This window comes from Capricornis sumatraensis, chromosome 2 (assembly GCF_032405125.1).
Source record: "Capricornis sumatraensis isolate serow.1 chromosome 2, serow.2, whole genome shotgun sequence".
In the NCBI taxonomy this organism is placed as follows: Eukaryota; Metazoa; Chordata; class Mammalia; order Artiodactyla; family Bovidae; genus Capricornis; species Capricornis sumatraensis.
The window spans coordinates 200,088,256-200,205,692 of NC_091070.1; the positions used below are offsets into that span (position 1 = coordinate 200,088,256).

The 117,437-nt window shown below is 43.6% G+C and overlaps 4 protein-coding genes across 4 annotated transcripts; 3 read left to right on the forward strand and 1 right to left on the reverse strand.

The window, feature by feature from the left end:
• Nucleotides 1–7,334: 7,334 nt before the first annotated feature.
• On the forward strand, nucleotides 7,335–46,665 carry EFCAB14 (EF-hand calcium binding domain 14). The gene is made up of 11 exons (XM_068963822.1): nucleotides 7,335–8,447; nucleotides 10,058–10,206; nucleotides 15,657–15,802; nucleotides 27,169–27,267; nucleotides 30,818–30,928; nucleotides 33,049–33,153; nucleotides 34,164–34,355; nucleotides 36,109–36,195; nucleotides 38,518–38,629; nucleotides 39,563–39,688; nucleotides 43,259–46,665. The coding sequence occupies exons 1-11, from the start codon at nucleotides 8,266–8,268 to the stop codon at nucleotides 43,432–43,434; spliced, it is 1,485 nt and encodes a 494-aa protein (XP_068819923.1). The 5' UTR covers nucleotides 7,335–8,265; the 3' UTR covers nucleotides 43,435–46,665.
• Nucleotides 46,666–48,438: 1,773 nt separating this feature from the next.
• TEX38 (testis expressed 38) lies at nucleotides 48,439–50,022 on the reverse strand. The gene is made up of 2 exons (XM_068991972.1): nucleotides 49,986–50,022; nucleotides 48,439–49,049 (listed from the first exon to the last, which is right to left on the reverse strand). Exons 1-2 carry the CDS (start codon nucleotides 50,020–50,022, stop codon nucleotides 48,439–48,441), a joined length of 648 nt encoding a protein of 215 aa, XP_068848073.1.
• Nucleotides 50,023–53,508: 3,486 nt separating this feature from the next.
• ATPAF1 (ATP synthase mitochondrial F1 complex assembly factor 1) lies at nucleotides 53,509–81,907 on the forward strand. Its single transcript, XM_068964395.1, has 9 exons — nucleotides 53,509–53,834; nucleotides 57,492–57,600; nucleotides 62,542–62,586; nucleotides 63,209–63,271; nucleotides 66,199–66,249; nucleotides 67,375–67,422; nucleotides 69,659–69,754; nucleotides 72,763–72,870; nucleotides 79,193–81,907. The coding sequence occupies exons 1-9, from the start codon at nucleotides 53,509–53,511 to the stop codon at nucleotides 79,385–79,387; spliced, it is 1,041 nt and encodes a 346-aa protein (XP_068820496.1). The 3' UTR covers nucleotides 79,388–81,907.
• A 19,829-nt stretch (nucleotides 81,908–101,736) lies between these two features.
• On the forward strand, nucleotides 101,737–108,449 carry MOB3C (MOB kinase activator 3C). The gene is made up of 4 exons (XM_068966177.1): nucleotides 101,737–101,847; nucleotides 105,461–105,922; nucleotides 107,887–108,089; nucleotides 108,420–108,449. Exons 2-4 carry the CDS (start codon nucleotides 105,505–105,507, stop codon nucleotides 108,447–108,449), a joined length of 651 nt encoding a protein of 216 aa, XP_068822278.1. The 5' UTR covers nucleotides 101,737–101,847; nucleotides 105,461–105,504.
• Nucleotides 108,450–117,437: the final 8,988 nt, after the last annotated feature.

The following is a 117,437-nucleotide window of genomic DNA, read 5'->3' on the forward strand; positions in this document are numbered from 1 at the left end:
TTTCCCCATCTCCTGACACAGGAGAGTTACCATTTGTGGTGAAAAGAAACTGTCCCCATTTAAGAGGTGCAGTTCTGAAGGAAACCTGCAGAGGGCAGCATGAGGCAATATATGTCTATTGTCTCCTAGTGCCAGTCTTCTCGGTAAGTAGACTGGTCTCAGGCTGATCTAGACACACAAAGCCAGAGCTGTTCCCTTAGAAAAGAACTCAGATTGGCCCAGACAGCCTCTCCGTGTTGTCCCCCCATTCCCACACCTTGCTGATTCAGCATCACCTGCCATTTACTCCTTCATCCACCCCCAGCATTGACGGAGGGAGAGCGCGCGCGCACACACACACAGCCCTTTCTCAGAAGAGCCTTCCCATCACGATCCTATCACCTTCTTTCCCAGCCTGCACTAAGTCCCCTGCTCCAAATAGATATCTCAGAGGTCTGTTTCCTGGTCTCCCTCTCCACTCAATGCATTTAACAGTTCGCTTGAAGCCCTCTAATGCCCACCATTTAAATTTAATCCTCAGGATTAAAATCCTGGCACTGCCAGGAGGTGGACATAGTTAGTTCCAGTTTACAGATGAGAAAACAGACTCAGAGAGGAAAAGGAACTCATCTAAGATCACACATTCAGTAGGTGAAGAGGCTGAGACTCAAACCCATACAATACTGTACCCAGACTCAGGGCTCCCTCTGGTCCAGCTGCAAGTCCATTTCCAGCTCAAGCCCCTGGAAAGGAGGGCAAGAGCGGGTGGTCTGAAGGCCATTGTCCATTCTTTCCTCCCTGGATTATTGTTCTCATCCTAAAATAAACTCAATCATTCCAGACTTTCTTTTTGTGCTCCAATATAAACCCTGGGGACCACTGCCTGCTTCCTGGGAACTCTGGCAGGGCAGAACCTGGATATTACTGGTGTATTCCAGGGCCACACATAGGACTTGGCACGTGGAAGTAGCTTCCTTAGGGCAGGATTGTTGGACGGATGGATAGATGGATGGAATGAATGGGTGGGATCACCAAGATGAAGAACAATGCCTAGAAATTCTTCCAATAGCTCTCTTCTGCTCTTCCAATAATTTAATTCAGCAAACAGTGCCCAAGGTCCTTCCAGCACTGGACGCTGTTCTGGGTGCTAGGATAGTCAGTAGATGGGGAAACTGAGGCTACTACACAGCCGAGGGAACAAAGCTTGCAGCAACTCAGAAGAGACTGTGCCTAGAATAGAAGAAGGATCCCAGTGGGGGCAGCCCTCATCCCTGCCCACAATAATGCTGGGAACCATTGCTGCTTCCTGCTGCCGAGGACCCACCGGGAGAAAAATCATTGTTTAGCTTGGAGCTTGGCCCCTCTCCTGCCACCCAGTCCTTCCTCTTCCCATTGTCTTTCAGGCACCGGATGCAGCTGCCGACACAGCAGCAAAAAGAATGGGGAAGGGGCTGGGAAAGCAGATGAAGCCATCCCAGAAGAGGTAAGAAGCTTCAGGTGGTCCCTTTCCAGATGAGCTGCACACAAAGGCCCAGGCAACAGGTCCGCCAGCGTGGCGCTGGGTCCAGGTGCAGAACTCAGGCTTCCAAGGCTCAGATCCAGATCTAAGTCCCAGTTTCTGCTACTGATGTGCTGTGTCCCTGGGCAAGCCTCTTGCAATCCCTGGACATCCATTTTCTTCTCAGTTAGAGCAAGGATAAGATGCTTATCTTGGGAGGACTAATTTATCACAGTGATGATTAACACCAAAAACACCTAATACATGAGTTTTTTTTTTACATGAGTATTTTTAAATGTTCATTTCTGTTCCTTTCCTCCAACTTTAACCATAGAAAAACACCAAGAAAAATGATGGCAAAGCGGATTCGTACCTGAGTATTTTTAAATGTTCATTCCTGTTCTTTCCCTCCAACTTTAACCATAGAAAAACAACAAGAAAAATGATGGCAAAGGGAATTCTTGTAGCAGATGGAAGCAGCATTTTCTATTAGGTAAACGAAGATTAATTACCCAACTGGGTCACCATGAAAATTATACTTAATAAATCTGTAATAAATCACATTGAATAATTAATAAATCACATTAATGGAACAGGTACATTTATTGAGCATTTACTGTGAGTCAGGCACATTGCTTCTTCACACAGCTACTCTGTGAGTTACATATTATCAGGGTCAGTTTCACAAGTATGTGACACAGAACCCCCGACTCAGAAGGGTGTGCCACAACTCAGGCTTAATGCTCTGTGGTTACCATCTTGAAGTTCTTAATCATTTTATTTTTGAATTTGTGTTTCAAAAGTGAAGTCTGATGGAGCAATGGAGCCTACATTGGGGACTTGGAGGCTCTGTTCACATGTAGTCTTGCCTCACCCCACCTTCCTCTCCCCTTCCCCAGGACAGGTTCTCAGCTGCCTGTTCCCCTGCACCATCTCATCCTTGGCCTGGGTACAGACACAGGGAGGGCTGGGTTGGGGTGCCTGAGGAAGGGCCCTTCACCCCGTGAGTGTCCCCATGCCCAAGGAAGCACAGGGCTAACTAGTGAGCAATGAACAGCGTGACAAGCTAGGCAAGAAATCATGAAAGGGGGGGGGAAAGCTTTTTTCCTGATTTTTGAACAAGGGATCTTGCATTTCCATTTGCACTGATCTCCACAAACGACATGACTAGTCCTAGGTACTATTATTACCACCACTTCACAAAAGTGGAGACTCAGAGAGGCTCAGTTATTTGCCCAAGGTCACACAGCTGCCAACTGACAGAGCTCAGATGTGGACTTAGATCCAAAAGAAGAGAAGATTATGAGATCTTAAAGAGCTTCAGCCTAGGAATCAGAAGTCCTGGATCACATATCTGATCATTGGCCCTGCACCAGTTTGCCCCCACTCTCTGCCTCAGTTTTCCCAAGTGAAAGCATTCTGTAGAGTCTTCTAAGGTAGCAAAGCATCTCAAGATGTGACTTCGCCACTCACACAGAATGGGATTTTGAGCTCTGTGAACTCAAATTTGCTTACCCTCCTCACATTGTAGGATAATTTGGCAGGTATCATTCACCCTATATAAACACTATAATGTTGCTCCCTCCCCAAAAAAGCATGGACCAGAAAGCTGAGCAGGGAATACACTTATTCCCATTGTACACACAGAAAAGCTAGAATACCAGAACTGGAAAGTGACTCCAGTTCAGTTCAGTTCAGTTCAGTCACTCAGTCATGTCCGACTCTTTGTGACCCCATGGACTGCAGCATGCCAGGCCTCCCTGTCCATCACCAACTGCCAGAGTTTACTCAAACTCATGTCCATTGAGTCGGTGATGCCATCCAACTATCTCATCCTCTATTGTCCCCTTCTCCTCCTGCCTTCAATCTTTCCCAGCATCAGGGTCTTTTCCAATGTGTCAGTTCTTCTCATCAGGTGACCAAAGGATTGTTTCAGCTTCAGCATCAGTCCTTCCACTGAATATTCAGGACTGATCTCCTTTAGAATGGACTGGTTTGATCTCCTTGCAGTCCAAGGAACTCTCAAGAGTCTTCTCCAACACCACAGTTCAAAAGCATCAATTCTTCTGCACTCAGCTGTCTTTATAGTCCAACTCTCACATCCATACATGACTACTGGAAAAACCATAGCTTTGACTAGATGGACCTTTGTCAGCAAAGTAATGTCTCTGCTTTTTAATATGCTGTCTAGGTTGTTCATAACTTTTTTTCCAAGGAGCAAGTGTCTTTTCATTTCATGGCTGCAGTCACCATCTGCAGTGATTTTGAAGCCACCCCCCCCCCCAGCCAAAAAAAAGTCTGTCACTGTTTCCCCATCTATTTGCCATGAAGTGATGGGGCCAGATGCCATGATCTTAGTTTTCTGAATGCTGAGTTTTAAGCCAACTTTTTCACCCTCCTCTTTCACTTTCATCAAGAAGCTCTTTAGTTCTTCTTCGCTTTCTGCCATAAGGGTGGTGTCATCTGCATATCTGGGGTTTTGATATTTGTCCCAGCAATCTTGATTCCAGCTTGCACTTCATCCAGTCCAGCATTTCTCATGATGTACTCTGCATATAAGTTAAATAAGCGGGGTCACTTGGGAAAGTTAGTGCGTTAGATCCACTTAGATCTTAGTGCATTCCAAACAAGTTTTGAATGAGTAACAGGGCTGCACAGACACAGAATCATAATGTGAACATTCCCAAATGAACAGATGGGTCACAACCTTGAGAGGTCCTGGTGTGGGAAAGCACATGGCTCCTCAGTGCAGGAGCCCTTGCTCTGAGAGGGTTGGCTTAATTTCTGGCCTTGAGGGCCCAAGTTTGAGGGAGAAAGCTAGAGAGTACCAAGAGCTCCTGAGAGAAGATAGACATCTGGCCAGTAGCTTTCAAAGGCTCAGTATTTCATGGGATGTTTACCCAACACCGAAAGTCGTGTTATCTAAAGAGCAATAGACAAAAAATATATAGAGAGAGACAAAAAGGTGGACAGTGGGACTGAATCACAGATCCTCCTCCAACTTCCCCATCCATGACTGGTCCACTTCATAAGAGGGCAGGGCCTTGCTGACCAGACGTCATTGCAGCTGGGTGAAACGGCTTTGGCTCCACTCACTCTCTTGGGTTCCTCAGCCCCAGGTTCCCTTGGTGTATATGTAACATCTACAACACAGGAGGGCCATGGGAAGGGCTATCCTGGGCCAGTCACTTCTTATGCCTGGGCTTCTCATGACCACAGCACAGGTTTGTGAAATGGTTCTAGAAGTCGAGACCTTTTCCTGTGCAGTACCACACCTTCAAGGAGACGCTAGTACAGAGCTGCCCAACAAAACTTTCTATAATGATGGAAATGTACTGTTCTGTTGCTGCTCAATAGCCACTAACCATATATGGTTATGGAGCAGTGGCCAGTGAGACTGGGGAACTAATTTAAACTTTTAATTTTAATTAAGCAAAATGTAAATTTAAGTTGTCGTAGGTGGCTAGTGACTACTGACTACCATATTGGCTAGCACAGCTCTAGAAACAAAAGGAAACACAAAACCAAACTAACTGCATCACGTTTGGGGGGCATCAAAAGCACTTTCACAAGTATCTTCTCATGTGTCTGTCCTGTGAAATAGACGTTAATCCTCACTTTGCAGAGAGGAAAACTGAAGCTCGGATTTAAATGGCTTCCATGTTGACAGAGCTAGTAAATATTCCAAATGATTTCATCCCAGATCTCTTGATTCCAAACCTCCACTCATACCTCTATATAACTCTGCCCACCTACATAGATGTCACATATATATCGGATCTTCTACCTCTGGACTTGACACATAAAGATAAATAAGAAACAGGCCCAGACTTTGGGTGGGTATCCCTAGACAAAGGCAGTGTGACTGACACAGTAAGAAGTGTCAATATATTAAAAAAATTACTTTTTAGGGCTATACTTTAGGATATAAAAATTACTTTAGGGCTTCCTGGTGGCTCAGCGGTAAAGAATCTGCCTGCCAGGGCAGAAAACATGGGTTCAATCCCCGATCCAGGAAGATCCCACATGCCACGAGCAACTAAGCCCCTGTGCAACAACTATTCAGCCTGTGCTCTAGAGCCTGGGAGCTGCAACTGGTAAGTCCACGTGCCACAAATACGGAACCTGCAACAAGAGAAGCCTGCGTACCACACCGAGAGAGTAGCCCCCGCTCACCACTAGAGAAAAGCCTGCATAGCAACAAAAAACCCAGTACAGCCAAAAATAAATTTTAAAATTGTATTTTAAAAATCACTTTAAATGACTTTTTTCCAAGTAGTTCAAAGCACTTTGCTTTAAATATTATCTACATGGGAGACTCTCAGATTTATATTTCAGGACCCAACCTCTACTCAGAATTCCAAATAGATGTACCAAACAGTCCATCTGAGTACTGAATTGGCTTCTCAAGTTTGCCGCACATCTGCTCCTTCCTATCTCAGTAAACAGCAATTCCTTTGTTCCAGCTGTTCCAACCTGACTCTGGAGTCATCTATGACTCCTTGTTTTGCACACACCTGCCCTGTAAACCATCAGCAAATACTGTTAGCTCTATGGTCAAGAAGCATCCAGAATGCTCACCATCTCCACTATTGCCATCATATTTACTTGTCCTTTTTTCTCCTAATTCTCTTTTCCACACAGTGGAAGAGAGATCTTTTAAAAAATCTAAGCCCGAGCTTAAAGCATCAATGGTTTCCCAAAGTCCTCACAGTGGTCCCTCAAGCCCTACAAGATCTGCTCCTGATGCTTGTCTGACCTCATTTCTTATAGCTCTCCTTTGGCTCTTCAGTGGAGAAGGAAATGGCAACCCGCTCCAGTCTTCTTGCCTGGAGAATCCGTGGACAGAGGAGCCTGGTGGGCTGCCGTCTATGAGGTCGCACAGAGTCGGACACAACTGAAGCGACTTAGCAGCAGCAGCAGCAGCTGGCTCTTCAGGTCCAGCCACACCACGTTTTCCACATCACTCCTTCCTTGGGGTCATTGCACAACTCTTTCCCTCACTGCCTCCCAATCTCTAACCAAAGGTCCTCTTATCACAGAGGCACTCTCCATCCCTTTATCATGTTTCCGTTTTCCCCATCATATTTATCACCTCCTTCCACTCAAGTATAAACTGCAGGAACAGGGTTGGCAGATAAAACACAGGACGTCCAGTTAAAATTGAACTTCAAATAAAATAACTTTTAAGTATGAAGATGTCCCAGATGTTACATGAGATATACTTACATTTAAAAAAAAAAAATCGTTGTTTATCTGAAATTTAAACTTTCCTAAGTGTCCTGTATTTTTATTCCCTAAATCGGGCAACTCTACCCTGGAAGGCAGGGACAGTGGTTATTTTGTTTATTGCTGTATCCTCAGCGGTAGAACTGTTTCTGACACGTGGTCATCAATAAATATTTACAGAAGGAATGAATGAACGTGTTCAACCGGGTCATTAACCTGTAACATGCCTAAAACCTTTAATAAACAGCTGGAGAGTCAGAGGGTTGGCACCTCTAAACTGGGTTAGTCACAACTGGGGGCCGATGCGGTGATGAACTTCCCAAGCAAATCCATCCAGCTGGGTGCTTTGCCTGGCTCATCCCTGCTCCTCTGGAAACAACACACGGCCCAGGACAGGTGAGAGACAGGTCCCCTGGCACCCTCCTGGGGGCGGAGCCTCCTCGACGGGGCAGACTGCCCGCGCCAGAGCCTGCGCCTTTTAACGCCCCGTCTCCCCTACCCCCCTTGCGTGACGTCATGGAATAGGCGGCCAATGGGAGTGCGCCTTACTGGCAGGCGGTGCCGGCGGCCGCTGCCAAAGGGGAAGTGAGCTGGGGCTGAAGCGATGGCCCGGGTCTGGAGCCTGCGGCCACAGCCGCCGCCGCCACCAGCGACTTGGGAGCAGCTGCGGCCGCAGCCGGAGCGGGGGCCGGAGTCGCGGCTGGAGTGGAGGCGGCGCGTGTGAGTTGCCGGGAGTCGCCCGTACCGGAACACCTCAATCTCGGCGGGAGCGCTTCAGGTGGGCTGAGCCGCGGTCACCCCTCCTCACCGCGCCCCCAGGCCCAGACAGCAGGGCTGGGGTCTTCCCAGGCGCGGGACTGGCTCCTCTGAGGCCGAATCCTCCAGGCTGGGCTCTGGATATTCCTTGGCGTCTGACTCCCTTCAAACTCAGGACGGAGGCCGGAGGACGGTGATCTTCTCGGACTGGGGCATTTTCTCTGTCAGGGTTGTAGTGGCTGGGAGCCCCCTCCTGCTACCATCTAGGGAGAGACCAGCGCGTTCCCACCGTCTTGCTTTGCATCTCCCCGTCTCTTCCCATTCAAGAACCAAGTTTCTTGTTTTTCTCTCCATTGGAAATCCTGCCCCGGAAGTCCGAAACACCTATCTGTGTGTCCTTTCCAGCTCCTGGAGTACCCTTAGAAATACTGTCTGCTGACCAGGGTTCAGAATCTCTCATTCTTGACTTGACTTTTTATCCTGAGAGACAAAAGTTGCTCCCCTCCCCGGTACCCTCTTAAGTAACTGGCACTCCATGCATAGGCCTTTACCCATTTGGATCACCAGCTCCCTGGCCATCTCTATGTGACTTCGCCCATTCATCTGAGTTCCAGTTTCCTCTGGAGTCCAATCTCCAGCCCTTAGCGTATCTGGTCAGTCCCACCCCTGGGTGGGAGTGACCAGGGGGCTCTGGCCCAGGATTCCTCACCCTGGAAGGCAGCTCCAAGGCAGGGAGAGAATTGGGCGTCGGGTACGAACCTGGCAGCTCAGGAGTGGGTGCTCCACTTACCCCACACAAGAAGATGAAAAAGCGCAAAGAGCTCAATGCATTGATCGGCTTGGCTGGGGACAGCCGGAGAAAGAAACCCAAGAAAGGCTCAGGCCACCGCCTGCTTCGCACGGAGCCTCCTGACTCAGACTCTGAGTCCAGCTCAGAGGAGGAAGAGGAATTTGGTGTAGCTGGAAATCGCTCTCGCTTTGTCAAGTGAGTAAAGAAGTACTGAGGCTGGGATGGGAAAACACATCTCCTTGCGCTACCAAGGGGGCAAAGGAAAGGAAAGGAGAGGAGAGGGGCATTCTTAAGAAGAAAAAAGTGTATAGTCCCTGGAAGGCACAAGGAAGGAAAAATGTTAGGGAGATGAGTTCAGGTTCTGAATGAAGTGTAAGTTAGAGATCTGTCTCTAAGTATACAAAGAGCTCTGGATCTAGGGTGGAAGTGTGGACTTGGGGAATGTGCCAAGAGCCCGGTGAGAGTAGCAAAGAAGCTAAGAATAGGGACATAGGGAGAGAGAAATTTGAGAGACAAGGTCTTGTTGTTAAATTCAGGAGACACAGGGACCTTAAGACTGCAGGGTTTTTTATTTGTTGGTTGGTTTGTTTGTTTTTTTCCCCCACTGTTGATGGGTCTGAATCTGGTAATGGGGGAATATGATGAAGGACGTTCTGTAAAAACTATGAACCTTGAGAGAAATGGAGGGTGGGAGACAGAAAGAAAAGGCAGCTTTTTTCAAACCACTTTTAGATGGTAACACCCTCCAGTAGTGAGCACAAGTGAAAGTGTTACTCACTCAGTGGTGTCCGACTCTTTGTGACTCCATGGACTAGCCTGCCAGGCTCCTCTGTCCATAGGATTCTCCAGGGAAGAATACTGGAGCGGATTGCCGTGCCCTCCTCTAGTAAACACAAAGACATTGGGACTTGAGAGTTAGGGTAGGAAGGGGCTGAAGGGAATCTTTAAAGTGCCCTTGGACTCTCTTAAGGAGCACATTAAAAGAGTATGCTGCTGGGGATGTGAAAGCAAGATCTAGGCTGAAGCTTAGGAAGCTAAAAGAGATCAAATCCTTTGAGATTTGTTTGTTTGGAATGTCTTTGTCCTTTTATATTAAAGGAAGAGATTGGTTTCTAATGAGCTTTGCCAGGTGAGGTAGTTCAGGACAATCCTGGGCTTCAGCTGTGAAGATCTGATGAAGTGGAATAGTTAACTGGAACAGTTACCCTGTTGGTTTAGTTTAGACCTTGAGTGCTGGTTGATGTTTGATGTGAAATCTACCTCCTTCCTTCTGAACCAATCAGTTGGAGTGTATGAGGTGTCCACTTTAACCTGCCGTTCTAGTTTTTTTCATTCCATTTTCAGTAAAGCTTACTCAAAAGTTTATAAAGTTTCAATAAAGTGAACAAGGTCCTCTTGAATGACTATATATTTGAGAGAGAGAACTAGATAGATAAGTGAATTACAGTGGAGTAATAAATGGCAGAGAAAACTCTGATCTTTACACTTCCCTAACCTGAGTCAGTTTCCAAAGACCTGAATTGATGATGGCAGTGAGCTGCAGTGCCCACAGGTGCTTCCTGTAACTCAGAAACTCCATCATTTCATGAGAAGTTTGCCCCCAATAGATGAACCCTTCTTGGATCATATTATCTTGACATATTCAACCTGCTGTTCAGATTTAAGTGTGTTACCCTATGTTCCCTGGTAAATGGATTGGTTATTCATTAGAGATGCTAATTGCATGCCCACACATGTGCTATTTGGAATCAAACTGTATTCATAATCCCTTTCATACTCCTGGTTGAATTTGTTCTTATGATCAGGGGAGACTATTTACGATGCTGCAGGATCTGTTATCCCCTCTGTGCATTTGTCATCCTTGCCGCCTGTGTCGTGGCCTGCGTTGGCCTGGTGTGGATGCAAGTCGCTCTGAAGGAGGATCTGGATTCCCTCAAGGAAAAGTTCCGAACAAGTAAGTGGTCACTCTTTTCAGAGTATGATTTTGGACTCTTTTCCAGGTTCTAGGACAAAGTGAACCACACTGAATTAAGATTTTTGCTCACTCTGATGAAGCAATTACATGGTCCTTTCAGCATTTTTTAAACTCTTTCTTAGCTGTTGGCTTGAATGCAATAACATTTATTTTTAAATGCACAAACAAAACACAGCGCTTATGCATCATGGGGACAAATAGCATCTGAAATAATGGCATTGCAGTCAGTGTTTATAGCACAGAAGGGAAGGGCCGAGATCCAGGATTCTAGAACCTTGGTTAATTTCCACCTGTTGCCACTTCATGTTTCCCAACTGTAAAGTGGCAGTAGCAACACTAGGCTATTTCCTTCCTCTTCACAGGGCTATTTGAGAAAGAATGTGGGCGTGTCTATCAGACAATATCCTCCTTAAGGAAAACCTAGAGAAGCATAGTACTGAGCAGTAATAATAATACCAAGCATGTATGGCATGCTTACTGTGTGCTGAGTCACAAATAAATATTTGTCTCATGAGTCCGTGGCTCTTAAGAAACTTTTGAAGTTGAAGAGTTTTATATATTCTAAATTGTTAAGTTGTGTTTTGTATCCAACGTCCTTTTTCTGAGAGATGTGCTTTTTCTAAGCTAATAAAAATCTTAAAATAACAACAGCAAATTACAAAAAAAAAAGGAAAGAAAGTTATACCCAAAAGATACTTTACTCAGTCTTTGTTTTAACTAACAGATAATGCATAGCTATAATTTCAACCTGAATTTTATTATAAGTAATAAAATTAGGTTTTTTTTTATTTTTTAATTTCTAAGCTAAGGAACCAGTTTCAAGTTAACCACAAAATCACAAATACCCTAACTTTAGCAGCTTTAACACTCCAGCAAACTGACCAGTAAGCTTTCTCAAAGTCATAAGGAAATCTGTCCCTAGAACTAGAATTAGAGTTCTTTCCTTACTTCCTAGAAGTAAGCCCTAGGTGATCACAACATCCTAGCTTTCCTTCACCCCAGTTTCTCTTTGTTGCCTACAGTTAGTTAAGTTCCAAACTTAACCTAGGGACAGCTAATGCTTAATGTATTAATGATGTTCCTAGTGATGTTGCTTAAAAAATATATTGAAGTATTAACTTTAGTTTTCTTCTGAGCTTCTGATTCAGGGAATGGGATTGGACAGGCCACAGTTCTCTGCCAGGATCATCCTGATTTCTGTGTTATAAATCTGTGGGATCAGAGCACAATGTAAGAAAGGATGAGCTTTGTATTCTAGTTATTTTCCCTCCTTAATTTTGTACTTAGCAGTATTACATGGTGTTTTTCTGGGTAAGTAACAATCATAACTTGGAAAGGAAAGAGAAGCAGTGTTTTAACTATAAATAGCCACTGACGACACCTGTCTATGCTGACAACTCTCTGTAACTAGTTGGGCCTCCTACGTTTGTACTGCAGCTTGTTTGGGTCACATATTTGTTGTTGTTGTTGTTCAGTCACTAAGTCACGTCTGACTCTTTGGGTCACGTAAAGCAATTATTTGTTTATACATTTCAAAACATTGCTCAGTTCTGCCTTCCAGGGATTTATTTCTCTGACTGCTCTGTGCCTGTGTTTTCAGGTCACCAGTGTAATGTGTACCTTAGCTGAGCTTTTCATTCTCAGGAAATTTCTTTGTTTAGAAAGGCATGTTTGAAGTGTGTACATACAGTAGATCTAACAGTCAGGCCACGAATATGTTTTGAGCACTTGTTAATACCAGTTCCTGGAAGTACTCTGTTCAGGAGATGCCAGGAGTTGTGCCCTGGACTGCGAGACCTGCTTTCTACCACTGAGCAGCATTCCCCTTGGTGTCCTGGCTATGCTTGTCAGCCAGCTGAGGGGGAATTGTCAGTCCAGCTGCTCTGCGGGTTTTGGTTTGCTGCAATAGATATGCTGGCACCTATACTATCTAAAGCAGAACTTCCTGAGAGAATAGACGTGGGGCCTGGGGCTCTATAAGTCAGTCTGTAGGCTGAACCTTAGTGCACCACTTGGCAAGAAGCTTTTTGGGAAAACCATTCTCTTAGCTAAATGACGTTAATCTTGTTAAACTTATATAATCTTTCTTTGAATTATGTTGTTACTTTAAATATATTTCAATAAGTTTATTTCTTGTTTTTCAAGAGGATAGTGGAAATAAGACTACCTGCTGGTCTGGCTTAAAAACCTTTTTTTAAAATTCAGAGCACCTTGTCATTTATTTCATTATCTTCCAAGACACTTGTGAGGAAAGGAGGCAGGATTGCTGAAATATCTGGAGCAGAAAGCAGAGCAGATAGGCTAGGTATTTTTTCCTTGAGGCCAATGAGTAATTTGATCCTTAAGCTAAAAGTGCTGCCTGGCCTTGAAACTCTTCACTCAGTTTTCTTTTTCTAGAACCAGGTACTCCAGAAGACCTCCACAGTTATTCTAAGGAAGATTCTATTCCCAGCCATTCCACTCCATCACTCAAAGCTAGACGGAGGAGAAAGAATTTGGAAGAGGAGGACAGTATTGATAAGTCAAACATGTCTGTTTCTGGTCATACAGGAGAGTAGCAGTTTGGTCATTTCATGCAGAACTTAAAAATGGTCTTATGCTAATGAAGGTGCTAGGATGTAAGCATCTGTGACAGCTGAAGTATTCTAGGAAGAGTGCTGGTCCTTTCTAGCACTTTTCCTTTCCAAACTTTCTAGAATCAGAAAGTTTGACTGTTGAATCCTGACTTGCTTATTACAGGCTACGAAACATGGACAAGTCACTTATTCTTTCTGAGACTACATTTTCCCATCCATAAAACATAAAGGTAAATTTGTGCTACAGAAGCACTTTGGGCATTCCTGTGTCATAACACCTGTCACACTCTGTAGTAATTCTGGGCTGATGCCTCGTTCCCCACCAGACTGAGAATTTCAGGTTCTTTTGTATGCACTAGTGCCAGGTACATGGCTGGGCACATAGTAGGGGCTCAATTACAAGATGAGTAATTACATAAAAGTATCTTATAAACTGTAAAGATGCACAAATATAAAATATTACTATTGGCATTATGTGTTATATCTAAAGGGCATGTGCAGAAATCTTCATTTCCTCTTCTTGAAGATCAGGAAAAGAGCTAACTAAGTTCTTTTGAGTAGAATTATACTAAATTTTAAATGAGTTGCTTCCATGTTGAAAGAACATGAATTAGTAATTGTAAGTGTTTTTATTATTAATTGTAAGTTTGTTTACTGTATTTCATTCCATGTATGTAATCAGAGTGCCTTTATTTGTCTTCTCTCTCCTAAAAATCCCCAAATCAGATAATGAATAATAATCCCTTCTTGGCTCACACAGTCCTCAGGATTTAAACCGTTTGCAGGGCTTGTCAGATTTATGTGTTTATTAGTTAGTAATTTTAATCCAGGTTACTTATGTGTTTGTCTTACTTCCTCTTCTACTTAATTCATATAGATTGCAGGAAAGAGAGAGACTTTCCCAGCCTTGGAGTGTTTTACCATGTGAGAATGGCAGATATGTGGGGATGAGCTTTTCTTTATAACCTAACTGAATTCAAAATTCAGTTGGGTGCTAAGTGCTGTGTTAATTTAGACTGACTGGTAAAATATTCCTACTACATGAGATGAATGTATTCCTGCAAACTGTGTAAATCAACTGTTACATTAAAAGTACTTAGCCAAGGCTATTATTTATAAAGAACTTCTTCACATATTTTTGAAAAGTGAATAAAAATGTCTAATTTCTTTTAATAATTCTAAATTTTCAGATAGTGGGTTTGTTTACAGTGAGGATACCACCACCACCCCCTGATTTTTGTGGGGACTTTTTGTTGTTGAATTTATTTGTTGAGTTTTCCTTGTTTAACTTAATCAGGATAATATTAACTCTACTTTATACCCTATAATCATTTCGCTGGACAAGCATTTAAATGCTTCTGTGTACCTGGGACTGTGCTGGTCCCTGGGAATACATGACCAAATAAGACCTGATCCCTGCCCTCAGGCAGCTCTCTTCAGTGTGATGGAGGAGACAGATAAGTAAATAATTACAGCACAGCATGTTCAGTGCTCAGTAGAGTTGGGAGTTGTGAAGAAGTACCAGTGGCCTCAGGTCGGGGCCAGCTATCTGCTGAATCTTGAAAGGAGTCAACTAGGGTAAAAGTCAGCTAGGCAGAGAGGCTAGTGTGTGCAGTCACTGAGGCTTAAAGAGGTTGGTGTGTCAGGAAAATCAATTTAGCTGGAAAGTAGACTGAACTGTAGCTAAAGTGATGAGAAATATGGTTGAGAGGTAAGCAAAGGCCGGATTTTTTCAGTCATTAATACTTACTGAGTGCCTGAAGTGTGCTGGGTGTATTCTCAGTGCCAACCTACAGAAACAAAAAAAGTTTGAGAACTTAAGATTTTAGTAAATAGTTTTATATCTGTCCCTTTATGCCAGTTTTTTATTTTAAAAAGAGCACATGATAACTAATCAAGCAGTCTGTGGCTTTGAAAGAAGGACATAGGTTCTATTCTGGAAGACCAGCCGTTATCAATATTTTATTTTCCATGAAAAGGAAAGAATACTATAAAGAATGAAGAGAAAGCACTCTTTCAGGCCTCTGCCTTCAGGCTGGAAAATTTCTGAACCATCCAGAAGATGCTGTTTCTCAAAAGAAAGGCCAAATTCACCTAACATTTTTCTTTATCTTCTATCTCACTTTGAGCTTTTGGGTTGATGTAAGATTTAAGAAAGCACTGTTTGCTGTTTATGAAAAAGATTTAAAATCTTAGTTGTCAAAGCAGCACTTGAAAGGTAGTAAGAATCTATCTTGCATTTGACCAATTTGAGGTAGAAAAAATGAATTTAAACCTTTAGAGATATAACTTAGGCTGTCACCTTGAGCATTGATGGAGTGAGGTTAATAAATCTTTGTTGACCAATCAGAAAGTTTTTTAACTGAGCAGGTCAGTACTTAACATTTATTTATCACTTACTGTATACCTGGCCAGCTGTATTTAGTGCTTTACAGCCCTTCTCTCACTTAAAATATTTTCACAGGATGGTTAGAATTGTCACTGTATTACACATGAAGAAAGTGAGCTCAAAGAATTTGCATAATTTGCTCAAGATCATAGTAAATTACCGAGTTGCAATTCAAGTCTAACTCTTTCTGCTGATGTTGTTTGTTATCATTTTTAGCCACCTGGCTTTAAAAAAGTTGAACTGCCAGTAGTGAGATAGCCCCAGTTAAATGAAGCTTTAGTGTTAAAGATACACATTTATAGAAGTAAAAAGAACAGTGGAGTTGATAAATAAGATTTGTCATTATCCTCCCAGAATTAACTTTCATTAATCTGTCTTCTTTCCTGCTGTATGATCATTTTTTCATCTTGGAGCCATGAGGGAACTTTATGGCTATTTATGATTGTTCTTATGTTTGCTTTTAGTGGAATCTAATCAGAAAAGCTCATTCCAAGAAATTCCCAAACTTAATGAAGAACTACTCAGCAAACAAAAACAACTTGAGAAGATTGAATCTGGAGAGCTCGGGTTGAACAAAGTCTGGATAAACATCACAGAAATGAATAAGCAGGTAGCAAAAGTGTGATTGTCTTTCTGTATAAGCTGTAAATATTTTATTTTGTCTGTCTAGTATGTATCAGTAAGTGTAGGGAACTCACTTCAGATTGTTTTACTTTTTGAAATGGTGCTTTGCATACTGTGATCCCAACACATTAAAGTCAGTTAAAATAGATAATAGTTATGCATTTACCAAATAGTTAAAATGTTAGCCCTTTCTACAGAGGAGCAGTGTTTTACCAAGTAGAGCAGCTTAGAAGGAGTTAGAAATTCATGAATCAGTTTTTCCTAAGGAGCAGTATAGATATTAAATTTAAGAATGCATCATCTAACCTCCCCAAGAAAATTGGATAACTGGTTTTTGTTAGATCATGAGAGCTTATTTTGCTTAATAGAATTTGAGTAATTTGCTCAAGATCACAGTCAGATACTGAGTTGCAATTCAAGTCTAACTCCTAAGAACTTACAGACAGCCTTGGGGAGTAGTGCTGTATGCCGCACTGGAAACTTAGCAGCAGCTAATGATAATTATTATTCTAGAATAGCTTTAGAGGAAATGGTTAAATACCTTGACCAGGCAAGTAGGCTTAGAGCCAAAACTTTTCCAGTCCCTAAATTGGCCAGATCTCACATTGATTCCGAAAGAAGGACTGCCAGAGGAAAAGGGGGTATTCAGAGGATGTTGATGGAGCATCTTATGTGAATAAGGTGCGGCAGCTGCAACTTGGTGGCTCTAGCCCTTGTTCTCAGTTTGTGTGCTTTAGTTAAGAAAGACACGCATTGACTGAAAAAAAAACTCAAGTGCCAAGGGAATGGTCCATGTACAAGGTCCTTAAAAATAGCTTTGTCATTCCTATTGTGGCTAAGAGGATGTTCTATTCTTCAGAGTGGAGTCACAAAGTTCAGAATCAGTCAGGGCAGAGAGCACTGTGCTAGAATAAAGTGCTTGCCAATGTTTTTGAAGCTACCCGCTCCTTTCAGCAGTAGTTTGGGAGTGGCGCAGGCCAGCACTTGTGACCAGAGATCAATGGCCTAGGGCAGTGGCTTTTAGACTTTTGCCTGGAACATACAGTAAGATATATTTTCCATAATTATGCAGTAAACACATACATGTGTGTGTGTGCACACATGCATGCACACACTTGGTCACATCCAACTCTTTGTGACCCCATGGACTGTGGCCCACCAGGCTCCTCTGAAAATGGGATTTCCCTGGCAAGAATATTGAATGGGTTGCCATTTCCTTCTCCAGGGGATTTTCCCTACCCAGGGATTGAAACCTTGTCTCCTATATCTCCTGCATTGGCACTTGGATTCTTTACCACTAGCGCCACCTGGGTGTGACTGAAATAAAAGTTTCTGAAAACAGTCACTTGCCTTAATATGATGCTGCTTTATGATATTTTATTTTTTATTTAGTTCTCTTTCATTTTTATAAATATCATGAAATAATTGATGGGTTAGAGCACCTACTGTTGACTAGTTATCATTTAGCCTTGGACTCTCAGTAATAAGGGAAAAGCAGGTATTCACTCCTTTTTTACAAGAAATATAGGATTGGCCTTGCTTGTATTCACAGAACAAATGAGGAGTTTGGCCAGAGAGTACAAGTGAAAGTAAATCACCATGAAGCACTGAGAAATAATTAGCATCTCTCCCTGGGGCAAACTGTGGGTTCTTTGGCAGTTCTGAGGCATCTAATTATACCAGAAGGTTGTCCATTGTGTTCTGAGCTTTGCTGCTGCTGCTGCTGCTGCTAAGTCGCTTCAGTCGTGTCCAACTCTGTGCGACCCCGTAGACGGCAGCCCACCAGGCTCCACCGTCCCTGGGATTCTCCAGGCAAGAACACTGGAGTGGATTGCCATTTCCTTCTCCAGTGCATGAAAGTGAAAAGTGAAAGTGAAGTCGCTCAGTCACATCTGACTCTTTGTGACCCCACGGACTGCCCCCCACCAGGCTCCTCCATCCATGGGACTCTTCCAGGCAAGAGTACCAGCATGGGGTGCCATTGCCTTCTCCATCTGAGCTTTGAGCACAGTAATAATGATGATGGCACATAAAATAGTAACTGCTACCCATTAAATTCCTTCTTTATGCAGGTCCCTATTAGATGCACTTATGAGATATCCTGTTTTGCTTCTGTAGCTCTATGAAGTAGGAGGTACTGTCTCCATTTTACAGATAAGAATACCAGGGCTCACTGAGGTTAAGAGGTTTACCCAAGGTCAACTGCTATGTAGCAGTGCTAACAAAATATTCAAGTTGTAGAAACCTATTTTCTTCCCAATTTTTTATTCTACCTTTCCATCTTTATAGCCTCTAAAGGATGCAGTTATGCTTAGTAGATATCCGTATCAGGGCTTATAATCTTTTAGTAACTTTTTTACTTACTATTTAAAGAGCACTTAATTTTACCCCAAAGCAGAAAAGCAACATTTCAGACTTTATAGTGTAAAATGGTCTAATAAGTAAATGGTCTACAGTAGCTATTTTTAATTTTGCTAATGAAAAGTCATGTAATATCCATGAAAGTCATGACTCATCTTTTGGCTGGAACGTAGGGGCTTTTTTCCTTAATGGTTTGTATTTAATTCAACTTTTTAGACTCTTTGAATTGCATTGTGTGCTGTTAGAGATAAGTTTTAATAATGCTCAAATCCAACCTAACATTCTAGAATGTGTCTTATCAGAGACCTAAGCAGCCTCTGTTGTCAGTAATGGGAGAATGTCCCTTGCCTTTCATTCTGGTTACACATGTAGCTTTGCAGTAGTTTTCCACAGATGTGGGCATTATTCCACCCAAGAGAGGAGTGCTGAAAAACAGAATCCAGCTTTGTCGTTTCTGGGACTGTAGCTGAATCCTGGTGACCAGTGTGTGATCCAGATCATATAAGTGAGTATGAAGTCCTCTAAGTCCTCTAACACTTAGAGGACTTGAATGGTCCTCTAAGAGAACACTTAGAGGAAAATGAATGGTCAGCTCTCCAGAGCGTACTCTTTCTGTGAGCCAGCTGATAGCCCAGGCCTAGAGCACTTGGGGCATGGGGAGAAGTGGACAGCACCTCATCTTTCATTGCCTTGGCTTTCAGCTGTTCCTCTAGTTTTGGTGAAATGGTAGCTGCCAGTTAGCCACACTGGCCATTTGTGAGGCCATGACCATTCTCCAGATACTTGTGATCAGGATAGTTCAGTACCTGGGAGAGTAGCTCTACCCAGATCACTTCACCCAGAACACAGCTTGTTGTCTGTTTAAAATCTGGCCAGTTGTCAGTGAAAAGAGTTGTTCCCTCAGGTGGGAAAAAGGTAACCACACAATTGATACGGGATTTGAAATAATCATATCCTTGCTCATCAAGACAGTATAGAGCCAGTTGTGTACGTGTTCTGGGGCATTGAATAAAACAGACGTGGGAAAGACCCCTTCCCAGTGCTTCACGGTTGAGCACGTTAAGATAGTCTTGGAAGGCCCAGTGGAGGGCATGGGGAAGGGGCTGGGAAAGGGTTAGCCAAGGAAATCTGTCATCACCTCCCAAAGCTTTGTGATGTGTTTTCCCTGTGTCTATTTCCTTCCCATCTTTTGTCTTTAAAATTTCATGAGTAATATGTGACCATATTCTTATACAAGATTTAATAGTAAGATACACATAAAACTCTTAAGAAAATTCTTCACTGCCATCTCTCTATGTACCCCCATCATACACAGATGCACACATTCCCTGTCAATAGTTGTTGTCAATAGTCTGGGCTACATTTTTACAGTTCACTTTATATGCATTTACAAAATCGTAATAGCTTTTAATCAGAGACGGCAATGGCAACCCACTCCAGTACTCTTGCCTAGAAAATCCCATGGATGGAGGAGCCTGGTAGGCTGCAGTCCATGGAGTCACAAAGAGTCGGACGCTTACTGACCAACTTCACTTTCACCTTCATGCATTGGAGAAGGAAAGGGCAACCCACTCCAGTGTTCTTGCCTGGAGAATCCCAGGGACGGCGGAGCCTGGAGGGCTGCCGTCTGTGGGGTCGCACAGAGTTGGACACAACTGAAGCGACTTAGCAGCAGCAGCAGCTTTTCATATGAATTAGTTTATAGCTTATTGTATACACGTGCACACGTATGTGTGACTTTATAAATGGAGTCATTAGGTATATATTCTACAGCTTTCTCTGTTTACTCGATATATCTATATCCTTAGTAATAGACATTTAGATTGTCTTCTAGTGTTTTGCTGTTACAAATAGGAAACCAGTGAAAAGTCTTAAGCATACATCTTTATGCTTGTGAGCATAATCTTTTTTTAAATTTACATTTTCTTCCAGTTTTATTGAGCTATAATTAACACTAAGCACTATATAAGTTGAAGGTGTACCACATAATGATTTGATTTACATCATAAAATAATTATCACAGTACCTTTACTGAGCATCCATCATCTCATACAGATACAAAATTAAAGGAGTAGAAAAAAATATTTCTCCTTGTGATGAGCACTCTTAGGATTTACTGTTTTAACAACTTTCATGTATAACATACAGCAGTGTTAATTATCTTCATCATGTTGTACATTACATCTCTAGTACTTATTTATCTTATAACAAGAGGTTTTTACCTTTTGACTATCTTCCTCCAAATTTCCCTCCCCTCCCCACCACCACCACCAACCCCACCCCACCCTTATGGTAACCAGCCACAAATTAGGTCTCTTTTTATGACTTTGTTTTTGAAATATAATTGACCTGTAACACTGTTAGTTTCTGTTACACAACAAATGATTTGATATTTATTTTCATTTCAAAGTGATCACCAGTGTTACTTATGTCACCATACAAAGATACTACATAGTTATTGACTGCCTTCCCCACGCTGCCCACTTCATGCCTGTAACTCATTTATTTTGCAACTGGAAGTTTGTACCTCTTTATCTCCCTCACTTAGTTCTTTCCTTCCCCCACACCCCTCCCCTCGCAGACACCTATTTGTCCTCTGTATCTGTTTCTGTTTTGTTATGTTTGTTCATTTGTTCTTTAGATTCCACATATAAGTGATTTCCCACAGTGTTTGTCCTCTCTGATTTATTTCACATAGCATATTGTCCTTTGGGTTCATCTGTATTGTTACAAATAACAAGATTTTATTCTTTTCTATGGCTGAGTAATATTCCTTTGTATGTATATGTGTGTGTGTATAGTACACACCACAACTTCTTAATCCATTCATCTGTGATGGTCACTTAGGTTGCTTGTATATCTTTTCTGTTGTAAATAATGCTACAGTGATGTAAGACCAGAAACTATAAAACTCCTAGAGGAGAACATAAGCAAAACACTCTCAGACATAAATCACAGCAGGATCCTCTATGATCCACCTCCCAGAATTCTGGAAATAAAAGCAAAAGTAAACAAATGGGATCTAATTAAAATTAAAAGCTTCTGCACAACAAAGGAAAATATAAGCAAGGTGAAAAGACAGCCTTCTGAATGGGAGAAAATAATAGCAAATGAAGCAACTGACAAACAACTAATCTCAAAAATATACAAGCAACTTATGCAGCTCAATTCCAGAAAAATAAACGACCCAATCAAAAAATGGGCCAAAGAACTAAATAGACATTTCTCCAAAGAAGACATACGGATGGCTGACAAACACATGAAAAGATGCTCAACATCACTCATTATCAGAGAAATGCAAATCAAAATCACAATGAGGTACCACTTCACACCAGTCAGAATGTCTGCGATCCAAAAGTCTGCAAGCAATAAATGCTGGAGAGGGTGTGGAGAAAAGGGAACCCTCCTACACTGTTGGTGGGAATGCAAACTAGTACAGCCACTATGGAGAACAGTGTGGAGATTCCTTAAAAAATTGCAAATAGAACTACCTTATGACCCAGCAATCCCACTGCTGGGCATACACACCGAGGAAACCAGAATTGAAAGAGACACATGTACCCCAGTGTTCATCGCAGCACTGTTTATAATAGCCAGGACATGGAAACAACCTAGATGTCCATCAGCAGATGAATGGATAAGAAAGCTGTGGTACATGTACACAATGGAGTATTACTCAGCCGTTAAAAAGAATTCATTTGAATCAGTTCTGATGAGATGGATGAAACTGGAGCCAATTATACAGAGTGAAGTAAGCCAGAAAGAAAAACACCAATACAGTATACTAACACATATATATGGAATTTAGAAAGATGGCAATGACGACCCTGTATGCAAGACAGGAAAAAAGACACAGCTGTGTATAACGGACTTTTGGACTCACAGGGAGAGGGAGAGGGTGGGATGATTTGGGAGAATGGCATTCTATCATGTATACTATCATGTAAGAATTGAATCGCCAGTCTATGACGCAGGATATGGAAAAAAAAATAATAATGCTACAGTGAACATGCAGGTGCATATTTCTTTTTTTTTTTCTCTCTTTTTGGTGTGGACTGATTTAATTTTTTTAAATTAATTTCCTGACTTAAAGCAGGAACTTTTATTTAAGCTAAAGCCATTTCATGCATAGTCATTTTTTTTATCATTTTATACAGTGATTTGAAACTTATTAGGGTACTCTGGCTGCTTTTATCACTTTTATTTTTGATAGTGCTTCTCAACTTTATGTTTGCATAAGAACTGCTTCAGGGAGTGTTTGAAATATACATTGTTTCATGTTTTCATTTCCATCAGATAAGTACCCAGGAATGAAACTGCTGGATGATAATGGTAGTTCTGTTTTTTATTTTTTGAGTAATCTCCATACTGTTTTCCATAGTAGCTGCACCAGTTTACATTCCCATTAGCACTACAGGAAGGTTCCCTTTTCTCCACATCTGCTCCAATACTTGTTATCTGTTGTCTTTTTGACAGTAGCCATTCTGACAGGTGTGAGGCGGTATATCATGTGGTTTTCATTTGTTTTTTCCCTGATGATCAGTGATGTTGAACATCTTTTCATGTGCCTGTCTTCATTGGAAAAAAATCTGTTCAGATCTTCTGCCCATTTTTTAATCAGCTTGTTTTTTTTAGGTGTTGAATTGTATGAGCTCTTTGTATATTTTGGGTATTAATTCCTTGTCAGATATATTGTTTGCAGATAACTTCTCTCATTCAGTAGAATCCCTTTTCATTTGGTTGATAGTTTCCTTCACTGTGTAAAAGCATTTTAGTTTGATGAAGTCCTGTTTGTTTTTGCTTTTGTTTCTCTTGCCTAAGGGGAGAGATTCAAAAAAATATTACTAAGACCAGTGTCAGAGAGCTTACTGCCTGTGTTTTCTTGTAGAAGTTTTACGGTTTCAGATCTTTTTTGTGCATGGTGTGAGAGAGTAGTCCAGTTCAATTCTTTTGCATGTAGCTGTCTAGTTTTCCCAACACCACTTATCGAAGAGGCTATCTTTTCCCCATTGTATAGTCTTGCAGTATTTTTCTGTAGATTAATTGCCCAGATAAGTGTGGGTTCATTTCTAGGCTCTCTGGTCTGTTCCACTAATTTATGTGTCTGTTTTTGTACCAGTAGTCCCATACTGTTTGATTACTGTGGCTTTATAGTATAGTTTGAAATCAGGGAGCATGATGCCTGTAGTTTTGTTCTTTCTCAAGATTGTTTTGACTTTTTGAGGTCTTTTGTGTTTCCATATAAAATTATTTGTTCTAATTCTGTGAAAAATGCCATTTATATTTTAATACAGATTGCATTGAATCTATAGATTGCCTTGGGTAGTATGGTCATTTTAACAATGATTGATTTTTTTTCCCAGTCCATGAACACAATATATGTTTCCATCTGTTTATGTCATTTTCTGTTTCTTTTATTAGTGTCTGATAGTTTCCAAGTACAGGTCCTTTACCTCCTTAGATTTATTCCTAGGTATTTTCTTCATTTTGATTAAGCAAGCAACCTCTAGAATAGATATTTCTAGAGATGAAGTTGCTGAATTAAAGGGTATAAACATTTCAAGTTGCGACAGATGCTGCTAGATAACCATCTAACAAGTGTCTCCAATTTACATTAACAATGCATGAGAATGCCTGTTCCTTATATGCTTTTCTTTTTTTTCTTTTTCCTTATGTGCTTTTCAGACGTCAATATTATTCATACCTTTTTAAAGGCATGGTTAAAACCTCCTTGATGTAATTGCTGTTAAGAGTTTGTGGTTTGCTGGGAGTATCTCTGGGGCTGAGGTTTCTCACTCATTTTATTTTTAAATGGATAAAGTTGGAATGTTGATGATTTATCTGAATATTTTGGAACACTTATGGAGAATTCCATATTTAAGTGTTTATTAAATTTCATTATTAAGGAGCTAACATTTATTTGGTATTTTGTTTGTATCAGTTACTATGCTAAGAGTTCTAGTTATCTCATTTAATCCTCATAGCCTGTATTAGTTATCTGTTGCTGTGTTACATTTGTCCCAAAACTTGATGACTTAAAACACACATTTATCATCTCACAGTTTTTCTGGGTCAGAAATTTGGAAGCAGCTTAGTTGAGTTGCTCTGGCGAGGATCTAAGGTTGCAGCCAAAATATAGTATCAAGGCCGCATCATCTGAAGGCTTGACTGGGACTGAAGGATCCTCAGTCGCAGGGCTCTTGGCAGGAGTTCTCAGTTTGTCCCATCACAGCTTCTCCATGGGGCTGCTTGGGTGTTCTTACAACATGGCAGCTGGCTTGTCTGGAGCAAGTGATCTAAGAGAGAACAAAAAGGAAGACTTCCTGCTTTCTTATGACCTAGTTTCCAGAGTTGCCCATTGGCGCTTGCACTTTATTCTGTGGACCAAAAATGAGTCACAAGTGCAGGCCACACTCAAGGGGAAGGGAATTAGTGTCCACCTCTTGGAGGGAGGACCATCAAAGAATTTGTGGACATATTTTAAAACCATCACACATCCCTATGAGATGGTTGTTGTTATACCATACTCCCAGTGAGGAAAATTAGTTCACACTTACGTAATTTTATGTCTACTTCCTAGCCTCTGCCCTCTGCTCTGCTCAGACTCGCCTTCTCAGTGTCCATCTCAGCCAGAGTGTTCATTCTAAGCCATTCATTCATTTGGTAGATACTTACTGAATGCCTATCTTTGTGCCAGGTGTGTTATGGGAAATAAAAAAGAGGTGGTCCTAGATGACATGGAGCTTACAGTCTAGTGGAGGAGAGAAACCTTAATTTAAAATCACACATAAATAAATCATTGTCACTTTGAGAAATGCTGTGAAGGAAGAGTATTCCTGCTGTTGCTTCCTACTTACTCACTGATGCCACACTCACCCTTGTAACCTAGAAAGGAAAGCTGATTAATTCTATATATAAAACTCTTACTTCTCTGGCGGAGTCTGATTGAGTCCTGCTTCAGTGAAGCTTGTCGCTTTCAGCCCGCAGTGATAGTCTTTTCTCAGACTTTATTTGGTATCACATTTAGTACTTGTTTCTTTACTGGTACCTTCATCTCCATCCGTCTCCCCTACCTCTACCTCTCCATCTTCCCCTTTCTTCCCCTCCCCTCTCCCTCTCCTTTTCTCGCTCATTTTTTGCTCCTGCCCCTAGGCCTTCTTTCTAACCTCCAAATATGCCAAGTCTTCCCCACACCAGGACCTAGCAATTCCCACTTGCCTGAAATGTACTTCTTTTGGTCTGGCTGGTTAATTCCTTATTTGTATCTAATCTTAAATTTCATCTTCTAATAGAGGCCTTCTCTGATAGTCCAGTCTGAAGTAGCTACCCAGTCATTCATCAAGTCACTTTATTTTAATTTTCCTCTAATGCATCCCACTATCTAAATATTTTTCTTATGTGAAATTCTATGTCTCTTTGCACTAAAATGTAAACACCAATGATCACTGACATCTGTGTTGTTTACCACTGGAATAAAATAGAGCTCGATAAATATTTTTTGCAGGAATGAATGAATGAGAAGGTTTCCCTGGTGACTCAGTGGTAAAGAGTCCTTCCTGATCCCTGGGTCAGGAAGATCCCCTGGAGTAGGAAATGGCAACCTACTCTAGTATTCTTGCCTGGAAAATCCCATGGCAGGCTGCAGTCCATGGGGTCACAAATAGTTGGACATGACTGTGACTCAGCATGCACGAATGAATGAGAGGATGAATGAAAGGAAAATGGTCTGACACCCCTGAACATATCCCTCATAAAAGGAAAGAGGGAGAAAAGTTCCAGGGCTCCCCACTGCACTCCCTTGTTCAGAACATGCTGCTGCTCACTGCAGAAGCTCACTTTAAATACTTTACATAGTAGTTGTTATTATCTAATACCTTTTTTCTTTGTTCTTCTATCACCTTTCTACCAGGATGTAAGCTCCATGAGAGCAAAACCTCATGGTCTTGTTTGCTACTTTCTCCACAGTGTTGGGCACAGACAAGGTGCCAGATATGTGTTGAAGAAAAGAATAAGGGGTCAGATTTATGCGTACCACAGGGTTAGGCATGTCACAAGTGACCAGAACCTTCCTTGATTACTCTGTGAGGCCACTCTGAATATAATTGCTATTGGTAGGTCTGTGTCCTCATCCTTGAATTTGGGACAGGAAAGCAGTGTGGAACTGCATCTTCAGCTGCCTTGCAGTTGTTGGGGTATGATCTCTGCACCCTGAAATGGCATATTACACAGGTTCCCCCAGTCCTCATTCAAGAGAGAAGTACAGCTATTTAGAATTTTATCCCTAAATCACAGAAGGGAAGATACATTTTATTTTTATTCAACTCCTATTTTAATACATTCAGTCTATCAGTCAGCCAGCAAGTTAGTGGGTATTTATTGAGCCCCTTCAGGGTCCAAAGTAGTGCTTTGGTTGAGCAATTGAGTTTGAAATATTAATCACATTGTTAAACCAAAACTAAATCCCCAAGTAGTTGAAAGTGCCATTCAAGTTGTCAGGTTCAGTTCCTGTCGATTATATTTTGTGATGATGAGCTTTTACTTCATGTTCCCACTTGGGTAGGAACAAAAGTTCAGTAAGTAACTGAGGTGGTATTTTTTATCAAAATGAAATCTTTCAGAGGTCCTTGATTATCAGCTTTCTTCCTGTACAGTTGTTTAAGGGTTGTATTATAACCACTGCATCTTTTGGGTAATTTAAGATTTTTGGATCTTGTAGCTGCCAAGAGTCAGGTGAAGAATAATACCTGCCTTTCCCTCTTTGGCCTGACCAGGAGAGAAGGGGTATTATTGGTGCCTTCCACACCTCAGGTCTATCCAAGGTACTCCACAGAGTTCCTCTGTTTCTGTGAGCTGATAGGACAGAATGTCTGGATTGCAGAATCACATGGCATCCAAAGGTGCCTTGACAATCCTCATCAACTGCAGTGTGTGTGAAGTGATCATTTGTTCTACAGATTCTGTTTTCATTGTTTATTACTCACTTCATTTCAGATTTCTCTGCTGACTTCTGCAGTAAACCACCTCAAAGCCAATGTCAAGTCAGCTGCAGACTTAATTAGCCTGCCTGCCACTGTAGAGGGACTTCAGAAGGTAAGTGCTGTGTATAGATACTGAAATTAACCAACTGTAATTCTACCTTCTTGCAAATTTTCTTTGAAAGGCTGGTATTTGAAATCAGCTACTCCAAGAAGACAGTAGCAGAGTTTAAGATACCTCTGTTTTGGTGTGGTTAGTTGGGCTTTTAATTTGCAACAGGTGACTTTAACTATGGTTTATATGGATTCACACCATTTTATTTGGCTTCCCAAATCCCAGGAGTGCTTTGCTGGGATTCTTATGTTAACATGTGTGGGTTTGCTTCTCATTACTTGCCTTTTCAGTTCATCATCCACAGTGTCTTTATGAAAGCAAAACAGTTGTACATGAGAGTTGCCCTAAATTGCTCTTATTTTCCATAATTGAGAAAGAGAGGTGTTTTTGGTGTCTGTGTTTTTATTGGTTTTGGTTTAAAAAAAAAAGATTTAGAGAAGTACAAATAAAATTCTGGGATATGATAAATGCTGACAAAGATGTGGTGCAAAGAAAACTTTCGAACACTCCTGCTGAGAGTATAAATTGGTAAAAAGCATTTTAGAAAACAGTATATTTTATTTTATAAAGGTGAAGGGGCACACCCTCTAAGCAAATCACTCCTCAGTATGTATGCTAGATTCTGGGCCCTAGGCAAACAGTAGTTTACTGGATCCCTAGGATTCAGACGAAGAACAAGAGACAGTGACCAACCAAATGAAGAATATGTGAGGATCTCTAGACCTGGGTGGGGAGAATGGGTTGGGAATGGAAGGAAAAGAGGGCACACAAGCAAAATGAGGCCGTGGGGCAGGAAATGAAAGAAGAGATTCTGGAGCAGGAAACCCCAGACAATGGGTATCAAATCTAGAATCTTTGACTTTTAAAAGCCAACATGTAACGAGTTTGATTTGATTATGTACCAGGCTCCTGTTTTTTGTTGTTGTTGCTATTATTTAGTCACTAAGTTGTATCTGACTCTTTTGCAACCCCATGGACTGTAGCCCACCAGGCTGCTCTGTCCATGGGATTTCCCAGGCAAGAATACTAGAATGGGTTGCCATTTTCTTCTCCAGGGGATCATCCCAACCCAGGGATCAAACCTGTGTCTCCTGTGTTGGCAGGTGGATTCTTTACCACTGAGCCACCAGGGGAGCCCCACACCACCCTCTGCTAAGTCACTTCAGTCGTGTCCGACTCTGTGCGACCCCATAGATGGCAGCCCACCAGGCTCCCCCGTCCCTGGGACTCTCCAGGCAAGAACACTGGAGTGGGTTGCCATTTCCTTCTCCAGTGCATGAAAGTGAAAAGTGAAAGGGAAGTCGCTCGGTCGTGTCCGACTCTTTGCGACCCGATGGACTGCAGCCTACCAGGCTCCTCCATCCATGGGATTTTCCAGGCAAGAGGGCTGGAGTGGGGTGCCTTTGCCTTCTCCACCCTCTATAAACATATAAATTGTTTGCAGCAAGGAATGAGAAATTCCTAAGCCAGAAACAAAACTTTTAGAGCCATACCACGGTGTGTACACAGTCTCTATAGTCTGCTATTTGTCCAATATGGTCATCTGCTTACAACTTAAAAAAAAAAAAATAGGGACCAGATGAGACCAGATCCTTTTTGCCATTGTTCCAAAGGCCAAGTGGGGAAAAAGGAGGCCTCTGAGCCTTCAATACAGAAGTAACTCTGGCAGTCTCGCATTCGAAGAGGAAATTGGTTTATTTTCACATTCATTAATTCAATAAATATTTGTGGGACTTCCTCCAGAATGTGCCAGGCACTTTGCAGTTGGTGAGAATACTAGTTTCAGGGTTTTGCTGTAGAGTTCACATGGTGCTGTCAGCTGCTTCCTTAAAAAAAAATCTTAAACAAGAGCTTACTATCTTTTTGCATCCTGATGGGCTCATACATCCAGTCAGTGAGGATTCTCTAACAGTGGATGTCTTTGAATGCTTGTAGCTTCTGTAACAACAGAGCTTGTGTAGATGACATGCCTCCTTAGAGACTTCTGCCCAGCATGTTGTCTCCTTGCAATCCTGTGCATTTATAATGTCAGGCACTACTTTTATTACAAGTGGCTCAGTTTTGAAGTGGTAGGTCATCTCAAAAACCTAACTTCAATGTATCTCTTGTAATTTTTATTTTAATGTTGAAAATGACATTTCTTTTCTCTTGGATTCCTGACTGGCTATCGGTATAATAAAAATACCGTTGGTTAAAAATACTAATGGGACACTATAAAATTGTCAGTATATCTTAATGAAAGGCCAAAACCTACCAAATTAGTAACACTCTTTGGTATGATCCCTTAGAGCAAGCTGTTTTTAAAAAGACAGTTTCTGAATCATATTCCTAAGTCCCCAATCTACTTGGGCTCCTTACACATAATGAAAGCAAATAAGCTACTACCCATATCAAACTCTACTCAGTAGTTACTGATGGGATTCTAAAGCAGAAGAAAACATGCTTCCAAATGAAATTTTCCCTTCATCTCTGCAATGTTGGGTTTCCCGAAGCCAAAAATAGCTCCACCTATTTTTACTCAGAAGTCATCATTTTCTCCTGAGAGTGGCAATCTACTGTGTTACCTCTGGTCATCTGCCTGCGGGGCTTGATAGAGACAGTTTGTGGGAGAACTTTACCTATGAGTCCCAGGTTTATAAACTAGTATTTTTTTTTTTTTTTTTAGGAAAGCTCTGGCCTTCCTCTATGAAAATTGTGTGTGTGTGTGTGTGTAGTTTCTGGTTAATTGTGTCAGCACAAGCTACATGGAATTCATAGTTTGAAGATATTTGAAATAATCCTCCATTAGGTCAGTGTTTAATGTAAAATCACAATGATATACCACTGCACTCCCACTAAAATGACTAACAAAGAACAGACTGAGGATACTAGTATTGATGAGAGATGGAATAAACAAGTTAAGAATACATACCATATGATCAGACATTCACTCCTAAGTATTGTGATGACAGGAAGACATATAATGAAGGGAAATGAAAACATATGCCCACATGAAGACTTGTATGTGAGTGTTCATAGCAGCTTTATTTGTAATAATCAAATGTTGAAAACAACCTAAGTGGCCATCAACAGGTCAGGAGATAAACTGTGATGTATCCATACAGTGGAATGCTAATCAACAACATGCTGAGTAGCTACAGCGTATATGAATCTCAGAATAATTATACTGTGTGAAAGAAGCCATACCAGAACAACAACAAAAAAATACATGCTCACTCACCATTCTATTTATATAAAATTCTAGCAAATGCAAACTGACATATATAGGTATATAGATAAATAGATAGGTAGTGATAGAAAATGGATCAGTGGTTGCCTGGCAGTGGGGAGGAATGAATTACAAAGGGGTGTGAGGAAACTTGGGGGTGATTGATGTTTATTATCTTGATTGCAGTAATGGTTTCACAGATGTGTGTGTGTGTGTGTCAAAATTTAGCAAGTTGTACATTTTAAATATGTTCAGTTTATTGTATATCAGTTGTGTCTGAATAACGCTATTAAAAATTTCAAAAAGGAAAAAACACCAACCCTACTCCATGTTTCTGTTCAGAGTGTAGCTTCCATTGGCAACACTTTAAATAGTGTCCATCTTGCTGTGGAGGCAATACAGAAGACTGTGGATGAACACAAGAAAACCGTGGAGCTACTACAGAGCGACATGGTAAGGAAATCTACAAATGCTGTGGAAAGTCAGCACACTCCCACCTGCCCTTTTCTGTGTTATCATGTGATACTAACTTTCCACTTACCTAAACAGACCACACTAGGCACCTTTTTAAAATATACAATAGGCAGTGTTTATTGATTTTTCTATAATCTGTAAACTAAGTTAGATAGGAAAAGCCGAGTCTTTTGCAAATGTGGTAAAGGGGGTACAGCACTAAGATGCCATTCTCAGAGTGGAATGTGTCAGAAATAAAATGGAAAAGAAGGAAAGGGGGTGAGGAAGTGTCTTATTTATTGCTGCATAACAAATCACCCTAAAACTTAGTGGCTTAAAACAACACTGGATGATTTCTCACTCTTCTGTGGATCAGGAGTTGGGACAGGGCTCTTAGACTGTTGGAATGATTAGAGGCCAAGCAAAGAGGAGCTCCAGAGGGTGAAAGGCCAGCTTGGGTGTTCCAGCTTTAGCCAGTCTCCCAGTCAGATTACAGGTGCATGGATGACCTCAGCCTATGCCATGTGAAGCAGAATGCTGCCCCACCCCCTTTGAGCCCAGTCAACCCACAGAATCATGAGAAATAGTAAACAATTGTTTTAAGCCACCAAGTTTGGGGATGATTTGTTATGCAGCAACAGATAACTGAGACAAAAGCAAAACCCCTGCAGTGTTCAGGAATTGCTTTCAAATTTCCCTTAATGCTGTACCAATGTAAGCTGTCTCAGTCCTTCAGAAGCTTTAATTTATCTCCTAATGGATACTCAGCTCCACGAAAGGTTTATGAAGGTTGAAAAAGAATGGCACAGCCCTCACTGTCCTGCCAGAGAGAAGAGTTATCCATACGTGAAATCAGGATGGTTCAAGACACACAAAAGTTCCCTAGCTTCTCCACCAATTTCTAGATCTCCCCTGCATGTTATTTTCAAGCTTTGGAGTTTCAAGTTTAAACTGAGCAGTTTGTACCAAGGAGACTTGGACTATATTAGAGCTCTGGAAAGGAGGGTTTTTCATTTTCTTCAGAACAAGTACTCATCATTTTCATTTAGTGGGGCTGACCCAGAAGAAAAAGCCTTGATCTGGGTGTCCACACACCCTGGATTCTATTAATTCTAGCTCTGCCCTGTAATTGTGTGATCCATAATAATAAAGACTTCTCTAACCTAACAGCTTTTTTATTATTATTATTATTTTAATAGCTTGAGCATTTTCTCAAAGTAGTTATTTTCTAAAATACTTTTTCCTAACTCAAAAATTCATACTTTATAGAACCATGGGATTATTTTTTTCTCCTCCTCTCTTTTTCTTTATTTTTACCATTTGATTATTATAGAAGCAGAGTTGACAATGTCTAGGATTTCAGATTTCAAGGAAAACAATTTATTTTGGCCAGTTGCATACTCTTGTCATTAAATTTGCATCTTTTAAACTTCCATGGTTGCCAGTGGTAATCCTACTGCTGAATAAGCCATACAAACATTTTCTGTTAGAGGGAAAAGTATATATAAACATGTCATAGTTCAGTCTCTTCAGAAAGAGTCTTGAGCACTGGGAATGGGATGAAAAAGAAAGGATAACCTTCAAACATAACTCTTGGCATGTGCTGTACAAACTGAAAAGTTACTGATGTGCATGGTTGATTATGTTGCTCAATGCCCAAAGCCAGTGGTTCCGTGACTGGCTGTTCGTTGAATGTATAGGTCTCTTTAGTCCTGGGAAAATGGTGACACTAACCAGGTTCAGACCGAGTTGATCCTGGGAGATTTAGTGGTTCTGTAGTTTCTCTGAGAATAAAGGGAACTGGGGGAGAAGACCTAGTTTTAAGGGAGTTCATTCTCAGTTTCTCATTCTGAGGCTAAGAAACAGGACCTCAGGTCCCTGACGTAGTCTGGGTGCTGCTGGTCCAGTCCAGGCTTTAGGCCAGGCCTCTCCAGAAGTACCTGGTGCCCTCAGGCCTAGCACAGGACTGATCACACTAAGGCTTTCAGGAAATAATTGTTGATTAATCTGTGAATGCCTCTGTGAGAAGCTGAAATGTTCCAGGGCCATCCCTGATGAATAAGTAGATGTAGTTATTATTAGTACTCATTCCCTATAGCAACCTCTGTTCCTGTTAACAGAATCAGCACACCTTGAAGGAGACCAATGGAAGCAACCAGATCATTCCATCACCTTCTGCTATATCTGAACTTGACAATAAAACCCACAGTGAGAATTTGAAACAGGTACTTTTGACTCTGGTTTAACTCCCTTGTGACCACACTATAATCTGAAGGTGACCTGCGTAGTGTGGGCTCCATGCTGTGGTCCCTCAGCAGGCATCTCTTGCACACATTTGCCTGCCTGAGAGCTAAGCAGAGAGAGGGTACGTGTGACTCTGTCAGGGATCCAACATGCTGCTTGTCTCCTCCTTGGCACACTTCCCCTACATGTCCATCAGTGGAGTATTCCTTTTTATATCTTGAAAGTCAGAGTGGCTAGATTATCCTGAAAATGTTTTTGAAAAATAGCAGTCTGGACAAATTAAAGATGGGTGAATAGTAGATTAAAATGATAGCTGTTTTGAGTCACAATTCAGAACAGTAGAAAGCATATCCTTGAAAATGAAGAGTTTCTAAAGACTAAAGACCAGAGGAGGGAAGAGGATATTGAGTTCAGAATCACATTAAAGAGAATAAAAGAAATCTTCACTAAGAAGAATTCCTGTACTGAGTTTAATGCCCTGTAAAGCCTGTAGTCATCATTCCTTTTTAAGTAGCAATCAGTACTGGAGAATGTCAGTAAAAATAATTGAATCTTATACTAAATAATGCACTACCTGTTATGGTTTTGCTAGATGAGCCAATTCAGTAATTGGTATTGTTCCGATGGTGCTTTCGTTCTGACAAATTAGGTTAATGAGCATTTCAGTTAATAACCCAGCAAGCTTTCTCACCAGCAGGTGAGGTAAACATTGGGAAATCAGTTCCCAAGCTCTCAGCTTTCTAGGACCAGAGAGTGGAGCATGTGGGTAGTCTCTTCCCTCTTTCCCCCTCCTGTCTAACTGAGGTCAGATAATTCCAGAGGGAGCCAACTGGGAGCAGTTCAGAGGGGAGGGACAAAGCAGGGGCAGACGATCGATGGTCCAGAGCAGGGGAAGGCGTTCACTTCGGTAACTTGACAAAATAAGGGTTGTTCACTGCTGCTTCCCTGCTTGTCTAGCTGGATTCCATGACTTGATTTATTTCCACTCTAGGATATCCTGTACCTTCACAGCTTTTTAGAGGAAGTAAACAGTGCCCGAATGGGGTACCAGAGACAGAATGATCTTAAACTCGAGGGGATGAATGAGACCGTCAGTAATCTTACCCAGAGAGTCAACTTGATAGAAAGAGATCTGGTTGCTATGAGCAAGGTGGAAAAGCAAGCGAACCTGTCCTCCAGCATGGTAAGCCTCTTCCCATCTTTTTGACGTGTTCTGTGTTGCACTGTGTTTTGTCTGTACATGGATGACATTCCACCACCTTTTCAGACACTGACCTCTGGCATACTTGAGAGGCTCCACGTTTGTGTTGTGCTTAATCCTGTCTCCTCTAACCCTTACACTAGCTCTGTGATGTGAATGGTACAGACGGTGTTAGTCCTGATTTGGAAGGGAGATGTGGAGAGGTCCAATTGCTTGCCAAGACCTCCCCACAAGTTATTGGCAAAGATGACAAGCCTCCTTTTGTGTTGCCGGTGACTCATCTGGTAGGGAGGCTCCGGCACATATTTTCAAGGAAAGTCTTCTTGATCTTTTCATTTTTAAGTTACTAAGATAGAAAAAAGTCTGAAAAAAATATATATGTACATGAAATGTAATCACTTTGTTGTAAATTGAAAACTAATGCAACACTGTAAATCAACTATACTTCAGTTTGGGACTTCCCTGGTGGCTAAGATGCCATGCTTCCAATGCAGGGGCCCCCAATTCAATCCCTGGTCAGGGAACTAGATCCCACATGCCATGGGTAAGACTCAGCACAGCCAAATTTAAAAAAAAAAAAAATCAGTACTTAAAGAAAAAGTTATTAAGGGTGAAAACAATGACAGTGACAATAACTAGAGAATCTTGTTTTTTTTAAGCCCAAACTAGGCTTTCAGACTTGTCCTGTTTCAGTCTTCATCTGACATTGCAGAAAATGTCAGGAAAGCTGTTTAAGAAACATCAGGTCAGACCACCTCCTCCTGTAAAGAGATCATTGAGTCCATCCTCTCATTTTACACAAGAGGAGCCCGAATGATGTACTGAGTCACTGATGCTGACAGATTGTATGGTTTACTGATTTTTATGTTATTGCAAATAAAATGTGAGGGGTTTTTTTTCTTTTCTTTTTTAAAAAAACCACTTTTACTATTTGAAATCCATGTGGATTATTTTTTAATAGCTGCAAGCCCCACCCTTAAAAATTTCATACAGCAAAGACAGGCATATGTAGAAATAGAAACCAAATATAGGACATTGTACTGTAAATCAAGTAACCACCAAAGCTGGAAGAAAGCCCGCAAGTAACGTCAAGCTCTGGCACACAGCAAACAACCTTTGAACTGGCTCTGCCACAGTGCAGCCTTGGCAAGTTGCCTGGCCTTGGCTTTGAGATTAGAGGAGGAGAACCTGTTCCTCCTCCTCCTTTCCAGGGGTATGTAATTTACTACAAAGCTGCGAAGATTAAAGGAGCCTTCTTTCAAAAAGCCCTTTTGAACTTAGCTAAACTAAGGACGGTAGAGGCTAGGAATTTGGGGTGATTTGATGAGTATTAAGCCTTGAAGATTGTTTCTCAAGGCTTTTTGTGAAAACTCACCGGCCCTAAAGCTCCCCATACTGTCCCTCCCCTCCCCACTCTATTTTTCTCTAGAAAAGGAAATTGCCAATAGTACCATCTGTCCTACTGTTTTTTCTAACTGAATCATACCTAGCATGGTTTTGGGTTAAAATTCTCTCGGTTTTTGAAGTTTGTGATGGAAACAACTAGAAACCAGTTTCAGCTTTGTCTCTCTAAAACCTTTCTCCCTCTCCTCTTATTCTCCTCCTGGTTTTTCTCTTGAGTGTTCCGAGACCCTTTAAATAAGTTTGGCAAGTTTGTTTAAAAAGTCCTAAACGTTGCTTAAGTTTTCGTGTTTTCCTTTAATCTTCTCTCATTTTGTTCCTCTTACCCTTTAAGGTGAATGATAGAGCTGCCACTCTGAAGAGAGAGTCTTTGCATCAAGTGACCAACAGAATAGAGTCAGTAAAATCCCAGGGCATAAAGGTAAATAATAAGAGGCTTTCTCTGAAGTAAGAGTAAATGCATAGGCATCTGCTTCTTTCTCAAAGGGAGCACTTCATTCTTTTTTGCTGAAACTTCAAGACACAGTAATTAGTATATTAGTAAATAAGTAAATACTTTTATCAGGCACCTGCCCCATGCCCAGCTCTCTGCTAGAAGCTGGGGTGACCACAGTGAGCAGGATAGACATGTGACCGCTCTTGTGGTGGAACTCAAAGATCAATCAAAAGACCATTAACATATAATTGAGTGAAATATAAGTGCTACAGAGGAAAAGTATCGGATATCACAGAGTGTTAACAGAACAGGAAGACTTCCCTAAGGGGGGGACTTTTAAGCTAAGACAGTAAGTTCTCTGTACTGTTGATGGGGAACAGAGGCATAAATTATCGAAAAATGGTATCTAAACTAAAAATTATTTCTTGTTGTTAGGATTACAGTCTTTGGGGGAATGGAAGAGGGGAGAAAAGATTGTAGTTTCAGTGCATACAAAGTCTTTTTAAGCTTCAGCCAGTTCCCTTCACCTTATACCTTCCCATTTTTCCTTTCTCCTAGATATATTGTCTAGATAAGACAAACAATCTGATATTTTGATATCCCCAGAAGGAAAGGGTGTTTTCAACATTCTCTGTGATTAGAGTATTGTGTAATATTAGTATTATAAGACCTGGGTTAAGATAAAGGAAAAGCCAGGAACATCGTGACTGAGTGACTAAAATATCATTTCATATGCACATTGCATTTGATAAGCTCAAGGATGTGAGTTCACAGGAAATGAACTTGGAAATGAACCATATATCAGACAATTTTCAGTGTAATGCTTTCCATCTATACTTGTTCCTAACAGTTTTGTGTATTATCTAGATAAAAATCACATATATTAAGATTTTAGTGCTTTAAAAGCTAGGTTTTTGTTGAGTTTTCTAATTTCTACTACTGAAAAAAATTTGAACTTCACCTGGAGAATAACAAGAGAAATTTAAGATCCAGATAAAAATGTTGAGCACAAAAAAAGTAACAGATGGTTACTATTGGAAAATAGTAGTGATTTCAACAACAGTTCAGATTTTAATAGTAAATATCAGAATAAATTAGAGCTAGTACACATTTTTGCCTGAATTTTTTGGCTTTACTTTCCAACACTTTGTGATTTTTAACTGTTACCCCAATGTCTTAGTGCTGCCTCATCTAAGCATCCTGGCAAAATGCAATTTCTCCTTGCCATAAATCATTCAAGCATTTAGCACCTAGTTTTAGCTGTATACATCCATATTTTGACTCCCTAAACAAACTCAGAGTGATCCACGTTGGTGGTTTCGTCGCTCAGTTGTGTCTGACTCTTGTGGCCCCGTGGACTGTAGCCGGCCAGGCTCCTCTGTCCGTGGGATTTCCCAGGCAAGAGTACTTCTACTATACAGTAACCATTTCCTTCTACTATACAGTAACTGCTAGTGTAGAATAAGGATAGGAAAGAAATAAGTAAATATATGTTGAATGAAAAAAACATGTAGTGGTCAATATTGTAATTAGACATAGGATCAGGACCTTTCAAACTAGGATCAGGACCTTTCAAACTAGCCTATGCAGTTAGAAACTGACCTCACAGAAACCAGACTTCTCTCTTTTTATAATTAATTGTATTTTTTATATGCCACTATATCATCTAGGAAGGAGACAGAGGTGGGGGAGGAGGTTTTTTTTTTTTTAAGATACAAGTAAGGCCTTGAATTAGAAATACTATAATTCTTTCATGTTCCTAAACAATTCCTGCTACCAGTTGAATAGTTATCCCAGGGGACGAGAAGGCAGACCAAGGGAATACTTGTGGTCTGGTTGCTTTTTTTTTCTTTTAAGGTGATAAGAACATGAAATTCTGCCTAAAGTGGTATAGTCACAAGGTAAAGTAAGCGACTCAGAAAAATTATTTAGTTAGTATGAAATAGTTCCTAGACAACAGGATCCTGCCCATTTCGGAAATGGGTGTCATGAAGGCACCTGAGCAAGTGTGCATTCCTTTACTGCTGGCATATGCATGCCTTCCCCAGCTGCCAAGTGCACACAGCGAATCAGATCATCTGTGGCATAACATCCCCTGAATGGTCCAGGCTCAAATCCAGCCCAGCCCTCATCAACACTGAGTACTAAAGATGTCTCTAGTAATTATTGATTCATTCCTTCATTGCCCTCAGAGAGAGCCTGTTTGGGGTCAAGAGCTACAGGCTAACTAGGCTTTGGGAATACCATGAAGAATCAGATGAGGTCCTCCTCGTGCCTTAAATCTTCTGTTATCTTTGTTTTGGACAGAAAGAAGATAGTTCAGATTCTCAGGTATCTAAGCTTAGAGAGAAGCTGCAGCTAATAAGTGCTCTCACAAACAAACCTGAGAGCAGCAGGCCTCCAGAGACTGCCAATGAAGGTAAGATATTCAGGACTGGCTTCTGAATATTTCACGCAGGCTTGGGCAGCTCGCCTCCCACACGGGGAATGGGGAAAGGTGTTCTGGCAGGACTGATGGCACGGAGTGAATGATGCCTGAGTGCACCGAGTTGAAGCTGCTACACTTTGCTTTCATTTAGAAAAAGCCCATTTTGCACATGATTTGTACTCCAGTCTATTAAGGGAAGAATGGGTAATGTTTAGCTGGAAATAGACTTCTCCATGCTGTCTGCATCCAATTATAGGCAGAAACATTACTGTCATAGTGTGTATTAAACCAGCCCTAAATGTTGTTTACGGGAGTCTTCATTTCTGTAAGTGCATAAAATTTACTTAAAAATAAATATTAGTCCTCCTGAAAAGCCATTAACAAGTAATAATGTGGGATCATTGGGTTGGAAGGGCCTTTGACTTTAGGCAGGGACATAACCTAATCGATATTAGCAGTTGCATCAACCTCTGCTGGTGCTGCTTCATGATGTAACCAAGGCACTAGATTATGTTTGTTTTGACCTCTACCCACCCACAAGTATTTTTCATTTTGGGGAAAGCAATACAACTTCTGTTACTCTCTTTTACGTGGGAGACAAAAGTACAGTGGGAGGCCTGGCCCTGACATTGTGCTACATAATTGTATGGTAGCATTCTTTCAACACAGCCGGTCTGGTGACACGTACCCTCAAATCAGGCTCTTAGCAGAGTTCCTACGATGTCAAATCCCCAATGCTTTTCTCATTTCAGCTTGAACTCTCAACCTCTAAACATGTGTAATGCTAACTTGAACTGTAAGAGCATCCAGTTGGGACCACAGCTTTAAGCTTAAATATTAAAGTTTGAAAGTGACCTTCAATATTGGTTTAATTTTATGTCAGACTAGACTGTTAATACTAAAACTGTATATTGTTTGTTACAGAGCAAGTACAGAATTTCACATCACAGCCGTCAACATTGCCAAAATTCCCACAGTCTCTTGGAGACCAGATTGAGAAAGCTGTCCAGCTAAGACCTATTTCCCTTCCAGGAATTTCTAGCATCGAAGGTAAAATTTTTATATTATGGAATGATAGAGGAAATATCTCAAAGTTGCGACTTTCTAACTTTTTTAACTTGTAAGATAAAGACTGATATCTAACACTGTTGAGCACTTCCTGTGGGCCAGATACTTGATATGCATTATATCATATAATCCTGGTGACAATCCTGGGACCATCAGTAGTCATGTATTATACCCATTTTACCGATAGGGAATTGCCTAAAGTCTACACAGCCAGTAACTGATGAGGCAAAATTCACACCCAGGCAGTTTGACAACGAAACTTTTACTCTTAACCACACTACACTATGTTATCTCTCTGTGGATGTTTATTAGAGTCTTCAGTCATTCAATGAGTACCTAGTTAGACCCAGTGTAAGCAGTAAGAATACAGTATAAGAAGATACAGTCTCACTTTCCCCACAGATATAAAAGTCCAGTGAAGAAGACAAGCAAACATAATACTATGAGACTAGCAAAGTAAAGTAAAAGTCGACCCTGTTTGTCAGAAGTCCTCCAAAAATGAGGGGTCTTTGGCTGAAATTCGGCAAGATAAAATGTTAGTAGGAAGGATCTGATTCACAGAGAAATGTGTTTGTCTTGCTTCCAGCAGTATGTGTTCCATCCCTCTTTGTGATGTTTGGTCTCCTGATTTTGCACTTGCTAACTGCCTGGAAAATCACCCATTCCTATCACCCTCTCTGCCTGACTCTTCACCTCACTTTAGAAACCTTTCCACCAGGAAACATTTTCTTTCCTCCCAGGACTGACTAGGCTTCTCTTGTGTGTGTACTCACAGTATCTTATGTTTGCACATGTCACACTGTTGTAATTTCCTGGGGAGCTATAACATTTAACTTCACTCCCAGCCCCTGTCCTCATGCCTGGGACATGTGAATATTTGTTAAGTGAATAAGTTATCTATAGGTTACAATTAATTCTTAAAGCATAGGAGACTTAAATTTAATTGCCATTTAATTTGAGTTCTAATGAGGTGGGTGAACCTAGAGCCTATTGTACAGTGTGAAGTAAGTCAGAAAGAGAAAGATAAGTATTGTATACTAACACATATATATGGAATCTAGAAAGATGGTACTGATGAATTTATTTGCAGGGCAGCAATGGAGAAGCAGACACAGAGAACAGACTTACGGACATGGCAGGGGGAGGAAGGAGAGGGTGAGATGTATGGAGAAAGTAACATGGGAACTTATATTATCATATGTAAAATAGATACCCAGTGGGAATTTGCTCTATGACTCAGGAAACTCAAACCAGGGCTCTATGACAACCTAGAGAGGTGGGAAGAGGGGAGAGGCGGGAGGGAGGTTCAGAGGGCGGGGACATATGTATACCTACAGCTGATTCATGTTGATATTTGACAGGAAACAACCTAATTCTGTAAAGCAATTATCATTCAATTAAAAAAAAATTTTTTAATATGTATTGCCATTTAAATACTTTCTTCCCTATCCCCATTTTTTTTCTTTCTGTTTTCTGGGGAGACAGGAGCGTGTTAAGTTGTATTTGTTGGCAACACAAGTTGCCTCCTCCTGCTCTTCATTTTTACATCAAGAATTGATGAAATAATAAAAAAAATAAAAATAAAAAGAATTGATGAAATAAAAGGAGGGAAGACTGTTAGAGCAGATTAAGAAATAGCCATCTTAACATTTATACTTCAATCCCTAATATAGGTGGTGCACACTTTTGAATGAGTACATTTTTTAAATGACCTGAGGCAACAATCTGATTTTTATTAGAATACTCTCGTAGAGTGTCTAACACATTCTATAAACTCATGCCCCATGTGTACACACACGCACGCACACACAAAAAAAACATTTTCCAGTTGACCACTTGGTGGCAGGAATTGGGAACAAGTGTCTCATTGCTTTCCTGGTTTTCAGAGAGCTTTATATAGCTGCTTTGCTGGGGCTCTTAGGACTGAAAGTAGGGACTTACACAAAAAGTTGTCAACAAAATTGCTTGACAGTACTGTCCTCTGGTATTAGAGACTGAATCTATTGCTTTTATTGTTTATGTTTAATTTAAGGATAACTGCTTTACACTATTGTGTTGGTTTCTGCCACACATCAACATGACTCAGCCATAGGTATACATATGTCCCCTCCCTCTTGAACCTCCCTTCTCCCTCTCACCCCTTCCCACCCCTCTAGGTTGTCATGGAGCCCTGGTTGGAGTTTCTTGAGTCATACAGCAAATTCCCACTGGCCATCTATGTGTTTCCATGCTGCTGTCTCCATTTGCCACCCTCTCTTTCCCCACTCTCCCATGTCCATAAGTCTGTTCTAGAGACTGAATCATTAATACTAAGTCATTCAGTGGGGACACAGTCAAGCCCTTGTTAAACATTATATAAACAGTTGGCCCTCCTTGGTATTCATTACAGGGCCCGCTCTTGGCCAGGGTGGGAGAGTGGGGAAGGTCAGTCTCAGAAAGAGAATAGTCACATCCTATTATCCCCCTTCCCCCAACCCCTGGCAACCACTAATCTCTCAACCACTTTCTCTTTGGATTTGCCAGTTCTGGGTGTTTCATGTAAGTGGAATCATGTAATACATGGTCTTATGTGTGCTTCTTTCTTTCAATATGCTTCTTTCACTTAGCTCAGTGTTTTCAAGGTTTATCTATTTTGTGGTGTGCAACAATATTGCAGTCCTTTTTTGACTGAATAATATTCCATCCTGTGGATATACTGCATTTTGACTATTAGGAACAATGAAGCTGTGAACACTCATTTACAGCTTTTTGTGTAGACACACGTTTTTATTTCTCTTGAGTTTATACCCTAGGAATGGAACTACTGGATTATATAATAACTATTGAATTGACAATATGCCATAGTCTGTTTTATAGGCCATCAGAGTTCCTATCAGTTAGCTCTTTAGGCTTCTGCATCCCTTCCACCCCTTCAACATAAGAATAAAATCTGGAAAATCTTTAAGAAAGGCCCTGAATAGAGAGAAAGCTAGTCCATTCACTTCTCCTGTGATTATCTGTCACTGCTTCTGTTTTGGAAGGATGGTGCCCTACAGTATTCTCTCATCCTTAAAGGATCAAGAATTAGTCTTTCAGGGACTTCCCTGGTGGCTCAGCAGATAGGAATCCACCTGCATTGCTGGGGCACAGGTTTGATCCCTGGTCCAGGAAGATTTTACATGCCGCGGAGCAACTAATCCCCGTGAGTCACAACTACTGCAACTACTGAAGCCTGCTCACCTGGAGCCTGTGCTCCACAACAAGAGAATCCCTCTCAGTGAGAAGCCCACACACCCCAAAAAAGAGCAGCCTCCACTTGCCACAAGTGGAAAAGTCTGCACAAGGCAACAAAGACCCAGCACAGCCAAAAATAAATACATATAAATTTAAAAAGCAAAAAGAATTCCTCTTTGAGATTTAGTGAGACCTTAAACTTTACCTTTGGCGAACAAAGTCTGCAAAGTAGCTTTTCTTTTAGTGCTTTAAATTCAGTTGAGACTACTTTTTAAACTGTTAACTAAATTTAGCTATGCGTATAGGTATATACGTGTTTTTGTGATTCCTTTTTAACAGATCTTCAGGGCTTATTCCATAAGACTGGCCAGGATGTGGATGGGAAGCTGACCTACCAGGAAATCGAGGACACCTTAGAGTCTGTTGGACCAGAACCAGAGCGTTTAAGAGAGTTTGATTCTGATGGAGATGGAAGATACTCATTCCTGGAGCTGAGAGCAGCTTTAGGTGTCTAGCCTCATTAGGCTCATTTCAGAAGTGGATGTATGCTGTGGACTACCTATTATCTGCTCAGCTAACACAAACAACCCTTTTACCTACCCATCAATCCTCCAGTCCTCTAAACTACAGTAGCAGACACATTGTCACCTTTTAACTTGTTTGAAAAAGCTATATAAAAGTTATTTTTTTAAAAAAGACCATTTTACTTATGATATTCAGAAATCTATGATTTCCTGAAACCAGTAAGATCTTAATTTTTAAATTGCCAGAAAAAAAGTCAAGCCCTCTTTTTTTCTCTTTCCTTTTTCTGAGGGGAGGAAACCTTATCTTTTACAACTGGAAAATGTGTATATAGAGAGACTAAGCCACCTTTTATATTTCACATAAATTTGCCTTAAATTAGCTGCACTTTATACAGACTCAGAAAATGTCTTTCCTTTAACAGATAGACCTTTTCTGTTTGTAAATATTTAAAGTGAAAGAGTTGTGCATATTTTGTGAGAAGTGGGAAAAATGATTTGAAACAGGATGTAAACAAATGACTTGTTATTAAAGTTGCTAATCTTACCTGGTAGCAGCTTGAAGCTATGTCCCTGTCTCCTTAAGACATCTTTAGGTGCTGCCATGGGGTGTGGCCTGATGGTGGGGGAATTGATTTAGGGAGTGGACACTGTGGGGACAGGGCTGCCTCTAGACTCAGGAAGGTAAGATCTGGCTATTTGTTCTGTCCTCCCATCCTGTGAACCAGAAGTCTTGCTGGGGATTTTCTCATTTTAATCCTGTTTCAGGGTTTATATGCATAAAAAGTTAATCCAGTAGGAGCCACTGAGTTTTCCCCCCTGAGTGAGCTAGATTATCTTCCCCCGCCCATCCACTCAAGTCTACCTTTAAGCTCTAACTGACTTTCACCTCTGATACTGTCTCCATTCTGAATGGCAGGGCCGCAGTCCCTTGGCCACTGTCTCAGCCTGGCTATTCAGGAACTAAAGAGAAAAGCGCTGCCGCTAATTCTGATCCAGGAAACTTCTTGAGATTTTTACCTGGGGGCTAACCAAGAACCTAATGTGTTCCTCTGTGGGCTGACTAAGGCCAAAAAGGTTGTAAAATGAAACAATTTTACTGAAATCATATTATATTTCCTTACAACTGCAGCTCAGAAATAACTAGAGGCTTTCTGTCCAGAGAGCATGGCAGGCAGGCCTGGAGGAGAGGCTTCACATGATGGCAGCAAGCTTTTTCACATCTAATACAAGCAAGTATAATCCTCCCGTTAAATACTTCTGTAGCCCTGGTACTGAAGGTCCCTGGACTAGGAGGAATTGTTTCTCCATGTCACCTGTGTTTGTGCTATGTTGATCTTAGAAGCAATCTTCAGGCTGCACAGAAGGGAAACTGAAGAATTTAACTGTGCTGTCGGCCAAGTCAGGGAGATACTAGAGAAGCCTTGAGACTTCTTTGGTAGAATTTGTTTCCATTTTCACTTTGTCCAGGTTTCCCTGTTAGCCATGGATACAGTTGAGCACCTTTAAATGTTTAAGGACTGGTTTTTTTCTTCATACAATGTTCAGCTTGGTGTTGGCTAACCTTTCTTTTTCCCTAGAGATATTAAAATTTAGAGTTAAGGAAGGATGAAGTCTTTTCCCATGAATGTGTCTGCTTACCTCATTGTGGCTCATGCTTCTCTCTAATTCCGTTGCCTATCTGTGCTGTTTTATGTTCTTGGAAAGTTTTAAGTATAGTATAAAATTAGTCCGGCACTTTAGGTAACTTGAAGATACTTACTCTTCTGGCTGCCTTTCATGCCCCCCCCCCTTTTTTTAATATATATACCCTTGAAAGTTTTGTAACAACCAAATAAAATTCTAGCAATAAATTATACTGCTATATTTGTATATATTGTACCATAAATAGTATGTCCGTACCTGGAAGGTATTTTTTTGAGAATTGATTTATAAGAAATATACTTGAGGGTAATGTAGCTTGTCCTTTTTAGTTTCAAATTCTTATTCATAGGCAGACACTCTGAGGACACCTTTACTCTTTGTATGTACTTTCCTTTCGCATCACCTGTGCTTTTCGTTTATCCTCTGTCCTTCCCACCTCGAGGTGGATGGTGCCATCTTCTCCCCTACCAAATTTGGCAGAGGTGTTCCTCTCCACTCAGACCTGTGAATACCTTTGTCACAGCACCTGGGAAAGTGCTATATCTCCCAGGCATAACTAGGACATCTTGAACTCCTTTGTTCTAAGTTAAGCATATTTGTCAGCTTCAAAAAGAATTCCCATAAGCCTATATTGTTCATTATTTTTTATTTTTAATTGGAGGATAATTGCTTTACAATATTGTGTTTGTTTTTACCATACATCAATATGAATCAGTATCGTTCAGTATTAATTTGGAATTTTTATTCGAAAGTTGTCTTAACTTACCCAACGTATGTTGATCTGTAATCAAGCCTAACCTGCCACACCTCAATCCTGAGAGGAAGGCTAAGTAGAATTAGTAGTTTTGGTTTCGGTTTTCATTTCAAATGCTTTTTTATCTCTTCATTCTGGCAGCTCCTACTGCTTTCCTAAGTTACCCAATGCATGACTTCTTGGTCCTGTTTTTCTTTTGCCGTCTATCTGGTATAATGTTTACCTAGAGAGACTCCCCCCCATAAATCGAGGGGCAATATATTAAAGGAAGAGAAGACTCGAACAGACAAACTGGCTTAGATCCCTAAATAGTAGTGTTGTCTTACAGGCAGAGAAGGGCCTGGCTCTTAGGGTTGTGTCTGTTACAGCCCACCTGAAGAGTGTGGACACCCTCCACCTGCTGCTAGCTGCTTTCCCTGCCTTCGGCATTCCCTCACTTTGTTGCTGGACAGAGCCCTATCTGCCCCCCTTCCCGCTCTGGTCTCGGCGGTCACAGTTGAAGATTTTGACTGAGATGGGCTCATACTCATAATGGCCTGCTGTTGAGTTGTTTTTAGTGACAGCTTTTGTTTGCTACACACCTCATTGGCTTGCTTACCAACACACCACCAGTTAGATGTGGGTCCTCTCTTTCATATCCAAACCAGAACACATTTGGGTATTCCTGAGACTATAGAGCGTATATTGTTTGTTATACGAACCTAACCTACCTTGTTGTTTTCTCATATTAAGAAATGTAAGCCTACTTTGCTTTAGTGGAGCTATTTTGGTAATGTTTAAGCAGTTTTGGTTCTGTTTAGGGAGTGAATTCAAGATTTCCATCACTTGATTTGGGCTTTGCTAATTTCATATCAGTAATAAAACCATTTTAATTTATCTAAATTAAACATTGCTTTTTTCTTCCACTGTGTCTATGATTAAAGGCTCACGTGCCCCTCCCCCCATTACTAAGAAGAAAAATCTACTTTGATCCTTATTTTTATGGATTCCTTCCTCCTTTTGAATGCAAAGCCTAACAGATGCTGGACAGAAAGTAACATTGAAGAATCTGCAGATTTGCCCAATTTTGCCTGAAGAAATGAAGGTGTTTTGGCATCTGTGGGGATGTGGGCAGGGTGAGGGAAGAGTAAAGCCCCTGACTCTGCATCAACCAGGGAAGTTCCACTTAGACCTGCTTTTTATTTTGAGGTTCACTATAGGAGCATGTTTACAGGACATATTCCATGTCTTCAGGAAAAACAAAGGAAGAAGGCTTGAAATCCATTGCAAGATAAGGGTCATAGAGGAGGAGGCTGGGGCTTTTTTCACACAAAAATTTTTTAATTAGCTCTACATGGTTGCTAGATTCTGGGATTACACACACGCACAATCTGGGAGGCCTTTCCTCTCAGGAAAAACCATACATAAAGCCTAGCTCGTAAATATGGTAAGGGGATTTTCTCATTTCCAAAGTGAAGGAAAATTTTATATCCTGGAGCAGAGCTAGGTTTTCTTAGATTTGAACTGGGATCAAATAGCCAGTATTATTTTTGTCTCTCCTTTTAGAATAGTTTCCAGAAGATGCAAAAAATAATATTCACATGTACTGGATCTTAACTTTGGGAGAAGCCATGAATCCCTTTAAGATTTTTCTTTTTTAATGGTTACTTTTAGAAGCTTCATTGGCCAGCCCGCTGCCAAGTCAGTCTGTGAACCAAGTTAATCATGCCCTACACACACAAATCATTTTCCAAGAGTTTTCAAAAAAGACATTAGGGAATGGAGACCATGGTGAATGGTGGAAAGATCAGGAACTTTGATGCCAGGCAGACATAAATTCGAGACTTTGGAACATGATATGACAGACTTCCCTGGTGGTCCCATGGCTTAGACTCTGTGCTCCCAATGCAGAGGGTCTGGGTTCAATCCCTGGTCAGGGAACTAGATACCACATGCCACTACTAAGAGTTCACATGCCTCAAATAAAGATCCGGTGTGCCACAACCAAGACCCAGCACAGCCAAAATAAATTATGCGAAATGCCCTTGGAAACTCGATCTATAAGAGAAAGATTGTGATATCTGTTTGACAGTGTTCCTGTATTAGAAATAATGTAGAGACAATACATCATAGATGTTAACAAAGAATGCAATTCAAGCAGCAGTGCAGCGTGGTTCATAGATCTCACACTGACTTGGCCACTCTGGATCACCATTGCTCATGCATCCTAAGTGACTGTCACTCTGTGGCTGTCCTCAGTATCCCACAGGACAGCAGTGCCTTTGGGCACCTGACCCAGGGTCTGGCACATGGTTTTATTCTGAAATAACAGACAGAAGGATGTTGAGCCCATCACAAGTACTGGCTCAGTGCGTCTCCCCACAGTCATTCCCACTGGTGTTGGTGAGACACTGACCTTTAGCTTGGTTTGCAAAATGCCCTCCATCAGACACTGCCCTCGTAACAACACATGAGACACATGGAGCCTTGGACTTTTTAAATCTTTCGTTAGGTGACATCCACATGGGCCCTGGCCTTGTGTCAATACCACCTCCCTGAGGTCAGCTCCATTTCCTGTTCTGCCCAGGATACCTCCAGCTCCCAGCCTCAGTGAGAGGAGGCTACAGTTCTGAAGCAAAGGACTTGGCATTCAAGCAGTGGTCCCCTTGGGCCATTGTGGGGAGGGAGCTGAAGTGGACAGTCCTTTGAGGACAGGTGGCCAAAGGGTAGGAGACCGAGTGGTTCAGCATCGGGGGTAGGTTACACAGGGAGAGGGCAAAGGGCACCTCCTGAAAGATGGGAATTGGGAGTGGGGAGCTGGCCCAGGGCCGCGGCACTGGGGAAGAAGGTAGGGGCTGCTGTGGTGCCAGCTGCACTGCAGGATGCAGGGGGCTGGGGGCCTCCACCTTGGGGCTGCTGTCTTGAGCAGCACAGCTCCTGCTCTCAGGGACATCCAGTTCCCAGGGGCGATCTGAATTCTGGGCGTCAGTCGCAGTCTTGGTGGCAGCAGGGGGAGGGCCAGTGTTGATAGCTGTGTTCATACCATAGTGCCGTCGCTTGTTAATCCAGTACAACAGCGGGCTGTAGGTGAACGTGGCTGCTCTCATCACCTCCACCCACTCCTGGGCACGCTCTTCCCGCCGCAAGTTCTTCCTCCAGTGAAGAAAGAGAATGCAGCTGCCAGTTAACACAGAACACAGGCCCAGGAATCCAAAGTACAGTGACACCCACACTAAAGGCAACAAGAAAAAAGAATAAGCTGGCTGAAAGGTGTAGTTGGGGGAGTCTCAGCTGTTTCTCATTCCTCTCCTTAGCCCTTTCATCCATCATCCCCTCTGCTTATCAAACCAATCAATCCTAAAGGGAATCAATTCTGAATAGTCAATGGAAGGGCTGATGCTAAAGCTGAAGCTCCAATACATTGGCCACTTGATGCGAAGAGACCACTCATTGGAAAAGACTCTGATGCTGGGAAAGATTGAAGGCGGGAGAAGGGGATGACTACAGATGAGATGGCTGGATGGCATCACTGACACAATGGACATGAGTTTGCGCAAACTCTGGGAGACAGTGAAGGACAGGAAAGCCTGGTGTGCTGCAATCCATGGGGTCACAAAGTCAGATGACTGAACAACAACTCCCCCATTTAACTACTCTCTCAATTCCTTCCTTTTCTTCTCATTGACTTGCCTCATCATTCTTTTATTCAGTCAAAGCAGAATTTTCAGAGAGCTTAAGAGGCCACCTTTAGCCCTTCACAGATAAGGAAAGTAAGGTCTAGAGAAGCATGACTGCCCAGGCTTACTCAAGCCCCTGGATCCCAACCCTGGCCCATCCAAAACATCAGAATAAGAAGCCTCACTGCAGGCAAAGACCACCAAGAAAGTAGCAGTTTACCAGTGGATGGGACACCAGTATCTCATCCCATTTCACCAAACCCTAATCATTCAATTGAGATGGTCCTGGGATAGTCTCTGGGCAGGCAGAGATACATGGCCTCTGTCCTCAAGAAATCTGTAGTTTTCTAGAGTAAACCCTGTCCCAACTCTTTAATACTCTTCCATGGAGGCAGTCATCACTCCCATCCAGGCAAAAGGTCTTCCCTGAGTGCCCCCAAGCCTAAGGGCACAAAGCAAGCAGCAGGGGTTTGGGGAGGGACCGCATTTACCACCAGGGAGGCTGAGGTCCTCCCTTTGGGAATCCATACAGTCAAATCTTGGTACCTCACTGGTGGCTCTGGGGAGAGGGAGCTCAGCTACTCATCTGTTTAGCCAATAGGAGTCCCCAGAATGCCCAGACCCCATTGTTCCTTAAAGGCGGGTCACTGAGTTCTGAACACTGAGCATCCAGGGCCAGCATTTGTAAAGTCTAATGGAAGGAAGGGACTCCAGCAGGGGTGTTTCCTGGACATCGTGCACCCCTCCTGCTTCTACCAGGGCCTGACCCATGCTCTGAATTAGTGGTCCTCTATCCCCGACCCACAGAGCAGCCTCCAGGACAGGGCTTAGGTCCCTCAGCAGCTTGTTGTGTCCCCAGGCTTTAAGGAAAAGTTGATGGATACCTGTCCCGAATGGGAACTGGGACAGGGTACACCCAGAGCAGTGGGCAGCCCTGACCTCAGGTCTACTGTGACAGTTATCACCTCCTTCCTTGGCTCTTACAATCTCTTTTGTTTAATTACCTTCCCTCAGCCAAGTGTTGGCAAGTGTTTCTGGGGCATCTGGCCCTATGGGAGCATCCCACAATCTGTCCCTACATCTCTTTCCAGCCTCACCTTCCTCCCCATCCTTCATACACGTTTCCCTTCTAACCAGGTGACTCTTCAACAGACCCTGCCCATTCCCATCTCTGGAGCTTTGCTCACACTGCCGCACCACCTAGAAGTGCCCCTCCCCACTTCTCCCCTCACCCCATCCTCAAACACCTGCTTATCCTTCAAGGCTCAGCTCAACACCCCATACTCTGTGACAGACAGTTGTTTCCATCAGCTCCCAGAATTTCACCACGTCCAGTTTGAAGGCACTTTGAGAGTTGTCTAGCCCAACTCCCAGCAGATGCTTGAGTCCTAGAAGCAGGTCTCCTCTATGCACCAGTAATCCCTAGGAACTGCTTGGGTCAGGGACTTGCTCACACCTCCTGAGGATACGGGCAGCTCAGAAAGCTAACTAAGCCCAAATCAGCCTCCATGTAGGTTGCACAACTAAGCTTAGATTGGCTTCTTGGCACCATCTAATCACTCCCTCTTTAAGCCTTCAGCATGGCACCTAGGGATAATGAGCCTAGATTTCTCTCCTGGTTCCACTTAATCTGGGCTCTCCTCGCTGGCTCCTGCTTTTCAGTCTCCTTTGCTAGTTTCCCTTCTTTTCCCTGATCTCTAAATGTCAGGTGCCCTAGGACTCAGTCCTTAGCTCTGTATCCACATTCATTCCCTCAGTGCTCTCCCCCAGACTCATGGCATTAAATATCATAGCTACACTGTCAACTCTCACTGTTATACCTCCAGCCCAGCTCACTTCTCTGAATTTTAGACTCATATACCCAAAAGCCTGACTGACATCCCTCCTAACCAGTCTATTAAGTTATCTCAAACTACCTCGTCCAAAACCAAACTCCTAATGGCCCATCTTCCAGTATCTACGCCAGCCTTCCTCCTGTGTGTAAACGGCAACTTCTTCCAGTTGTTCAGGCCAAAAACCTGGCAGTCATCCTTGATGCTCTTCATTCCCTCACACCCACATTCACTCCAGTAGCAAAATCTTTAGGCTTTGCGTTCAAGACATGCCCAGAATCTGACCACTGTGCCATCACCATCACTTTAGCGCAAGCACCATCCTCTCTCACCTGGTCGCCCTATAGTATGACCAGCTGTCCTTGATTGCCTGGGATTGAGGGAGTGTCCAGGACATAGGACTTTTGATGCTAAAATTCGGGAAATGCCAGGTAAACTAGGACAAATTAGTCACCCTTCCATCCTTGTCCCCCATGGCCTATATTCCACCAGCAGTCAGAATGATCCTTTTTAAAAGTTGTGCTTATAAGCTACCCACCCCAGTATTCTTGGGCTTCCTTTGTGGCTCAGCTGGTAAAGAATCCACCTGCAATGCAGGAGTCCTGGGTTCCATCCCTGGGTTGGGAAGATCCCCTGGAGAAGGGAAAGGTTACCCACTCCAGTATACTGGCCTAGAGAATTCCATGGACTGTATAGTCTATGGGGTTGCAAAGATCGCAAACGACTGAGCTACTTTCACTTTCTATACTCAGAACCCATAGTGACTCCCCATCTACTCAGATTTAAAACCAAAGTCCTCAACCAAAGCCTACAAAGCCCTGAAAAATCAAACTGCCTGTCCCCATGCCTCCTTCACACAGTCACTTCCTTGCTGTTCCACAAGCAGGGCAAGCATGCTCCCGCATCAGGGCCTTTCCACTTGCTGTTCCATCTGGAAGGCTCTTCCCCCAGATATGCATACAGACCATGCCTCATTTCCTTCAGGTCTCTGCTCACGTGTCCCTTTATCTCTCTCTCTCTTAGCCTGTTGTTTTTTGCATAACGTGTTGTTATCACCTAACATTATTTATTTATTTATATTGCACCTCACCCTACTAGGTTGTAAGTTCCATGAATTACTGTAAACAAACACCTAAGAATTTCAGGCAGCCAACTACTCTGAAAATAAGATAGTGGAATAAAGAATATAAAGTGATGCGGGTGCATCAAGAGAAGTCCCTTTGAGGTGCTCTCTTGTGAATTGAGCCCTACATGATGAAAAGACAGCCACGTGCAAAGGGAGCAGCCAGTGCAAGGATGCTAAGGCAGGTACAGGCCGGCACACTTAAAGGACTGCTGATCTCTGAGTTCACCACACTACTCCCAGCACAGGCCAGGGCCTGGGGCCCGTCTCCAAAAATGCAGGTTGAGCTGAGCAGAGGTGAGAGTGCTGTCCCTGCCCCTGAGAGGTCCACCATTCAAGAGGGGCTTCTAAGGTAAGCCCCCAGACTGGAGGAATTTCTTGAGGACTGATTGGTGCCATCACAGGGGGCCTGCTCCCGGTGAGACACAGGTATTGATGTCACTGTCCAAGTCCAGGGGATGAAGAAGATGATGGCATTGCGTGGAGAGACAGCATTTCACGTATAAGGACTTGTTAAGGACAATCCCAGGTGTGTCTCTGGGGAGAAGAGTAGTTCAGTTTGGCTGGAGTTCAAGGCAGGTGTCAGGAAGCAGAAGACAAGACCTCAGAAACAGCTGGCATCTTGAAAAAAATTCAGCTTTTGGGCAAATCTCTTAGTGATTCTCAGCTTCATGAAACCTGCCTCACGTGCTATGAATCAGAGAGCGTCCTGCATATAGAAACGCTCAGTGAAGAGATGCTGCTGCTGTGATTAACAGCTGCTGAAAGGGCCTTCGATGCTGAAGGACGACGACTCCAGCGTGTGCCTAAAGAATTTAAGGCAGCAAGCACGGTGGGGACCAGCAGGTCTGAGCAGCTTTCAAGAGGAGACGGCGTGCAAGGGCTGCTGGTCGCGGGCTCCGGGAGAAGACGGGCGGGGACGCTAGATCGAGGCAGGGGCGGGGACCCAGGCAGGAGCAGCGAATCCCCTGCCCTCCACCTGGCCTTTCCCCGGCGCCCGGAACATTGAGAGCGCGGAACCTCGTTGCCGAAGCGCGGGCGCGGCGGACCCGGAGGACGATGGAGCGGGCGCGCGGGCCGCGGGCCGAGGCCCACGCGCCTGGGGAGGAGGAGGAGGTGGGAATGGCCATGGCTGCCGCGGTGGCGGCGGCCGGTGGCGCGGGCCCGGCCGTCTTGCAGGTGGCCGGCCTCTACCGCGGCCTATGCGCAGTGCGCAGTCGCGCCCTGGGCCTGGGGCTCGTGTCAGCCGCGCAGCTGCGCGTGTTCCCGGTGCGCCGCAGCTCGGGCCGGCCCGCCGGGGGAGCCGACGGCAGCGGGGTCGGGGACGAGCTCGAGGCCAACCCCTTCTACGACCGCTACCGCGACAAGATCCAGCAGTTGCGCAGGTGCGGGCCCCGCCGGCGGCGGGCGGGGAGGTGGGGCGGCGCGCGGCCCGCGGCCCGCTCTTCTGGTGTATCTGTATCTGGCGCTCTCAGTCCTTCCAGCAGCCCTGCCAGAGGACCTCTGTTTCTGCCCCCACTCTAAGATCACACAGCTAGTGTGAGAGCCGGGAGTCTCTGCTCCAGCTCTTTTTTTTTCTTTCTGCTTTAGTTCTCAAAACGCTAAGGTCGACTCTTAAGACAGCCCTTAAGGGGCAGGCACGTCCGGGAGACCTGTCCTCATTATCGAAATGGGAAAATAGAGCTCTGCAGAGAAGGGACTTGACTTGCTCAAGATCAAATACTGAGTCAGCTGGAGCTTGACCTAGAACTCAGGGTCCCAGGCTTCTAGCTAAGGACCCTAACTACAAGGAAAGGAGATCAAAAAGTAATACTGTGGCTGTTGGTTCTCAGTTGGACCCTCATTAGGTTGAGGAACTGAGGATCAGAGAGTTAGAGGCCTGCCAAAGGTCACGCAGCTGGTTGGGATTTGTCTGACTTGGAATCCCAGGTTCCTAAAACTACCCTCCACCTTCTAGAGAGAAGGTCCTGGACATTAGAAGTAGATATAAGGGGGCATGCTGCTGCTGCTGCTGCTGCTGCTGCTGCTGCTAAGTCGCTTCAGTCGTGTCCGACTCTCTGCGACCCCATAGATGGCAGCCCACCAGGCTCCCCCGTCCCTGGTTTTCATAATGGAGCCAAAGAGTTCAACTGGGAAGAGCTGAAGGAGATCAAAACTGAAAATTGAAGGGACTTGGGAGAGAACCCGGCTGGGTGGGCAGGCGGTTGTCTTAGGAGGGAAAACCTAAATTTCTCTGAATTCTATCATTTCTGCTTCCACAGCCTTCATGCACTGCATCGTCTTCACCTGGAGTACCGCAGTCAGCCTCTGACTAGTCTTCCCCTCTTCCAGTCTTGCACCCGTCTACCCCCAGTCCATGTCACTACTACTATACTGATCTTTCTTTGAAAGAATAACAGGATACATGAATATTTTTGCTTTCCTTCAACACCATTTAGATATACTCAAGTATTTGTCTTTTTTAAAATCTCTTCTTGAGCTTCATTCCCCTTCAGTCTTTTCTCACTGGTCGCTTTCACAGACAAGCATCTCAGAAGTGTAGTCTACATATACTCTCGAGCACTGCAGAGCTCCTGTTCATTCTTATTCACCAACAAATGAATGACTGGTTTTACTTTCCTTCCTCACTCAATTGTTTCTGTCAGTATTTACACTACTGTTACCTCCTGAAGAGTGGCTTTCCAAGGCACCCCCGACTTTTGGATAATGTCCATATCCTTAGTGTTCCATAAAAGGCCTTCGTGCTCTAGTACCTGCCAGTCTTTCTAGCTTTATCTCTTGCCAAAACTTCCTTTGAGCTCTGTGGCCTAGCAGAAAGGAATAAAGGACTGGTGTTGGGGGCAGATGTTCCAGGTAAGGGGGCACAGCAGCATAAAAAAAGGGACAGCGGCATAAAACCACCTCAACCATTTGGGAATATTTGAGCAAATTTTCATCATACTACCGGTAGCACTCTAATGTACATACTTACTTGTCTTTCTGTCCTGCTAGGTAGTACACTCCTTGATGTAGGTACTCTTTCTTATGTATTTCTGTATCTCTAGAACCCAGCAAGTTAACCAACAGGCAAGAGACAACAAGTCAAGTTTGTTGAATAAGTGAAAGGGAGACAGGAAGGGATAAGTCCTAAAAGAAGTTGAGTGAGAGGGGAGGGAAACCTGTGTGCCTGCTGCTGCTGCTGCTGCTAAGTCGCTTCAGTCGTGTCCAACTCTGTGCAACCCCATAGACGGCAGCCCACCAGGCTCCCCTGTCCCTGGGATTCTCCAGGCAAGAACACTGGAGTGGGTTGCCATTTCCTTCTCCAGTGCATGAAAGTGAAAAGTGAAAGTGAAGTCGCTCAGTTGTGTCCAACTCTTAGCAACCCCACGGACTGCAGCCTACCAGGCTCCTCTGTCCATGGGATTTTCCAGGCAACAGTACTGGAGTGGGTTGCCATTGCCTTCTCCGACCTGTGTGCCTACAAAAAGAAAAAGAAAACATGAAGTAGAGGGAAAGGGAGGCATGAAATGAAAGCAGGACCGAAAAAAAAAAGTCAGTAGAACCTGTGCCAGACTAAGGAAACGGGCAAGATAGAGCATAGCCATGAGGCCCAGGACCAAACAGGTAGTGTCTCTCCTAAGATAATTTAGAAGGAATTATAGTCCTCATTGGCTAGTGCTGGAGCACGCTCACTAAACCCAGGTTCTTGGAGCACCAGCCACAAGTTCATTGTGAGCCAAGGGCAGGACAAGCCTGTGTGCCCTGCTGACCCAACTCCAGTCTAGCCCCTGGGTTTTTGCATCACTCTACACTGGTGAGCTACAGAATTTCATCTAGCTTTAGGCCCAAGATAGGTAGGACATGCACAACGAGCATGTCCAGAGAGCAGGTCCACAGTAGGGAAAGATTTACAAATCACATATATGAAGAGGGGCTGAAAACGAAGAATTTTAACCTGGAGAAGAAAAGCTTAAGAGGTGACATAAGAGCAATTTTCATGTACTCATAAAAAAAACTAGATATTTTCTCTCGTTCCTGGCAGGGTGAAAGATACAGAGGGTTAGACAGAGACCTGGAATGTCTTTGTCATAAAAGATGCCCAGGGTGGAGTACACGACAGGGCTTTGCTGCCTAGGCCACCCCTCATCCTCTCCATCCACTTACTGGCAACACTGACCTAGGTCCTGGTCAGGCAGATGCCACACCCTACCAGCTGGGGCCCCAGATGCAGCTCCTCATCGAGGAGGAGTTGGCCCTCCCTGGAGGGGAGGAAGATCTGCCAGAATACATGGCGGTGAAGGCGGTGGTGTTCGATGTCACCTCCAGAAAGGAGTTGTATGGAGAAGAAGCACTCAGCGGTGTCTTGACCAAGAAGAAGACCACCACAGGAGTGACCAGGATGTCTTTAGATCCTGCAGACCTCACCCATGACACTATAGGCCTCATGGCCCGGGAGCTGGAGCCCCTGTATGACATTTTCACCAAAGCGTACACAGCCTGAGCTTCAGGCCTGAAGAACGGCCCCATTTTGACACAAAGGACAAATTCTGATGTTCCATCAACGTGTTATTTGGAGAGAGGATCAGGGGAAACTCAGGTGCTAAATCTGCAAAATAGGCTGCCGGAAGCCTCTGGATCACAGGGCTTTGAATGGAGATTTGCCCAAGTGGGGGAAGGAAGGAAGATGGCTGAGAGTTAGATGTGTTCTGGTAAAAGCTTGACAGTGGGATTTCCTGTCTGAGGAGGTGACCGAGAAAGATGCCCACAAAGTAACCTTTCCCATCTTGAGGATTCAAATTCCAAGTACCTGAGAGGCGAAGCCCTGTGGCACCCTAGGGAATATCCTGCAGGAGAAAAATGTTATACAGGCTCCATGAGAATTAAAAATAGTTGAATAAGTGGATTTCTTTGTCCACTTTCTTGATTTGTAGGTCTGTACTCAGGGTAATTAAATTAAGACAAATGATGTCTGTGCCCCATCTCTGAAAGTGAAACATGGTGTTTTCTTATTTCAAAATCCAGAAAGGCCCAGGTGGTTTAACTTTTTGTTTACCTTTGATCAGGTCTGACCCAGCTGCTTTTGAGTCCAGACTGGAGAAGCGCAATGAGTTTAGGAAGCAGCCAGTGGGGCACTCCAAGCAAGGTGACTTTATCAAATGTGTGGAACAGAAGGTAAGAATCGCCCCTTTGGGTGCTGTTGGCGCACCAATACTCTGCACCACCATGCCTGACCCTTATCCTGGGAATGGACTCATTGAGGGGTCAGCTGGATAAACTGAACTCACTCTATCTTTACTCAGCTCAGTCGCCATCTGTAAATTCTATTCTGCTCTTTTTGGCAAGGTATTAGAGTCATGGTGGAGATATAAGGGGAGGAAAAAGATAATCTCTGCTTCCAAGGGGTATAGTCGAGTGGTGAAGGCAAGATACACATGACAGCAGCTATGGGAATTAGGGAGGAAAAGGTGCTTAATGCATGTTAGCTTTTATTATCCTTAAACAAGAATCAGAGCTGGAGAAAAGCATCTTGAAAGCTGTGTACAAGCAACACTACCTATTTGCAGGTTCTGCATCCACAGATTTCACACCTGTGGATTCAACCAACAGAGGATAGAAAATATTCAAGGGCAGGGTGGGAAACTCTAGAAAGTTCCAGAAAGCAGAACTCCAGTTTGCCACTTGCAGGCAGCTATTTACTTAGTGTTTATTGTATTTATAACTATTTATATAGAGTTTACATCATACTAGGTATTATAAGTAATCTAGAGATGATTTAAAATGTATGGGAAGATGTGCATAGCTTATAAGCAAATACTATACCATTTTATACAGGAGAATTGAGTGCCTACACATTCTGGTGTCTTCAGGGGTCCTGGAACCAATCCCTGACTGATACTAAGGGACACTTGTATAGGAAAATTAATCTAATGCAATGCTTCCACACTTTTTGACCATGACCCACAGTAGAAAATATATTTTACATTGCAATTCTTTACACATATATGTATATGATTATAACTGAAACAAAATTTTTACAAAACAATACTTACTTTTATTGCATGCAATGAACTCTTAATATTATTTTCATCTTTTAAAAAACCCTTGGCCACAGTCCACTGAATTTATTTCACAACCTACAATTTGAAAAATATTAATCTAGGCTGGTGCACAGAACAAATCCAAGTGGGAGAAACCAAAGCCAGGGAGAATATATCTAAATGTGGGCTGCATGGGCCTGAAATAAGGTAGTTACAATGGAAAATTGGGGTTCTACAGAACTGTACAAAAAAGATCTTCACGACCCAGATAGTCATGATGATGTGATCACTAATCTAGAACCAGACATCTTGGAATGTGAAGTCAAGTGGGCCTTAGAAAGCATCACTATGAACAAAGTTAGTGGAGGTGATGGAATTCCAATTGAGCTGTTTCAAATCCTGAAAGATGATGCTGTGAAAGTGCTGCACTCAATATGCCAGCAAATTTGGAAAACTCACCAGTGGCCGCAGGACTGGAAAAGGTCAGTTTTCATTCCAATTCCAAAGAAAGGCAATGCCAAAGAATGTTCAAGCTACCGCACAATTGCACTCATATCACATGCTAGTAAAGTAATGCTCAAAATTCTCCAAGCCAGACTTCAGCAATACATGAACCGTGAACTCCCTGACGTTCAAGCTGGTTTTAGAAAAGGCAGGGGAACCAGAGATAAATTGCCAACATCCACTGGATCATGGAAAAAGCAAGAGAGTTCCAGAAAAACATATATTTCTGCTTGATTGACTATGCCAAAGCCTTTGACTGTGTGGATCACAATAAACTGTGGAAAATTCTGAAAGAGATGGGAATACCAGACCACCTGACCTGCCTCTTGAGAAATCTGTATGCAGGTCAGGAAGCAGCAGTTAGAACTGGACATGGAACAACAGACTGGTTCCAAGTAGGAAAAGGTGTACATCAAGGCTGTATATTGGCACCCTGCTTATTTAACTTCTATGCAGAGTACATCATGAGAAACGCTGGACTGGAAGAAACACAAGCTGGAATCAAGACTGCCAGGAGAAATATCAATAACCTCAGATATGCAGATGACACCACCCTTATGGCAGAAAGTGAAGAGGAACTCAAAAACCTCTTGATGAAAGTGAAAGAGGAGAGTGAAAAAGTTGGCTTAAAGCTCAACATTCAGAAAATGGAAGATCACGGCATCCGGTCCCATCACTTCATGGGAAATAGATGGGGAAACAGTGTCAGACTTTATTTTTTTGGGCTCCAAAATCACTGCAGATGGTGACTGCAGCCATGAAATTAACAGACGCTTACTCCTTGGAAGAAAAGTTATGACCAACCTAGATAGCATATTCAAAAGCAGAGACATTACTTTGCCAACAAAGGTCTGTCTAGTCAAGGCTATGGTTTTTCCTTGGTCATGTATGGATGTGAGAGTTGGACTGTGAAGAAGGCTGAGCGCCGAAGAATTGATGCTTTTGAACTGTGGTGTTGGAGAAGACTCTTGAGAGTCCCTTGGACTGCAAGGAGATCCAACCAGTCCATTCTGAAGGAGATCAACCCTGGGATTTCTTTGGAAGGAATGATGCTAAAGTTGAAACTCCAGTACTTTGGCCACCTCATGCCAAGAGTTGACTCATTGGAAAAGACTCTGATGCTGGGAGGGATTAGGGGCAGGAGGAGAAGGGAATGACAGAGGATGAGATGGCTGGCTGGCATCACGGACTCGATGGACATGAGTCTGAGTGAACTCCGGGAGTTGGTGATGTACAGGGAGGCCTGGCGTGCTGCGATTCATGGGGTCGCAAAGAGTCGTCCACGACTAAGCGACTAAACTGAACTGAACTGACATTGTAAAAGGATAGGTGTTTCTTTTACTTGGAAAATAACTTTTTTGCCTTTCTTGCTCAGTTGTGAATGACTCTTTGAGGCCCCATAGACTATAGCCTGCCGGGCTCCTCTGTCCATGGAATTTTCCAGGCAAGAATACTGGAGTGGGTTGCCATTTCCTATTTCAAGAGATCTTCCTGACCCAGAGTTCGAACCCTTGTAACTCTTGCATCTCCTACATTGGCAGGTGGATTCTTTACCACCAGCGCCACTTGTGAAGCACCCTTTTTAGCCTTGGTATCCCAAATTTTAAGAGAGTTCATTCAGTCTTAATGATTGGTTGAGTTAATCAGAATCAGAATAGTTAATGGATTAATCATTACAAAGTTGAGGAGCAAATTCAACCTCTTATGACAAATCTAGTTTCCAACTTTGTGTGAGCAAACAACTCTACTACAAATATTTTGTCTAATGTAAGTTCCTAAAACATTTATAGTGTCAAGATTACAACTTAATAGCTATTGGAAATATTACTGTGTTATAAACTCTCAATATTATATGGGAAAGCTTTTTGCCCCCTTTTGAAATAAGACTTAGAAATTCACCTTTATGATGACAAGAGCAGAATAAGTAAAGATTTAATTTAAATTATGGCAATTCTTAAGTAAATGTTCACTTACTGTCTTTCTTCTCTTGCTGGAGGAAGGTTAATAACTAATGGCTCTATTTCTAAAGCCTTTTCTTTGAGTCGTTGGTTCCCTACTACATAACACCAAACATCCCCTTTTTGTAATAAATTGTATTTAATTTATTATTCTATTCTCTCTATTCTACCCTGAAATGAAATGTAGACAATAGAACCTACCTACCCATATAATGTCAGGGGGAAAAAAATATAGTGCCTTAATTTTAATAAAGTTTCTTTTTTAAAAAAATACAGATAATAGTATGTAAGTTCTTAGGCACAACTATGCTATGAGACCTAACGCAGTCATCAGGTACTTTTACCTCTATGTAAAATCGCCATGAATACTTAACACAGCAAATGCCAACTGGTACGAGGTGTTATGTTGGTGATTATAAAAATTCCCGAACAATAGCAGTGTTGTTATCAGTGACTCTCATGAGATTCCACAAAGTATTGGTACAATCTTCTCTTAAGTTACATATAGTTGCATTTCTGAAAAATTCACTATTAAAACTGTTTGAAAGAAGGAAGAGGAAGGGATGGATGGAGGAAGAAAAGGAGAAAGTTAGGTCTAGCTAGACATTGAAAAGTTATATGAGATGAGGGAAAAAATTCTTCATTATGTAGAACTCACCTGCAAAACTGCAGTTCATTTGCCACTACTGCCCCTCCAATAAATGCAGGTATAACCATCCAGTCAATTATTGTGATAACAACAAAAAAAAACAAGTCCCCATAGATTTCCAAAGCATCTGTAGTAGAGATGCTTTAAATGTTTCTTTAATTGCTCTTGAAACTTTGGCCCATAGGGTGTGTCCGATAGGTTTGTCTATACCAGGCTTTCGTCTAGTTTGTAGGTACTGGTTCTATAGACATCGTTTATGAAAGATTTTAATTCATTAAAACACAGAGTAATGAAAAGCACAGTTTAATGCAGAAAGTATGTTTCAGTTTCAGATTCCCAGGTGTGGATTATGCTCTCTGAAACATAGTCATGAGCTGAGAAATTGAATGGAAGACTCAGAATAACCCATCCCTACTATCGGAAACAACTCCAGATAGGATTTCCTGCTGTGGCCTTTATCTGAGAGTGAGTTAGGAGAGAAAATAATTACTTTCAGTTTTTCTTGGCCTTTTGTGAGGGGGAGTCTAATTTGAGGGTGGGAATACATTGTAATATGGATTACTGGAAAAGACTCAATAGTCTGCTGAGGATGCCTGCCTTCAGAAGTGCTGTCACAGATGAGAAGCAGCTTGGAAAAGACATTCCATTTCTCATCTCCTCGGTGGCTCACTGGGAAGTGGAGCACAGGAAACCTAAGCAGACTTGTTCTGGGAAGGAGTGCCTCATCCAGGGATTGAATGGATTCTCAGTACCAGGAGATGGTGTTTGCTAACAAAGAGGTTTCTCGTCTCTGCATCTCAGAATCAGTCAAAAGCTGTCTCACAAACAATAACTCTTAGAACAGTTACTATATAGAGTGGAGAGAAGTGAGTTCTTAGGTGCAACATTACTAAATGAGGTATTGGCAGCTCATCTAGAGAGGGTGGTCTTTTAGAATAATATCCTGTCCCATCCTGTATTTCAGACACTGGGGAAACAGCCTGTGAGCAGAGGATTCACTAAGGACAAGGTAGGTTTCTAATTAAATAGCCAAGTCTGAAGTCATGTGGAACATCTGTAACAAGAGACTGCATATTTGAACATATGTACTGTGGTTCAGTGTTTTTGTGCTTTTCTAACTGTGGAGATTAGAAATATTTTTATGAATTTTTGTTATGATTTTGTTAACAGTTTTATTATGACTGCTACATAGTGTGGGTCCTGGAGTGCTAGAGGAAATGTAGTGATACCTTTCCTGTCTATAGGAAATAGTTTTAAAAAATCAAATAAATACATGTTTACTCTGTCATTTAACTTGCAAATAAGGAACCATTTCTGATAGAATAGCAGTTAAATTAAAGGTAACAACTGAACTTTCCTCTTACCAGCTGCAAGCTGCATTGCTCATGAGTGAGTGTGAAACTTTTGGGAAATCCCTGCATATACTCCCTGAAAATAGAACTGTGAAACCTGCCTGACCCTGGTGGCTGCCTTCTGTGAGCTTGTGGGTTTTTTAATACTCATTCTGTACTTACTGAAGATCTGCTTTACTCTCCTAACATGATGCTTCCTATAAGGCTTACAGATAGAATTAAACTGTTTTATTTTTTCCATTGTAGGTGTTAATTGCCTTTTATTTTTTTTCCTTTCAGACTCTCAGTTCAATCTTCAACATTGAGATGGTGAAAGACAAAACTGCAGAAGAGATAAAACAGGTAATGAATGAAAATGAATTGGCATACTTTATGAAAATATGTGCTTTGTGAACCAATCTGAAAGTAGAGATGGACATACGTCTCCTGATACCTCTTCCTAGCCAAAATGAAAGGCAATCATTGAAAGCAAAAGTGATGAATTACATGAAAAATAGTGCATAAGAAAACTTGGTCTCACTCCTGTATGTCTAATCAACTCACATTTCCCCTTTCTTTTTCATTCCTGTTGTCCGCATCTTATTTAAAACCATCCCTGCTGTCTCCCCGGGTGACTGTATTACCTTTCTAAATAGGTTTCCCTGCTCTTACTTCTCTTCCTCCCCTACCGCTGTCATATCCTCCCTCATTCAATCCCCCTGAAGTTCTGTTCATAGTGTATTGCTGAAGAATAGACTCTAGAACCAGGCTGCCAGTTTTAAGTCCAGGCTCTGCCACTTACTAGCAGATTGACTTTGATAAGTTAGTTAACCTTTCTAGGTCTCAGAGTCCCCATCTGTAAAATGGACATAATAATAGTACTTACTTCATGGAGTCAAACTAGTTAATATTTACAAAGTACTTGCAGCAGTGCCTGGCACAGAATAAATGCTATATTTCTGCCTTTAAATAAAAAAATAAAAATAAATCTTATGAAGTAACCTGCTCTCAAAAATTCAGTGACTTCCCATGTTCCTTTGTTTGACATTCAGAGTCCTCCATTATTTTAGGACCTTCTGCAGGAAGCCTTCTGGACACCTCCCATCAAAGCACTCGTGATCTGTTCACTTGTTTGGTCATTCCATATACCCTGATTTGCATTGCTACTTAGATCTGCATGTCTGATTCTTTTTTCTATAATTAGAATATAATAGGCAATTTATCGGCATTCCTTACAGTTCCATAATTGTATTCTAGGTAGATTGAGAGAATCAATACTAAAAGTGGTATACTGTGTGTCAGGTGCTGTACTTAGTGCTTTATATGCACTATTTCATTATATTCTCATAATCCCCTTATAAAATAGGTGTTGTTACAGGGAACTCTGCTCAATATTATGTAACAACCTAAATGGGAAAATAACTTAAAAAAGAATAAGTATATGTATATGTGTAACTGAATCACTTTGCTGTACACCTGGAACTAACACAGCATTGCTAATCAGCTATACTCCGATATAAATAAGAAGCTAAGGAAAGAAAAAACCATAAAATTTTTTAAAAAACTAAAAAAATAAAGTAGGTACTATTATTCCCAATTTACAACTGAGGAAATTAACTTAAAGAGATAAAGTAACTTACTTAGTGATAGAACTAGGATTCAAACCCATGTCTGTTTGAGTCTGCATCATATTCCCTTACCAGAAGTTGTGCCCATTGCTGTGGGTGTCCTTGGGTCCTATATCATTCATTTCAGCAAGCGTTTATTAAATATCAGCCTCTGTGCCAGATGTAGAAATAAATGAGGGACCCCTCCTCTCAAGGAATTTCAGCCTAGTGAAAAGACAGACACGAAAATAAAAGGAGAACAGCACAGAGTTCTAGCTTCTGCTAATTTATGCTTAATATAAAGTCTCCAGGAAACTTCAAACTGCCTTTGGGAAGAAGTGCCAATAGAAAGTGGACACCAAGTATGTCCTTTAGGAGAGAGAGAAGCCAGGCCCAGGAGGCCTGACCATTACATGACAAATATCATTCCGACCTATATTTTTAGATACAAATTTGTGTTCATTCAAATAATTTTGAGTAGCCAAGGTCAACTATGTTAGGAAATATCTATCAGTCTCATAAATTCAGTGTTGATTCATAAACTATCTGCTAATATAAATTAAATAAAAATAAGCAGGACATGCTGTCCTTAAAATGAGGAGGCAGTATTTTGACATAAAAAAAGAAAAGCATAGCAATCTTAGGCTGCATTGATGAGGTGACTTGCCCAGGTCCTAGGAGGTAATACTCCTTCTGTGCTTTGTGATGGTGAGACCTCACTGTATGATTAGTGTCTTCAGTTACCCCCATCCCATGTGTTTGGGGATGTAGACAAAGCAGAGCAGCTCTAAAGGAAGGTGACCCATTCTTTAGCACCAGCTCACTTAGGTATCACATGGGCTCTGATGCCTTCCCTAACTTCTGTGCCTTTGCTAATGCTTGTCACTCTCTGCTTAGAATGTCTCTTATCATCGCTCCTACCTGTCTGTCTTCCCAGACTCCCCATTCATCTGGCCGACTCCTGATCATTCTTCAGGATATAGTTCAAGTGTCCCTTCCTTTGGTACTTGTCCCCTAAATCGGATGAAGTGCCTCTTTGTTGTCCTCAGAGCACATTGGCTATGGTTTGCATTGTAATTCTGTTGTGCTAAGTACAAACATTATTTCAAATAATGTTTCAAATTATTTTTTCAATAATATTATTGAAATTATTATTTCAAATAATTATTTCAAATTCACAGTAATCCCATGAGGTTGATGTTATTGCTGTTTTATCAATGATTATATTGTTGTTATTTAGTTATTTTCGATAGTTTGCCCAAAGTAGCGTAGCCAACAAATGACAGGAGCTGGGATTTGTGCCCATATCTGCCTGACCTTGAGACTTTGGATTCTCTGAGAGGGCCCACAATTGGCTGGGGACTGTGGGTTTGGGGAGAGAAAATAAGGAAAAAAGAATGTGTCTGTTATACACAAAGCATGTCTTAGAAGAAGTGATTAACAAGGTCATAGAATCTGTTTCTCTGACAGGAATTTGCTACTAAGAGTTACAGTTTAATCATCTAGAAGCATAGATGCTATTAAATCTTTTTTGTAATCATGTACAAGTAATAAAGTATTACGTTGGATTTTCTTCCCTGTTATCAAATAACATATTACTCTGAGCAATGAAAGCTGTCACTGCTTCTTGGTGCAGGTTGAAAAGATGACCGACGGGTCACAGACACTCTCTTTTTTGTACAGATTTGGCAGCAGTATTTTGCAGCAAAAGATACAGTCTACGCAGTTATTCCTGTAAGTAGTTTGGAAGGGAAAATGAAAGTGTTACAGCACGAGGGTCAGGGCTCTAACCTTAGTAGGCAGTTGCTTTTACTGTTCCTGTGTTTATTGCCTCTTGAGAACCTACATTTATAGCTCTGAGGGTTTTTATTATGCCCTGAGCACCAAAGATTGGGAGCTCCATATGGTATATTTATGGCTCTTGTTTTCCCTCTTTCTGGTTTAGAAATGTCTCTTTGAGTCAACTCTCTGACAAGGGAGCATGGTATAAGTTTATGTTGCTGAGCAATTTCCAAGTGTCTTTTATTTCTTTTTCGTGTTTTCCACTCAAGCTGTTGGAATTTAGGACAGGTCCTCAAGCATACCTTCCTTCCCTTCTTGTCCATAAGTGACCTATCCCTGAGCTGACTTGGAGCTTCCCAAGCTTTTGAGGCATCTCCCTCCTCAAAATTGCTGCCTTGGAGATAGTTACGGGCCGCTGCTTGACCGTGGAAGATCTGTGACTTGGAAGGAATGCTGCTGACTTCTGGTTTAGTGTCCTGCCACCTTCTACCAGAAGAAAGCATTTTATGTTCTAGGTTATCAGCTAGTTCATTAATTGTTCTCTGAAAAGGAAGTAGCTTTAGATTAAGTTTGTGTCAAGTACACAAATATACACCTAACTTACACGGGTTAAGTTTAAGGAGGAAAATGTACAGATGGAAAAATAAAGCCAGGCTGTTTGGTTGTTGTTGAGAGTATTGCTATCTTTTTTTCTCTTCCTCTTTTACATATATATCCTTTCCTTTCATGAGTTCAACACCCAAAAGAATCTGTGCTTTTCATGTTATTTTAAATCTCTAATACTGACTCATTGTTTGAGCAGGCCTTCTTAGCTCTCCCTCATACAGACTCGGTGGCAGAGTCCCCTGAAGAGTTTAGAGCATTTAGGGTATCCACTTCTCACACATAATTCTGATACTGAATAAGAAAGCATACATCTGGTTTTTCCTCTCTGTTGTAAGAGGGGTTTGTAAATGATGCAATTGAGATTGTTTTAGTTGTATTTTAGTTCTGGAGTTCAGTCTTGGTGACTTAAAATGTGATTATGGCCTTTTTTATTTTCTTGTCTTTGAATTTTATTCTTTTCTAACCCTACAGAAAGAAAAGTTTGATTTGATTTGGAACCGGGCTCAGTCCTGCCCAACAGTAAGTTTCCGATGACCATGAGGATTGCTTCTCAGTGCTGCCAGACAAGGATGTTTTCTAACCATTCTCGTCATGTTCCACGCTATCACACATTTTATAGTTATTTAACAAAGGTGTTTACATGTTGATTGTACTGATAAATGAGAGTTTTAACCTTAACCCTAACTAACCTTGTGGGTTTGCCCAATAAGTCTGTGGCTGTTTAGCTCTCTGAAACATCTCAGCCCTTTCTGATATGAATCTTAATCTATTAATATAAGTGGAAAAAAAGAATATAAGTGAATGTTGGAAACAACACCCGAGACCTTAATCTTTTCAATTTCCTCTAAGTTTCTCTTCTCTTGGCAGTTTCTTTTCAGTTTTGACCATGCTATTTTGATTATATATGTCTGAAAGGAATTATGAAATTGTTGCTGGAGTAGTGAGCTGCCAGGAAACAAGAGAAAGGGAAGAGGTGAGGTGGGTCAGCTGACTTGGTGTCTGTTCTGATCTCTGAGGTTCTCAAAAAATGCTTCTAAACATTGCTGAGAGAAAATTAAAAACATCTAAGTAAATGGAGAGATATACTGTGTTTGATGACTCAGTATTGTTGGCATTTCTCTCCAAATTGAGCTCTAGATAAAATATAATCCAAATCAAAATCTGTATAAGCTTTTTTTTTTTTTTTTAAGAAATTCACACACACACACAAAATTGACAAGTTGATTTAAAAAAGTTGTTTGGATATCCAAAGGATCTAGAGTAACAAAACAGTTTTGAAGAAAAAGAGCAAAGTTAGAGAACTTACATTACCTGATTTCAAGACTGTGATTTCATAAAACTACAGTAATGAAGACAGTGTAGTAATAACATAAAAACAGACACATACATGAGTGGAGCAGAGTAGACAATTCAGAAATAAACCAATTAATTCAGAAAGCAGTCTGGCAGTTTCTTTGTGAGTTAAGCATGACCTACCATACTACCCAGCCATTCTGCTCCTACATATTTTCCCAAAGGAACTGAAAGTATACATTCATTCAGTGACTTATACACATGTATAAGCTGTTCATGGCAGCTTTATTTGTAATAACAGAGGCTGAAGATATCCAAATCTATCACAGGTGAAAGAGTAAAGAAACTGTGTACAAAGCAGTATAGATTCTGTGGTTCCATTTATGTGAAATTCTGGAAAGCCTGACCAGTAGTGAAAGAAACCGAGTCAGTGGTTGCTTAGGAACAGTTGGAGAGAGGGAGGGATGAATTACAAAGGGATTTTGGGGCATGATAGATACCTTCATTATGTTGATTGTGGTAATCCTGTTGACTGTGGTTTCACAGTATACATGTCAAAACTATTTTAATTGTACACTTTAAATATATGCAACTTAAACCTCAAATATACCTCAAGAAAGCTTTAAAAGCTTTTTTTCTCCATTAGGTAAGCATTACGGTTATCTCATCTAATATTAGTAATAACAAAACGGAGCCTTAGTGGTTGGCAGTAAGGAGACAATTCCATGACTAATGCGTATTTGGCTGATTATACTTTGTTTTGTTCTGGTATCAGTCTGTACCACTCCACCCAAGTTTATCTTGAGCATAAAATTAATCATCTCGGTTATTAGAGCCATACTTCAGTATCAGCCTCAGATAGTAGAATATGAAGTGATTATTATAATTGTAGCAAAAATTAATTCAGCAACATGAGGAAGTTTAGAAATTGAAAAGGACCAAAAAGTTCATCAAAAGGATGAGTAAAATTGTGGTAAATATCTATTGTCAATTTCCATATAACAGTGAAAATAATGAATTAATAATATTTATCAACATCGGTAAATCTCAGAAGTATGATATGATGTAAAAAAAGCAAGTAGCAAAAGTATACATATAGTTTGGTAAGATTTAAGTTTTTAAACATGCAAACAGTACTGTTTCTTGTTTATGGATGTATACTTACACACTGAAAGTATAAAAACCTGGAAAGGAATGACAGGTTAGCAAATGCAGGTTAGCTGTCATTGTAGAATGGAATTAGAATGGGTTTACATAGACAGCTTCAGTGAATCTCTAATACTTTCTTTCTTAGGTGGGCTGGGAAGTATAAGAGTGTTACATTATCACATATGAATTTCAAAATACAACAGAAGTTTTAGAAACCAAATGTTGAGAAATGGAGTGAATGACACAGGTGGTTGGACATAGAGCAAGCGGTTTTATTTATCCACTTGTCTCCCTGTATATTCATTTCCCACAGTTTCTCTGTGCACTGCCAAGAAGGGAAGGTTATGAGTTTTTTGTCGGGCAATGGACAGGTACTGAACTCCACTTCACTGCACTTATAAATATTCAGGTAGGTGTCCTGTGTTCATCTCTTTGGTGAAAGAAGCCCCCTCTGTGGGACTACGAGCCCTTGCTAAGACTTTAAGACACAGAATATATATTAACTGCCAGCAGCATTTGCTGTAGCACCGATGAATTGTCATACTTCGTTGGGCTAGCTTTTTAGGCCCCATCCAATACCTATGAGTTACAACCTTAAGGTAGGTTCTGTGTCTTAACATGTGTTTTATTAACCAAATCAGCACTATCTAAAAGTGCTAGATGCATATTTTTCATTCCATAAATGTTATTTTGTTTGCTTCTATCCTTCCTTCCTTTTTCTTCATTTTATTCCCAAATACTAGATTAAGAAGTTTGATCCAAAGCATTTGAAGCTTTTAAAATAAAAGTGTTTTAAATGAGATAATCACTAGGATTGTCAGTCTTTATTTGTAGACCAGATCTGGGAATGGATTATAACAGCTTTGGGATGAAGGGAGCACACAACAGAATGAGAATTTTCTTATGACTTTATCCCTTGTGATTGTATCCAAAAATTGTATCATGTTTATTTTTTTAAGAAAAGAAAAGAAATAGCAAGCTTAGAGGAGTTAGTTCACACTGCTAATGAGTCGTAGGGCTGGGTTTGCTTGACTCCATGTCATTGACTCCAGAGTCTGTGAACTTAACCATTAGGCTGTTGTGTTGGAAACTGCCAAGACTGCCCTCCTGAAGCTCATATACAGGTATAGGAAAAAGATCCAGAAACATAATTATGATCAAAATGATAGTGTATCCATAGAAATATGTTCGGGAGAATTGAGAGGCTACACTATTACCGAGAGAGCCCTAGAAGTAAATCAGTTCAGTTCAGTTCAGTCGCTCAGTTGTGTCCGACTCTCTGCGACCCCGTGAATCGCAGCACGCCAGGCCTCCCTGTCCATCACCAACTCCCGGAGTTCACTCAGACTCACGTCCATCGAGTCCGTGATGCCCTCCAGCCATCTCATCCTCTGCCGTCCCCTTCTCCTCATGCCCTGAATCCCTCCCAGCATCAGTCTTTTCCAGTGAGTCAACTCTTTGCATGAGGTGGCCAAAGTATCGGAGTTTCAGCTTTAGCATCATTCCTTCCAAAGAAATCCCAGGGCTGCTCTCCTTCAGAATGGACTGGTTGGATCTCCTTGCAGTCCAAGGGACTCTCAAGAGTCTTCTCCAACACCACAGTTCAAAAGTATCAATTCTTCGGCGCTCAGCCTTCTTCACAGTCCAACTCTCACATCCATACATGACCACTGGAAAAACCATAGCCTTGACTAGACGGACCTTAATCGGCAAGGTAATGTCTCTGCTTTTGAATATGCTGTCTAGGTTGGTCATAACTTTTCTCCCAAGGAGTAAGCATCTGTTAATTTCATGGCTGCAGTCACCATCTGCAGTGATTCTGGAGCCCCCAAAAATAAAGTCTGACACTGTTTCCACTGTTTCCCCATCTATTTCCCATGAAGTGATGGGACCGGAGGCCATGATCTTCCGTTTTCTGAATGTTGAGCTTTAAGCCAACTTTTTCACTCCCCTCTTTCACTTTCATCAAGAGGCTTTTTAGCTCCTCTTCACTTTCTGCCATAAGGGTGGTGTCATCTGCATATCTGAGGTTATTGATATTTCTCCTGGCAATCTTGATTCCAGCTTGTGTTTCTTCCAGCCCAGCGTTTCTCATGATGTACTCTGCATAGAAGTTAAATAAGCAGGGTGACAATATACAGCCTTGACATACTCCTTTTCCTATTTGGAACCAGTCTGTTATTCCATGTCCAGTTCTAACTGTTGTCAGGTGGTCTGGTATTCCCATCTCTTTTTAGAATTTTCCACAGTTTATTGTGATCCACACAGTCAAAGGCTTTGGCATAGTCAATCAAGCAGAAATAGATATTTTTCTGGAACTCTGTTGGTTTTTTGATGATCGAGCGGATGTTGGCAAATTGATCTCTGGTTCCTCTGCCTTTTCTAAAACCAGCTTGAACATCTGGAATTTCACAGTTCACATATTGCTGAAGCCTGGCTTGGAGAATTTTGAGCATTACTTTACTAGCATGTGATATGAGTGCAATTGTGCGGTAGTTTGAGCATTCTTTGGCATTGCCTTTCTTTGGAATTGGAATGAAAACTGACCTTTTCCAGTCCTGTGGCCACTGCTGAGTTTTCCAAATTTGCTGGCATATTGAGTGCAGCACTTTCACAGCACCATCTTTCAGGATTTGAAACAGCTCAACTGGAATTCCATCACCTCCACTAGCTTTGTTCATAGTGATGCTTTCTAAGGCCCGCTTGACTTCACATTGATAATTAAAAAGACTTTTTCTGAAATCCTAAAGATGAAACCCAGAGATCTTCTGAATGTATGGTTGTTTCCTCCTACACTGTATGAGGGCTTAGGCTTTGAACCCAGCCTCTCTTCCTAGTCTGAGCTGAGGTCTGGTAACCACTGCCCTGTCCATTCTTCATGAAATTATGATGTTCCAGTTCTTCTTTTCCCCCCTTTCTCCCACCCAGATTATATTTTAAAACTGCACATTACAAATCTGGCCCATGTGCAAACTCTCCAGCTGTTTGCTACAGCTTTAAAGAGCTCAGTCTTCAGAGCCAGCCAAGGGGAGTAGATTTCAACTGTGAAATGCACTAGTCCATAAAAGTGGCAATTACACAGGCATATTGCTTTCTTTAGAACTTGATTTGGTAGCTGCTCGTGTCATTTTGTTTTTAAATATATGGCCATGATGAAGGATTCACTGCCTACTGTAAACATTTTCTGGGAAAAAAGCCAAACCTTTTTCAATTGAAGACACAAATAACACTGTGCAAACTGTCAGTTTTGCTGTGACTTGGCAAACCTGACCATCCCCACGCACCAATCCTCCAACTCACTAGCCACCCAAGGGACTGTTAAGAGCCAGAATTTCCTCCAGACTGTCTATTGCTGTGAAATTGCAGTTTTGTTGTGGTGGTACCTTATTGAGTCTTGATAAGTGTTCCTCCTTGCAGACCCGAGGGGAAGCTGCGGCCAGCCAGCTGATTTTATATCACTACCCTGAACTTAAGGAAGAAAAGGGCATAGTGCTGATGACAGCAGAAATGGATTCCACATTTCTGGTAAGAATCAACTTTTACCTTTTGCATGTATCTGGTGGCCCTGAACATATTCTCCTGCCAAACCTCATGAGAAGTAAAATTCCAAAGACAAACATAAGAAACATACTTGTTTCTTACTTAAATTGACAGTAATTTTGTCTTGCTTAAGCTCTTCCGAATCGAAGTTAGTACAAATTCTCATTCATTTATTCACAATTTGAAAGTCCAAAAGCTCTGACCACAAAATTTTTTCATAACTCCTTTGGTCATCAAACCTTATGTGATTTGAACTTACCTGATTAGCTGTATCTTCTCTGTAACTTCACTTTGATGTGAAGCCACTGATAGTCCTTATTAATCCTACTCGGTGTGGAATATTCATGCATTTTACAAGGGAAATATTAATGGATTATGAGTGTTACATAATACAGTTATATGGTATCTGCATTTGTTATCTTTCTAAAATCCAGTAATTCTAACTCTAAAACACATCTGGCCTGTGGGGTTTCAGGTAAGAGGCTCCGGACAAGTAAATGGCTTCTTAAGTGTACAAAAGAGTTCAAAGTTTAAAATAGTTCTTAATCTATTATCTTTCTTCATACTGTTCACATGTACAGCTTTCATCATACATAGTGTTTTTCCTTCCTCTTTTCCCATTTCCTGGGATAGAGCATTGACCATGTGCCTGTAGGTAATGATGTCTGTTGTGTTTGTTCTCTGTATGCCCAGGAACCAGGTTCAGCCTGTTTGACTAGTCCTTGCTCATTTCAGTCTCATTTATCCAGCAGTGTTTAAGTTCAGGATGTCCTCAAGATAGTGGGCCCTTTAGTGCCTTTTTTCTCCTGAGGTTCTTTATTATAACATCCTCTGATTTTTCCTTTTTCTATCCCTCTATTACCAGCTGCATACAAGGAAGGGAAAAGTGATGGTACGCAGCTAGTATCACATAGTAATAGTAAGCCCCAAGTCTAGGGCGTAATTGAGATCTCCTTCACTGTCTGTTAGTCCTGTCTATTATCAGTCTCATTTCTCCCATTCTTCCTTCTACTCATCACACTCAACTGGAAGTCACCCAAAATCCTATCCAGAAGAATGGAGTTGCCATTAATGAGACAGACAAGACTGTGGGCAGAGCAGGTTTGGGAGGAAGATCAGGAACTGAATTTTGGGCACATTAAGTTTGAGGTGCCTATTAGATAATCCAAGTAACAGGCAGTTAGGCATATGAGTCTGAAGTTCAGAGGAGAGGTCCAAACTGGAGAGATGAAGATGGGAGTTGTCAGCATACAGATTGTTATTTACAACCATGAGACTGAAATCACCAAGGAAGTTAATGAAGTTAAAAAGAGAAGAGGTCTAAGAACTGAGCCCTGGAGCAATGAGGAAGCATCAGCAAAGAAGATGAAAAAGAAAGAATCAGTGAGGTAGGAGGAAAACTAAGATGGGAAAATCCCCTGGAGGCTAAGATAAAGTGTTTCAGGGAATAGGGGTGGTGAGCCAGCAACTCACACTGGTAGGGCAAGTGAGATGAGGACTGAGAATTTATTAGAAGTCATTGGGGACCTCTATGGAGGCAGTTTCCAAGGAGCGATTGGACGACAGCGTATTTGGAGTACATTTAGGAAAGGTTGGGAAGAAAAATTAGAAAAAGTAAGCATAAATTTATCTTTGAAGGAGTGTTTCTGAGAAGAAAAGGAAAGAATAGGGTGTAAGAAGTAGGGATGAGAGTGGGTTTTTTGTTTTGTTTTAAATGAGAGCCTTGTATGTATATGCTGATAGAAAGGTCGGGTAAAGAGGAAAATATTGAAAATATAGGAGAAAGAGAGTTGTTTAAGTGGTGTTTTGAATGGGTAAATCTTGGGAATGAGGGGTTAATCTTTGCCAGAAATGTAGCAAGAGAGAAGCCAGGATATAAGGACACATTCAGTTTAGTGGATAGAGGGTAATGGTAGCTTGTAAGATGTTCTCTCCAGATTGCTTAGTGAAAAGAAAAATCATTAGCTGAGAGTGGGAATGGAAAAATAGATGTTGGACATTTGAATAGAAAAGAGGAAGTGTGAAATTTTTGTCTAGAACATGAAGTGAGAATGTGTTCTATATCTTTAAGTAGTTGAAGAAACAGAAACTAAAAAAGTAATATTTCATGGCCTGTGAAAATTATATGAAGTTCAAATTTCAAAGTGTGTAAATAAAATTTTATTGGAACACAGCCATGCTTATCTTTACATGTTATTTATGGCTGCTTTACATCTACAACAGAGAGTTGAGTTAGCTGCAACAAGAGACTGTAGGGCCGTGAAACCTAAAATATTAATGGTCTCTCCCTTTCCAGAAGGTGTTTGCCGACGTGTGATCTAGGAAAAAGGAAGAGAGAATGTCTGTGGGGAATGACAAGCACAGAGATAAAGGACTGAGAGCTGGATTTACCTAGGGTTATGGTTTAGCCAAGTGATGTAATGAAGTAAGACAGGGACCGGGAAGTTAAAGGTGAATGCAAAGAAATTACTGTAATTATTGACAATGGAGTGCAAGTTGGGTAAAGAGAGAAGTGGAAACATAAGAAAGATGAAGAGACAGTAAGAACCGTGAGTCCTGCTTGAGGTAAAAGGTGTTTTGTTGTGTTTTTTTTTTTACTTGCAGAATTTTTATTGCTGTATTTTGTTGTGATCTGTTCTCTTTTTTTAATTTATTGAAGTATAGTTATTTTACAGTGTTGTGTAGTTGAAGGATTTTTGAACTTGGGAGTGAGTGTTAAATATAGGAAATAGTAGACAAAGTGTGAATTTTGAAATTGAGACTTGGAGGGGATGTAGTTACCAATAATGATAAAATGTAAAACTTGACCTCAGACAGGAGTGAGTGACACAGAGATGGTTTTGTATTTTCTGATCTTCAACAAAGCATAACATCTAACCATATTAGATGTGGACTCTAGAGGTCAGAGGAGAGACTGTTTCTGCTTTAGCATTTATACCACCTCTAGTGGTCTCAAACATGGTTCCCATAATTATTAAAATTTGCTTCCTAGTCTTATAACATTCAACAGCATACTAGACAACATACATTTGCCTTGTATAAATCAACCTGTGAGTTTCCAGTGTAGTACAGAATCAGACATGTTAAAATTTAGTATAGAGATACATGATTCAGAGATGGGAAACCTAGAAGTGTAATATAAATATATGATCCCCTGCATACTCATGCATGCATTTATACTTTAGGCATTGTGTTTCCAAATACAGTAAAGCAAAGAGATAGAAATACATGGAACCTATAGGTTTCTTCTAAACTGATTAATTTTAATGATGAAAATTTAGTATAGTATTTAAAAACCTTATTTGGTTCCACATGTGTGTCAGCAGATGATTTCATTGGAATGTGGTAAGTGCTAGGATGAAGACATGCGCAGCTTTGGAGGGGTCAGGGGGAGTGTTCCTGACCCAGAAGAAGGAAGAAATGACACCTGAACTGACTCTCAAAGATTAGCAGGAGTTTAGCAGTATAAAGTGTGGAGGGGAATGTTCCAGACAGTGGGAATGGAATACGGAAAAGCTAGGAAGCACAAAATGACTTGGGATATTACAATTTGCTGTCACTGATATATTAAAAAAGGGAATTTGGTGGATTATGTTCAGAAGATTGACTTTATCCTGTGAGCACAGAAAGATGAAGAGTTGACCCATAGAGAGTTGGATTTTGAGACCATTAACCTTAAGTATTTGCTTTCTAAACATTTTTTAGTTCTAGCCTGGTCAGTGTGATCATTTAAAATGCAGTTGCAGTAGTCTGGGCAAGAGGTGGTAAAGATCTTACCCAGAGCAGAGTAGGGAAGGAGGAGAGAGAATAACCTCAGAAATGTATAGGGAATAAAATGGGCAAGACTTGGTACTTTGATTGTAGCCATTAAGATGGAAACAGAGGAAGGAATCAGGTCTGTTAATACACCTCCTTGTTGAGCAGCATAGGGAATTAATATGTTTATCTTCTTGGGTCTTGGAAGGGGAAGAGACTGCTGTTTCATGTCGAGAATTAAGGGAATAAAAGACAAGCGGCGAATGAGTCGGCAGTGGCTGGGGTGCAGGAGAGCTTTCCGTAATCCTCCGTGAGAGACATTTCTCCATGTCTTAACTCTCTTCCCATCATTCTAGTGGTCTTCAAACAAGTGGTCAGAGTCCTTTATCCACACAAAATCTTATTATGTAAAACCCCAGAATATAACAGCTGAAAGAGAGGTGACGGGACTGAGGCACCTCCACAGAGGCCCTAGGACTCTGCAGCTTGAACAGCACTGTTCTAGAATGAACGCAACTGAAATTAGGCTTACCTCCACCATCCTAAGCTTCAAATAAAAGTTAACTGTCACAGTCCCTACAGTTCAGAGCCTTAGAGAGTGATGACATCTGCCTCAGATTATGCACTTGCTTAAAAAATCGTTTGTCCTTGAGACATGTTTGAATTTAAAAGGTAAAAATGATGAAGTAGAGTTATCAACCTTAATTATTGTGCCCCACCGGAAATAGTATCAGGGTGACGTGGAGGGAGTACCAGCCTGGAAGTCCAGAGATCTGGTTCTTGCTCTGCCATTTGCATGCCACAACCTTGAGTCCATCCTTAATTAACCCTCATCTGCTTTGGTTTCCTGGTCCATTAAATGAGGACTAGATGATCTCTAAGGCCCTTTCCTGGTCTAAAATTCTATTAATTTGAAATACCCAGCGATTTGGAAAATGGCTTTTGATTGAAGATCCAGTCTCAGAGATCAGTGCCTGCTTATGAGAAATGACCTGCAACCCATGGGAGGGAATGGAGGCGAAGCAGCCTGTGGTATTTATAAACCCATTTTCAGCACTCTGTAGCTAGACATAGCACACTTTTGACAGTTTTAGTAGGAATTTTCCATTATCATTTGGGGTTGAATTTTGGCTGTGTGAACATTATAATGATGAATAAATGCCTCTGATCAGCTAGCACTAGAGAATGTATAGGAAGCAAAGTAAGAGTTTTTGAGGTAATTCTTTTGTAAGATTTCAAGAGTCTAACCTGTATCTTGATCTCACTTCTGTTACAGAGTGGTCAGGTCACCATTTTCCTGCTCCTGAACTTTAGAGAAGGTGGCCTCTTCTCTTTCCTGGGGCCTTGCTGTGGATTAGTTAGAAATGACTGCATAGAAATTACTACTCCAAAACTACGTGACATAAAACAATAAATATTTATTACCTCACAGTTTCTTTGTGTCAGGAGTTCAGGAGCAGCATAGCTGAGTGGTTCTGGCTCAGAGTCTCATGAAGTTGCTGTCAAGACATTGGAAAGGGCTGCTGTCTTTTGAAGGCTGTTGGGCTTGACGATCCACCTCTGACCACACTGGCATGGCAGTTGGCAGGAGACCTCATTTCCTTGCCACATTGGCTTCTCCGTAGGCTACTTGAATGTCTTCATGACATGGAAACTGATTTTCTCCAAAGCAAGTGATTTGAGATAGCAAGACAGAAACCATGATGTCTTCTGTGACTGAATACCAGAAGTCATTTTTCATCATTCCACTTTAGTCCATTTGTTAGAAAGCAAGTCACTAAGTATAACCATCACTCAAGGAAAGAGAAACAAGGCTCTATCACAGGGAAGAAAAAGTGTCGTGGGGAATTCCTGGGCGGTCCAGTGGTTAGGACTCCATGCTTTCACTGCTGATGGCTTGGATTCATTCCCTGGTTGGGGAACTAATCCCACAAGTTGTGTGGCCCAAGAGAAAGAAAAGGATGTCAGACTTTGTGGACAATTTGTTAAACTGCAGCTGGCTTTGGCACCACTTTTTTAACTGAGGTGGTATGAGGAATAGGTTTTATTCAAGAGTATGTCTGGTTAGTCAAAGCCTTAGTACCAACTCACAAACTTAGTTCTTAGAGCTGGAGAGCTGATTAACTATTGCTCTTTTTTTTCCCCTTGAGATATACTAAGGAACTGAATGAAGATGGAATTTTTTTTTAAGAGGGAAATTTTAACATCTGCATTAATTTATCAGCAAGTATTCACCAGATTTCAGTATATGAAGGGATGTAAAACAGGCTCATACTGTGAGGAATTCACACAAGGGTAGACAGACAAAAAAGAAAAAGAGGAAACAAAGGACAGATAAAATATAGTATGATACATACAATGCTAGAGGAAGAGTAGGCTAATTTGAGTACACAGAAAAGGGGTACCTCACGAAGACTTAGGATGTCAGGGAGTCAGGAAGCTTTCTGAGAGCAGTGACTCCTGGGCAAGGGCCTCACCTGCCACAGGCCTTAGACACAGAGCTGTGTGGCCCTGTGCTGGAAGGGACCTCACTGTTCTTTCTACCTTTCAGAATGTTGCTGAGGCACAGTGCATGGCCAACCAAGTGCAGCTCTTCTATGCCACTGATCGAAAAGAGACCTACGGGTTAGTGGAGACCTTCAACTTCAGACCGAATGAGTTCAAGTATATGTCTGTCATCGCTGAGTTGGAGCAAAGCGGACTTGGAGCTGGACTGAAATGTTCTCAGAACCAGAATAAGACTTAGGGATGTCAGGTTGGCTTACAGAATTTTCTGCTCAGCCCTGGATAGTACCCACCCCTTGAACTCTTGAAGGCTCAGTATCTATAATGAGCTGTCTCTACGGAGTCACCCTGTGTGCTTGTTGCAAGAAGTAACGTGGAGGTGAGCCCTGTTACTTGATATTCAGGAAAAAAGATACCCAAACATTCTGATAACTGTCTCCCAGCATACTTGAAGTTTCCTTTTCAAGTGTTTGAGATCACGTCCAGAGACTATCCGGGATCCACAAGATGGTTGACTTAATTACATGCACTGTGGGAGTATATTTGTTCTCTGGCCATTTTGACTGCACAGCTCCTAATAATTAGTTCCTCACCTTTATAAACTGTGACAGGATAATAATCTTGAAGAGGTGCTGTCGTTAGACATGGTCTTTGCATACTCTTCCCACTTGGCTAGCCAAAGGCATAACCCACATATTGCCATCACGATTGAGCGTCTATCTCAGTGCTCCCAGAATTGCTGCATAGCTGGTTTGGAGTATCAGCAGATTTCAGGTATATTAAACGCACAGGTACAGTGCCTGCTGCCTGCATATTTTTAAACCATAGTTTGTGACACCTGCAAATAGTTAGTTTTCTCTAACTATTCTGCCTGTTGGAAGCTGTGTATTTGGAGGGGCTGAGTTGGTACAGTATAAATAAATCAACTATTTTGTAAAGAGAGGATCAATCCAGATTTGCTTTTTGTTTTTTAAACAACTAAACCATGCCAGTATTATATTAATAGAAAAAGTAGGTGGAAGCAAATGTACCTTATTGTGTGTGTGGGAAAATGTAGCAATAAAATAAAGTCTGGCTTATAATCTTTGTTACACTAACTAGTGAAATCTAAGCTTTGTGCTGTCCATTGTGTCTGTACTCTGGGCTGATCTCATCAAAACTCATCTTTGGACTCAGCAATTGCTTAAAATAACAAAAAAAAAAAAAGAAGAAGCTCTCTAGCACTGGAAACTCAGGTTTGGCGTATGGTGTTCCTGTTGTGGCTCCCAGCTCAGTGATAGAAGAGGGCGGCAGTAGCACACCAGACTTCTGAACACGAGGCCTCAGAGCACCCCCTACCCCACCACTGTTGCCAGCCACCTTTATTACAATGTCTTTCCTGTTCTTCATCTAACATGTTCCACTTGGCTGCTCCTGCCAGTGGTCTGGCGGACAACGCTGAGCATGGTGTATGGGAATATAACCAGGATTTGCAGTTTATGTGTGTTTCATTTATTACTGGAGATTTTCTATAGGTTGAGCTTGTCCCCAAGTCCTTTAAATGGGATTGGACTCCCCATTATTTTCTGAGCTGTGTTTCTTTTGTTGTACTTCTGAATCTGTCTGTAGAAAGAGACAGTGTTTGTTTAACTGGTCTTTCACAATTTCTCTAAAGGTTGAGCTATTTCCTAATGCAGATTTAGGCCTCTTGTCCTGACATTTCTTTTTTCTGTTTTTGGTGGGGGAAACGAGTCTGGATGTTTTGAGTCCCAAGAATGTTTGCTGTTCAGTGGAATTACTTTCATAGATAGGTTTCCTTTTCCCCTCCAGGTGGCCCCAGTCCTTAGCCTTAGTACCTTTCATAACATCTCTACCAGAAGATGAGAAAATGATGAAGAAATAAGTCGGAACTGACTGCTCATTTTATGTTCCTCCCAGCTTTGCCCTAAATCCCCGGTTGCCAGAGAAGAGTCTGTCCATGGCCAGTTACATCAGATGTGATCAAAGTACCCTCTGGTGGTTCTTTATATTTACCTAGCAAGATCTGGCAAAGAATGACAAGAAAATTGTCAAATTAATCAGTCCCCTGGTATAGTGTGGTGTTATAAACGTGGACAGGCTTTAGAGTTAAGTGAATCTGGGTTCAGTATTGGGATTCATTAGCTCTAAATGTTGAACAAATTATTTAAACTCTCTAATTCTGTTTCTGCATCTGTATAATGAGAATAATAGTATCTACCTCATGGGGTCATTTTGAGAATTACATTAACATATAAAGATTTGTAGTAGAGCTTAATAAATGTCAACTCCCTTCTTCCCTACTTCACCTCTCACTAAAGACCCACAAATTAGTATAGCCAATGTGCAGATCATTCTTTTTTCCAGCCTTATCTCACAGGTTCTCAAACTTTAAGTTGCAGTGGAATTACCTAGAGCACTTTAGAATGTAGACTCCCAGGTCCCAAATTCCAACCTGCTGAAGTGCTGGGAATCTCCGTTTTAATATGTGCTCCAGATGATTCTGACGAAGATAATTAGCCAGTCACACTTTGAGAACCACTGCCTTATTTGTTCTTCACAAAAAATCCACATTAGCCAGGTCTCTCTTTGCTGTGGACGTTAACCATAGAATCAGTTTCCTTGGCTCTTTGCCTCCTATAATGGTCCCCTCAGCATACTCTACGTTATATTTCTTTATGTATATGTCTTTTCCCCTCTAGACTGTGAGCTCCTTGAGGGCCAGGGGTTTAATCTCCGTTTCCAGCACCAAGGACATGGCTTGGAACATTGAAGATACTCAGATTTTTGTTAAATAAATAAATGACATGGATTTTAGCCAAAACATTATCTTCTTCGTGTATATGCCTTATATTTAAATAGTTTGCACTTAAGAGATTCTCTTGACACACATAAGTGAAAAATTTACTGAGTAGGAATATTTGCTAATCAAGACAGCAAGGTAAACAAACATTTTCTGTATCTCAGCTAAATCTCCTGCACTTCTGTGGTGGGCTGTCTGCTCAGTGAGATTCAACAGTCATTGCAGAGGACATCCTCTTACAACCTCTGACTTAGGTGCTGACACAGGAGGGTGAGCACGCTGATCTCTGCACTCAAGCTGTGTTCCAGCCACCAGCTGCATCTTGCCTTTGACTCTGCCTCAATCTAGCGCCTGGTCAGAGTTTGCCTCGTCCTATTCTGAGGGTGGGTGCTTTCTTCCTCAAGCAGTTGGGAAGCAGGAGCCACAGCCTTTTTTTTTTGTAGTCTCGGCAACACTGACCTGTTGTTCAGTCTTGGAGAAGAGGTACAAATGCACAGTCCGCCTGTCATTTGACTTAGAATTGGTTCAGCATTCATTAAAAGTTATGGAACACCTATTATATCCCAAACAGTTACAGGAAACGGGGGAATACAGCAATGAAGGGGACAAATAAAGCCTCTGTTCTCATGGAGCTTAGATTATTGTGGAGAAGACAAATGAATAAAGCAATAAGATCATTTCAAATACTGGTAGTGCTGTGAAATTTTTAAAATGTGATAAAACATAGAGTGGAGGCAATAACTTAACGGTCGGGAATACCATCTCTGCAGAGGTGACAGCTGCTGCTTGGCCTGTGGAAATTTACCAGGTAGAGATCACCAACTGCTGAGGCCTGGAAGTGGGGCCAAGCTAAGCATGCTTAAAGGCTCAGTTCAACCACTGAGGAGCTCAGAGTTCAGCAAGGCAAGACGCTGACGTGAATACTAATTGCAAGACCAGTGCTGTCTTAGAAGAGGGGCAGGGAGGGTTAGAGAACACCATCAGGTGCTGTGGGGAATGCAGATCTTTCCCTGAAGCTCCTATGACTTAATAAGTAATGAAAGACTATTAAAAGTCTCAAAGAATGTGTGTTCCATGCAAGAGACAGGAGGTGCTATGAGTTCACAGTTGGTCTCAAAATATATACGTGTTAACAATGTATATATTAACAATTATATCTATTATAATTGACTAACATCAAGATTGCCGGGAGATATACAGATAACACCACCCTTATGGCAGAAAGTGAAGAGGAACGAAAAAGCCTCTTGACGAAAGTGAAAGAGGAGAGTGAAAAAGTTGGCTTAAAGCTCAACATTCAGAAAACAAAAATCATGGCATCCGGTCCCATCACTGCATGGGAAATAGATGGGGAAACAGTGGAAACAGTGTCAGACTTTATTTTGGGGGGCTCCAAAATCACTGCAGATGGTAACTGCAGCCATGAAATTAAAAGATGCTTACTCCTTGGAAGAAAAGTTATGACCAACCTAGATAGCATATTCAAAAGCAGAGACATTACTTTGCCGACTAAGGTCCGTCTAGTCAAGGCTATGGTTTTTCCAGTGGTCATGTATGGATGTGAGAGTTGGACTGTGAAGAAGGCTGAGCACCGAAGAATTGATACTTTTGAACTGTGGTGTTGGAGAAGACTCTTGAGAGTCCCTTGGACTGCAAGGAGATCCAACCAGTCCATTCTGAAGGAGAGCAGCCCTGGGATTTCTTTGGAAGGAATGATGCTAAAGCTGAAACTCCAGTACTTTGGCCACCTCATGCAAAGAGTTGACTCACTGGAAAAGACTCTGATGCTGGGAGGGATTGGGGCAGGAGGAGAAGGGGACGACAGAGGATGAGATGGCTGGATGGCATCACGGACTCAATGGACGTGAGTCTGAGTGAACTCCGGGAGTTGGTGATGGACAGGAAGGCCTGGTGTGCTGCGATTCATGAGGTTGCAAAGAGTTGGACATGACTGAGTGACTGAACTGAACTAAACATCTATTATTGGTGGCCTACCTACCATATGCCAGGCACAATGCTGGGCCCTTTATGTGGATTGTATCAGTCCTCCCTACAACCCAGTGAGGTCACAGGAACCTGCTGATTGGTGGGATGTGCCACTGCTCCCCTTGTGCTCCCTGCCTTCCCCCACCTCCAGCTCAGAAAACAGGGCAGCCTCCCAGTCACCCCTAATCCTAACTTCAGCAAGCAACTCAAACCTTTAGAAGCCACGGGTGTCTTGAACCAGCCTTTGCTCTGAGAAACAGATGTGCCAATTTTCTTGCCAACACCTTAAGAACAAAGTGTACTTGTTATGTATTTCTGATTCATCCAAACTTTATTTCTAAAGACATCATATTCTACGTGAAAGAGGACTTTTTGTACTATGTACTCTGATCTTTCATCTTGCATGGAGGGTTTTGGTCTTGGCAGTTCTCTTAATGTGGCAGGTTGATGGCAGCATTTTTATCCCTATTCTGAAAAAGGAGACTTGGTGCATGAAAAGGCCAGAGATGACTTGAAGGTCGCTGCATCAGGAACCAAGCCAGGAATAGAAGGCCATGCTCAGACTTAATGATATCATTTGTAACGTCCACTGAGCAGTCTCATCCCTCACATTCACAAGGCTACTTCTGAGCTCTCTGGGCCTCAGGTACTGGAAGAGCCACAAGAAAAATCAGTTCATATCACTTATGAATCCTCCCAAGCTGTCCAGAGCTTTCAGAACAAAGTCCCTTTGGATCAGCTCACAAGAGCTTTCAGAACTAGTCTCCGGTGACTTCTCCAGGCTCATCTCTTGGTAGGCCCCACCCACTCCCTTAGCTCCCATCAGCCTGGATGACTGGCAGTTTCCTGAACATACTGTTCTTCCCTCTACTCTGATCTTTGCATAGGATTTGCAAGCTTGGAACGCCTGTTCCCCTTCATCAAGTTAATTCTGATTTGTCTCTCAAAGGCCCACTGAAGCATCTCTCCCAGAGCCTTCCCTGCCCTCACCCGCTCCAGCTGTCCCTGCCCACTTGTGTGCTCCCTTACGCTTCCCCAGCATTTTGTCCTCTGCCTTTTCAAGGCTCTCTTTCCCATAGACTGGACACTCCTCGGAGAACACATCATGTCCTACTGGACATCGTGTTCCCAGTGTCCAGCAAGAAGCTCAGCACAGACAGAAGGTACCAATGACTTGTATAAATTCCTCTTGGATGACTGCTCACCTCAGACTACCTGTGTCTACAAGCATCCCTTGCGTAGTGAGACCCAGCCCTGGCAAACACTGTGACTGTGTCTCAGCCTGAGGCAGTGGCCACTTTGTTTGCCCTTCCTACAGAGGCTGCAATGTGAAAACAAGCCAAGAGGTCATCAGAGGGGGCAGCTGGTCTAAGGTTTGTAAGCAAAAGGGACTGAGACAGTGAACAAACTTGGGGAACAGCACGATTATTTTTACCAGCTGGACACGTTTCAAGCTCCCATCTTGGCTTACCAAGTCTCAGCACTAAAAAGATCTCAGACACTGTCCAGTCACTAGTTTTCAACTGTGCTTCAAGAAATCCTTACATGGGGACTTACCTGGTGGTCCAGTGGTTGAGAATCCACCTTGCGACGCAGGGGATGTGGGTTTGATCCCTGTTCAGGGAACTAAGATCTCACATGCTGCAGAGCAACTGAACCCGCATGCCACAAGTACTGAGCCCATGCTCTGCAAACGACATCCCCTGTGATGCAATGAAGATCTCTCGAGCAGCAACTAACATCTGATGCAGCCAAATAAAATTTTAAAATATTTTTTTTAAAAGAAATCCCAACGTGGACTTCCCTGGTGGTCCAGGCTAAGACTGCACTCCCAGTGCAGGGGGCCTGGGTTCAATCCCTGGTCAGGGAACTAGATCCTACATGCTGCAACTAAATATCCCGCTTGCCGCAATGAAGATTGGAGATCCCATGTGCGGCTACTAAGACCCAGCACAGCCAAATAAATATTTAAAAAAGAAACAAAGAAATCCCAACAGTTTCTAGGGGTGGGAGCCTGGTCCTTATCCCTAAGTCAACCAGAGAGAAGCAAACTTTATTTACTGGGCTTTCCCTAAGCTGTCATGTGAAGAAACAGTTTCCAATAAATACTGAAAGGAAAAAAAGAAAAACCTGGTCTAGTTTAACCTACCCATCACAGCAGCCCTGCCTACAGCATCTCCAAGTCATTGGGCAACTGTTTGAATACTTCCAGGGACTGGGAACTCTCCACCTGCCAGCTGACCTGGCCCCTGCAGGGACAGCTCTGAGTGATTGCAAGTTTGTCCCCACCCTACGCTGAAATCTCACCACCTCTCCCCACCCTCACTGGACTTTGCTCTGCCCACCATAGCTACAACCTCCTAGAGAAGTCTCTTGGCTTTTCTATCCCCATAGCATCTATCTCCTGCTGATGTGTGAAGATAGCGCTCACGTTACTTCGGAGGCTTTTCAGCAGAGGAAACAAACTCTGTCATTCCTTATATGACCCAAAACCCCAGCCTCAGCTTCTGGACAAACTCACCAGTGTCTGCCACACGGTTGGGGCCTGGAGTTAAGCCAAAGATAGCCTTGTGGGATGACCAGAGTGGATTTGAGATGGAAGTCCTTTGGGAGTTGGCCTGGCCCACTGGCAGTGACCTCTCCACATTGCCTCTCACTAAGGTCACCTTACTGACTCGTCCACCTTGTCTTCCCTCATCCTCATCCTCACTGCCACCCGCAGCTGTCTTCCCATGATCTGTCAAACATGGCTTTTCCTACTGAGAACTCTGCATTTACTCCATTTCATCTGACTGGTTTCAGCCCAGCGTTCCATCGCATCTTGACTTGAATTTTGCCTGATGCCCAGAGCCCATGTCCCTCTCTACAGATGTGATACTCGCTTTTCCTTGGTGCTCTTCTACATCTGCCCTGACAGAGGTAAATGATGTCCCCTCAAGCATTTCACTTACCTCCCCCCTCCACTCCCCACACACACATACAAATTCTTGCCTTGGTTGAAACATCACTACTGAGTCACACTTAACTTTTGGTTCACTGTGATTCCTCAGATCACTTTTGTCATTATTGTTCTAACATCCGTGATTTGGCATGAATCTCTACCTTGCATTCTTATTTCTTCAGTCTACATGTAATTCTCCCCTTTCGGCCTTGCCTCTGGTCAGGAGGGAAGTAGCTGACAGATCTTGCATTTGACACTGATTTTGCAGGGAAGAGAGGAAGCATGGAGTTTTCCTGAGCCCTGCAGGGGCGGCCAGGTCAGCTGGCAGGTGGAGAGTTCCCAGTCTCTGGAAGTTTTCAAACAGTTGCCCATTGACTTGGGAATGCTGTAGGCAGGGCTGCTGTGGTGGGTAGGAGGTTAAACTAGACCAAGTTCTTTTTATTTTTTTCAGTGTTTCTTGGAAAGGTCTATAACTCCCAACAGACTCTGAGACATTTGCTTCCGCTATCTGTTTCTTCCATTTGATCTTTTTCAACAGTGCTATGAGGATAACATTACTCCCATCTTACAAATGATGACACTGGGGAGATAGCATTGTAGATGTTAAGAGTAAGGACTAAATTAGACTCTCAGCTCTGCCTTTGGACAAGTTAATCTCTCTGAGCCTTTGTATTCTCACCTGTAAATTAAAAAATAATGATCGTATCTCAAAGAAAAGGATTAAATGATATATAGAGAGTACATAGCACTATAGTTCACACACAATATAAGTGTAGAGTAGTGGCTGTTAGATTAAGTTACTGGACCTTTTCAAGGCTCACTTCTCCTATGTAGAAGAGGTGGGAAACTCTGCTCCTGGAACATAGATCTTGTACTTCTGGAACACAAGTTGTTGGTGTGTTTTTTTTTTAATCAGAGGTTAATTGCTTTACAATATTGTGTTAGTTATGTTTCTATTGTGCTATTTTTCCTGCACTATGTTTCCATTTTTAGACTTTCTCTTCCAACATCTTAAAGAGGCTTGAGCAATATTAAGCATACCAGAAAGCATGACATCAGGAACTGGGGAATCTTAAGGCTGGATTCAGAAATCGGCAGGTAGGAGCAAAGATGGGAAGGCTGGGCTAACCCCAAACAGAGCATACAGGTTGGAGAGATCACTGTTTCCCTCTCCTTAACCACCAGGTGGCTAGACGCCATGCCCGCAAGTGGGCAAAGGAAGGGAGGTGTGAAGGCAGGACCCAGAGCCTGGAAGCTGACCTCTGGGTCAGGAGCCAGGTGGCACTTGAAGTTCCAGGCCAAGGTGCAGGGCCTACCTAATTATTTGTGGATGACTTATCAGACCAAGTTACTTCTGATTGCAGACTGCTGCTTATTTAATTCCTTGACAACTCACTACACATAACAGTTTACAGCGTAAAGAGACCAAAGCCTGTAATTTAACCCTCTGGCTGGACATTGGAAACTCCAAAAGAACTTGTCAAAGATGTTGATTCTTGGGGCCCATCACTGAAATATGGATTATTTTGGTCAGGACGAGGTCTGGGAAACTGTTTACTTAAAAAAAAAAAAAAATCTCCAGGTAATTCTGAGGCTCGGCCTAGTTTGGGAACCCCTATGATAAATTAGTGATTTTATAGCTGAGGAAAAAGGCCCCAAACCAGGCAAGATGACTGCCCCTACATCATACATTGTTTTGGTGGCAATGTTCCTTCCATCCCTTTGTTGTAATTTTTCTTTGCACTTTCGTGCCAGGCAACACAACTGGAAAACATCTGAAAAATAAGGATTTGATTATTGTCTGCTTCTAGGGAAGATTTCTGGGAAAAGGCTAGCTGTTCCTAGCATGTCCCAGTTGAGCACCTTGAGGGACAGCAGAGGAAACCAGAGGCCCCCAAGACTCTAAGTCCAGATGGCTTTCTCATTTGATTGTTGACAGCTGAGAATTCCCCAGGCCCATGACCCCTGGAGCCCACTGCTGGATTATCTGTTGCACTGGGTTATTGTGCCTGGCCCCTGCAACTGCACGGAGAATTGTGTGTTGCCTGTGTAGACTGAAGCTCTCCATCCTTCTTGTGTACATTTGCTCTTGCCTGTGATGAGGGAGCAGACGGAGATGATGTATAGACAGCTGGGCAGGCAGCAATGATGGAGAATGGTTGGGAACTCAGGCACAAAGCTCAGCTGGGGGACTCTCACACCACTGAAGCTGGGATTGATTGGCTGGAACTTTCTCACCCTTCTCAGTTTGTCTCAGAGACAGCAGCCTGCACTGTGTCCTCTGGGATAAGGAATTGCTATCAAGGTCGGGAAAGCTCTGGCTTTCTGCCATATACCTTATTCCCAGAGGCAGGTGATTCTCCGCTCTAGAAACCAAGTGAGGACTTCCCTAATGGTCCAGTGGTTAAGAATTCGCCTGCCAATGCCAGGGACATCAGTTCAATCCCTGGTCTGGGAAGATCCCACATACCTCAGGGCAAGGAAGCCTGTGCATCACAACTATTGAAACCCACATGCTTAGAGACTGTGCTTCACAACAAGAGAAGTCACCACAATGAGAAGCCCACACATCACAAATAGTAGTAACAACAAAAAAAAAAGTAGCCTCCACTCTCTGCAACTAGAGAAACCCTCACGCAGTGAAGACTTAGGGGAAAAAAAAAAAAAAAGTGACTCTGCAGTAGCCTTCTGTGTCCTGAACCCCTTCTGTCTGTATTTGGTCCCCTTCCATCTCCTTCTGCTTTTCTACCTTTGGCTCACACTAAATGATGTTTTTTCTTGGGTACCGGACACAGGTCTCATCCCCATATGTGTGGGATATGACCTATCTAAGCAGATTTTGCAGGGGTATCAAAAAAGTAAGCAAAAAGTCTAAGGTGGTGTCAAGGTTACTGAGGATGGTTGAGGATCTTAATGATATTAATTGCATTAATACGGACCCAGGTATAAATGTCTATGTTCATCTACCTTCCTAGGAGAACATCTTCATAAAAGTGTCTAGCCCTCTTTCAAATAAGTTCTCCTAACATACTGGATAGGTCGTGTGAGTACACCTGCTAAGCCCTCAAGCAGTGCGGGGCAGGGAGCTGGTGCACTAATCGAGTTGGGAGGCCTGGGTTTGAGCCCTAACTCTGCCACTTTCAGGCTGTGCCCCTTGGCCAAGTCATTTCACACTTTGCTATCAATACTCACCTCCCAGGGTTGTTGCAGGACTCAAAATTGTCTGGCATGGTGAAAGAACTTTGTCAGTTAGAAAAATCCTTACAAATGTCAGTTGTTGCTACAGGGTTCCATGGGAGAAGGTAAAATAAGAACCCACTATCCAGGGTTTGTGATCCAAGCGGAAGACAGAATCTCACAGCTTAAACAAGCAAAGTTGAAATGAAAAGTGTTAGTCATTCAGTCGTATCCAACTCTTTGTCCCCTCCGTGGACCTCCATGCAGCCCACTAGGCTCCTCTGTCCATGGAATTCTCCTGGCAAGAATACTGTAATGGGTTGCCATTCCCTTCTCCAGGGGATCTTCCTGACCCAAGGATCTCCAGCACTGCAAGCAGATTCTTTACCATCTGAACCACCAAGTGTATCTGCAAATCACGAAGAACTTTCTGTGCCAAGGGCTCCCCCCTGAGGAAGGTTGGTTCCAGGCAGCTGGCTTAAGACTGGCAGACTTTCTGGAAGTAGAAAGTCCCTTAGCCTTGGGCAATGCTGTACTCTTAGAGCTGCTTCTGAAAAGGCCCAAATGCAGCCATGACCAGCTGGAAAACAACTTCGGAAAGTATGAGCGGTACTTGGTGTGGAATCCAGACTCCATGGGGTACTTGATGTGGAATCCAGACTCCATGGGAGTGCAGTGTGGGTCTCCACCAAGAAGTAGTTGCTGCTTACTGCCTGAATTTCAGCTTCCTGGAAGTGGGAAGACACAATTTTCCCACTTCCAGGAAATGAAACCAGGATGGTTCACCAAGGGGTTCTCCCAGACAAAGCCCCGGGGCAGAGTTTGGGGTGTCACTCTAACACATCCAGTGCTTTCTTCCCCATTTAGGGGAATTGTGTCTTTCTATTTCATACCCCTCCCTCCCTCCCTCTGGAGGGAAGGACAAAACCACTACAAAAAGACAGATCTCCCTCCTTCCCAGAGTTGATGAGAGGAAGAAATGAGAAAAAGCATCTCCAGCACAGGTGTAGAGAAGGTTCATGAATGTCCACATCCTCAGTATGTATTAATATCTTTGGGTTGGTCCCTTTTGCTCCTTGCATCTCTGTTTTCTCATGCACTCTGTGGGGATTAGACTGATAGCCAAGGCTCTCCCCCTTTAAGAGCCACCCTCTCTCTGACCTGCTGCTTGCTAAGCATCTTCGGCAGCCACAGTTTTATGAGCTATGAAGTAGGACACCTGGGCCTCGTGGAAGTTCCTCAGAAGACTGAGGCTTTGTCATCTCCCACAAATCAAGAGCAAGATCTACACCTGACCCCAGTACAGTGCCTGCCATCTAATGAGCCCCCAGTAAATATTTATGGAAAGAATGAATGAATGAAATAGATGTACTATCTCCACCCCTTCATGCTGTCTCTGCTGCTGCTAAGTCAGTTCAGTTGTGTCCGACTCTGTGTGACCCCATAGACGGCAGCCCACCAGGCTCCCGCATCCCTGGGATTCTCCAGGCAAGAACACTGGAGTGGGTTGCCATTTCTTTCTCCAATGCACGAAAGTGAAAAGTGAAAGTGGAAGTCGCTCAGTCGTGTCAGACTCTCAGCGACCCCATGGACTGCAGCCCACCAGGCTCCTCCGTCCATGGGGTTTTCCAGGCAAGAGTAGTGGAGTGGGGTGCCATGACCTTCAAACTATACTAATTTACCACTGTTATTACTAGAAGACATTGCCTCAGCTCTCTTGAAGGTCCCCCATTTTTACCTCACCCCACAAGTAGTATGGGGAACAGGAAGAGGTTGTCTTAGCCCATCAGGCTAATAGAATAGAATACCATAGACGGAGTGGTTTATGTGAAAGTTGCTCAGTCGTGTCTAACTCATTGCCACCCCATGGACTATACAGTCCATGGAATTCTCTAAGCCAGAATACTGGAATGGGTAGCCGTTCCCTTCTCCAGGGGATCTTCCCAACCCAAGGATCGAACCTAGGTCTCCCATGTCGCAGGCAGACTGCTGGGTGGCTTATAAGCAACAGAAACTTAGTTTTCATAGTCCTGGAGGGAATCCAAAAGAAAAGCATCCACAGATCCAGCATTTGGTGAGGACCTGCTTCCTGGCTCATAGACAGTTGTCATCCCACTGTGTGCTCACATGGTCGGAAGGACAAGGGAGTGCTCTGGAGTCTCTCATATGGGCGCTAATCTCATCCATGAGGGCTCCAACCTTATGGCCTCATTACTTCACAAAGGCCTCATCTCCAAATATCATCACATTGTGGGTTAGGTCTATCAACATGTGAATTTGAGGGGACACAAGCATTCAGTCCATAGCAGAGGTTCTCAAACCTTCAGTTCACTTCAGTCGCTCAGTCATGTCCGACTCTGCGACCCCATGAGCTGCAGCACACCAGGCCTCCCTGTCCATCACCAACTCCCGGAGCCCACACAAACTCATATCTATTGAGTCGGTGATGCCATCCAGCCATCTCATCCTCTGTTGTCCCCATCTCTTCCTGCCCTCAATCTTTCCTAGCATCAGGGTCTTTTCAAATGAGTCAGCTCTTCGCATGAGGTGGCCAAAGGATTGGAGTTTCAGCTTCAACATCAGTCCCTCCAATGAACACCCAGGACTGATCTCCTTTAGGATGGACTGGTTGGATCTCCTTGCAGTCCAAGGGACTCTCAAGAGTCTTCTCCAACACCACACTTCAAAAGTATCAATTCTTTCACATTCAGCTTTCTTCATAGACCAACTCTCACATCCACACATGACTACTGGAAAAACCATAGCCTTGACTAGATGGACCTTTGTCGGCAAAGTAATGTCTCTGCTTTTGAATATGCTGTCTAGGTTGGTCATAACTTTCCTTCCAGGGAGTAAGCATCTTTGAATTTCATGGCTGCAGTCACCATCTCCAGTGAGTCTGGAGCCCAAAAAAATAACAGTTTCCACTGTTTCCCCATCTATTTGCCATGAAATGATGGGACCAGATGCCATGATCCTTGTTTTCTGAATGTTGAGCTTTAAGCCAACTTTTTCACTCTCCTCTTTCACTTTCATCAAGAGGCTTTTTAGCTCCTCTTCACTTTCTGCCATAAGGGTGGTGTCATCTGCATATCTGAGGTTATTCATATTTCTCTTAGCAGTCTTGATTCCAGCTTGTGCTTCCTCCAGCCCAGCGTTTCTCATGATGTACTCTGCATATAAGTTAAATAAGCAGGGTGACAGTACACAGACTTGACATACTCCTTTTCCTATCTGGAACCAGTCTGTTGTTCCATGTCCAGTTCTAACTGTTGCTTCCTGACCTGCATACAGGTTTTTCAAGAGGCAGGCAGACTCAAACCTTAGTCTTCTATATAAATATCAATGGGGAGCTTGCTAAATGTCAGATTCATGGGCCCATCCCAGAGACACTTAAACAAAATCTCTATGAGAAGGACTCAGATATCTACTTTTAATGTGGTTCATCGTTTGTTTTTTTTTTAATTTGATGGATTATGTTGCTCTCTGTGGTTTGTACACAAAGACACATGCATGCTCATATGAAGAAAAACCACCCTGTATTTTACCTAGGACATGGAACAGAAAGTGTCAGATCTACCAGGAACATATTCTTTTGCCTTTTTTCATTCTAAGGATTTTATTAATTTCCCTTTTAGATTTATATGAGGTTTTATGAGCATCCCAGATTGCAGGATGTCTGAAGAAACAGAAGAGCTGTGATTTTTGTAAGAATAAACAGGCAGAAACTAACCAACCCGACAGGGACAGCAAACTTAACCAGCACTAGCTAATGAGATGATGTCATTCAAACAGTGATGAAACAAATACATTTCAACTCTCATTTCCTTAATCTGATGATGTTTTGCCTCGAAGTGATGATAGAAAAGATTGTCCAGTCTCTTACAGCGTAAGTTTCCTCATCATCTCTGGTTTTGTAGACGCTGAATGTATTGCATTCCTTTGCAATTTAGCTTTGAAAGTCTTGAGGTTGAGCTGGTCAGACACACTCTGTCTTCAGTCTCTCTAATTTCTGGTGCTCAACTCAACAAACCTGAGTTGACTGCAGAATTTTACCATTGTGTTTTATATTTTTATATGTTTTCATGTTACTAATTAGTGTCCTTTACAGCTTGAAGATTTCCTTTTAGAATGTCTTATAAGGCTGGTCTAGTGGCGATGAACACCCTCAGCTTTTGTTTGTTCACTGCATTTCAGAGAAACAACTTTTCTGAGTAAAGATTCTTGGTTGGAAGTTTTTCTTCCAGCCCTTTGAATATATCATCCCACTCTCTCCTGGCCTGCTGAGGTTGTGTCAAGAAACCTAGTGTGGTTCATTTTAAAACGTTTTGTTGTTGAAATGTCAAACACTGAGCCAATAGTATCATGAATCCAAGTTCCTGTGACCAAACATTAAAAAATTTCAACACATGGCATCTGGTTTCATTTATATCCCCACCCCCTTTCCCTCTAAATCCTGGACATCATCCATAGTGCTTGTGTTTATATTTCTAAAATATAAGTACTTTTAAAAATTCCTAAAATAACAATAATTCCTTAATATTATCAAAAGTGCAATCATATTCTAATTTCCCCAATTGTCTCATAACACTTTTTAACACTATAGGAATATTTATTGAAATCAAATTAAATTTATTCATTAACACAGGGGAAATCAGCATCTTTGGCAAAGACAAATCTTTCTATCTGGAAATGCATGTCTTTCCATTTGCTCATCTTATTTTGTCCATCATGCGTGCTCAGTCACTCAGTCTCGTCTGTCTCTTTGTGACCCCATGGACTGTAGCCCACCATGTTCCTCTGTCCATGGGATTTTTCAGGCAAGAACAGTGGAGCTGATTGCCATTTCCTCCTCCAGGGCATCTTCTCAGTTCAGGGACTGAACCCATGTTTCCTGAGTCTCCTGCATTGGCAGGCAGATTCTTAACTGCTGAACTACCTGAGTGTATCCATCAGTGTTGTCTTAATAGGTTTGCATCTCTTGTTAGAGTTATTAGTTATTTTATCATTTTTGTTGACATTGTAAGTGGGACTTTTCTTTTTCCATTATTTTAGCTAGCTATATTTTTAATATAAAAAGCTATTAATTTATGTATATTTTTGTACTCTTCTGCCTTACTGACTTCTCCTACTGTTTATAGCAAAAATTTTAGTTGACTTCTTGGGTTTTCTAGAGAGAAAACCATATTGTCTGCAAATAATAAACGTTTTCCTTCTTCCTTGTCAACTTTTAAACTTCTAATGCCTTTCTCTTACCTAATTGCATTGGCTATTACCTCCAATATAATGTTAAATAACAGTGATGACATGGGCATCCTTGTCTTGTTTGTGACTTTAGTGGAAATAATGCCTGAATTCCCACTTCACAATTAACAGTGTTGAAAAAAATAAATATTAGTTCCCTAACTATTCCATTTGGATCTGAAAAAGATATATTTTTTCACTTTAGGAAAAGTGAACTTGACTTCTGTCTTACAGAGTTACTTTTAAAAATCAAGAGTGTTGATTTTATCAAATGTTTTTCTAACACCTATGGAGATGATAATTTGATTTTCACCCTAGATCCATTAATGATAAATTTTATTATACATTTCCTATTTTTTGGTGTTTTTTTTTTTAATTTAAGTACAGTTGATTTACCATGTTGTGCCAGTTTCAGGCATATAGCAAAGTGATTCAGATATATATTTTTTTTCCAGCTTCTTTTCCATTATAGATTATTAGAAGATATTGAATACAGTTCCCTGTGCTATACAGTAGGTCCTTGATATTTATCTATTTTACATATAATAGTTTGTATCTATTAATCCTATAACTTTTCTATTTATAGTTGGCGTGTTCAAATCAGGTTCCAAATAAGATCCATACCTTGTAACTGGATATGTCTTTTAAATCTGTTTTTTTACCTTTTATTTTTTAATAATTTTAGACACACATAGAAGTTGCAAAACTGATACAAAATCCCCGTGACCTTTGCCCAGCTTCCCTTAATGATAACATGTTACATAACCATAGTAGAATGATCAAAACCAGGAAGTTAGCATTAGAACAATACTATTAAAACTATAGACTTTATTTGGATTTTACCAGTTTTCATATGCACTCATTTTTCATTTGTTTCCTTTTGTGTATGTAGGTCTATGAAATTTTATCACATGCATAGGTTTGTGGAACCATTGTCTGGATACAGAACTGTCACCCAGAGAAAGTTCTTCATGCTACATCTTTTTTTAAAATTTACTTTATTAAAGTATAGTGATTTACAATGCAGTGTTGTGTTAATTTCTACTGCACAGCAAAGTGATTCAGTCATATATACATACATATATACATATACACACACTTTCTTTTTCATATTGTTTTTCATATAGTATATGTGCTATGTCTTTATAATCACATGCTTCTCCCCAACTCTGATTCCTGGAAACCACTGATCTGATCTCCATCACTATAATTTTGTTATTTTGAGAATTTATATAAATTAAATAATATAGTACGTTACCTTTTAAGAGTGAAGTTTTTTTTTTTTTAGAATGCTTTTGCGGGTGGCGGGCGGCAGTGCTGTGTAGCTTTTGGGCTTTTAGTTCCTGGACCAGGGATTGAACACAGGTGGCAGTGAAAGTGCCAAGTCCTAACCATTGTGCCACAAGGCAATTCCCTAAGATTGAATTTTTCACTCAGCATAATGCCCTTGAAAACATCCAAGTTGTCACAAGAATCAATAGTTGATTTAATTTTATTGCTGAGTAGTACTCCATAGTGTCACTTTTAACTAAGAGGTTCCCTACTCGTCTCTTATTTTCTTGCCATTTATTTATTGAGAATCTGTCTTATAGAATTTTCCTCATTCTGGATTTTGCTGATTTCATCCCCCAGTATCATTTCACTTGTTCATCTATTTCCAGTCCTTCCTATAACTGACAGATTCCTAGTCAGAATCAGATGGGTTTTTTGTAAGGAACCCCCATCCCCACTGGCAACTCTGAGGCAGGTGTTCCTGAACACACTTGGAGAAAGGATGCTGCAGAAGGAAGAAAATGCCACGGGGACGGGGGCAGGCGGAGGAGGCTTTCCTGTAGGAGAAGGGCCTTGAACTGGTATCATACCCCAGGCAGGCAGCCTTGGAGGCTCAATGTGAGGTTCCACTGTGGCAGAGGATCGGATCGGGTTAGACAGAACTTCCTGTGCCGGCTTCGTGGTGGGCTGTATGGAAGACTGAGCCTGGGATACTGGTGAACCTCCCCCCAACCCCCAACTGTCACCTCCACTCCTGAAACACTCCTGAGCTGAGAACTAACCCAAATGACTGGAGAGTGTGCAGCTGGAGGATGGGCCAATGCCTAGCAGGGCCATGGTGGGAGTCAGGTTCGAGGGAGTGGGGAGAGAGCTGTGAAATTGTCCTAAGGCCCTTATGCACCCTAGGCTTCTGCCACAGCCTCTAGAGATCTCCTTCCCAAGATGAAAGACCTGAAATCCAGAGAGGCAAGGGCGATGCCTCCAACTCAAGAGGTGGGTGGAAAGCTGGGAAGGAGGAGGACCTTGGAGCACAGAAGAAGGTTCTCAAGAGTCAAGAGGGCCCTCCTGCTCTTCTAAGGGACTGGAGCCCTCTGAAGCCCGTGTCACATGGTGAGGGGTGGTGGGTGTGCTATGCCAATTTTGCTTACACACGTCCCTCCAGAGAAGTCAGTGCAGCCATCTAGGCAGCATGGTTGGACAGCTCTGATGTGCCAAGTGTCTCTCTGTATTGTCCTGGCCTCTGCCCCACCTTCCAGTATCATAGAAACGAGTGCAATCCCTCTTCTGCACATAGGCCTGCAGGGTGCTTGAAGACAGCACTCCCAGAAAGACTGGCTAAAGTGCGCTGCTGTTTATAAGGACTAGCACGTCTGATCCTCACAGCTCTTCCGTGGGAGGTATATTTTTATTACTGTTGTTGTAAGTCACTAAGTCGTGTTCAACTCTTTTGCAACCCCCTGGACTTGTAGCTCACCAGGCTCCTCTGTTCATGGGATTTCCCAGGCAAGAACTGTGGACTGGTTTTCCATTTTCTTCTCCAACCCAGGGAATGAACCCACATCTCCTGCATTGCAGGTGGATTCTTTACCACGGAGCCACCAGGGAAGCAGTAATAGGCTCAGAGAGGTCACACAGAATTTTGATGTACATGCTTCTCAACCTTGTCTTTCCCCATCACATTCCCTTGAACCCTGTCTTCCTCAAACTAAAGGAAGTCCAACCATAATTCCTCTTACTGCCATGAGAGGTGGGCTTCCCAAGGGGCACTAGTGGTAAAGAACCCTTCTTCCAGTGCAGGTAGACATAAGAGACCTGGGTTCTATCCCTGGGTTGGGAAGATTCCCTGGAGGAGGGCAGGGTAACCCACTCCAGCATTTTTGGCTGGAGAATCCCATGGATAGAGGAGCCTGGCAGACTATGGTCCATAGGTTCGCAAAGAGTCAGACACAACCGTAGCGACTTAGCATGCATACACACCATAAGAATGTCCTTTGCTTTTTCCTCAATGTGCCAGGAGGAAAGACTCAGGATGGGAGTTTCTGCCTTCTGGGCAGAGAGGGACAGAAACTGAAATAGAAACATTTTCTTAGGCTAGTGAGGAGCAGGTGAGCTCCATCAGGCTATAGAAACAGCCAGATGCCTGGTGGGGTGAACTGGGGATACTATTGCTCCTTCTTGGAGGAGTGTGGTATTGGGGGGGGGACCATTTCCTGGCATAGGACAGGCTGGGGATTCCCATGAGGAGGTTACTCCATATCAACGGAGTCACTGGGTACAGGCCCACAGAGGCAGGAACGGGAAGCTGGTCTTGATAAGGCACTTGGAAAGGTATGGCTGGAAGATGCTTTGTGGCTGGAAGATAGGGGAGAGCTGACGCCCAGAGAGGGGCAGAGGCTTTCCCAGAGAGACATAGCAGGGCAGGAGTCCAGGTCTGGATACCACTCCACTGCCACTTGACTCTCCCATTGAGAAGCCTGGGCTGTGCAATGGAAGAGGATATTTCCTCAACTAGGTCCTTGCTGACTCCTGCCAAGCTTCAGAGATGGCCTTAGGTGAGGACTTGTCATACTCAGGACACAGTGTCAGGAAACCGTGCCTGTCCTGTGTCAATACGCAGTGCTGTGGTGTTTCAGCATGCCATCAAAGAGGGCTGGAGTACCCCAAGGACACACAGCTAATACACGGTAAAGCCAGGACCTTGTTCTCCAAGGTCTGAGTTTTCTCAGCCCCAACAGGGCCTCCTAGAAGAATAGAGTGTCTTGAGCCCAGACTGAGAGCCACAGGAAGGGTGTACAGGTGTCTGCAGGATCTGGGCTGTCTCTGGCTTCTCCCAATCCTTCCACGTGCCTCCCATCCCACATGCCAGCCTGTTGGTTTGTACTGAGGCAGACACCCAGGGGTTCTGTGGATAAGCTGGGAGCCTCTGAAGTTTCTTCAAAATGGATCATCTAAATTTCCCACAATTTAAGATTCTGAGCTTTTCACTCTTTACCAAGCAAACTCCTGCCTATCTCATAAAACCCAGCTCAGAGGTACAGCAAATGACCACGTATAAAGCCACAGAGGGAGTCACATCACATTCCAAAGAATGTTACAGACCATGATCTCTGACCATGGTGAAATATAATTAGAAGTCAACAAGAAAAATATAAACCTCCCATAGGTTGAGAAGCTAAAAAACACACTTCTAAATCATCCATGGGTTAAAGAGGAAATGACAATGAAATTATGAAATATTTAGAACTGAATGATAAAGGAAAGCACAAGCAGTTTCTATTTCCCTTGTAAAGTCAAAGTCCCTGGGCCCACATGCCAAGAATCTTCTGTACTCCCCACCCTCCTCCTCCCAGCTCTGGGTTCCAGGAGGCTGACCTCTATGGGCTACCTCAACTGGTTTCCTTGTCCTTGGCTTCTGGTAGGATTTGGCCAATGGGGAAATCTTCCCAGAAATCAGATGGAGGGAAGTGAGGCCCCTTTTCACCCCCAGCCCTTCGAGGTACGATTTGTTGTAGGCAGGGTATGCCGGTGGAGCTCAGGCCACAAATCTGGTCAGCAGTACCATCCTCAGGGCTCCCACTTTCACCTCTCCCTCCCAGCACCCCTCCAGCCTTGGGCAGACAGCAAATGGCTGCTAGTCTTTTTGTGATACGCAATCCTTGTGGTTTTCCTACACCCTGGCTATGGCTCTAAATACTGCCTTCTTTAAACTCTCCTCGGAGCAGCCACTTCTTTGGGTATTCCATGTGTTTCCTGCTGGTAACGCCACGCTTACCAAGTGCTCACTCACTGTCGGTCCATAACCAAGTTCTCACATCTGGATGGCTGAGCTCTGACCTTGTGTTATCTCTGTGTGTTGGTCTCCCACCGCACCCCAGGCTGACCCATCAGCACCTAAGGTCACCACTGGGTCAGCTCCATCACCTGATCTCCCCATTCTCAGTGCACAAAGTCACATTCAGTAAAGGGTATTAATCATGATATCAAACAAATGAAAGACTAGGTTTGAATTCCTTCTCCATACACTAGAACATGCAAATGTTCGCTTATAGAGGATCTGGGGCAGAGTTAAGACTCAGATATTGGGGGAAAAAGAGAGTGGCAGCTTTAGACTGGGGCAAAAATAGGTATCCAACCAAAAAAAAAAAAGAATCTTTAGTTCATTTTTAAGACTCCAGTGTGTTCTTATGCCATCCAGCAAGCAGACGTTCCAGACACAAGAGGAGCCCAGTGGGGTATCTGTGCCATGTAAATGCCTCCTGCCCCTCTCCCCACTTGCTCACCTCCAGCACCCTTCCAGAGTAATTTCTGCAGCCCATCTGTCTGCCTTGGCCCTCCTACTGCAGAAGGCCGCCACCCTTCCCTCCCTCCCAGGGAAGAGCCTGCCTACTGGTCCCTGGGCCTGGGACCCACAGAGTGCATTCTGTGCTTCTGCAGGGAAAAGAACCCAGGTGGAAAAGTAGGGGATGCAAAACAACTCTTGAGGGGTTTGGATCTGATTAGAAGAAAGGAAGGAAAAAAGATGTTCCAAAGTGGGAATAGCTGGAACAAAAATGTGGGTGGGTGGGGGCAAAGGGTGGGAATGGGATGACTTTGCCCAGGAGTGAGGAGAATCTGCCCAGCCTGAGCCAAAACCCCAGAGCTGGTGGGTGAGGTGAAAGTCTGATCTGAGCACTCTTGGGAGCCAGTCCTTTGAGTGCTGAGGTAATGGTTCCCAAAGCGTTCGTTCATTCAATCAGCAAATGGGTATTAAGTGCCTGCTGTGTGCCAGGCTCTCTGCCAGGAGCTGAGGGTATGGGAGTGGATGGCAGATCTGATCTCTAATTGAGCTCAGCGACAAGGGAAACACAGAAGATTCCAGGAGAGCAAGGAAACCACCATTATCCAGCTCCAGACAGAACTGGATAAAATGCGTTTGTCCCCATTTTACAGTCAAGGAAACTGAGGCTGCCTCCTTGACCCGAAGAGAACCAGCTCTTAGTCCTTTGGTCCTGGGAAGCTGGGGGAGCGATATGGACTTTCCGGAAAGGCGAAGGTATTGGGAGGGGGGTCCTCTCTCCCCGCCCCTTCCCCGCCCCTTGGCCGCAGCGTGGCGGGGCCGGGAGGGCCTGGGCGGAGCTGGCGTCGCCTTGGGGGCGGAGGGCGACAGCGGGTTCGGCGGGGCAGGCAGGCGGACACGCGAGAAGACCTGCACGGCCGGGAACCGGCGGGAGGAGAGGACCACGCGCTGGGGATGTGACTCCGCGACCAGAGAGGACTCGCGCTAACCCACCCGGCGGACCCCGTGAGTGAGATCCCCCGGCGCCCCGCCGCGCACACAGCCCAGCCTCTCTTCCACTTTCATTTCTTCGGCTGTCCCGGCCTGGCACCATCCCCAGGCGACCTGCGCCCGGAGCAGGCTGCCCACAACCCTGGTTCCGGGGTCCGGGACTCGGAGCTGGAAAGTCAGGGTGGGGTGGGGGCGCGTCGGTTGAAGAGGGCGTGTCTTCGCAGGCGGAAATTTCAGGCCTGCTCTTCTGGGTCCTACGACCCATCTGTCCTGGCAGCTGGGCTGGGGAGATGGCGTCAGGTGTTCTGGGAGAGGCTGAGGAGTGATCGCGGGTGGCCGAGCGCCACCGGGAGGAGCTCGGAGTCCTCGCCTCGACTTTTCTCTTGGATTTCTGCTCTCAGCTCTCCCGCCCACCCCCACCTCGCTAATACACCTCGCTCTACTCTAGGCTGGATTCTGGTTTCCAACTGGGGCCAAGATCCTGGGTCAGGACTGGAGGAGTGGCAGGTGTGCCCTGGCAGGGGGCTGAGTGTCAGAAGCAGGCAGGGCTCCTCTGTGGCCTTTATTTGGGAAACCCAGATGCCCACCCATGGAGTGAGCCATCACTGGCCACTTTAGGAATGAAAGGACATCCAGAGTTAGGAAATGGGGCCCAAGAGGGGGAATAGCCATGGTTCCAGGGAGGGGACAGAGATTCTGTGAGATAAGAGACTCACTGACTCGATGGATGCGAGTCTGAGTGAACTCCGGGAGTTGGTGATGGACAGGGAGGCCTGGCGTGCTGCGATTCATGGGGTCGCAGAGTCGGACACGACTGAGCGACTGAACTGAACTGAACTGAAAGGGATGAGAGTGGGAAGTGAAAACAGACAAGTGGCCTGGATACAAGGGCATCTATCCATGTTCCTTCCCTCACAAGCTTTCATTTCCCCCGGGAAAGACCCAGGCATTGACATTCTGCAGCAAGAAGGTGGGACCCTAGCTCCCTGGTTAGGACACCCAAGTTGCTGTGGAGTGTGGGGGAGGCACAGTGTGTCGGGGGAACAGGAATTAAGTTGGTCTAGTGGATGGGAAGATGCTCCCCTTTTCCTTCACTCCCCTCCTTTCTCCTTATCTCTACCAGACCAGCGGCACGCAGCTAGGGCAGGAAAATGGCCCTTAACCAGTTGTCATGCCCCACCTTATCCCAGTGTCCCATTGTGCCACTGGAGATCCCCTGCTTGTTGTGACTTGCTGTGTGAACCCAGGCTCCTAAAGTCCTCTTATGGGGCCTCAGTTTCCTCATCCATTCAAGAAGTGAGTTGGGCCAGTTGATTTCTCAGGGCTATTTCAACTCGATGATTCTTGCTTTTGAGCTTTCCACAAAGCCTGAGCATCCAGTATGTACCAGGCCTGACCTAGACTGGGAGGTGAAGCCGGTGGAGGACAAAATGACCAAAGAGTAGTCTCCACCCAAGGACAAAGAGATCTGGGTGCAGTAAGGAGGCTATGGGAGGAGGCAGTGTTCAACTTGAGGGCGGGAGTTAAGCCCAGGGACCAGTGTAAGAAAGCATACAGAAGCAGGAGTTGGGGAGCTGCTCATGGATCAGGAAGAAGCCCAGAGTGGTGGCTCTAGGGAAGTGGGGCAGGAAAGCTAGGATGAGATGTTGAATGCGAGAGTAGGTTTGTTGGTAGCTGTCAGCGAGGGGGGATGTGCAAAGGTGGAGAGCCCAGGGACCCAACTAATTGTAGTGTGATTTTGGAAGCTCCTGCCCTAAGAATAAGGTGAATTTCTTTTTTTTTTTTCTTTTTAAAAAAATTTTCTTGGCCATGCCACATAATGTGTAAGATCGTAGTTCCCTGACCAGAGATCGAACCCACGCCCCTTGCATTGAAAGCGCAGAGTCCTAACCACTGGATGGGTTCCCCAAGGAACCCACAGGAAAAAGTTCCCCAAGCAGAATTTAGATGCAGGGGCATGTGAAGTATGGACATATCTAGGGTCAGGAAGCTTGGGTCCCACACTGAGGACTTCTTTGGGTGAGAAGTTGAGGGGTAGCAGATGGAGGACCTGCCACATCTTAGAGGATCTTTTCAAGACAAGATCCCGTGGGGAGACCTGCCCCTACTCTCCAAACTCCTCTCATTTCACTTAACTTCTGCCCTTCTGGCTGTGTGTTATGTGCACAGAGAGGAATCCTTGTTTCAAACTTCTCCACTAGCTTGACTTGTTGTCTGACGTGACAACCCACATGTGCCTTTGGTTACACCCAGTTGTCACCTTGTTCCCACCCTCCTTTCCCCAAACCTGACCCAGTATTACTCGAGATGTGAGAAAGGAAAATACTCCAGTGTGAGCTCTGAGGTCAAGGTCTGTTTGTGTCAAGGCCTTTGTGGCTCTTTTTAAGGCTTAGTCTGGGTTAGAGTTCAGGACTCAAATTCACCAAGGTCAAGGCCAGGTCAGAGTTCAGCCTGGAGCCAAAGCTGAGTGCTTAGCCTACTCTCAGCCTTAGTGCTTGGTCTGGGGTCAGGATCACAGTTCATGTGGCTAAATTCCAGTGGGTACCTGGGTCCCTGCATTTCCCAAGAGCACAAGCACTCATGGGAAAATGAGGTGATTTCCCTGGAAGTCCCAGGAACTTGGCCTATGAGTGACCCAGGAAACTGCATGGGCCAAATCCCTCCCTGCTGCAGGGGTCGCCCAGCAATGATGGATGACACTAGAACCCAGGTCTCCTGCCTCAAAGCCTAGCGCTCTTATCATCATCCCCAAAGACTGTTCTGCGTCTGAGATCCTTCAATTCTAAAAAGCAAAGCAAATTCTGAATTCTGGATGGTCCCAACTGGGTGATGTGACTGCATTTTCCTGCCTCCCAGTGCCAGGCACATAGTAGGAGCTCTAGGAACGTCTACTGCATGTCAGGTGCAGAGGGAGGGGCCAGTGGCTTGTTCTGGTTTGGGTTTCAGGCTGGAGAGGCAGGCTTGGGAGAAAAGATCTCCAGCCACTGTTGGAGGAAGTGGTGCCCTTCTAGACCTGCCACCCTCCCCCTCTCCTCCAGTGCCTGCAGTCACATTCAGAGGCCACCCAGCTGGCCATCTGAGAGCTCTTTCCTTTCAGGGTAGTAAAAGGAAAGGACGTTTTTGGTAGAAAAGTCCCTCCTGCTCCCTGGGAATCCCCGGTGGCCGGATGGACTACGGGATATCCCAGAGGAAGCCAAGGGTGGGGGCTCCCCCCTCTACCCTCAGCACAATGCCGGCAGGCTCTCCCACGCTGTACCAACTGGGCTGTGAGATCCCCAGAGATCATTTCACCCAGGCCCCTGCCTCCTGCAGGAGCCTCTGCCAACTCTGATAGTCCGCAGCAAGTCTGAGGAGCACCTGTTTGGAGCCTAGGCCCAGCCCTCTCTGAGACACAATGAAAGTGGAGAAGAAAGAAAAAAGGTGGGAGGGCTGTGGAAAGCTTGGCAGGGGGAACCAGGGGAGCTAGCAATAGGGCAGGATACCGGATTGAAGGGAAGAGGAGGATTTAGATTCCAAGCTGAGAACTCCAGGCCAAAAGTCAAGAGGTAAGAGGCAGGATGTGGCGGAAATCAAGTCCATTTGGTAAGGACCTGACCACCGTGCTCCCCTCTGCCCTTGGCCCTGGCAGGGAATCCGCAGGTCCTGCCCTTGGACCCTTGGCCCATCCCGGCCATGGCGCTGTGCCTGAAGCAGGTGTTCTCCAAGGACAAGACGTTCAGGCCGCGGAAGCGCTTTGAGCCGGGCACGCAGCGCTTTGAGCTGTATAAGAAGGCGCAGGCTTCGCTCAAGTCTGGCCTGGACCTGCGCAGCGTGGTGAGGCTGCCGCCCGGCGAGAACATAGATGACTGGATCGCGGTACACGTGGTGGACTTCTTCAACCGCATAAACCTCATCTACGGCACCATGGCCGAGCGCTGCAACGAGACCAGCTGCCCGGTCATGGCCGGTGGGCCTCGCTACGAGTACCGCTGGCAGGACGAGCGCCAGTACCGGCGGCCGGCCAAGCTCTCGGCGCCACGCTACATGGCGCTGCTCATGGACTGGATCGAAGGCCTCATCAACGACGAGGATGTCTTTCCCACGCGCGTAGGTGAGTCTCGCCTGGCAGGCAGGTCAGGCTCCTTTTTTTTCGTTTTGTTTTGTTTTTTCTGAGGCCTTTTTGTCTGAAGCTCGAGTGTCCCTCCAGGGACCACCCAAGCAAGACCATGATGATTCTCAGAATCGTCCAGAACAAGTGCCTCAAGGTGCTCCTAGCAAGTCACCCTGTTTGGGCTAATATGACTTGCTGTGGCTTGGGAGTCTTTTCTGACTCCTGGCCCCAGGAAAGGAAAGGCAATCTGGACTGGGGGCCAGACAGTATCTCCACTGCAGTGGGCCCTCAGGGCAGAATTTTTCCATTTCAAGCCAGTCAGGGAGCCTTGTCTTAGCTCAGCTGGGCAGCCTGGAAGGGTGAGGGTGGGAAGGGGAGATGAGTGACATCATGCTGGCCCTGTTTCCTCACTCAAGGGCAGCAAGAGGAGGCGTTGGCTTAGAAGCTAAGTGGGCATGACCTTGTGTTCATCATTGCAGCCCGCCCTACCTGGCCTCCTGCGCATCTTTGTTAAGGTTATGGGAATCAGAGATGGGCGGGCCAGGGTGGTCAGGCCCAGAGGGGAGAAGTCTGAATGCTGAGGGCCTTGAGTCACAAATCACCACCCACACCCCTCCCCATTTGGTGGCCTGCCCTTTCCTGCACTATCATGTGCAACCTAGGTATCTTCATTTCACATGGGAGGAAACAGACGGAGAGACGGAAAATGCACTGAATCAGGAGGTACTCAGAACTTGCTCAGGTCTCATGGGACCCAGGACCCCGAGTCTAGATGTGCAGGACAAGTCTGAGGGACCTGGGCTGGGCCTGGAAGAGCTCACAGGGAGACAGGGCTCAGCCCCACCCGAGAGCAGTGAGGAAGGGGAGGGGCCTCATGGAGTGGGGTGAGTCAGTGTGGGCCTGTGTCTGAGCTCTTCTTCCCTTTTAGTTTTCACCCTCAGGCCTGTGAGATCCCAGATGCCTGTGCCTTAACTCTGGGATGACTCTGCCACAGCAGAGAAGAGGGTGTAGCCTCAAATTCAACTGTGAGGATGGGAGACTGTGCAGAAATCATGCCTTTTTCACAGAGAAAGTCCTGGGCTTTCTCGCTGGCAGGGTCTATAGCATTTATTTGAGGTGTGCTGCGATGCAGTGCAAAGAGGGCTTGAACCCCACCTCCAGTCTATACTAATTAATAGTTACGTGGCCTTGGGCAAGTGGTTCCATGTTTATGCACCTCAGTTTTATCAAAGCTAGGGTGGCTGCCATATCCATTATCATACCAGGCTAAAGGTGCAGAAGACCCAGCACAGGGCCTGGCTCACAGATGAAAGGTTCTTGCAAGTGTTATTGAATGTTTGAAGGACTGAGAAATATCTGAATTCATTCTTGAAGATTTAGGAATTCTCAGGATTGGGGTCTGGGGCCCACTGTGTGAATGTTGCAAAGGGAAAGGAATCAGGTGGAGCTGGAGAGGCAAGTCAGGATCAGATTATGAAAGGCTTTGAGCAGCTACCATGCTGGGAAGACAGGATTCAATCCTGAAGGCCCATATTTTAAAAAGTAGCCCCCCCCCCCAAAAAAAGTAGGCCCCAGATATTGATGAACTCCCCTTGGAATTGCATCCAACAGTGTTATATGCAAGCATCTACAGATGCACATGTTTCTGGAGAGAATTGTGGCATAACTTCCATCATAGTCTCAGCAGGGTTGGTCAGTGATCCAACAAGGCTGTAGAGTCGTGTTCAGGGTGATGGGGAAATTGGAAGATGATTTGTATTTCAGCAGCAGAGAGGCACAGTGAGCTTTGTGCTTCATTAAAATGGGAAGTACGGGAGAAAGCAAACCTTGATCTCTGTTTCCCACAGGGAAGTGTGCTACGGAAAGAGGCCATCCTGGGCAGTGTGGGGGATGGGCAGGGTTGGGCAGAGTTTCATCAAAAGGTTGCTGATGTCCTGTATCTATCTGCCCACCCCACCCCCTAGGAGTTCCCTTCCCCAAGAACTTCCAGCAGGTCTGCACCAAGATCCTGACCCGCCTCTTCCGCGTCTTTGTACATGTCTACATCCACCACTTTGACAGCATCCTCAGCATGGGGGCCGAGGCGCATGTCAATACCTGCTACAAGCACTTCTATTACTTCATCTGCGAGTTCAGCCTGGTAGACCAGCGGGAGCTGGAGCCACTGGTGAGGCCAAGCCCCCACTGCCCTCCCCTACCAGGGCTAGCCTCTGTGAGTTTTCAGATCCTTTCAGTTTAAAGGCTCTTTAAGAAAATCCAATACCCAAGTGGATATATCAGGGGACCGCAATTCATTTAACAGTGGATTTTGTACTTTAATAGCGAATTCATTCAAGTATCAGTTTACAGACACAGGTCTGCAGCCTGGAGTTGGGGGGTGATGGTGGCAGGCAGGAGCCTGGCTCAGGCAGAAGAGTTGCCAGGCCCTGTAGTTTGGGAAGGGGCTACCTGGTACACTGAGCTCTGACTGACCCCTCCCCGCCTTGTGTCTCTGCAGAGGGAGATGACAGAGCGGATTTGTCACTGAGCCCAGACCTGGACCTTGTTGACTGTCAATGGACCACCTGAACACAGAGCGTCCCAGGGAGGGGACCATCAGAAGTCTGGTGGCAGAGGGACCTGAAGGCCCTGGAGCCCCTCCACACACCCAAAGCCCCAGAACTTCTGGTTCTCAGGAATCTGCCCACATGTCCTCCTGACTGCTTGGGAGTGGAGAAGGGAAGAGCTTAAAGGCGGGCAGACAGGAGGAGAGGAGGAGCTAACCCCCCAGTATGAAGTCTAGAGGGTTTCTGCTCTGACACTTGACCCTTCCACGGTGCTTCCCAAGCCTATTTTGGGAGTGTGGATGTGGCTGAAGTGATGGCAAGAAAGGTGCGAGAGCATGAGCAGCTGGTCTGTGAGTGGACACAGATGAGATGTATGTATCTGTGTGTGTGTGTGTGATATTGACTGTGGGGTGTGTCTGTGAGAGCAAGTTGCCTTAGACCCTTCCTGGCACATGGGCCCTCCATAAGTGTTAGGTAAATGGATGGATGGATGGATGAAAGGAAGTAGGGACTAGGGCCTTCAGACCATGACCACTTAGGAATGATGACAAGTCAGTTACCCCATTTGGTGTGCCTGACCTTGTGTGTTAAGTGCACAAACTGTGGTTGTAGATGTAGCTCCATATTTGAACCTTCCAAGCCACCATCTTCCATCAGCATGAGTTCTGGGGAGCTGGTGGGAGGTAGGAAGGGGAGCCCTATCCTGAGTGCTTAAAATCCTGGCCCACCATAGACACAGGTTCGGATTTGCTCAGCCAGAGATGCTCATGCGCTGTCATTTCCCTCATCCCTCTGCCTCCAGGAAGGCCTGGTTATAGACAGCCTCCTAGGCATCAGGGCTGATCCCTCATGTCCACAAAGGTCCTCTGTCCTTAAATCAGGAATCATACACTCCAATCTAGCTCCCTGAATCTCCAGATGTGATTGTGAGGATCTGAAACCTAGTAGAAGATAATCCTCCAACTCACAGAGCTAATGAACTTGAATTGGGAAACTCCAGAGCTTTATCTCCCATCTGGGATATTGAGGACCACAGAGCTGTGAACAGACTCTTCCAGGCTTGGAGAGCCCCCATCCTGCAAGTACCTGCCTCCTTCCCCCTTCCCAACCATCCCTGAGACATTCCAGCTGGTTAGATCTCAGAGCATAGCTATCCACAGAGGAACTGGCATGGTCATTCAGCACTTATGACTCAGCACCTCCATGTCCAGCCCTGCAAGTGAGAAAACTGAGACATGGACAGGGCCCTCCTGTCCTGGAGATGGTGGGCTGAGGGGCCAGGATGGAGAACCAGAAGGAATCTGAGGATCATCCAGTCTCAATTACAGGAACATCCGTGGACACAGGAGGAAACTGAAACCAGAAGAGAGGTGGGAGAAATTGTCCAAGGCCTCCCAGCAAAGCTTTTGTGGAGCTGGAGTAGAAACCAGGGGTTCTGACTTTCACCCCAGGCCTGTGGATTGCCGCACAGGGAGATGAGAGGCACTCCAAAGGAGTGTTTGACAGCTCTCTCCAGAACACAGCTGTTTTTTGCTTTGAGGAAGGATTTCTAGCCTGATGCCAGAGTACCCCACCACTGCTGTGGTCTGCTGGGGTTGTCTCCTGAGCCAAGCCTCCAAAATCATGCCCCTCTCCATGGCCCTGCAGCTGCCAGATCTCTGGGGAAACAGATGGGGCTCCTGGGGCCAGTCAGAGTCTCCCAAAGAGGATTGTATATTGGGTGTTGGAGTCTAGGCTACTACCAGTGCTAATTATGAAAGGTGGGGGGAGTGGAATGGGGGCAATCTATTTTTTGTGAAACAGAGGGAAAATTTATCTTTGTTATTTTTGGTAAAATAAAGGAGGCAAACTAAAGGGCCTGGTGGGAAGCTGTGGTCTGGGTGCCACATGGCTCCTGGGCAGGCTGTGGAAGGAACTGGGTCAGAATGGGGTAGGGAGGGCTTTGTGTCCTGAGATCCTGGGCCTTGTGAACGGCTGGCTGGTGTGGTCACATCTGGCCCAGCTCCCCAGGGTGGAGACACTGAGGTTTTCCCAGGGCTCTGAGAATTCACGACCTAGAATTCCTGGGCTAAGCTAGGAATCTTAGAGCGGGGAGGGCTGGGCCTTACCTTTGGGGAACTCAAGTCTCTTTGGAGAGTCATTGTTTCAGCTCAGGGCGCCTGGCACTGGTCACTCTCACCCATCCTATTAATCTGGGTGGTCTATTGGAGCTAATGGGTTAAGGGACAGGACAGAAATACAGCCCTAACCTTAATCAGAGCAGAAGAAGGCCTTCTTAAGAGAAGGCTGTTTGTTGGGTGCTGGTTAGAGCTCCAAGTAGGGGTGGCAAGACATGGGCTGACTCCTGAGTTTATTCCCCAGAGACACCTGAAGCTCTTAGCTCAGGTCCTGCTATCATTCCACAGCCCCTTACCCCAACTGCCTAGATAAGAGTTGAAAAATAGCTTGGTTCTTAAACAGTCAGCAAAGACCCACCTAGAGCTCTTCTTTCTCCCTGAGAAGGAGACAGCCTGGCTTTATGCAGTGGCTCTCCTTGGAGGCAGAGACCTGGGTTTGAGTCCCAGCCCAGCCCCCAAGATACTCTGGCACATTCTTCTCCTCTGAACCTCAGTTTCCCCAACTCCTTCATGATCAGGTGTGGGAGTAAGGGACTTACTGATTTCTAAACTCCTGGTTACTCAGTTTATGGATCATTCACAATAATAACAAATACTATGTGTTAGGTATGGGATTCCCAGGTGGCTCAGTGGGAAAGAGTCCACCTGCCAATGCAGGAGACTCAGGAGACATGGGTCCCATCCCTGGGTCAGGAACATTCCCCTGGAGAAGGGACTAGCAACCCACTCCAGTATTCTTGCCTGGAAAATCCCATGGGCAGAGGAGCCTGGTGGGCTACAGTCCACGGGGTTGCAGAGTCAGACACGACTGAGCGACTGAACACACACCCTGTGTTAGGTAGAACTCTAAATGCTTGACATGTAATAGCTTGTTGAGTCATTTGTTGCCTGGCTGCCTTCCTGATGCCCAGTGTCCCTCTTTCGATTGCTGTAGGTGTCTAAGGCCCTCCACTCTGCAGCCCCTTCTTCTGGCTTACCAGAGGAGGCCCCAGTCAAGCATTCTAAAACGTGGCTTTGCTTGCACACCTATGACAGGTCACTCACTACTTCCTCAATTACTAGACTCAGAAACTTCAGACTCTGGGATCACGGTTGTTCTGGAATACACCATATAAAGGTATATTTATCTCAGAACTGTGTGGCCAAGACCTGTACCTTACATGAGAATGTCTGAATACATCAGAAAGCCCTCACAAAACTACTTTGAGAAATTCAGAGAGGGATGCTTGGAGAAGACTAGACAGAAAAAGAAGATAAAAGAGCTGGGGCCTCAGCTACACAAAAGAGTCCCCCATAGGGCAAAACTTGGCAAGAGAGGATCTGGGCAGAGGCAGTGTATTGAATGTAGAAGGGCAGCCAGGCTGCATAAGGCTTTGTTTTCCTGTTGGCTCAGGAGTCATAAAAATATTTGCAGCAGGGAATAGGGAAGCGAGCCATTTGCCCCACCCTGGATCACAGCATTCACCTGCTGAGTAAAGGATGCCCCAGCATCCTTGGCCCTCATGAACACTGCAGCCCCTTGGAGGTTGTTTCCTGCTGGTTCTCCCACTGCCCGCCCCCCCAGGAGCTGTGTGGAGTGTATGGTGAAGGGATCCACAGGCATGGCTGGAACTCCATCTGATGTGGGGGACCTTCCCTAAGACTTTCCTCCTCTGAGCCCCTAGAGCCCTCATCTCTGTTTAACTGAACTTGGGTGCCATATGGGCACATAGCAATTTTGAGAACTTTGGTTGGAACCTAAGCCTGAGTGACTCAGGATCATCTGGCTATTGAGTCATTCAGTTCAGTTCAGTTCAGTTGCTCAGTCACGTCCAACTCTTTGCAACCCCATGGACTGCAGCATGCCAGGCTTCCCTGTCCACCAACTCCTGGAGCTTGCTCAAACTCATGTCCATTGAGTCAGTGATGCCATCCAACAGTCTCATCTTCTGTCATCTCCTTCTCTTCCTGCCTTCAGTCTTTTCCAGCATTAGGGTCTTTTCCATTGAGTCAGTTCTTCACATCAGGTGCCCAAAGTACTGGAGCTTCAGCTTCAGCATCAGTCTTTCCAATGAACATTCAGGATTGATTTCCTTTAGGATGGACTGGTTTAATCTCCCTGCAGTCCAAGACACTCTCAAGAGTCCTCTTCAACACCACAGTTCAGAAGCATCCATCCTTCATCTCTCAGCTTTCTTTATGGTCCAACTGTCACATCCATACATGACTACTGGAAAAACGATAGCTTTGACTAGATGGACCTTTGTCGGGAAAATAATGACTCTGCTTTTTAATAGGCTGTCTAGTTTGGTCATAGCTTTTCTTCCAAGGAGCAAGCATCTTTTAATTTCATGGCTGCAGTCACCATCTGCAGTGATTTTGGAGCCAAAGAAAATAAAGTCTGTCACTGTTTCCATCATTTCCCCATCCATTTGCCATTAATGATGGGATTGGATGCCATGATCTTCTTTTTTTTTTGAATGTTGAGTTTTAAGCCAGCTTTTTCCCTCTCCTCTTTCACTTTCTTCAAGAGGCTCTTTAGTTCCTCTTGGCTTTCTGCTCTAAGGGTGGTGTCATCTGCATATCTCAGGTTGATATTTCTCCCAGCAACCTTGATTCCAGCCTGTGCTTCATCCAGCTCAGCGTTTCACATGATGTACTCTGCATATAAGTTATATAAGCAGGGTGACAATATATAGCCATGACGTACTCCTTTCACAATTTGGAACCAGTCCGTTGTTCCATGTCTGTCCCCGGTCTACCTGTTGCTTCTTGACTTAAACGTACAGATTTCTCAGGAGGCAGGTAGGGTGGTCTGGTATTCCCATCTCTTTAAGAAATTTCCAAGCACCCAAACCTTCTAAGAAAGTTTACAGAATTCGTTCTCGTTTTTAAAAAGACTGGCAGCATTCAAAGTATTCCTCCCAAGCATGCAGAAGCGCTCGGTAAATATAATTATACCTGCTCCTTGCCCGGCCTCCTCCTTCCAGGAGCTTCCCAGGACTCCTGACCGCCAGTCCGAAAAGGTAGTGTCAGAAGGCACCAAGCCCCGCCCCCTACCCCAGCAATCGCCCCGCCCCTCTCCCTGAAGGCCTGAGCAGTTTACTTAGTGCGTCCCCACCCTTTCCCAGCGCGTAGCCAACAGGGCGCAGGCGCAGCTCCGCCCCTCACGCCTCTCTTAGGTCGGGCCCGCCCCTCGGGGCTAGTACTGCCTCTTCCGCGTTGTCGGGGGAGCGTTCTGTAGGTGGAGTGCGAGCGACGTATGCCGCCAGGAGTCAGCTGAGGTAAAACCCAGACAGCGAGACATCTCTGCGAGTAAAATGGGGCGCCCACGGGGGAGGGGGGAGGCGGCCCGTGAATGAGTCCTGTTCCTGGGAAGGAGCTGTCGGGGCTTTCGGAACGGGCCGAGGTCAGGACCAGATTCTATTCTGTTGCCGGCCGGGCGGGGGCGGACAGCTGAAGAAGCAGCTTCTATAAGACTCTCCTTGAGGCTCCGTCTGGGACAAGCTCTGGGCGCATCGCGTGTCTCCAGTCCGGGCTCAGCCGGCGCCTGGGTTCAGGGCTTGGGTTGTAACAGGTGTCCGAGGTCGGAGTTTAGCCAGGGGCCAGTTTGAGACTCGGTACGTATCAGGCTATATGGCTGGGCTCAAGGCTCAGGCAGTCCAACGTCATGAATAGTTTTCCACGTGAGGAATGTTTGATATCTGTGCACTCCATTATTTTAAAGTGAACTATTTTCACTTAAAAGTTCCTGATGTGTGTGGGTCGCTGTCCTGTGAGGAGAGAGAATAGTGTGAGATACAGTCTGTCTCCTTAGGGAGTTTCCAGGCTACCTTCTCAGATGGTCAGTGGCAGATCAGAGGCCAGGGTGGGTGACAGGATTGAAATGTTGGAAATGCTCGAGTTTGGGTCAAGCATTCCTGGATTCAGATCTCACCTCTGCCGCTTAACCAGCTGTGTGCCTTCACCATGCTGGCCTCTGATCTGCCACTGACCATCTGACAGGTGGCCTGGAAACTAACTCCCTAAGGAGACAGACTGTATCTGCCACTTAGTAGCTGTGCAAGTTGTTTTCCCACCCAGAGCTTTAGCTTCTCTTCTATTAAAAGGGCACAGGAGGGTCAGTATGAAGGTGAGTTGCAGTCCCCTAATGTGGCACCTGTCATGAATTGGGTGCTGAATATTTGGTGCGTGAAATGAGTGTGATTTCTAGAAATTAGATCATTTTGGACGTTAGAAAGGCCTTGGGGGAAGAGTTAAGGTGACCTAGGTTTTGAAGCCTCAGTGGGGTTTACAGGGGGAGCTGACCTTGCAAGTTGGGTCAGTGCTTAGTGACCAGTCGTCATATGCCCAGCACTGTGCTGGACAATTCATGTCTGTTATTTCACTGGATCTTCAGCCATTGACCCAAGTGCTTTCAGCCCCACTATCCTTAGCTTCAGCCCCTCTAAAGAAGGCTTGGCTGGAAGTAATGTAAAGAGGGTTGATGTTTTGTTTTGTTTTTTAATGTGGAGCTGGGGCAGCTGGAGACTTTGGTGATCTCACCCCAACTTCTTCCACATCAGCTCTTCCCTTTCTGTAATCCATAGTGCTACTTGAGTTCTTGACTTTGGGAGGCCTATTATGCTAGCAGATTTTGATGGTTATAGGGCCTAACAAGGGAGCCCCTCTTAAACTTGGATTGCATGAAGCTGAACCTGGGCAGTGAGTTCTGTGAACAGGAGCTGTTGGGTTCTGGCACAAACTTATGAAGATCCCATAGTAATTTAGTAACTTGGTTCCTTTTTCCTTTTCATGGGTGCCCATATGATCTTCCTGAGAAATGTTCTCAACATATCTCTGCTCAGAAACCTTGGCTAGCACTGTTGCCTACCTTATGGAGTTTGGACCCTTGACCTCATGGAAAAGCCCCTCCATAATCTGTTCCCAAATCTCTGTCCTGCCCTCTTTCTCTTTGTTCTCTCGAACCTGCACCCTATGGCCCAGGCAAAATAAACTTTTTTCTTTTAAATTTCCCTCAAGTACTCCCTTGCATGTTCCTTTTTTCACTCTTCCTAGAGTCCCCACCTTCATCTTTCAAGGCCTGTGTCTCCTGTAACCCGTCACTGAAGCTTCTCTGATTCCCACTACTGGATTAGTTGCCCCCTTCCCACACCTTGAATATAGCTCTGATTACAGTATACCTTGGGATATGTCCCCCACGATGTGCTCCGAGTACATTGGTGGAAAGGGACCATGTCTGTTTCATCCCTCCTCTGCCTGGCACATAGTAGGCCTCTGCAGTGTGTGCAGTCAGATGAGTCAGTGACATTTTTATATATTCGCTTTGGTCTCTGTTTTATGAGCTTTCAGGTTCAGAGTGGGCCTTTGTGTTCTTCCTTCTTTTTGTGCCTAAAGAGAGTCCTAGTTTAGATTGATGGTGCCCTAATTATAGGCATCAAAGTAAGAAAGTGCAGGAATCCTGCACGAGGCAGAATCCGTCGTTGCTACTGTTGTTTTCAGCCTCTTGCCTTGCCTTTGCTGTGAGTTCTGTTGGCAAGGAGGTGATGTTCTGTTCAGGATCCTGCACTGAATGTGTTATAGTTCACACAGGGGAAGGTGCACAGGTGGTTTAGCAATCAATTGTTCTGACCTTGCCTTGGCCCCTCTCCTCTGGGAACCGGCAGCTACAATTTTTCCTTGCCAGCAGCTTCACCATCTGGAACAGGAAGGCTCTTTGGTGATTGTACAGAAATATACCTCATTGAAGGTACAGGGAGCTTGGGCAACATCTGGTTCTTCTTACATTTTACAGATGGGTAGAGGCCCAGAGAGGGGAAGGGACAAGACTGGACAAGACATGAGTCAGTGGTAGAGATAATATGAAAAGGGAAAGATTCTGACTCTGTTTTCTTCCAGTCTGCTACTTTATAAGAAAATATTGAACATTTATTGAGTACTTATGTGGCATATACTGTTTTAAGTGCTTTATATGTGACATGTCAAAACTATGTATTCTACAGACTTGGAAACGGAGGCAGCTAGAAATCATTCAGAGCTACTTTTGGGTTCTACATGTTTGCTTTATGGGCTTCCCTGATAGCTCAATTGGTAAAGAATCTGCCTGCAATGCAGGAGACCCCGGTTCGATTCGTGGGTTGGGAAGATCCGCTGGAGAAGGCATAGGCTACCCACTCCAGTATTCTTGGGCTTCCCTTGTGGCTCAGCGGGTAAAGAATCTGCCCACAATGCGGGAGACCTGGGTTCAGTCCCTGGGTTGAGAAGATCCCTGGAGAAGGGAAAGGCTACCCACTCCAGTATTCTGGCCTGGAATACTGTTTGCTTTTTAATATGGTTTCAGTGGCTGTCGTTCTAACCCATGGGGTAGAACAGTTCTTCAGGGTCACCTACCTCCATGAGGGAGTGATGTCCTCCCAGCCATGTCTTCCTATATCCTGAAGAAATGTCTTTAGATGAGTCCAGAGAGTGTTGAAAGAGTGGGTGATAGAATGAAGCAAACTGCATGAGTATTGGTGGCTCTTAGTTTAGGAATATTAGTATACTTTAAAAATTGCGTGTTAAACAAGTCAGGCAGTGAGAGCAGAATTTTAGAAATTCAGTCCAGGAGCTTTCTGTAAAGTTTCTCAGTCAGTGATTCAGTTCAGTTCAGTCGCTCGGTCATGTCTGACTCTTTGCAACCCCATGGACTGCAGCACACCAGGCCTCCCTGTCCATCACCAACTCCCGGAGTTTACTCAAACCCATGTCCATTGAGTTGGTGATGTCATCCAACCATCTCATCCTCTGTCGTCCCCTTCTCCTTCTGCCTTCAGTCTTTCCCAGCATCAGGGTCTTCTCAAATGAGTTGATTCTTCGCATCAGGTGGCCAAAGTA

What these genes read in the sequence shown, in the direction of transcription:
- MOB3C (XM_068966177.1), top strand. Translation starts at nt 105,505, where the DNA reads ATGGCGCTGTGCCTGAAGCAGGTGTTCTCCAAGGACAAGACGTTCAGG. An exon ending in TGTCTTTCCCACGCGCGTAG is followed by an intron (nt 105,923 to 107,886) that starts GTGAGTCTCGCC and finishes CCCACCCCCTAG; the next exon opens with GAGTTCCCTTCCCCAAGAAC. An exon ending in AGCGGGAGCTGGAGCCACTG is followed by an intron (nt 108,090 to 108,419) that starts GTGAGGCCAAGC and finishes GTGTCTCTGCAG; the next exon opens with AGGGAGATGACAGAGCGGAT.
- TEX38 (XM_068991972.1), bottom strand. Translation starts at nt 50,022, where the DNA reads ATGGATTCCCAAAGGGAGGACCTCAGCCTCCCTGGTG. An exon ending in GGACCTCAGCCTCCCTGGTG is followed by an intron (nt 49,050 to 49,985) that starts GTAAATGCGGTC and finishes TGTTGCCTTTAG; the next exon opens with TGTGGGTGTCACTGTACTTT.
- EFCAB14 (XM_068963822.1), top strand. Translation starts at nt 8,266, where the DNA reads ATGAAAAAGCGCAAAGAGCTCAATGCATTGATCGGCTTGGCTGGGGAC. An exon ending in CAAGGAAAAGTTCCGAACAA is followed by an intron (nt 10,207 to 15,656) that starts GTAAGTGGTCAC and finishes GTTTGCTTTTAG; the next exon opens with TGGAATCTAATCAGAAAAGC. An exon ending in TCACAGAAATGAATAAGCAG is followed by an intron (nt 15,803 to 27,168) that starts GTAGCAAAAGTG and finishes ACTTCATTTCAG; the next exon opens with ATTTCTCTGCTGACTTCTGC.
- ATPAF1 (XM_068964395.1), top strand. Translation starts at nt 53,509, where the DNA reads ATGGAGCGGGCGCGCGGGCCGCGGGCCGAGGCCCACGCGCCTGGGGAG. An exon ending in CTGCAGAAGAGATAAAACAG is followed by an intron (nt 63,272 to 66,198) that starts GTAATGAATGAA and finishes TTTTTTGTACAG; the next exon opens with ATTTGGCAGCAGTATTTTGC. An exon ending in CTGCACTTATAAATATTCAG is followed by an intron (nt 69,755 to 72,762) that starts GTAGGTGTCCTG and finishes TCCTCCTTGCAG; the next exon opens with ACCCGAGGGGAAGCTGCGGC.